Genomic DNA, 144,179 nt, shown 5'->3' with positions numbered 1-144,179 from the left:
AGCAGCACCCGCTGGATCCAATGGTGCACACGGAGCTGAAAGCCCGGGCATGCTCAGGGGAGCTTGGCCTTGGTGGCCTTCCTGCGCCCCATGCACCGTCCCCGCCCGTAATAGACTGCAGTAGACTATCGATTCTTGGCAGCCAGTCACAACGATTACTGACAGGTGGAATAAGCGTCATTATAACAGAAAATTTAAAAAATTTTGGAATAAGAAGATTTCAGGAAAGAAAATTTAAAATGTCTAAAAGACTAAGAAGTCTATCTAGCGAACATGAATATGATAGAATGAGAAAAAGGCAAGCAACTCTATTAACGGTAACTGAGTTTTCAAGCACCGTATCCAATACATATTTCCAATCACCACCAAAAGATTGGACTTTGCTGCTGACATATTGGTACTGTATGACAAAAAGATAGTATCTCCACTACTCTTAGTGGTACAAACCTCCTCTCAGAATTAACCCGTTTGTTAATTAATTTGAAAGCAGTCTGTTTGTGAATTAATATAACTGTACCTCTGCTTCAAGTATTGCATGAAGTGTGGAATAGATACCCTACCCATCACTTATTTAGCCTATAATAATTGTCAGCTTTTAAATGCATTTCTTGTAACAAGGGAATCTGAGTGTTCAGAGATTGTAATGGTCTGAGCACTTTCATCCCTTTGGTGGGCTCATTCAATGCTCTCCCATTGCATGACATGATAGTCATTGTCATTAGTTATCCCCTTTGTATATTGAATGAAGTTGCCAAACTCTTGGGAACAAAGAGGGACAAAACATAAGAAAGACAAGACATAACAAAGACACCCCCAGAGCAATATCTCACTGCTTGGTCATATTCAGGTCCCTGATGGCTTCAACTAACACGACCACACTCACCACACTAAATAGTTAAAACAGATTGTTATTGCACCATTGACCATGTGTTAATATTACTGACTTCACTAAGATATTAAAACTCCACTAACCAAAGCAGTAAGGCAAGCGGTAATAATGTCATGTCATGTCATGTCATGTCATATACTTCCCTAAATGCCTGTGCTGAAATGTCTAGAGGTAAAAACAATGTTACTATATAGCCAACCTCTTGAGCACCTCAGCCTTCAGGAAACAACAATCTATCTACTAACTGCTAAAAGATTTAAAGTGGCCTTCAGTATACATATAACTGACTAATGACACCTAATTAAAGAGTCCTTGTACAATTAAAGTAAAGAAATCCTGGATTTGGTTTCTTCTCAGGTAATTAGCCCAAGAGTCCTCCTCTTCAGTAACAGGGGTTGTGAAGGCTTCTCAGATGGAGGGGAAGCTGCCTGTTCTCCGGTCTCACGAAATGGAGGGGAAGCTGCCTCTCAGTATCGCACAAAATGGAGGGGAAGCTGTCCCCTCCATGCCTCTGGACTCCTGCAGCAGTATCTCACTATTTCAATACCTCAGAACAAAATAAAGAAATACTAAATAGAGACATAAAAATTTCACTTGAGGAAATTGCCATTCTCTCTCTTGATTTTGAATCAGGATGCAATTTTTCCAGCTCCTTCCATGCATCTGAGGGAGAAAAGAAACATTGATCCTTTCTTTCCAAGTTCATGGAAAAATTTCAGACTATTTCATATAATATTTGACATTTGATCCATGAAGCACTTGCCTTAATTTATTAAAGGCTGCTCTTTTCCTGCTCAGCTCTTTCAAGACATTAGGAAATAGTGAGATATTATGTCCTTTAAACATGTGCCCCTTCTTCACAGCTGGGCCCTGCAGTGCCCACCCTGGGGTCTGGCGGAAGGTGCCCTTCCCTTCCCCTTTCCCCACTGGGGCCTTTTCTCCTGGAGCCCATCCTCTGCCCCATGTCGTAGGAGAAAACTCCTTGGAGTCCGTTGTCTAGCCGCTTAGAATCCAGACAACATGGGTAAAGGCTTTTACTGCAGTTTATTTGCTCAGCAAATGACCATAGCCATCAAAGAGGCAAATGGCCCCGAATAAAGACTTCAGGGCCTTTTTATACTTTTTCAAAAGATAAGGCAACAGTGATACATAGCACTTCCATATAAGGGTGAAAAGGCGGTAAAAACTTGACGCATGCGTGCTTTTACTTAGTCTGGTACCTTTCCATAAGCAACAGAATTATAATGCTGCGTTAACAAAATTCCCCAGCAACAAGCTATTTTCAGGTTGTCTAGTTATGCTTCCCAAAACTCTTTAGTTGACCTTTTGGTCTAGCTGATTTTAAAACTTTTTTGCGGAAGCTAAGCAGCCGTTAACATGTTGCGGTAGCAAAGCAGCACAGTACCAGACGTTTCCTGAGTACATGACCACTGTCTTTGAATAAGTGTATGATCTCCGGTTTCTGACAACGGCCTCTTGTCTGGTATATTTTCTAAATATACAAACTAGCTTGTTTCAGGGTAAAAGTTTCTTTGCTCACCACACCCATCCTGCAGTGTGCAGGAAAGGGAGGCTTTGCTTGGAGGCTGCCATGGTGGGGCCCTGCTCAGGTGCACTCCTTCTGCCTTTTGGGTGTCCTGGTGCTGCTGGTGCTGGCTGCACCAACATCCTCCAGCCCGGTGTGTGGTGGGCTTAATGAAGGCTTGTGGGTTCATTATGTAGGTGGGGGTAGGGGGAGCATGAGGTGGCAGTGAGGTCCAAGCACCTGTGCTGTGTCCTGAAGAGCCACTCAGGCCCCAGGGACCAGCGGCAGGCACAGCACCCAGGATCCCTTAGCTCTGACTTTAAAGGCATCAATTGGCCAGAGACCCCACAAGACAGGTGTTTTGGAGCATGTTGCCAGATGAGGACTGTGTGGGCAGTTGAGAGAAAGGAGACCATGAGGAAAAAGTGGAAGAAGGAGAAGCCTAGAGAAGGCTCCTGGGGCTGCCTGGGCAGGCTGCTAGCAGGCCAGGTGCTGCCCCTGCTTGGAGTTGAAGAAGAGTTGGATCGGGCCAGGTGCTGCCTCCAAGCTGGGGCAGCACCTGGTCCCCTAGCAGTCCACACGGGTGGACCCAAGGGGTGATGCCACTGTGGAGGAAAGGACTGGGGCCTCCCACAGCTCAAGGGCCACTTGGTCTGTCAGCAGCTCACCCCCTGGCCACAGGCAGGCACTGGCTCTGGCTCCAACAAAGGAAAAAAAAGGATTGGGATTAAAAACCCACCGTTTCAATTTAGCGGGGCATAGAATAAGATCGTGGGAATTAAACCCCCTTCACATGTAGAAGCACCCATAGTTTATTTAACACATATAGGACATCCAAATGGGAGTCATAATGACTCTAGCTCCTAATGCTCCCTGCAGACAGTGGGTGTATCTACATGAGATGCTACGTTGCCATGGTGACAAGGTACAGTGACGTAGTTCATCACTACAGCATTGTAGTGTCAGCAGATGCAAACTGTGATGCTAATGCTACGTCGCCATAGCAACAAGCTACGTTGCCATAGTTCATCACTATGGCGATGTAGCATCTAAAAATAACCAGATGCCTCCAGGACTGTGCAGTACTAAATGACTGCATAGTATGAAATGTGCAGTCAGGGGCACACGTAGACGTACCTAGTGAGTACCAAAGGTGGTGTGTGAGTCAGTTCTGTCTATTAGGAAACCTTGCCCTTGGACACGAGCCTGGCCTCTTGCATGCATCCCCTGAGTGGGCTCTAGTTCATGCCACCTCTTTCATATCTCAGGAATCCAGTCTGCTATATACCGATCTAGATTCATAGATGTTAGGGTCGGAAGGGACCTTAACAGATCATCGAGTCTGACCCCCTGCATAGGCAGGAAAGAGTGCTGGGCTTAGATGACCCCAGCTAGATGCCCATCTAACCTCCTCTTGAAGACCCCCAGGGTAGGGGAGAGCACCACCTCCCTTGGGAGCCCGTTCCAGACCTTGGCCACTCTAACTGTGAAGAAGTTCTTCCTAATGTCTAGTCCAAATCTGCTCTCTGCTAGCTTATGGCCATTATTTCTTGTAACCCCCAGGGGCGCCTTGGTGAGTAAAGCCTCCCCAATTGCCTTCTGTGCCCCCATGATGAACTTATAGGCAGCCACAAGGTCGCCTCTCAACCTTCTCTTGCGGAGGCTGAAGGAGGTTCTCTAGTCTCTCCTCATAGGGCTTGGCCTGCAGGCCCTTAACCATACGAGTGGCCCTTCTCTGGACCCTCTCCAGGTTATCCACATCCCTCTTGAAGTGTGCCGCCCAGAATTGCATGCAGTACTCCAACTGCGGTCTGACCAGCGCTCGATAGAGGGGAAGTATCACCTCCTTGGACCTATTCATCATGCATCTGCTGATGCACGATAAAGTGCCATTGGCTTTTTTGATGGCTTCGTCACACTATGACCCTCTAGCCAATTCGCCACCCACCGGACTGTGTAGTCATCCAAGTCACAGCCTCCTAACTTGTTCACCAGTATGGGGTGGGATACCATATTGAAGGCCTTCCTGAAGTCTAAGTAAACAATGTCAACCCCTCCTCCTGCGTCCGGGCGTTTTGTAACCTGGTCATAAAAAGAGACTAGATTAGTCAGGCATGATCTTCCTGCTAGGAACCCGTGCTGGTTTCCCCTCAGCATAATTTTTCCTGCCAGGCTCTCACAAATGTGAGCCTTGATAATTTTTTCAAAGACTTTGCCAAGGATGGAGGTGAGACTGACTGGCCTATAGTTGCCTGGGTCTTCCTTCCTCCCCTTCTTGAAAATGGGGACCACATTGGCCCTTTTCCAGTCCTCCGGGACCTGGCCCATGTGTCACGAGCGTTCAAATATTCCCGCCAGTGGCTATGCAATGATGTCAGCCAGTGCCTTCAGTACCCTCGGATGGAGATCATCCAGGCCTGCCAACTTAAAGGCATCCAGTTCTTCCAAGTGCCTCTGCACCATCTCAGGGTCTATGCTTGGTAGTCTGGCGCCCCGCTGCCGCCTCTACAATCCCAGTGAGAGACTTGTCTTGCCCCTTGCTTAGGAACACTGAGGCAAAGAACTCATTGAGGAGTTCAGCCTTGTCCCCCCTGTCCGTCACCAATTGCTTATGCCCATTTGGTAGAGGTCCTGTTCCACTGTGGGCCTTCCTTTTACTCTCTATATATCTAAAAAACAATTTTTTGTTATCCTTAACTTCGGATGCCATCCTCAGCTCCATGGTAGCTTTGGCCTGTCTAACTGCCTCCCTACAAGCACGAGCAGAGGAGGTATACTCCTCTTTAGTAATCTCTCCCCGTTTCCACTTTTTATATGCCCCAGTTTTTGCCCGTAGGCTGCTCTGGATTTCTCTGGTCAGCCAAGGAGGCCCCTTTCCCCCTTTTTCCCCGCATCAGGATCATCTCCCTCTGTGCCCGAAGGATTATTTCCTTAAGGCACAGCCACCCTTCCTGGGCTCCCATCTCCTCAAAACTCTTACTCTGCAGTGCGTCCTTGACTAAACGCCTGAGTTCATTGAAATCAGCTTTCCTAAAGTCTAGCACTTTCACCCTACTAGTTACCTTACCCACTCAATGTCTTATGATGAATTCTATTATTTGGTGATCACTGTCCCCCAGGTGACCACAGATCTGTAGGTCTCCTACCATGTCATCTCACGATGCCAATACCAGGTCCAGCAAGGCATTCCCCCTAGTGGGACCATGTACCTCCTGCGTCAGATGGAGGTCCTGTACACAGGATAGGAACCTGCGTGAATGGTGGGACTTTGCTGTCTGCGTCTCCCAGCAGATGTCTGGGTAGTTTAGGTCCCCCATTACTACCACCTCCATAGTTTTTATGGTCTCCGAGAGCTGCCTCAGGAGCCCCAAATCTAGTTCTTCCCCTTGGTGTGGGCATCTGTAGCAGACCCCTACCACCAAATCCCTTTCTCCTTGACCTCAACTCGGGAACCAGCACTCGGGAACCAGCAGCGGGGCACTTGGGAACCAGCAGCAGGCACTCGGGAACCAGCAGCAGGCTCTCGGGAACCAGCAGCGGGGGCACTCTAGTTCCAAAGGGCCATCTTTGGAAAACAGACTGGCTCATAAACTCCTAACAAACAGGAGTGGGTACCGACACACCCTGCTCTCCTATACTGCGTGTCCTCCCAGGCTGCCCATAAAATAATTAGAATAAGTGGGGAAGGATAGAGAGTTCTCTGTCATTTCTTGCACCTGGGCATTACCCTCATTTCTCTTTTTCCTCAGTCTGTCATTCATGACTACTGAAACAAATCCACATTCTCTGTGAACAGAGGACCTGATGGGAATCTAGAGATCGTGGGGTTTTGCCTGGGACCTGGCAGAGGTCAGTGTAAGAACAAAGTAGAAAGTGGCCAAGATTGTGCTGGATTTTAAGCAGGACCAATATTTTGTACTCTGCTAATTTTGACCTAATTCTACAACAAGAGGAGGTGTTGGTGCTCCTCCCCTTCCATTTGGCGTTGGTGAGGCCACAGCTGGAGTACTGTGTCCAGTTCTGGGCACCGCACTTAAAGAAGGATGTGGAAAAGCTCAGAAGGGTATAGGGAAGGGCCACCTGCATGATCAAGGGCCTGGGGGACAGGTCCTATGAGGAAACACTTTGGGATCTGGGTTTGTTCAGCCTGAGCAAAAGAAGGCTGGGAGGTGACTTGCTAGCTGCCTCCAAATATGTCAAGGGAGAACACCAGGATCTAGGAGAACAACTTTTCAGAAAAGCTCCCCCCTTGGGGAAGACACAGACCAATGGACAAAAGTTAGTTGAAGAAAAGTTTTGGCTGGACATAAGGAAAAACTTCTTTTCCATATGGTTAACTAAAACCTGGAACACACTTCCAACAGAGGTGGTACAGTTGCCATCTTTGGCAGTCTTTAAGAGGAGGCTGGACAAATACCTTGTTGAGCTCATTTGAGCCCAATTACCTCCTGCCTATAGCAGGGGATAGGACTTGATGATCTTACAGGTCCCTTCCAGCCCTTCTTTCTATGATTCTATGATTCTAAGGTCCATGAATTCTGTGGTGGTCTCATTGTAGCTGTGACAGGCTAGCTGGCAGTGACTTCGCCCAGGGGTTTTGAAAGGGTAAAAGATGGTTGGAGGACTTGGTCCCTTTCCTCACCAATCAGACCCCAGAGACTCACCCTCCATGTCCCCTGATTGGTCCCTTGGGTCACCTGGAGGGGGATAAAAGGGGCAGCGCAGCTGACTCAGGAGAGACCAGTAAGGGACCACAAGGAAGGAGTCTCAAAGAGCTGGCAAAGAGCTGGGCCAGGGGGGTGGAAGCAGTTGCCCCAGAAGACCCTGAAGGAGTGGGACCTGCAGGCAGCAGTTGGACCCTCAGCAGCGTGGTGTGCGGCCAGCAGGAGAGGCTCCTTGCTGGGCTCCAGGATCCCCTACAAGAGGGTGCATCCATCAGGAAAGGTTCCCCAGATCCAGCAAGGATCTGAGCAGCGACCTGAGAGGTTCCCAGATCTGCTTCCAGCTCCTCCAATAAGAGGCCAGGCAGCTTGACATGAGGCTGGGGATCCTGGAAAGTCAAGACCCCTAGCAGATTGCTATAGTGCCAGCACTGGTGACTGTGTAGTAGAATGTTTGTCTACCATGTGGGAGATCTGAGTTCAAGTCCCAGCTGGGGTGAGTGAAGGAACAGGAAGAAATTCTTGCTGTAGTAGAAAGGGATCATTGTGTTTTCCTCCTTTCTCCCCGCTCCAGGTACCCAGGCCCTATATTCCTTGTTGTTTGAACTTTTGTATTTTGTGCCTTTTATAGTTCACCAACCAGTATCGTTTGTTCTGCTGTTTGTGTTTTATATTTTTTTAACCCTGTCTTTTGTCAACTGGATGAATATGTCTCTGATTGTAAGTGTCTAACCTTTGTTGAATCCTGCCCCCTCGGGGCGTTGTAGTATCCACTATACCCCCTGGTTTATACTGGTTATGTTCCCAGAACTGTTCTTTCATTAAAAGGTATATGGTTAAGTCCCCATTGGTGGTCTGGCTCTGCTCTATAGCAGAGTCCCTACACCTCCCACAGCACTTGCTTTGATCCCTTCAATTGGAGAGGGGGGTACCTCTTGGAGTACCGCCTGGGTTACATAGCCATGATGGTCCAAGGAATATGCCAAATGCAGGATGTATATGGTAATTATTTTTTATTGGACCAACTGTGTAGTAGATAAGCTTTCACCACAAAATTCCCTTCCTCAAGTCACAAGGAATTCTGTAGCATTCAGTGGAATCATTGGCAAGTCTATGGAGGCATTGGAGATTTTTTTTAATCGTGTTTTCCAATATATTTAAATAAAGAAGTAAGGGATACAATCAAGAATGCAGCCTCTGTGGTGTTAGCTTTCATATGAAGCTGTATTGATATAATGCTGTTCTTACACTTGGTATGTTGTACATGTTTGCATTCACAATGTCCAACTGCATTACACAAGTCTTTAAGGGGATAGCTGAAGGATTTCACAGTTTAAGGCCTTTGGCACCCGGAGAAGCAAGGAAGAAAGCTTGGGATTGGCATGCTCACTGTCTATTCCATCTGGTACATTCAATAATGAAATAACTAGCATTGTTAAAATTGGAACTGACATCTTTGTTAACATTTTGTGACATGAATGTTCTGGTTTCAACCTTCCCCAACTATTGTTTGAGGCTGTCTGCAGGCTCAGGAAGGGAATGCTGCTTTGGTTTTTGCTCAGTTCATTTTCTGAAAACTTCCCATGGGACTCTTTTGAGTGTCTCACATACTTTATTTGAGAACATTTAAATTCTGGAGCAAAAGTTGGTGGCAACGGGTGAGTTCAGTGGCAAGGCCCAGTAACAGAAGAAACAGAGTCCAGGGCAGTTAAAATGCAGCTAAGGGAGATTAAAGACAGATGGATTATTAGCGAGGAGCTACCTTAAGAGCTTCAGCTGGCCCTATCCAGGCTGTTTTATTTACATTTCCTATTCTTATTGCCTATTTTTTTCAGGACCTGATGTGTCTAGTGATGATGCCAAACTGCACATGTGATGGTAACCATGTGCATGGGATACTGATCCAATCCTACCTGTGTTCTTTCATTTTTAAAGAGAGGAAGGAGGAAACCAAACACTGCCCAGCCTACCTACCCACTATACTTGTTTGTCTTCCATTTTAAAAAGTGTCAAACTGAAGCACAAACATGGATCTGGTGTACCTGATTGAACCCTCAAGAGGTTCCTTCTGTCTTCAACAACCAGGAGGAGAGCCCCTCCAAGGCTGCTGCAAGGCATAGAGTTGGAAGGCCTGGAAGGGAGCTCCAGAGGTCATCTAGTCCAAACCCCTGACTCATGTAGGATCATCCCTATTCAAACCATCCCATACAAGCCATTACCTAAGCTCTGCATAAGACTGTTGTCAATCCTGACACAACAAAGTCCTAAAGCCTGAAACTGACACAGGTAAAGCAGGGGAACTATGGCAGCCAATGTCCTCCTTCTATAAAATGTTGTTAATATATGCTGAAAAGGACCTAGGTAGAGGGCTCCTTCCTCAAGATAGGAAGATGGCAGGGGATCAGCTCTCAGACTAGCACAGGGGCGGGCAATAATTTCAGGCGGAGGGCCACTTACCGAGTTTTGGCAAGCTGTCAAGGGCCACAAGTGTAGCCCCGCCCCTTGACAGGTGCCCCGACCCCGATCACCATCTTGTGACTAGAAGTCCCGCCCCTGACCTTGGCCACCTGAAGTCCTTCCCCTTGCCCCTAGAAGTACTCCTTTCAGCAAGGGGTTCTGCCATCTCAGAACCCAAAAAATACCAAATTAGATTTTAAAAAGTAAATTCATTAATTTGATTTCAAAAATTATTTTTGTCCTGATTTACATGTATTTGTGTAGTGTACATAGCTTAAAATTTTGATTGCACAGTAGCTTAAAATGAAGCCTTACTCTTGTATATCGTGGGGGGGGCGTGTATATGTTTATGGGAGGCGGTGGGTGTGTGGGGTATGGGTGGGCATGGGGTTTGTAGGGGTCTGTGTGTGGGGGTAGGGTGACTGGGGTATATGAGGGAGTGTGGGTGTGGGGGTCTGCATGTATGACTTTTATCTCCTTCCTGTCATTCTGTCTAAGATGTTCAGAGAGGAGAGAAATTGCCCCAAGATGGAATCTGGTCCCAGCTTAAACAGACAAGGACCAGCCCTGCCCTGCATGCAATGGGGAGCAGGCTGGAGCAACAAGCTCCTCTTAGAACATTTGGCCCCATGAAGCCAATGTTCCACCCTGGGCTCAAAGAGGAGGGGGCGGGGGTGGGGATCATTGGTACAACAGGGTCACATGCCCATTGACCCGGACTTCTTCCTCACACAGCACTTGACATTGTGGCTCCAATTGCCAGATGACTCCAATCGCCAGATGACAGGGACAGAGCCATGGGCATGAGGATCACCACCACCCTACTCTGCTTTGCTGTCTTCCTTCTCCCCTAGTTTGTGGTAAATGACCCTCATCCCCAGTGTCCTGACTTAAGGCAGAGGCAGAGCTGGCGAAAAAGCCTGTGGGATAGCAGTGGCAGCGGTAAGTGTGGGATTGGAGAGAGGATCCCTGCATCCCAGAGTGAGGGCTGGGAAGTGACTGTGTTTGATTCAAGGGCTTGTGCTCCTGGCTAAGAGCCCCTGTCTCAGTAGAGGACAGCAGCTGCCATAGAGTGCTCCAGGAAGATTCATGCCTGTCTCAGGAGCCCTGCTGCTCCTCCTGGAGCAACAGGTGCAGGGAGTCCTCAGGGGGCCCGGTCCTAGACCCTTGGCTCCCTCCTGTGTGACAGGCAGAGGGATTTAGTTCTCTGGCTCCGGGAGATGCACACAGCCCAGAGAGCCTGAGGGCACTGCCGGTCAGACACAGATGGACTCCCCTCTCCTCCAACTCTCTCTCAGGACTCGCCCAAGGTGCCCCATGTGGGGGACCTGGTGGCCCTGCTCGGTCTGTGCACCAGCTACTCAGTGGAGGAGATCAGCCGCCAGGCCGAGGAGAGCCTCTCCCACCTCTACAAGGTCTTGCTGCATCAGAAGGGTATGGAAACCTGGAGTCCAGCTGTGTGAATCTCCTGAGAAAATCAGCCTGTCCAGGGTCTGAAATGCTCTCAGGCAGAGTGACCTGCCATGGCTCCAGCTGCGCTATCACTGTGCATCAGTGACCCAGAACGGCAACACATTCTCCATCTGTTGATAGGGAGCCTGGTGTGCAGGCTGGGAGCGGTCTGAGGCTCTCGGAGGCGCGCGGTGGGCTGTGGCCAGCAGCCCTGGCATGCGGGTCGGGGAATGCAGGCCGGCGGACTAGAATTAGGGACGGACACGTAGCGGTTGATTAAAGATTATTTTACTTACACCGTAGATGGTCGCGGTGCAGGCAGGAAAAACTCGCTTGCGTTGCAGTTACAGACAGACACGTGGAGTTTGCTAGGCTCCACAACACGAACTCGAACAAGATCTGCAGAAAACTCGAGCCTCTTGAAATAACTCGGACAGAGCTCTGAATACACACACACACGAAGCTTGCTAGGCTCCGTGGAACAAGCGCTCAGGGAACGGGTTCGTCGAGAGATCGTGCTCAGTGACGGGGAGAGGCCAGAGGTTGATCAGACCCCTATAGCCTTTTTAAGGCACACGCTGGGTCCGTTAGGCTCCGCAGCGCTTACAGTTCTTCACGAGACGTGAAGTCCTCTTCCTCCACTAGATGGTTGTGGAGTCCTCCAACTTGGGTGGAAACCGCTCAAGCCTCTTATACGGCTAGCAAGCCAATCGCTAGCTGCCACGTGGGAATAATTTAGAACTGGCCAATAGTGGGACACAAATTTGCATGCGGGTGGCGGGAACTCCTTTGCACCGGGGTTTTCTCTTTGCAACTGAGAAATGCACCCTGCAAAGAAAGCTCCTCGTGGCGGGAAATAATTTAGCAGTGCCGAAGCGCACACACACAAAATCACACCCTTGGGTTGTGACACCTGGCTCTGGGATCTGTCAGTGCCTTGTGTCATATGTGTTTGAGGCATTCAGGAAGATTGTTTCTGAGGAGCAGAGGAGAGCATTTGTAGAGAGGGCACAGCTGGGGATTCATCACGTCATGCTATGCATCAGCCAGGCCGGGGTGGTCTTGCTCTATGCCATCCTGGGGAAGCCAGCCACCTGTTGGGGTCTGAGATGAGCAGCATAGTTGGGATCAAGAGATTAGTGGCAAGACACAGTATCTCACCTCTAGCCAAGTCCTGTCACACCCACTACCAGCTCTGTAGCACAGGACCTCCATGTGTCTTCATAGTTTCATAGTTTGTAGGGTCAGAAGGGACCTGAGTACATCATCAAGTCCAACCCCCTGCCATGGCAGGAAAGAGTACTGGGGTCAAACAACCCCGGCAAGGTGCTCGTCTAGCCTCCTCTTAAAGACCCCCAGGGTAGGAGCCAGCACCACTTCCCTTGGAAGTTGGTTCCAGATCCTAGCCGCCCTGACAGCGAAGTAGCGCCTCCTGATGTCTAGTCTGAATCTACCCTCTGCCAGCTTGTGACTGTTATTTCTAGTCACTCCTGGTAGTGCTTGGGGGAACAGGGACTCCCCAGTGCCTGCTGGTCCCCTCTGACTAGTTTGTAACAGGCCACTAGATCCTGCCTCAGTCTTCTCTTGTGGAGGCTGAACAGGTTCAGGTCGCTTAGCCTCTCCTCGTAGGGCCTGCCCTGCTGACCGATGATTATGCGGGTGGCCCTCCTCTGGACCCTCTCGATGCTGTCCACATTCCTCCTGAAGTGTGGCGCCCAGAACTGGATGCAGTACTCCAACTGCGGCCTGACCAGTGTTGCATAGAGGGGGAGGATCACCTCCTTGGACCTGCTTGAGATGCATCTGTGGATGGACCCACAGGGCCCCAAGCTACTGCAAATGGCCCAGTGGGTTATTAGAAGGAGCGGTTTCTGGGTAGGGGGGCAGAAGAGAGCTGTCTTAGTAGGGGGATGGGGCAGGGTTGAAATGAACATTCTGGTAGACATGGTTTTGGGCTGGTTTGGGATTCTGCTGGCTCCAGTGTCATTAACCCTCTGTCCCTGGTAGCTCCAGAGTCCCTGACTGGTTTGTGTACCCTTGCAGGAGAAGGAAATTCCCGTCAGGGTACTGAGGAAGCTCCTGATCCTGAAATGCTTCCATCAGCTGCCCAAAGAACTGCAGAGGCACAGTCATCTGGAGAGTGCCTCAAGGATCCCCTCCTCTCTGTAGCAGCCCAATGCATCCTGATGCAGGTAGCACCCTGTGTCCTCTGCCTCTGTGGAAACAGGCTTCGGGGAGGGAAATTAGAGTGTCCTGGCAGTGACAGAAAACTTCCTGTGGGGGAAGCAATTTACTCTCTGTCTCCAGAGCCTCATATTTTGGCCTTAAATCTCCAGGGGCCCCTGTTCCCTTCCCCTCCCTTCCTGGGAAGGCCCCTTTGCCCTATTCCCTGATTCTAGACCAGGGGTGGGCAAAATGCTACCCAGGGGCCAGATGTAGCCCACCAGGCCATTCTATCCAGCCTCTAGGGCCCCTAAACATTTAGAAAATTAATATTTATCTGTCCCCAGCTGCCTGTTATGTGGCCCTTGATGGCTTGCCAAAATTCAGTAAGTGGCCCTCCGCCCAAAATAACTGCCTGCTCCTGTTCTAAGCAGAGCTTGCTCTGGCCCTGTATGGGGCACATGGGCTTGTGTACGAAGATCGTTGCTCTTCCCTCCATCAGGAGCTCATAAAGCTCCCCATTGTCACAGAGGGAAGCAGGTGAGTGTCCCGGGGTGGGGTGGCATCTCCCCATTGTATTAAGGTTGCTCCCTGTGTCCCATCCTAACCCCTGGTTTCTATTACTAAGATTTTTGTCAACCTTGACCTGTTTGAGCTGAAGTTTTCTATGCTGAGCATCTGCCTTCTGTCTGTTCTGGTACATACATTTTGACCAAGGTGAAGGCTGAGGAAATCCTGTTTTGTTTTGACCTGTCCCCACCCCCCTTCAGATTATGTCCACTATTGACATAGTCTAGCCCCTCGCTGAATTAGACATTTCTCACCTGCTGATCTATAAGGGAAAGGAGGCTCTTCTTTGTCCATTAGCTCAGAGATGAGAGCACTCATCTGATACAGAGAAGATGTGCCTGTGGAGATTCAAAGCTTAATTTCCCCCTCTGAGAACACCCCTGCCATCAGGACAAAAGTTAATGTGGAGTGGGTTCTTATCAGGGGCTGAAACTATTCACCTCTGTGGAGAGATGTGCACCACCAGTGTGCGTTCCTTCCCTGGAAACTGAAGGGACTAGAAACCGCATCTCCCTCAGCCCAGCTGACTGCTGTAACCATAGGCAATTGCATATGCCTCAAGCACAAGGCAGAAAAACAGCCCATGCCTAATTCCATACAATTTAGGAGCCTTACATGTAAGAATGTGCATAACTCATCATTCCCTGCCTTTTCTTGCATCATACAGTGAAGAAATCTAGAGAATGAAAGTCCCTCCGATCAGTCACCATATCCACAGCCATAAAGGCAGCAAGGTGCCTATAGAAAGAACCTTCAGGATAACATCAGCTCCCACAAGAGTGTCAGTCTCAAGAGATTACAACTTCTCCCCAGAGTGCAACAAGCCAAATCCTGGGACCTGGACTCGCTAGGAGATAAATTTTGTTTCATGTGGATAGGAAGTTTAAGGTTAAATCAGGTTGACCAGCAGCACGGGTGTCCCTTGGACACTGCTTGCTGGGATGCTTGCTGCTTGCTTGACTTTTGTTGATGTATTAGAGATACACACTGAAACTAGATTAAGCATTCAAAAACATAAAAGGGATTTCTTTAGGAACAACAGGAAAACAAAAATAAAAAGGACAAAGGGTGATAATGACAAGGTAGGTAAAGAATCGGAAATACACACAGTAATACTGATGCAATACTTTACCAAAGTATGGGGGGTGTGTGGGGAGGAGTGTAGGGTGTTGTGCATATGTGTGTGTGTGGGGTGGGGGGGGGGGCTGCCTAGGTGCTAGGTCCCAGAAGCCTGCTGTGGGTGAAGGGAGGGAGGCAGGGGGTGCGTGGAGCAGAGCTCTCTGCAGGTGGTGCGGTCCACGCTGCCCCTGTGGCACTTCACATGGGGCCAAGCCCTGCCTGCTCGCAATGGGGCAGTACATGCCACACTGCCAACTGTGCCCACATTCTGGCCTGGTGCTGCTCTGCTCCCCCTGCTGCCAGTTCTGGGATCTGGGGCTGGAGCCCCACGTGCCTGCCAGGAGTGGTGCAACGCAGGAGACTCACTTTACAACCTGGCTCAAAAATTTCCATGAAGGAGGAGGAGCTGCTGCTGGAGGTGTGGGACACAAAGCAGCACCTGGCTGGCTGCAGCCGCATCAGGAATAGCCTGCCAGACACTGCTCCTGCTCCTGCCCCACCACGTGGGACTCTGGCTTCAGCTCCTGGGAAGGTGGCTGGGAGCTCAAGCCAGAGCCCCAGCACTAGGGCAGGAGCCACTTGGCTGAAGCTGTTCACTTGCCCGTCTAGAACAGTGTGGTGTGGCATGGCGCAGTGCAGCAGGAGCAGCTTCCAAAGGGCTGTTCCCGGTGCAGCTGCAACTGGTTGAGTGCTGTTCTGTGCCCTTTGCCTCCTCCTCTTGCTCCTGCCTCAGGGGCACAGGGCTTTGGCTCCAACTGAACTGAAGCCAGAGCCCTGCGCACTGGGGTAGGAGCCACCTGGCTGAAACTGCTCACCTGGCACAGCATGGTGTGGCGCAGGAGGGGTAAGATCAGAAGCAGAAGCTGCAACTGGAGGCCGGGGGGGGTGCAGAGCAGCACCCGGCTGCAGCTGCCCCAGGAACAGCCCCGCCAGAGTCTGCACGCTGGCCAGGGCCCGGCCTGTCGGGAACCTGATGCAGGCTGCCCCAGCATGAGCAGGCTAGGCATAGCTCCATGCAGAGCACTGCGGGAGCAGCCGCAGGCCAGATCCAGTCACCTGGTAGGCTGTATTTTGCCCGCTCCTGTTCTGGAGGCTTCTTCTGAAAGTTACTGTTGTGCGTGCTCAGCTTCAGTCATTACATCACTTTAACTATTTATAAGCTGGCTCAAAAATTTCCATGGTAACAAGAGAAGTAGCTTGGCAAGCTACTAAAGGTGGAGAATTGAAAAAAAATCTCTTCAACAGACTTCCAAGTAAAGTGGTGGAGGCAAAGAGCAGGCGCCATGAGTTTGTGCTCCCAGGTTAAAGTATCAAAGGTAGCTCTTGTAATGTTGGTGGTATTTGGCAGTCCTGTACCTCAGGACTCTTGCAAGCTGCCAGGAAGAAATCCTCCCTCCCCTTCCTCCCCCATATATGGCACTGGTTTACTGGGGTTTTTTTGCCTTCCTTTGCAGCACTGGGATATAAACTGAGCAATGTGGTCTCTGTTCTCTAAGCTGCATGACTTCCTGCACCTGGCTAAATGCAGCAGCCTTCTACAGCTGAAGAGGGAGAGGGAAAAAGCCAATGGAGTTCTCTCTGTATAGTGTGTAATGTCAGTATGTAAAAGTGGTTATAAAACAGTAAAGATAAAAGTTTAATTTTCCAATAGAAGTGGGCATTGCTCTTCTATTCCAGATTCAAATCCAGGGTCCTAACATACAAAGAAAGAGAAAACCAAAGATGACAATCCCTAGGATTAACAAACACTGACATTCCAGCCCTCAGCAGAAACCCAGACTTTTAAACATGGGGAATATAATAATTAGAGCTGGTATCGAAATCATGTATCATTGGGAAATGCAAGTTTAAATGTGAAACTTTTGGAAGTGGGAATCATGTCCCATTTCAAAGAAACTACTAAAGGGAAAAAAAACCCTCAGCCCTGGTCTGTTTTTCCTGGTCTAATCAAGAGGAGAAAAAGGAAAAAGTGAAGGTGAGAAGCCACCTAAGAAAGGCAAATGCTTTCTAGGCAGTGGTTGGGGCACTCCACTGGGATGCGAGATCCAGCTGCAAGCTCCTGCTCAAATGCATATCTATGCAAACTGGCAGACCTTCAGCTGATGAGACTGAAGGAGACTCATCCCACGCTAGCCAACAGCTTTGTGGTAAGATTGGCCCCCGAGATCTGTGAGATGGGCACAAGAGGGGCTATGCCCCATGACCCACACCCCAGAGGTAAATTTGTTTTTGCTGCCTAGAAGTTGGGAAAGAGTGACTAAGCTGGCACTCCTGACTGAGCACAAGCCACTCACCCAAGTCCACTAACTCACTCTAGAACCAGAAGCTTCCCCAGGAAGCTGCTCCGGTTTTGTCCCGACAGACACAGAATGTTTTTATTTCATTGTGCCTCTTTCTTCAAGAGCCACATTTAAATTGCATAAAAGTTGTAGTTTGGCCAACCCTGTGGGGCATGCAAGGGAAGTGATGATTGCACCCCCAGCCCCACACAACTGCATTAGAACAAGCCCCTGTGCAGCAGCACAAGGTGACCTGAAAAGTAACCTTTTCACTCTGCTTTAGGCTCCAATACAGGCGTGGGGAAAACTCGTGTACTGAGATGCAGGGCTCAGGGGCTGAAGGTTCAGAGGATAATAGCATCCCTGTTTAAGAACATGGGCTAAGCTGACAGAGGTGATGGGTTGTCTCCAAGGAAGTGATAAGCTCCTAGGAAGGGAAGCTGGGGGTGGAGAAGAGAGTGGTGCTTCAGAAAAGCACAGGGCCTGTGTTGCTTCTGTAGCAACGGAAGGAAGACCAGATGTTTGATTTTGTGTTTGTTTTTTATCTCTGTAACAGTTGCATTTGCTGTGCTGAGAAGCTTTCCACATGGATAATAAAAGAACTGGAACTGAAAATTCACTGGTTTTATGAGGTCCCTGGCCTAAGGCAGTGTCAAACTGCTCCAACTCTGCTGAGTGCCACAATGGACATTGCTGGCTACTGAGAACCAAGGAAAACCTAGTCCTTTAGGTGCCTCAAGGGGGTTAGGCTTTTTGATAGTGTGGCCTTCGTGGTAGGCGCAGAGCACTGGCAAACCTGGCCCCGCACTCATCCAAACTCTGACTCCTAACAAACTTCGGGCAAGCAAAGCCCAGCACCTCCTTACAGCTAAGTACCCACGGAGGGGAAGCTGGCTGACTTGCCAGGATCTCCAAGGACCTCAGTATCTCCAAGGCAGGTATATTCTTAGCTAGACACGTTTTGATCAAGGAGAGTGAGACAACTAACCCCAGGCATGAACTGGATCATCTGAGTAATGCAAGCCAATGTCTTAAGGAAAATAACTGAACAAAGAGAAGTTTGGGAATTCATCCTGGCCTAGTCTTTGGAACAGGGAATTCTTGTCCTGTTCCTGGGAAAAGACTGGGGACAAGGATTTTTGTGGCTCAGAGGGTTGAGGGCTCCAGAGAAGAAAAGACATCTGCAAGGGCCACTAGGGAGAAGGACGGGGGGGAGCAGCAAAAAGGGGAAGACACAAGGTGCCTGCAGTTGCCAGTAGCCCTGCCCTAGGGGGACTGAGCTAAGCAGAGATTGCAGCCAAAGGGCGGGCAGCTGGCAGGGCTGCATGGACTAGTGAGCAACCACTGTGCTCCAGCTGAGCAACTGCTGGGCAATAGGTTGGGCTGGCTAGAAAGGGTGGGACTTGCAGGAAGAAAAGGCTGGGCCTCAGGCTAGAGAGATCATGCTAGTTCTGGCTGGGAAGGAGGCAGAGCTCCCACACCCTTCATGGCAGTACCTGGAAGAACGGTAAGGGGAGCCCTAAGGTGTAAGAGTAGAGGAGTTTTATTTTTATTCCTCTATGAGTAGGCCCAGAAGGAGGAAGACTGAAGTTCATGTGATTGAGTTGATTGTGAGTGCCCAGAGGAGTAGTATTTGGAGCCAGATTAGTAAGAACTGATGTAACGGGAGCAGCTGTGAAGGAAGGTTTGGAAGTCCCATTGCTGTGCCTTAAAGCACCCTGTGAGTTTTAACCCCCTTTAGGGCCAGAGAGAGAAAAAGAGGTGAGGGCTGGGAAGGCCCAGGCAGTTAATCCCTTTGAGGCTGGAGGGTCAGGGGTCCAGAATCTAGGCTGTGGGGGAGATAAGTCCCCAGCCATGCAACTGCTACCAAGAAGCCAAGGCCAGGATAAGAGGCCTAGAGCTGAAGATAGCAGCCAGAGGAAGTAAGCCAAGACCTAGAGAGCTGAGGTCTAGATAAGCACAAAGGTTAGAGCCCAGGGGCCCCAAAGGAAAAGACTACACCAAGGCTTGGGACGCCTCCCATAGAAGGAGTTATTCCATCGAAGTGTGGCAGGCGAGACACCAGTCCTTGATACTGAAGAGATGCAGCAGGTGCTGCTGGTTAGCCGCTGGGAGTTGCTGCCGCCTGGCGAGACTAGACTTGTAGCAGTCCCAGATGAATCTGTGTACTGTAGCTCTGAGTACAATGGAGAAATCCCTTCCAAACTAATATTCCAATGCCAGTGTGTCATAGAAACCAGAGAGACATCTCTGCTGCTGCAGCATGGATTTTGCTTGCTACTAGTAACAGTTCATGGCTGCTTATGTTTTTACCTTGTAATAGTGTGTGGCTGTTGGAGTGCTGTGCTCTGCCTAGTGTATATAATAGGAACCTTTCTGGTGAGAATACATAATATAAAGTATCTGTCTCGGATGGCCAAAGCCGACTCGAGGTGATTTAATAATTGCTCGTTTGTCGGGCGGGCTGGTGAATACAGAGGCCGAGAAAGCTTTATGGTTGTAAAACTTTACTTACGTCGCTTGTGGTTGCGACGAAAACGGTCCGGTCGTCTGAACAACTACGTTAGTTGTTCCAGCTGGCAGGGCTCAGGCCAGCATGTCCGTCTACAAATCAGGCCGGCAGGGAAAAGGATACGTCTGGGATTGCACTCGGCGACGGGGAGAAGAATTGATAGGTGATCAGTCTATCGATCAGCTCAGCCACGAGTCAGATCTCTTCAGAGGCACTCTGCAGCGTGCTCAAAGTTCTCCGACTTGGGCGGAAGTCGCACTAATTTTTAAACGGCTAGCAAGCCAATTACTAGTCGCCACGTAGGAATAATTTAGAACTGGCCAATAGCGGGACACAAATTTGCATTCGAATGGCGGGAACTCTCTTGCACCGGGGGTTTTCTGCTGCAACAGAAAACCTTTACTTTGCAAGAGGCTCTCATGTGGCGGGAAAATTCCACTGTGCGGAGGCACCAAAATCACTGGGTTGTGACATGCCCCCTTGCCGACGGCACAACTGGAATTTTAGACACATGAGCACATCATATGGCATCTTTGTTTCAGGACTCACTGACCTGGCAAAGCTTTAACAACCAGTAAAATATATATATATACATAAACAAACAACTTGATAGACTGGTCTTTTCAACAAATTACAAAGTACAATAACTTTGAACATATGACAACAACTGTTGATCATCGTCTGATTGGAGAACATCTGCTTGGGACTCTCCTCGTCTGGTAGTCAGTCCGTCCTCTCCTACTAACAGACAATGTCAATAAAATACTTAATAAAATGAGAATGAATAGTGTTATAGTAAGTCCTGAGCAAATGGACGTTCGCCGTCTCAGTGTCTCCTCCATAATCATCACTCCATTGATTCGAACGAACTGCAGTCTGGTGCTCGATGAATCTCACAATCGGGCGGTTGTGGATTATTACTTTTCTGGGGTCAGTCCTGTGAAGAAAGAAAACAACAATGCAAAACAAACGAGACTTATAGTTAATTTTACTGTAAGGATACTGGGGGAACGTTGGAACGGCGTGTCATCCAGTTGTGATGAACGATAATAGGAGGCCGATCGGGCTTTTCTTCTAATTGGACAGAATAGGTATTGGGATATTGTCCCGACCGCTGAACGGTCCCTTTGTGAACTTGTGGATGAGATTGATGGGGGTGCGGTATTGAAATCCACACTAACTCGTCTGGTTGGAACTTGGGCTCCCAAGGTGGAGGTTTCTGGACATTAGCTTCGTCCCATAACGGTTTAGCAGTGTTTAGTGAAATAAGAACATCATGATTAAATTTAGTCCAGTTTTTAAACGTCCCTCCTCCTCTAAGGCGAAGTTGCTCTTTGTACAGACCTATGTGTCTTTCCACAACACCGTTGGACTGCGGGTGGTATGGCAAATGAAGATTTCAGGCTACATTATGAAGATGAGCGAATTTGTCCAGAGCGTTTGAATTAAACGGGGGTCCTCCATCAGACTGAATCTCATGAGGGGGTTGCCAGGTAGCAAATACAGCAGTCAAAGCAGAAATGACAGCAGTAGCACTGCTTTTCAATAGGGGGACAACCTGTAACTGTCTTGTTCCCAAATCGACAACAACTAGTCCTTTATTTGGCGGCTTAGACCCTGGGAGGGGTCCTAGCAAATCTACCTGCCAAACTTTTCCTGCCTGAAACTGTGAAGAATCGAAAGCTCCGAGTTGGTGCTTGGTTCTATGGCACTTTTCTTTAGCACATATCTCACAGGCCTGAGCTACCTTTTCCCAATCGCGCCGAGCTCCGTATGAGGCCAGCTCTGTAAGGGTTTGGCACCAACGTTGATAGCAAGCTCGTGGTTCCGGGTGACCCCAATTCTCATGAAGCCACGCGAGGAATGGGTTTACTTCAGGACCGGAGGTAGATGTGATAGGCAAGACTATGTCAGTCCGGAGTGGATCTTCTAAGAGCTTATCAATTACCTCATGCACTGGATCGGTATCTGGACGATGGGACTTAGTGTGCCTAATCAACGGGAGGCGCACAAATTTAGTTAACATTTCCCAAATATCTTGCCAATCGTTCAAATTTTTGGAGGGAAAAGCTGTGCCCGTAAGAATTTTATAAATGTATTGTGAATCAATTGCGATGATCGGAACTGGGAGTGTATTGTTATGATGTGTCAGACAATGTTCTAGTACCTTAAGGAATCCTAATAATTCACATTTTTGGGCCGAATTATCATCTGGGTCGGCTTGAAATATTTCCCTATCGTTGCAGGCTTTTCAATAATACCCATAGCCTCCGCCATGTCGGGAGGTTCCATCTGAGGCCATCCACGCCGGGGCAGAAGTTCCATACAATGTAGGGACCTTCTCCTCATCTTCTGGGCTTGGATCAGGTACCGTGTCTTCCAACCTCCAACAATGCCAGTTGTAATGGTGGGTAAGCACTAGCGTATTCCAGGTCTTAGATTCTCCCTGAAAATGTGGGTCAACTCTGTCTGCATCCAGCAAGGGTAACAATGTGGCACTGGGAGCGCATAACGTCCCATGCCCCCTTGCTAATGGCTCCACCAGTTGTTCGGCTAGGAGGATTTTTCCTACAGCTCCATATTGATGTTGTGCCGCTTGAAGCGTTTTATGGGCTGTATATATTAGCTCATCGTGAGGGTTATGTGCGACAGCCCACACGTGGTTGGTGGTGAACCCGAGGGTTATGGTTAGTGACTCACCCAGATCGATGGCATGGAGTTGTGTATCTTTAACCGTGGCTAGCAGGCAAAGCAGGTTCTGCTGATCTCCTTTTGTCCAAGGTGTGGACTTTTGGGATTTATTACGGATCTGTCGCTGTAATTTGGTGAGAAGTGCCAAATCACTAGGTCCAACATAATGCCGATACCAATTCAAATGACCCAACAGCTGTTGAAAGTGCCTCTTAGTTGTAGGGAAGAATGTTTTCAATGGATCGATGTTGGGACCCTCATATGAAATTCCGTGGCGGATGGAACCGATGTATCAAGTACCGAGGAAAGTAATGTCATCTACAGGATGTAGGCATGACTTTTCCTTGTTAATTGTCCATCCTTCACTCTGGAGGTGAGCGACTAGTTGGTTAACTATACTAGTAACTACGGAACTATCACAACCCATGATGGCGATATCATCGACATAACTCCAAATCTTTAGTTCCTTCTCTGGGGGAAGAGAGTATGAAGCTTGAAAGTTCTTTAGGGTGTTATTCATGGCACCAGTGGCTAGTGATGGAGCGTTACGATATCCTTGTGGACAAACCGTCCACCTGTACATAATGCCGTCAATACACATATTTAGTATTCCTTCCGGGTCAGTTATCGGGATGGAAAAAAACATGTTTTTTAAATCCAACGTGACTCCAACCCACTTACTTTGTTGAAACTGTGCCATCTCAAACATACACTGTGGCAGAGTAGAAGGATTAGGTTGTTGAAGTACGTGACACCTTTTGTTAACCTCTCTATAGTCTACGACTAGCCGGGCTTCCTCAGGTTTCCCAGGTTTCGCTACCCCCCATCCTGATGACAGGTAGGTGCTGGCTGTTACGGTCTTAAAACAGCCTCGTCGCTCGAGTCGCTGCAGGAGGTCAATAAGGGACTGTTTTAGAGGACCCTTAGTTGGGATCGGTCGATACCGCCAGGTGGAGGTGTTACGAAGTGTTGGTCGATGCCAATCCTGTTCTGGGATAATGATGAGTAATGCTTGTAGCACTTGTTCTTTAAGGTCAAGCGCTTTTATCCCCGGGATCCCTAAAATGTTGATGCCCCCTAGGACAGCCTCTAGGGGGTATCGGTGGCCTTGGACCCAAAACTTGACCTTTGTTGTGATAGCGATAGCGTTAAGCCCTTGTACCTTGATCGTTTTGGTGGTCTTTTGATGAGGTATTATTGAGGTAATCACGTTGGTCTGAGCTCCAGTATCGAGAAGGAAGAATGCTTGTTGTTGGTCATCCGGATCGGCAGGGCTGTAAACAGTGAGTTCGTCGTATGGTTGAGAATCAGTAGGGTCAGGTCTGAACTGGAGAAGGCCGCCGGCAGAGCCGCCGGCCATTACTCGTTTTTTGATGGGTCCTCGAATTTAAATCCTAATGCTTTGGCCAGACGAGACTGGGTTCGTTCTCCCAAAACTCGCAACTGAGATTTTGTAAGTCCGGTGCGGGAGAGAAGAAAACCAAACATGGTCCTTTCCTTCAGGGTTCTTTCCTTTGGGGTTCTTGGAGGTGACCACCCTAGCTCTTGCCGGGGGGTGTACTCTTGCTGTCTAGTTCTCAGTGTTCCGGCTGGGTATGCTGAAGGTCGGTCCCTTATATCATCAGAAGCTTCTTCACTTTCCCTCATAAGTGCTTGTAGACGTGGGAGATGGCCTAAGAGATTTCCCACCGGTTGACCTGCCATTGAGTTCAAGAAGAGTCGGAGTGTAATGGCATTTGCTCCTCCATATACCTCCACGCAGGCATCTATAGCTTCCAAGGGCGTTGGAATTGCCCCAGGGTCCGATAGGTGGCAATGAGCCCATCTCTCTTTTCGTTGCATGGCGGTTAGTCCCATTGGATTTGTTCTTGGGCTCCATGAGAGATATGACACCCCGACTATAGCCAGGAGGAGTTGCTCCGCAGTAGCCTTCTGTGGACGACTTTCGTGCCAGGTGTGAAATTTGTGGGTTACCTGTCCCACTACGAGCGCCGGGAGCGGGATGGGCCAGTGGGCACTGTCTGTGACCACATTCAAGTCGGTAGCACGTCCTCCGCTCCATGCCACTTGTCGGGTCAAGGCACTTGCTTCTTCTTTGTCTAAGGTGTCAGATCCAAATTCCACTATTAACCATCCTAACCACATTGCCAAGTTTTCTTCTGATCTTATTTTAGATTCCTAGCAAAGCTCTTGAATTTCTGGTCGGGTGCGTGTGCGTGAGATAATAGTGGTATGTGTAGCACCATCTTCATCCGCAACATGCTTCGTCACAGCTATCGGGTGTGCTGCGGTAGAGAAAGAGTTAATTTCTTCGTCTGGGAGCGTTGGGTACATCTCTCCTCCCATTGCCCCCTCCCCTTGGCAAGGAGGCGGGGCCGCTGGGAACGACGTCACCTCAGGGGGCGGAGGCGCTAGGCGGATCCCCACCGGGTCTTCTGAAGCTCCGCCCCTCCTTTCCGGGTTCCCCGGATGGCTTGCGCTTCTTTCGACACCATTTTCTGCCAGCGGCATCATGCGGCCGGTGCTATTGATAAGCACTGTTCCGGAGCCTTTTGCTGCCCGCTCCAGCGACTCCTTACCCGCCGTATGCATCTGTGCCTCTAAATTTGCGTATTCCCTTAGTAGACCCGCTACTGTACGAAACAGCACATTTATCATTTTTCCCTTCTTCCATTTAGTTAGACCCCATCTCGGCACATGACGGCCCTTAGTTTCCAAGTCCTCCCAGAGCTGAACGAGGAGCTCATGGCCCCGCGACTCAGGCACCAAATCCGGACAGTTGAACCAGTCCGTGGGGGTGGATTCCCCTCCTTCCCTTAAGTATCGAATGCATTGAGCGAACTCCTGAGTGGGGGTCAGCTTCTCTGCCTTCCGCGCTTTCACCCCGGCTAAGGATATGGTTGAGGTTTCCTCCGGGGGTCGATAATAGACCCGGTCGCTCTCCATTATGCATCCAAACTCCCCAAGGGATAGCTTAGTTCTCCATTCCTTAACTATGGCTTCTTCTCTCTTTACGGAGAAGTAACCATCAATATTTCTTTCATCCCTTTCTACCGCCTGGTGGTAAGTGATATGCGCCCATAGATCGTTGGCATTCTCTACGTGGCGGGGCCCGGTGCGCCAGGGGCAGCACCCAATTAGGTTCTTCTCCATCACTGTGCCCTTTAATCCCATCCTCGTCGCCATGTCTCGGACGGCCAAAGCCGACTTGAGGTGATTTAATAATTGCTCATTTGTCGGGCGGGCTGGTGAATAGAGAGGCCAAGAAAGCTTTATGGTTGTAAAACTTTACTTACGTCGCTTGTGGTTGCGATGAAAACGGTCCAGTCGTCTGAACAACTACGTTAGTTGTTCCAGCTGGCAGGGCTCAGGCCAGCACGTCCGTCTACAAATCAGGCCAGCAGGGAAAAGGATACGTCTGGGATTGCACTCGGCGACGGGGAGAAGAATCGATAGGTGATCAGTCTATCGATCAGCTCAGCCACGAGTCAGATCTCTTCAGAGGCGCTCTGCAGTGTGCTCAAAGTTCTCCGATTTGGGCGGAAGTCGCACTAATTTTTAAACGGCTAGCAAGCCAATTACTAGCCACCACGTAGGAATAATTTAGAACTGGCCAATAGTGGGACACAAATTTGCATTCGAATGGCGGGAACTCTTTTGCACCAGGGGTTTTCTGCTGCAACAGAAAACCTTTACTTTGCAAGAGGCTCTCATGTGGCGGGAAAATTCCACTGTGCGGAGGCACCAAAATCACTGGGTTGTGACAGTATCTGTGGAATCAGAAAAAATATATGCCTTAAACTTTGATTATTTTAGTTATAAGATGACATAACCGCTTTGTGTAGAATTGCTGGCTCGGTACAGTAGAACAGATAAGGGCAAGTGTTTGTTCTTTGTAACTCTTCTGCAAATGCTTCGCTCACCGTGGCCTTGAAGGTAAAAAAAAAAAAGTATGTACAAAGTAGATTTCCAGGTGCAAGAAGGAGGTTTGTGAACTAACCCTATCTCCCCCATAATTCCTATCCTGATAACAGCAAAGAAATAATGAAGTAATATTATAGCCGCTTTTCATGCTAATTTCACTATATGATCACGTGAGTTGTAAGCGACTGTTAAAAAGTATATAAGCCTCCTGATTTTGCTCTTGGGGGGGGACCCCTTCCAAGTGCTTGGGAAATCCATGTCACTTTGGAACTCCCCCTACAGCTGTAGTTTCTTTTGAATAAAAGCTTCTGCTGACCTGACCCAAAAGTACTCTGTGTGTGTTTCCACGACAATTCCTGGTGCCGTGACTCGGATCCAGAACACAGGCTGAGGAAGGAGGACCGCAGGCTACCCCCCCCCCCCCCCGAACCCTGAGGCGCCAAACTTGAGAGGTAAGAGACCTAATTCAAAATCTCTATTGGGGTTTCGGAGGAGGACTGCCTGTAGGCTCCCAACTTGGCCGTGGTAACTGGATCTGAACCTTGTTAAAACAGGTCAGTCTGAACCTTACTGCTGGCTAAAATTTTCTGTCTGGTAAAGGATCCCATTTTGTGTCTGGTAACGTACGTTTTAGGGAGAAACTGTTTGAGGCACCTTCATCCAACAGCACATCGGGCTTGTAGTTAATTAACTAAGGCGGTGTGGGGTAGGAGGTCTGGCTAACTGAATAAATGTGCATGTGTGTGTGTATTTAGAAATATGAGCCACTGACCAGGACTGAGACTACGGTTGGGCTCAGCCGCCCCAATTCTGCCTGACAGGGCAGTTTTGAAAGCAAGGGGGCCCAACTGGAACCTCGTGACCCAGTGGACAGGGCTTATTGAATGAATGTGTGTGTGTATTTAGAAATATGAGCCACTGACCAGGACTGAGACTACGGTTGGGTTCAGCCGCCCCAATTCTGCCTGACAGGGCAGTTTTGAAAGCAAGGGGACCCAACTGGAACCTCGTGACCCAGTGGACAGGGCGTCTGAGTGATTTTGTCTTTTCCAAACCCCTCGTCCCAGTAGCTTCTGCTGAAAGCAGGAGTGAAAGGATCCCTCTAGTGTTTCCCTCCCCATTTCCATTTTATGAGCCGGTGTCGGGTCAGAAGCCTTTTGTCTGGGCAGTGAAAAACTGCGGGGCAAGGCACTGAGCGGCCCGGACATCCTAAATAAGCCTCTCCTACGTCTCCCTGTGTGACTGAAAATGGGAACAAGTCAGTCTAAACAGGTTCCTGTCCCCCCTAAGGGGACTCCGGCGTACTTTATGTACACACACTATTCTCCCGAGACTTGCAAGTACCTGGATAAGTGGAACTGGTATACTAGGGATGATCCTGTGAAACATTTTCCACAGGAAGGAACATTTGATCAGGATAAAATAGTGCACTTGAGAGGGGCGTTAGAGTCCCGTGGATCCAAAACACCACAAAACCAGTGGGACGCGTTCTTTTATTGGTATGATGAAATGTCCAAAAGGCGGACAGAATCTCAAACTAGGAGCCTAAAAGACTCTCAAGAAAAATTAAAACAGCAGTTAAAAGCTGTTCGGGAGAAATTGGCTGCTCCCCCAAATTACACGCTGGCCACCGCTCCAATGTATCCAGCATTGCCCGGGGCGCCCCCACCACCGGAGCCAGCAGAGGATATCCTTGACCTTTGTTCGAACCCCGCTCTCCTGGGACTCCCACATCAGCAACAACCGGTTCAACATCAGGCTGCAGCCCAGGCTAGTGACCCATTAGCTGAAGCTCCTTCAGTAAATCCATCCACGGAGCTTAATAGTCCGGACTCATCCACCATATCTGCCACTCAATCATCACCAGTGTGGCAATTTACTCCTGGGTCACAACCCACCACAGGTGTATTTAGAAGAATGGGAATAGGCATGGAAAGATCTCCCATCAATCTGAGATCCCGAACTGCACAAGTTTACCCCCTAAGACAAATGCCAGGCATTGGCACCGATGGACAAAATATAGTAACTGTGCATGCACCCTGGACTCCAGGTGATCTCTACAATTTAACTCAAAAGTTCCCAAAAATCAGGGAAGACCCAGAAAAATTTCAGGAAGAATTGCAGACTGTTATAAATTGTTATAATCCAACATGGGCTGACATTAATCAGCTCATGCGATCCATTTTGCCCAAGGAGACTATGCTACGTCTGTACGCTGCCTGTACTTGGCCAGATCAAAACCCAGGGATTGGCCAAGACTTTATTGACAAGAGAAATGCTTTGGTTCAGGCAGTTCTCACAATTTGCCCAAAAAAGGCAGACTGGACCAAAATAAATACCTGTAAACAAAACAAAAATGAACACCCCAGTGACTATTTAGAACGCCTCAAACAGGCATTTGAACGATACTCAGGAATGGATAACCCAGTCGGAAATGCTAAACAAGCAATAGTGGCAGCATTCGTCCAGGGACTTAACCCTAAAATTGCTGAGAAAATTCAAACAGTAATTATTGGCTGGGAAACTAAAGACTTGACCGAAGTCCTTGCTGCGGCTAACCATTTTCATAACAAATTGGAACGGTCTAAAGACAGTGCCGAGTTTAAGTTAATGGCCTTACAGATTTCTCAGTTGCAGGGTCCAGGTAGAGGAAGGGGACGAGGACGGGGAAGGGGAGGCCCGGGTAGATTCAGGGGAAGAGATAGATCCTTGAGCCCACAAAACCCAGGCTATGGGAACCAATGTCATTATTGCAAGCAAGAAGGACATTGGAAATCAGAATGCCCCAACCGCCCCGGCCAAGGACCCAGACCCCAGCCCCCACCTCCACTTCCTGTCAATTTTCCCAGTGTTGAATAGGACAGCCTGAGGGACAGTGACATCATTGCTCCTTTGCTTGCTACTGACCAATCTGGTCCGTTTGTTGAATGCCTTATTTCTGGTAAACCTGTCTCCTGTCTTGTCGACACCGGAGCGTCCCGCTCCACGCTAAAGGCTGCTGAGTTTCCTTTTCTACCTTATTCTCCTGAAACTGTAAATGCTGTCGGTATAGGCGGACAACCTATCCCACATCCCGTCTCTGAACCTGTCTCCATCTCTATTGGCCCTTTGTCTGAAAATCATGCCTTTCTTCTTAGCCCCTGTGCACCTGTCAACCTTCTTGGTAAGGACTTGCTGTGTAAACTGGGATGCGTGATTTATTGTAGCCCAGATGGTGTTTACCTTGAGGTACCGGAACATAGGGAAACCGAGCTTGTGGCTTTGCTAACCCAGGAGTACTCTGATTCTGACACTTCCTTCTTGCAAGAGGAACTGTTGGCACGAGTACCTCCACAGCTGTGGTCCACCCATGCGAATGAAGTGGGGCACATGCTGAGTGCTGAACCAGTGCGTATCATCCTGAACCCTGCCAAGCCACTTCCTCGTGTCCCACAGTACCCCATCTCAAAGGAAGCTGAGGAAGGGATCAAGCCTGTCGTTTCCTCACTCCTTGAGCAAGGGATTATTGTCCCAATACGCTCCTCTTGCAACACACCTATCCTACCTGTCAAAAAACCTGGTAAAGATACGTATCGCTTTGTGCAAGATCTTCGAGCTGTAAATGCCGTTGTGTTACCCGCTTTCCCCGTGGTCCCTAACCCTGCCACTATTCTTTCCTGTATCCCTTCAGATGCTACATATTTCACAGTAGTGGATCTTTGTTCTGCTTTTTTCTCTATCCCCGTTCATAAGGATAGCCAGTATCTGTTTGCATTTACTTATCAGGGATTTCAATATACCTGGACAAGACTCCCTCAGGGATATACAGAGTCCCCAACCCTGTTTTCCCAGATCCTAAAAAAAGATTTGGATCCTATCACGTTCAAAGGGGGGTCCACCCTTGTTCAGTACGTTGATGATCTATTGTTAGCCTCACCCACTTTAGAGGCCTGTGAGCAAGATACTTTGACACTCCTCACAGCTTTAGCTCAGAAAGGCCACAAGGCCTCAAAATCTAAATTGCAGCTCTGCAAGTCTAAGGTACATTATTTAGGGCATGATATCTCAGCAGGAGAACGACACCTTTCCCCTAGTAGAGTTGAAGCTATCCTCAACATTCCCAAACCTATGACTAGAAAACAGATGAGGGGATTCTTAGGTGCAACGGGTTATTGTAGACAGTGGATCCTGGGTTATGCTGCTTTCGCAAAACCCTTGCAAGCATTCACTCATGATACCACCCCGGAACCCCTCCCTTGGACTCCTGAAGCCGAACAAGCATTTGTGGTCCTTAAGCAAGCCCTCACTCTTGCTCCTGCTCTTGGACTTCCTAATTATAAGAAACCCTTTACCTTGTTTTGTCATGAACGGGAAGGAATCGCTTTAGGAGTACTCACTCAGCTGCATGGTGAAAAGCATCGCCCAATTGTATATTACAGCTCTGCCCTTGATCCCGTAGCTGCGGGACTTCCTCCTTGCCTCCGTTCAGTTGCAGCTGCTGCCTTGTTGGTTGAAAAGGCAGATTCTCTAGTTTTGGGACACTCTTTAACCGTTGCAGTTCCACATGCTGTGATGGCCCTTCTGCTCAAGGGCAAAACTCAGCACATTTCCAATTCCCGTCTTACTAAATATGAGAAACTTCTACTGTCAGCTGCAAATGTAACCTTAAATCGCTGTTCAATTCTGAATCCTGCGTCACTTCTGCCTATTGCCTCTGATGGTGAGCCTCATGATTGCCTGTCTATCACAACTCAATTGTTAACCCCTCGAACTGACCTCAAGGACATTCCTATCCCGAACTCTGACCTTGTTTTGTTTGTTGATGGTTCCTGTCTTAGAAATGATGCAGGCAAATTAGTTGCGGGATATGCAGTATGCACTCAGTATGCTGTTTTGGAAGACTATTCTTTACCCCAAGCTCGTTCTGCTCAAGTTGCTGAACTCATTGCTTTAACACGTGCTTGCATTCTTGCAAAAAATCAAACCACAACCATTTATACTGACTCTAAGTATGCTTTTGGTGTTGTTCATGATTTTGGACAAATCTGGAAACAAAGAGGGTTCCTCACTTCATCAGGGACCCAAATCAGTCACGGTTGTTATGTAAAAGCGCTCTTAGAAGCTGTTCAATTGCCTCTTGCTATTGCTATTGTTAAATGTAAAGCTCATGAGAAACCGTTTGATGATGTCACACGAGGAAATGATCTGGCAGACCGTTCTGCCAGAAATGCGGCCCTTTCTGGCCCACAGGCTCCTAACTCTGTTTTTGTTTGTTTTTCAGCAGACCAGTCTCCTTTGGCTAGCCTTTCAAGTCTGGCCCTTCTTCAAAATCAGGCCCCAAAAAAGGAAATAAATGACTGGCTGCGTGCAGGATGTTCACTGCACCCCGACTCTCTCTGGCGCTCCCCGGACGGCCGCCTGGTGGCGCCTAGAGAGCTTTTGCCACATCTTGCTCGTTTAACCCACTCTGTGGCCCATACGAGCAAAGGAGGAATGATTGCTACAGTACAAAGAAATTGGTTTGCCCCAAATTTTCCTTCCATGGCACAACAGTACTGTAGCTCCTGTCCCATCTGCTTAGCTCACAACATTGGGCAACGGGTAAAAACGACACCCGCAGCCCATCCCCCTCCATGGGGACCGTTTGTAAATCTGCAAATTGATTTTGTGCAGCTACCTAAGTGCTGTTCTTATGAATACATTCTTGTTATTATTGATGTGTTCTCTGGATGGGTGGAAGCCTACCCATGCGTACGTGCTGATTCCATCACTGTAGCAAAGAAATTGCTCAAAGAATTCATCCCTAGATTTGGATTGCCTCTCACAATAGATAGTGACCGTGGCACCCATTTCACAGGACAGATAGTAAAAAACATCTGCCAAGCACTCAACATACAGCAACACCTACACTGTAGTTATCATCCACAGTCAAGTGGTGCTGTAGAACGTAAAAACTCTGATTTAAAAACGCGCATTTCGAAGATTTGTGCTGAAACAGGCCTCAAATGGCCTGATGCACTGCCCATTGCTCTTATGCACATTAGAAACACTGTTAACAGAAAACATGGCCTAACCCCTTATGACCCATGAGGATGCCAGCTACACCACCTGTTGCCCCTCACCAAACAGACCTACAATTAACTGATGAAACTGTACTAAATTATTGCAAGGCATTAATGAAGTATGCCAGGTCTGTTCATTCACAGGTCCAAGAAGCCTTACCTCAACCACCGGATGTTCCCTGTCACAACCTCGAACCAGGGGATTGGATCTACGTAAAGGTCTATCAACGGAAAAACGCACTTCAACCCAGATGGAAAGGACCTTTCCAGGTACTTCTAACCACTAATTCTGCTGTTCGTTGCCAAGGTCACCAAACGTGGACTCACGCCTCGCACTGCAAGAAGGTATCACCTCCATTGGACCCCGAAGCAGCTGTATTCCAACCAAGGTTGGGATCTTTCCCTGAGGCCAAGGACAAAGACCCTCAGGACCTCACTCAGGCAAGTGAGGAGCATCAGGGTGCAAGTGCTAGTAACCTCTCCCCTGCACCCAACACCTCAGCCCAGCCGGATTCATCAGTTGAAGAACGAAGATATCATCTTCGGCCTCGAAGAAAGTGAATGCTCCCATTCGGAAGATCACCACCTCGATCAAGACCAAGAGCCAACATTATCAGTCCTTTAGGTAACTTGAGCCCAGAGGACGAAGAAAGACTTTGGCTGCCATCCTGGGTTTGGCTGGTAGTGTTCTTTTTCTTACTGGTGCTGGTTATGTTTGTTGTTAAGATTCTTTGTCCCTCCTGTATCTAAAAATGGCACTGATATCCTTATATATCACACTTGGGTATCTCAGTATCACCCAAGGGGGGTGGGAGAAAAATTTGTATTTGCAGATCTCCCATGCGGTGGCTCAAGCTGGAAATAAAAGTGACTGCTGGATATGCTCTCACAGCCCAGCACACCTACACCAAGGAATCCCAATGATCGGAGTACCAATATCCCTCCAGCAATGGGGAACAATAAACAGCGGCTTCGTTAGACACTACTCGTTAGCTGCCCATCGGTCCGCTCCTAAAGAATGGAGGGCCGCCCCTGCTAACTGGATAATCTCCCCAAGAGTAGAGGCGCCTTTCTGTTACAGATCCAACAACACCGGAGCTTATAATAAAGCCACACCTGTAGGACACTACCCTCATTGCCTAACTACTCTAGATTATAGCCCTAGTAGCACCAGTGGAATCCTGTTGGGTAACGTACCCTCTCTCAATTGTACAGGATTCATGGTCTACAACTTTTCTAAGGAACCTCATGTTGCTCTCATTGCAAACAGATCAGAATTTTACATTCACTCCAATTTTACTTCTTGTAATATATCTCGGTCCAGCAGAATAACAGCTGAACGTGGACCGTCCTATACGATGCATATCAATCGAAAGTGCCGGATAGGGCACAACAACTGTCGAGATTTGAGTACCCTTTCTGCCCCAGGCCTTTACTGGCTCTGCGGAAACAGGGCTCATAAAATCTTGCCCTGGAATTGGGTGGGGGCATGCACTCTTGGACGTGTTATCCCTGGTTTCGAAATGCATAGTACAATATATCTGGAACAAGTAAAAAATTTCAACCATCACATGAAAAGGGCGGTTAACCCCTTAGCTACCAGAAACACAGGGTTCCATCGATTTGTGAGAACCTTCATACCGTGGCTTGGAGTAAGAGAATTGGAACTAGCCATAATTAACATTTCAGCCACAATGGAAGCTATGGGAAATGCCACTGCGGATGCAATTCAGGCTCTGCAAAAAGAGATCTCCCAGATCTCACAAGTAACTATACAACACCGCATAGCCCTAGATTACCTATTGGTATCCCAGGGAGGAGTATGTGCCTTAGTAAACTCCACCTGTTGTGTCTATGTCAATCAGGACATGCGAATCGAAACTGACATTCGCAAAATCCGAAATCAGTTAAGGGTCCTACATCAAGTGGCCTCAGAAAATACTGACTGGGGTCTAGAAGAAATGTGGTCTTGGCTAACCTCCTGGCTCCCAGATTTCGGGGCCCTTGGCAAGAAAATCCTGTATGGAATATTGTTTGTCTTGATAGTTCTGATAATGTTCTATGTCTTAATGCAACTGATCCTCTGCTGCGTGAAAGCCAGCAGGGGAAGCTTTAGCAAGGCAAGAAAACCCACAGCAGAGTCTAGAATAATGGTGTTACAAAAGTGTGAGCAGATTGAAAGAAAACATGAAAGGCTGCATGATGAAATAGAGGGGCTCATGAGAATGGAAATTTAAGGCTAAAGTGAGACTAAATAGTCTCAAAGGGGGGGGCTGTGGAATCAGAAAAAATATATGCCTTAAACTTTGATTATTTTAGTTATAAGATGACATAACCGCTTTGTGGAGAATTGCTGGCTCGGTACAGTAGAACAGATAAGGGCAAGTGTTTGTTCTTTGTAACTCTTCTGCAAATGCTTCGCTCACCGCGGCCTTGAAGGTAAAAAAAAAAAAGTATGTACAAAGTAGATTTCCAGGTGCAAGAAGGAGGTTTGTGAACTAACCCTATCTCCCCCATAATTCCTATCCTGATAACAGCAAAGAAATAATGAAGTAATATTATAGCCGCTTTTCATGCTAATTTCACTATATGATCACGTGAGTTGTAAGCGACTGTTAAAAAGTATATAAGCCTCCTGATTTTGCTCTTGGGGGGGGACCCCTTCCAAGTGCTTGGGAAATCCATGTCACTTTGGAACTCCCCCTACAGCTGTAGTTTCTTTTGAATAAAAGCTTCTGCTGACCTGACCCAAAAGTACTCTGTGTGTGTTTCCACGACATATCCATCCACCTTATCCATCTTGCACATTGCATTGTTCAGGAGGGTTTTGAGGGACACAAAGTTGTCTGTGTGAAGAAATAGCCCAGGGGAGGGCCAGAGTCTTGTTTGTTTGTTTTTTTTTTTGGGAGGGGGGTGTTAACCAAAAAGAATAGAAAAGTTGAATTTTGAGTCTATAATATAGGAGGAATACAATAGGTTAGGGCATAGTGAGGTCTAAACTTCCTTCACCTAGTGATGCAGAGTCTGGAAAGCCATCCACAGCTGGACTGAATGGGTTGTCTGTATACAATGGTCTTTTTTTTGGGGGGTGGGTTCAAAGGTAAACCTCATAGACTGTGTGGACAGCAGGTGGGCCCTATTTTACCCCTTCCAGATGCCTCTTACTAGGCAATCTCTTTCCTGAAGAGCCAGTTCTCCTGAGTGGGAGCTAGCCTCTTCTTGAGAGAGGCTTCAGTCTTCAAGTCACTGAGCCTCTGTGGCTAGCCCTGTGCCCCTAGACCAGGGGTCAGCAAACCTTGGCACACATGCCAGTGTGCCATTAGAAGGCATTTTGCTTGGCAAGCACGCCACACAGCAGACAGTGGGAAGAGGTCAGGAATACGATGCCACAACAAGGATCAGGCCCCTCGCAGCTCCCCGACTGTCTGCCTGAAGGTGCATGTGCATCTGCTGCCAGCAACAAGTCAGGCTGGGGCTCTGCAGACCCTGGTGCAGTGACTTGCAGCTGAAGTTTCATAGCTGGGATAGAAATGTGCAACAGCAACGTCTGGATTGAATTACTGCAGAACTGGAGACTTCCTGTGCCTGTGCTGTTGCACACTTCAGTCTGCAGAGGGCACAACAGATTCACACAGCCACACAAATGGGACACCACCAACATGGGCTGGGAGTTTACATTGTGACACTAACAGAATGAGTCATGGGCATCAGAGCTAGGGCTGTTTCTAGCATCCTTACGGTGAGTGGGGATGTATCCAGTGGTCCTATAGTGGTGCTACTGCCAAGCCACTTCTATCTGGAGGATCGCTACTGCCACACGGCCGTAAAATCAACGGGGCAGCACCTCTGCAGTGGCATTACAACCATAACATTGCAGGCTTCCCCTAGTGCAGCGGAAGAAATGAGCTTTCACCCTATAATTTCAAGACTGCTGCACGACAACCTTTCTCTGCAGAAGCATTCAGTAATGCTGCGGTTGCTGTTGCTGCAGCATGGTGAGGTATCCGTGCTACAGCGACAGAAGCCTGTGTTAGACCAGAGGCTTTATAGAGACCCATGTGCTTGCTCCACACCCACTGCAGAATCATACAGCAAACACGATAAGGATAACAGCTACAGCACTGAGACCTTCATCTGCATCTGTGCCAGACAGATCATGGATACCAGAGCTACAGGACTGAGATTTTTTTTCCTGTGCAGCTGTGACAGATGTATGTTATTGTAATTCAACAGAGATGCTGTTGTCATGGCACTGTGAACTTTCTTTGCAACAGTGGCAGAAAATAAGAGCAGTTTTAAGTGTTGGTATAAGCACAAAACTGCAGACATGCAGCTGCAGGAAAGGTAGAAGCATACAGTGATTAAATAATATTGACAGCGTACATCTGCAACATTAGCAAAACTGTGTGGCAGCTCTGGTATCTTCAGCCCTGGCTCTGTCAGCTTGCTCTGCAGCAAGTGTCGAAGTGCACAGCCTTTCTACAGGTCAGTGGAGCTACAACCCTGCATGATTCTTCTGCAGTACTGGCAAAAGTGTGAACACCCAAATCTGGGCACTGGTACTGCAATGCTGCAAGCTTTCTTTTCAGTAGTAGTTGAAGTTTCTGCAGATTGATAGGGGTGATAGATCCTTGGCACAGAGGTTTCCTTTTGGAGCAATTTGAGAAGTTTGCAGTAGCACATGAGGTGCACGTAACACCGACCTCGACACATGCCTTGCCCTACAGTTCTGGCAGCCTGCCTCATTCCTTACTGCTGGAAGAACTGCTGAGATTTTATTTATATTGTTATAGATTGAGGCTGCCTTGTGCAAATGTTGCCCTTCATCAAGCTCCTTTATGGAAGCAAGTTGTTGAAATAATAGCAGTTTCCAGATCCCAAATAGAAGTATGCACCTCTGCCTCCAAAAAGGGCTTTTGTGAATCCACTTGGGAATCTGAACTATATGGGCACTGCTAGGCGTTGTTTTAGGCAGCGATGCTCATGGAAGAGACAAACTCGAAAACAGATGGTTGGGGAATGCAGCCTGAAACAATGCTAGTACCTGCTCCTGGGAGAAGCCTCAAGGGGAAGCTTCTGGGTCACGCTGCTGACTGAAAGGTCAGTGCTGTGAGTAGGTTGTGTTTCTAGTTCAAAAAATCATAGAGTAGGGTTGCAAGTGACCTCCAGAGGTCATCTACTCCAGGCCCCTACCTCAGGCTCCATTACCCCTATCCAAATTATCCCATACGAATCATTATCCTAGCCCTACGTAAAACTGCTTTCAACCCTGACACAACACAGACTTAACACCTTAACCTGCCACAGGTAAAGCAGGGGGACCGCAACAGCCATTGTTGTGCTTTGATGAAATGTTGCCAATATATAAAATATTGTTTGATTCCTTTTGTGTTCAAGAAAGCAAGACTTTGTACATGCTTGTAAATAAACATGATGAAACCATACCTGAGTCTACCAGTACAACTTTTCTTCCTAACTGCAAAACCCCATCGTCCCAAACCTGGTCTAGCTGCTCAGATTGAATGGGGCCATAACATTCAGTGACTACGGGGCCAGGGTTTTCAACATTGTAGACTTAAGTCACCTCCTGGAAAATCCGAGGTCCTAGCTTTCACTTGCTTTTTGATGATGGAGAAATAACAGAGCCACTCTTCTGCTGCAAAGAGCTCAGAAAGACCACAGCAGGTCCGACTGCTTTTAATCCTCTGCATTTCCATTTGAAATCTCCAAGTCCCTCTTATGAATCATGTTTAGGCATTTGCACTTAACTGCACGAATATTGCACAGCACCCCATGTCACCCTTCCAAGCAGCTCACAGCACCCCAGGGTGCTGCGCCACTGGTTGAGAATCCTTGCTGTAAGGCCCACAGGGATCATTGTGAGCTTGTCACATAACACTGACTTTCCTGAACTCATTCCTGTGCTATGTCCAGGAGCCTTGGCTGAGTTGGAGAATGGCTTTCAGGGAAGAAAAGCATCCTCCCCCTGATTCAGCCATGGCAAGTTGCCATTAGGAAGTTGCCCAAGGGACAACACGGTCACTTTGCAAGCCCGGCGCCTTATTTCTAGCCTCCAGTTGCTGCCTGCCATCTCCTAAACTGTTGGATCATAGCATCCCTTTGTCTTCAGGTTTGAAAAGCCTCTATTATTTCTGTTCCCCCGGGGAGATATTTATAGCTCCATGATGCTCTGGCTCCTTAGCTCTCTCTGCGGAGAGACAGAGCAGGTGGGGGCTCCTGCAGCCTGTCACTAAGGGAAAGCAACCTCCGCTCCTAGTTAGAAGGAACAGGCTGTTCACCTGATCGCCCTTCACCAACAAAACTCTCCCTCTGCAAAGCCAGGGGTGGAAGGGGTGCAGCACGCCACCACTGCCCGCGCTCCGGCCACGTGGTCTCCCCCGCGCCAAGCGCCGAAGGCGTAGCCACACGCAGCTGTGACGTTCGGCTCGTGGCCCCGCCCCGCAGCCCGCGGGGCGGAGCTAGCCGCGCCTGCGCCTGCGCGGGAGAAGGGGGCTGGGGGTGGGGGGCGGGTCGAGTCCCTCGGGAGGGCTGGCAGGCGCGTGGCGCATGCGCGAGGCTGGCATGGCGGAGGCTCAGGCGGGCGCAGGTAGGGCGCTGCGGCGGGCGGCGTTCGGGTTCCGCGGGCCGGGGCGGGCTACCCCACGCCACGCCACGCCACGCCACGCCACGCCACGGTGGCGCGGGGCAGGGGCCGGGGCCGGGCGGGCAGCCACACGGCGGCGCCAATGCGGGAGAAGCCGGATCACGCCATGCCCGGGGTAGGGGGCTGCTCTCCTACCCCGCGCGGGGGTGAGGGTGCCTGTCTTGCCCTCCGCAGGTTTCATAGTACCCCAGAGCAACGGGGGGGGGGACCCACAGAGATCATCTCGTGTCCCTGGCAACCATCCCATCACCTAACGGCCCCCTTTAATGACTGGATGGTTGCACAGGGTCGCACGCGATGACCCCGCCATGGGCCCCTCCCCTGCCCCGACACCCTGGTCCGGAGCTCGGGACTTTGCCAGTCTTGCTAGGAGCTGGTTTTTGGGGGACTTTTTTTTTTCCGTCCCAGAGGTGAATTGTAGACACGCCATCTTCCTGTCCTTGCTGTTCCATGGAGGGGCCACCGTGCCAATGGGAGGAGGTGGCCAGGGACTGTTGGCCGCCATCTGCTTTGGGTAGTGGGGCTGCAGGCCCACACTGAGGGGGCAGCCCTACAGGCATAGAGGAGTAGGGCTGGCCTGTTTGTCACCCTTTAAAATCATGTGGGGCCAGCCCCCCAAGTTTCTTCTGCCTCCTTCAGATGGGGAAGCTACAGGAAAAGGGGACAACAGATTCCTTGGGACAAATAATACAAAAACCAGGGATGGGAGTGCTGACTGTAAGTTCAAAACGGGAGTGCCAAGGGAGCACACCACAGTGCCCATTGGCCCTCAAACAAGTCCAGGGAGCCAGTGGGCACGGCCCACTGATACTGTGCTCAGAGACGGGAGAAGTAGAGCTGGAAGCGCCTCCAGAGCTCATCTAGTCAAGTGGTTCTCAACCTCTTTGGACTAGAAGCCCCCCTCCCAACTTGCAGCCCCCTGGCCCTGCCAGTGCCCCTCGCTCCTGACCCACAGTCCCCCACCTTCCCCTAGCCCTGCTGGTGCCCCCCACTCCTGACCTACAGCAGGGAGGGGTGTGCGGGGCAGGGGGAAGGAGGTACAGGGATGGCATAGCCTGGCCATCACCACTCTCCTCTGGCTGCCTGTGCCAGCTCCTGCTGGCAGGTCTGGCCAGACTGCAGCCCTGTGTCCTTTGTGGGCACAGAAATTAGAAGGAGGGGGATGTCCCCCCACTCCAATGTGTCACCCATTCTCTCCCCCCTGGCCCCCCGACTTGCCTGCGGGCAGCTATGGGAGCTGCTCTTTACCGCTGGTTGGCTGCTCTGTGTGTGTGTGTGTGTGTGTGTGTGTGTGCACATGCCATGGTGCCCTCTACCAGAACAGTGTACTCCCACTACCCGCAGCCCTATGCAGCCCCTTGCAAGCTGGAACGCTGCCAGCCTGTAAAGGCACACCTGTGGAAGGAGAAAACAGTGTCTTTTTTTTAGTGAACCTGGTGGTGGTGGCAGCAGCAGGCTCTGCTGGGGCACGGGCTGCCCCAGACAATGTGAGAGATCCCCCTTGTGCCACATCTGCAGATCCCCTGAAACTTGCTCATGGCCCCCCAGGGTGCTTTGGACCTCAGTGGAGAACCACTGATCTAGTCCAACCTCCTGCCTCAGGCAGGATCACCCCTTTCCAAACCATCCCATACAAACCATCATCTAAGCTCTACGTAAGACTGCTGTTGACTGACACAACACAGACCTGACACCCTAACCTGCCATAGGTAAAGCAAGGGAACCGCAGCAGCCAACGTCCTGCTTCTATAAAATGTTGGCAGTATACGTGTATGGGGTTGGGCATCGAAGATGAAAGCATGCAGCTGGTTTTTCCTGTGTTTCTGGTGCCCCCTACTCCTTTGCCTGTCTCGTTTTCCACAAATCAGACAGTGTGAAAGAGCAAGTCCTGGAGTTTGAGGGAGGACTAGATTGGGCTGGAAGTGCAGGCATGTTTCAATATAGTCCATGCTTCCATGCTCACACCTATTTTTCCACAGGACCTCTGCCTCGTGTGCAGGATAGAGGGTGCTTACCTTATAAGTTGCTGTTCACATTTTGATTTGTTTCCTGCCCCACACTCCTTGGCCTAGTACCTTATTTATGGCACATGAATCCAGATGGGTTCTGAAGGCGGAATTTCTGATTTCTTCGAGCTTTTCTAGGATGCGTGACACTGCAGTATCTGAGTGTGTTTCACAAGCATTAGTCCAGTCTTTGTGCGACAGCTGAGATGAGCTCCATTTTATAAGTGGTGAATTGAGGCAGACAGATCAACATAAAAAGCACTGGCTAAATAAGGCTGCTCAGTGGCGAGACTGGGACCTAATTTGCAGGGTATTTAGCATTGTGTAGCTTTTTACAGAGCACAGCTTCTTTACACAGTAACTCTGTGCCAGAAGCAAGAGTAGAACTCGAATGATCCAGGGGAGCATTCACTTTAACCATGGGACCATTCTTTCTTTCTGCAGTCCCTGGTCTTGTTTGCTACACACCGTTCAACATCTTCAGCAAATGGGGCAGGGGGCCTAGAATCAAGTCTCCTTCACTACCTAATCCTGACTAGTTCTCAGAGAAGCTCCATCTTGTGCCCTGAATGAGGTAGGGGTTCTGTGGAAAAAAAAATAGCTTATGATCATATAAATAAATACTGTACTGTGTCCACACACTCATCCTTAAGTCTTAATTTCTGAGTGCTTGACTTTGCAACCTTAATGATTTTTAATGTGTAGTCATCTTTCAGTGTGTGGGACAGCATGACCTTCTCTTCCTTTTTAATCTCTTTCTTGGTGCTGTTGAGAGAGAGCTAGACTAAGAAGCAAGGGCAAAAATTACACAGGCACTTGGGTATGGGGACGCAAAGTGTTCCTGCACCTATATTTCAAGCACTTGGTCTTGAGTATGGAATATATAAGTTCAAATTATGTGTGTTAAGTATCCCCATTTAAAGTATAAGGATTAGGCACCTGTAAATGGGATGAACAGCATAGCATACTGAGTGAAGGATACTTAAGCTAGTGAATAGGATACACAGTACAGAAATATGTCTGAAATCTTGTCTCTTTCCCAGACCCTTAGAGGTAGGTAGGCCTCTACCTCCCTGAAGTCCTGTGTTAAGTGCTTATCTCAGTCTGGCTTTGACAACCTGAAACTGCTGCTTGGATCTAGGAAACTAAGTGGTCATCCATTTGTTTACAGGCAACTGGTTCTTTCTTTAAAGCCTGTAGGAGTTATCTACTCCTTGCCCAGTTATCTTGTGAATAAAGCTCTTGCTGAAAATTGGGTGACCTGGGTAATGGGCCCTCATCAGCCTTGAGGGCATTGACATTTGCCAAGAGAGTATCCTAATGGCCATGCTGTGCACTAGGCAGGGCTGATGGCATCCTTCATCCCTTCTGTTGAAGTTGGGCAAATGTGTGGAAAGGAATACAGAAGTCATGGGACCAGAAAGACCAGCACAATGGGGTGTGACTTTGTCTTCCTTAGGACTTGGGGAGTCCTAGGGCATTTATACATGTACCTTTGTTTCAAAGTGCTGGAAATCCAGCACGTCAGAGCAGGCTCGATTTAATCGAATTTGCAGAGCATGCAAGCTGACACATCTGGCTCTGTTGCATGCATTTGGATCAATGATGAAATGCACATCAGCACGCAGAAAATGGCGGTGGTGCCCTTTTGAACTAAAACATCTTCATTGTGTTTTAGTTCAAAAGCACGCCAACGCTGTTTTCTCAGCACTGGTGCACATTTTGCCATTTATACAAATGCCCCCAGGTTCTGGCCTCTGCTTCAAGTTCAGTTCCTATAACTAATTCAATGACTAATGCACAAGTAGGCACCAGAACTGGTTAATTGTTTGTACAGGGATGCAACTCCTGGGCTCCATGTGCAGTCCCACAGGCATGGCCCTGTGTGCTTGATCTGGCATGTGGGTGCAATGCAGGGCCTGGTACTGGCATGTGGAACCTAAACTTTGAGCACCACTCACCATTTTTCTAATGCATCAAAAATGGAAAAAATCAGTAACAGTCTGAACCTGCTAAGCTATAGAATCATGTGAATAAATAAATATTTTAGAGTGTTCTTTTGGGCAGCAGAAAAGATGTACCAGTTGTATCGCAGAGGCTCTGCTTAGCTGCAAATCTACACGTCTTAGTGCTTATATCAAGCAATAAGAGTACACCTGTCTTAAGAAAATAACTGAAGTACAAATGAAAAGTTGACTAAAATCAGCAGTTGAAATCAAGGCTTTTCATCTGATGATTGAAATTGCCTTTATTTAAATAAAGTTCAGCCTGGTTAAGATAAAATAGAGATTTACAAAATTGTAGATGAACAGCTAAAATTAGTGAGGTGCTTGGAGGAGCTCAGGTTATGAGCTGACTTCGCTCTTTGTAGGTAGAAGGCAGGGAAGGGTGACACCTCAAAAAGTAACTTGTTCCGAAAGACACAAATATCCATTAGCGTGTTCATTTGTTGAACATGCTTATGAAAGCTGTTGCTTATGAAAGCTTATGCCTAAGGGTCTTCTTAAATTGTGGTTTCTCAGTTTTCGTGGAAACAGTGAAAAATGGCATTTCCTGTGATTTTGCATGGAATCACCTTAAAAAAAAAAAAAAAAAAAAAGCTTACTGGAATACAAAAAGTGCAGCAATTCCTCAGCCACAGAGCATCTGGTTTGAGAGAGCTACTGTGAGGCTGAGCTAGTGACATATAGGCTCTGTGAAGGCACCAGTCAGGAAAGCATAAGGGTTTCAGCACCATGTTTTAAGAAGCCAGATGCAATGCTGCAGTGTGAAAATGAGTGATTGGCTTCTCAGCTAGTCAGTAGCAGGGGGTAGGGTTGCCTTAAAAAGACCACGAAATTGGCTCTGTATGCCACGAGCAGCCTGCGAAAATTAGTTTGTTTCGCTGTGATTTAGGTAGGTCCTGACTTATCCCCTTCTGAACAAGTTAGTCTCTCAGGTGCCACCCTGCCCTGCTTTCTGTCCAACTACACTAACATGTCCAGCTACCTCTCTCTCTCTTTTCTCTCTCTTTTTGAGCAGGCTCCCTTAAAGACACTGTCATAGAAACATTTGGGGACCTAATCACTATCTCTTTACCTTGTATTTCCTGTTTTGCTTTGGGTAGCTCTGTTTTCATTCCTTTACTGATCTGAGTGATCTCTACCATGCAGTGGTATAGCTGAAGGGATAGCATGTGAGTGAAGACCAGTCAGTACGACATCTGAATGCCATTAACTACAGACAATGGCTCATGAATTTTCCAGTAGCTTCCTGCAGTTGTTGAATGGGATGTATTGATAACAGAAGAATAAGAATCTGTAGTCAGTACTTGGGCAGCAGAGGAGAAATTGATCATCGCTGGATCGCATGAAGTTCAAGAGTAAGATCTTCTGTAGTTCACAGCTTTCGATTTAATGTGTGCCACTACGTTAAGGCAGGATATTGCACAGTGCCCCATGTCACCCCAGGGTGCTGTGTCACTGGTTGAGAATCATTGTTGTAAGGCCCACAGGGATTGTTGTGAGCTTATCACATAACACTGACTTCCCTGAGCTCATTCCTGTGCTATGTCCAGGAGCCTTGGCTGAGTTGGAGGATGGCTTTCAGGGAAGAAAAGCATCCTTCCCTGATTTCAACCTTCCGAGTGAGGGAAGAGCAGTCAGTATGACATCTGAATGCCATTAACTACAGCCAATGGCTCATGAATTTTCCAGTAGCTTCCTGCAGTTGTTGAATGGGATGTATTGATAACAGATGAATAAGAATCTGTAGTCAGTACTTGGGCAGCAGAGGAGAAATTGATCATCGCTGGATCGCATGAAGTTCAAGAGTAAGATCTTCTCTAGTTCACGGCTTTTGATTTAATGCGTGCCACTATGTTAAGGCAGGATAATGACGTCCTGCAGTTAATGGTATTGAATGCTATGGAAAGAACCAGTCATTTGAAGATGCCGGTTGCGGTCCTGTCACTGGACAAAGAAACTGGTTGGTCTGAAACGTAATTTGCTGGGTCTGTGTTCTTGAAATCGAGGAGGTATAGTCAAATAAAGCTCTTAATTAACAAAGCATGCTTCCTAACGTTAACACTATATATTAGGAATGGACTTCGTCCTTTTTTTCTTTCTGGTCTTTAGTACAGTGATGTTTCTTTCTTACGTTCTGCTTTTTCTCTGTTTGCTTTTAGTCTGTCTTCATTCAGTGTTCTCATTCTGTTGTTTTATTTCATGTAGTCTGTCCTCTAGGTAATTAAAGCACAACACATAATGGTCTTTTGAAATGTTTTATTAGATTTGGCATACTGATACCATAACAAAATATGTTACTTGGATGCCTGATTGCTGTGAGATGATTCAAATATCTCAATTTATTTTAAAAGGTTCAATTTATAGGGTTTTTTAAACTTAAGGTTTACTTTTTCAGATGGTTTTTTTTTTTAAAAGCAAATTAGGGTGTTTTTCCCCCCCCAGTAACACTTTTTCATCAGCTTAAAATACTATTTTCTCCATTTAAAAAGTGTTCTCACATGAAACTGTGACATCTCTGCAGTTAGCACTGCAAAATAATATTTAATGTCATGGCAGAATGGGTGCATGACCATAGTCAAAGTTGCCTAGAAGTTTTCAGTTTTATTATCTTCAACCTAAGAATATTATGTTCTTGCTGAAAATATTTCATGTTGAAATGTGCAACATTTACAAACTAATTTATAATTTTCTGTGTATTTGTTGTAGGTGAATTACTTTGTGAAATATTTGTTTAAACCTCTTCTGAAAGATACTTCTGTATCCTCAGCCTTTCTTTTTAAATCCTTTTTCTAAACAGGACAAAAGGGCCATGTCCAGATGAGTGCAGACGTGTGGTATGTAATACCATCTGCGGTGCCATGCACTGCACATGCAGGCGTGCCCCACACTGCTGCTTTGCAGCGCGGGGGTATTTTTTGACCCCAGGAGATCCCAGCAGGGTGGCGCACATGGCAGCAGTGCACACTGCCCAAAACCAGAACCTTCCCAGCCAGAGCCACTCTCTGGCTGCTGGCCAGGCTTCCTGCTGCAGGAGCCACCGTGGCTGCAGCTCCCGGATGCCCTTGGGACCCCAGGTAAGCTGCTGGGGCCAGCAAAGTTGCTTGCCCCAGCCTCCCCTACTCCACCCTGGGGTAACCTGGTGCGCACCAGAGTGTGCATGCCACAGGTGTTTCCCGAGGACAAGTAGTGGCACAAGGTATGCCACTGCTGTTTGTCCCTGGGGAAATGCATGTTTCCGCTTGTCTGGATGCAGCCAAGAAGTTTGAATTAAAGCTGCTAGTTAGCATGCCTCTGAAATTATAGCCAATACTTATTGTATTGTCTTGTTTTCATAATATTTTGGTAGTGGTGGTGGTTTGAGCATTCTGGGGAAAAGCATCAATTTCATATAGTAGTGCTCATCAGATCTGTGGATATATATATATTTTTTAGATACCTGCCAAGGAAAAAATGGTTCCCATTTTTGTGGGAGGTCTAGAATTCAACAGAATTGTTCATATTTTTTTAAGGTGTTCAGAATTTCTAATTTAATTCTTGTTGTTTATTGTTGCATGTGTTTGAAAGCACTTTCCGATTAGTCATTTTCACAGCTCTAGGGTTGTTAGATTTAAGTTCTGTTAAATAATTTGGAGACCGGGTTCAAAATGTAAATGTGTGACTATGATTTAGACAACTAATTTAAAAAACAAAAAACAAACCCAGTCTGAATTTATAACTTTTTTTAGAAAAATAAAACTTCTTTTTTTTTTTTTTTTTTCAAGCTCATATACCATATGCATTTAGGAGCACTTTTCAATTATTTTTGGTGTGAATTACTTATTTTGTCAACTACGGATACTGTAATGCTGTCACTTAGAATCTGATGGCTTTAATAATAGAATATGCTTTTTAAAAAGGAAGAAAAGGTTGTGCTCATTGAATCTTTGCCTCTTTGAATAGCACACATATAAAATAGGAAATTCAGGAACAAAACTTACCCTTTCTCATCATCCTATTTTAAAAATTAGCATCTGTGTTAGAGCTTGAATGATTCACTCGGGTGATTGTTGAGGCATTTGCTTTACAGGGTACCAGTACTCAGATCACTTGCAGTTCATCAGTGGTCTTACACAGGTGATCAGAGAAGCTGCGTCTTTTGAAATAAAAGGTGCAGCTGTAGTCCTGTGCAGCTGTGCGCTGTGGCTGTATTTATATAATATTCATAGGAAGGTTAGCAACCTGACTAACCACGTGAAGCATTTGGGTTCTACTGGAGAAGGTTAAAGTTTATTTTACTTGTCTTATTATTAGAAATGTAATTGTTTTATCTTTACAAAATTGCACCCAGTACTTAGCCCCAAATAAAATGTGGCGTGATAATTTTTCATTTTTTGTTTTAAAGCAGTGCATATTATTAAACCATATTTGTTGCACTTGTACAAAGTTGCAGTCCTGTCCCCCCTCACTCCAGTCGTCTTTACATCACGATACATGATACAGCTTGTCATGTGGTGATTTGGTGACTTGTCTGTGCTACCTTCCAGACTCTCCCTTGCAAGTCAGCTAGAGCGGTGGTTCCCAACCTTTTTTGTACCAGGACCCATTCATAAACATCAATGGCTAGTTCTGTCCCAGTGCCCATCACTCCTGACCCACTGCCCCCAGCCCCCCAGTGTTTGGGTTGGGGTGGACCCAAACAGCCCCTTGCAAGAAAACTGTCAGCTGGCTAGGGAAAAGCCACCGTTTCCCATGCTTTTCTTTCATAGATTTCATAGACATTAGGGTTGGAAGGGACCTCGGAAGATCATCAAGTCCAGCCCCCTGCCTGAAGGGCAGGAAGTCAGATGGGGTCATAGGATCCCAGCAAGATAAGCATCTAATTTACTCTTGAAGGTGTTCAATGTAGGTGCTTGAACCACCTCCGATGGCAGCCTATTCCAGACCTTGGGGGCTCGGACAGTAAAAAAAATCTTCCTTATGTCCAGCCTGAAACAGTCTTGCATTAGTTTAAAACTGTTCGACCTCGTCATCCCTTGGGGCGCCTTGGTGAACAAATGTTCCCCCAGATACTGGTGGTCGAGTACAAGGGGAGAATGACGTCCCAGGATTTGCTTGAGAAGCATCTATGGACGCAAGCCAGCGTTTTGGTCGCTTTACTAGCCGCAGCATCGCATTGCAGGCTCATGTTTATCTTGTGGTCAATGATGACCCCCAAGTCTCTTTCCTCCATAGTGCTAGCCAGTGTAACACTGCCGAGCCTGTAGGGATGCTAGAGGTTTTTCCTCCCAAGGTGGAGAACCTGGCATTTTTCAGTGTTAAACACCATCAGGTTCTCATCCTCCCATTTGCTAAGCCTGTCCTGACTTTTGGTGTGGATGCTTTGCCCCAAAGTTTGGTGTCATCAGCAAACTTGGCCAGTCTGCTTCGGACTTCAATGTCCACATCATTAATGAAGATGTTGAACAATATGGGTCCAAGGACAGAGCCTTGGGGGACCCCACTGGTCACAGGGCACCATGATAATTTACTTCCATCAACCACCACCATCTGGGTCTGACCACAGAGTCAGTTTCCCAGCCAGCAGATCATGGTGAACCCAAGGCCACAATTGGCCAGTTTTGCCAAGAGTTGATCATGGGATACCAGATCAAAGGCTTTTTTGAAGTCAAGATATATGACATCAATCTTCTCTCCCTTGTCCAGGTGATAGGTCACCTGGTCATAGAAGGAAATGAGATTGGTCAAGCAAGACCTACCTGCAACAAACCCGTGCTGGCTATCCCTCAGGATGTTGGCGTCGGCCAGTCCATTAAAGATGGCCTCTTTAATAAAGTTTTCTACGACCTTCCCCAGGATAGAGGTCAGGCTGATGGGCCTATAGTTTGCTGGATCCACTTTCCTCCCTTTCTTGAAGCTAGGCACCACATTGGCCTTCTTCCAGTCTTCAGGCAGTACACCAGAGCGCCAGGAGTTTTCAAAGATCCGTGCCAGGGGCTGGGCTATGATGCTCGCCAGCTCCTTGAGTACCCTGGGGTGTAGATTGTCAGGGCCGGCTGACTTGAAGGTATCCAGCCTCTCAAGGTGTTCCTTCACGAGGTCAGCATTGATGGAGGGCAGGGGATCTCCCTCGCCCGGACCTCCCTGTCCTGTAGTGGGCATGAGCGTCCCATGGGACTGATGAAAGACCGACGCAAAGTACCCATTTAATAGGTTGGCTTTTTCCTGGGCGTCAGTTGTCCCATCTGGTTCAGCAGAGGTCCAGTGTTGTCCTTGCTTTTCCTCCGGCTCCCCACATAAATGAAAAAGGACTTTTTAATTGTCCTTGATGCTCGAAGCTAGTTGGCTTTCCTGGTTTGCTCCCTACAGGACCGGACCAGTGCAGAATATTCCTCCTTGGAGGTGAATCCCATCCTCCATCCTTTGTAGGCCTTTTTTTTTAGATTCAGGAGGTCTGCTAGATCCCTAGAGAGCCAGGGGGGCTGCTTTGCCCTCTTGCTACCTTTCCTTCGAGATGGAATAGAATTAGCTTGTGCATTGAGGGTTGCTCCCTTGTGGAGCAACCACTCTTCCTGGACTCCCCTCCTCTTCTTTAAAGGAGAAACTATTTTTAAAGTTTGTTCATGACCCTTTCGTATATTCTTGCGACCCACTTTTGGGTCACGACCCACAGATTAAGAAATGCTGAACTAGAGGAAGCTGCTTGCTTCATTCTGCTTCTCTCAATAGTATTCTTTAGTGGAATACATCATTTTATTTAATGTAGTGTCAGCTAGCGTGAAGCCAATGTTTGGGTGATCTGCGTGGTGATGAAATTGTAGGTCAGCGCACGAAGAACAGAAAAAGTTGTGAGAATGATACATCTGGCTTGAAATTTAAAGCAGGTGTGATCAGTACTGAATCCATAGCTGTTTGGTTTGTTACCAGATATCCCAGAGGTAACTTGCACAGTGTTTTTATGATAGAAGGGAAACCTGCTTTATGAACCTGGAGAATCGGAGCACTGAGCTGAATTGAAATGTGCTTATGCTGCTGGGATTTTAGGTTCTTTAAACATGGCTGTGGAAGTGAGATGATTTGTCAGGCTTGAGGAGGTATCTGACAAAGAGCTCTGTTGGCAATGCAGTTTTTATTATAAATATTTATGTGACTGCTTTTGGAGGCCATAAGTTTAGAGAAGGTTTTCTGGGTTCTTGCGAATTTTGCCTTCAGTGATCTTTAAGTCAGAAGTAGAAGTTTTTTTCTTCCTTGCTTTGTTTTGCCACTTCTTATTTGGCTTCATCTCTTGACTGCATTTCCCACTGTTTTTGGTGTGACTGCATCTACCTTGAGGGTTTTTGCTGGCATGTCAGTGTCATTTCCCATTCACTTATGTTAATGTTATGTTAAAATGCTTAAAACTAATTTGCAAAGGCAAGGAAAAAACGCGTTTGGGTGAGGCCAAAGTGTTTAATCTGTACAAGAGTTAGTTGCATGCATATGAGGACTACATGAAGAGTATGAGCTTCTGTGTCTATGCAGGGAAATGATATGCGACTGCAAGGTTGAAGGACTTGCTTTCCAAAATGTTTTCATCTGCTAGGGAGAGGAGGATAAGGGCTAAAATTACTATCTCCACTAGATTTATAAATCCATGAGTGCTTACAGAAACAAGTCGTGAAACATTTCCAAGTGTAATGGGTTTGGAAACATTTCAAAAGTAAATCATTTCAGTTGCGAGACATGCATATAGCCGCTGTTGTGCCTGGTGGCTGGAATGCTTCAAGCCTCTGCCTTCCAGCCAGGAACACGACAGGAGGTTGCAACTACCTGTGGCTTATCCCCTTCTGGATTCTGATACTCCAGTCCTAATTTCCCCCAAACCTCTCCTCTCCCCCTGTCAGAGGTACAAGGATTTAGAGGTGAATGGGGTTGGAGAACCTGGCAGCGGCAATGGTCTGAAAACCTAACAGCACCTGCCAAGCTGCCTACCCTGCTTCTGCCTCCCTTCCTCTGGGATTGGGGGAAAGAGAGCACTTTTGAGAACCCTGTCCCTCATTCAGATGTAAAAAGAAGTAAAATATTTTAGGATAGGAATATGATTAAAACAAAATAACAAAGTACTATTTTAGAGCACTTCAGTGACATTTGGAATTTTTCAAAGGGCATGCACACGTCTGTATTTGAACCATTTCCATTTTTATTTCTGGCTGTACACTTCTGTCTGTGGCAGCTGCTAGTGGCTTTATAGCACTTGCTTTCTATCCCTGGTGGTTCAAAAATACACTTTAACCCCCATACATCTATCTAGGTTTGGAACTAGCCAAGGGCTGAGCACAGATAGTCCGGGATCTCTAACTAATATAACTTTTTTGTTCCTTGAGACCCTCTTGTTATAGCTTTGGCTCAGTGGAATTTCATCATTTAACAAAATCCAGAAACCCTATTTATTACTCTTGTGATGGGTGAGGGGTTCTTAGCAGTTCAACGTGCCACCATAGCATCTCTACTTAAACATTAATGTATGCAGATACATACATGTTTCTCAACCTTGTTAGTCCCAAGGTACCCCTTGAAAAATGCCAGCTCTTAGCTTTCACTCTTTTCTTGACTATGGAAAAATAATAGGGGTATGGAAAAAAACTGAGGACAGGAGGGCAATCCAGGCTGACCTTGACAGGCTCAGGATATGGGCGGACGAGAACTTGATAGTGTTTAATACTGAAAAATGCAAGGTTCTCCACCTTGTGAAGAAAAACCCGCAGCATGCTTATAGGCTTGGCAGTGCTACGCTGGCTAGCACTACGAATAAAAGGGACTTGGGGGGTCATGATTGACCACAAGATGAACATGAGCATTCAGTGTGATGCTGTGACTAGTAAAGCAAACACAACACTGGCTTGCATCCATAGATACTTCTCAAGCAAATCCCAGGATGTCATTCTCCTGTTGCATTTGGCCTTGGTGAGGCCACAGCTGGAGTACTGTGTCCAGTTTTGGGCTCCACAATTCAAAAAGGATGTGGAGAAGATTGAGAGAGTCCAGAGGAGAGCCACATGCATGGTCAGAGGTCAGGAAAACAGACCTTATGATGAGAGGCTGAGAGCTATGGGACTCTTCAGCCTGGAAAAGCACAGGCTCAGGGGTGATCTGAGGTAACGTCTGTTCACTAGAGCGCCCCAAGGGATGACAAGATCGAACGGTCACAAACTCCTCCATGACCTTTTCAGGCTGGACATAAGGAAGAACTTCTTTACTGTCTGAGCCCCCAAGTTTTGGAATAGACTGCCACTGGAGGTGGTTCAAGCACCTACTTTGAACGCCTTCAAGAGACATTTGGATGTTTATCTTGCTGGGCTCCTATGACCCCTGCTGACTTCCTGCCACCGGGGCAGGGGGCTGGACTTGAAGATCTTCTGAAGTTCCTTCCAGCCCTAATGTCTATGAAATCTATGAAATAGAGCATTTTTTCTATTGCAAAGACCACAAAAGGTCATAATGTTTTTGAAATCTCTGGGTTTATTTTGTGACTTATATGTATGTGTTTGCACACCTACTAGTGCTAATATTGCACATCATCCTTAAAAGGATCTCATGGCACCCCAGAATACTGTCACACTCTGGGTGAGAATCACTGACATAAATGATTGGTGACTTCAACAACAAACATCTTTTCCTTCAATGTTGTTCATATGCACATCTTTACTGTGGGTGTGCATATGGCTCAAGCACTCCAGCTTAGAAGCTTTTGACATAGCAATACCTATATTGCATGCCGTGCCCCTTCTGTGTCCATTCTGGTGCTCTGAGCCAAGAGCTGCTTCTCAGTTCTCTCAACCTATTTTGCTGTGGATGGAGTGCTTCTGGGTTGTCCTTTCTGCTTACAAACTTCATGAAGCCCTGCTGGGAGAGAGACTGCTGTTTTGATTTCCCTACTCTGGGTAGAGAGAGAGAGAGTCAGCCTGGAATATCACCTGCCCAAAAATCACTCTTAAGCGATCGGTAAGGAGACAAACAACAGAAAGATTTATTATAAGAACAGAACAAACATAAGAAACCAGTAACCATATGTTGGCATTCAGATGGAGGCGGCATACCCACATTCAAATAATCTGGGAGTATTCTCCCAGGTTTGCTCTCCTAGTAGAGAAATTTACCCAGAGCCACATGGATAATCATTTGAGTGCTGAGGCTCTGAAGAATGAAGAGCTTGCAGTACTGATACTGTGCAACCAGAGGGGGAGTGGGAGGGTGGGGGCAGAATCTCAAATGCTTTGCAGGCTCCCTTAGTCCACCTGGCAACAGCTCTGGTTGGCTGACACACACTGCCCATGCTTAGCCTGCGTTTTCCTGTAGCACAACTTGGGGAATGTGAAGGGGGTATGTTCTGCTTTCTGCTGGAGCAGCAGTCTAGCAAGGGACATGCTGTCTCCCTGGGAGGAAGGGGTGAATGTTGGAGGATTGTTCTCTTCTGAGACAAGCTATAGCATGTACAGACAATTGCTTTCCCAGGAGAAACTCTCCTGGGAGTGATTAAACCCCAGGTTATTTTTCTCCTGGAGTGACTGTTTTTTCAGCAGGGCAAAAAAAAGCCTGAACATCTATACATTTGTGTTTTTTCCTGGGAGAGCAGTGAACATAGAAGAGTAAAAGTAAATAAGAGTAAATATAAGAAAATACCAGAACATTGCCCTGTTGTTATCCTGTACCTTAAATCCAAGTTGCGGTTTCTAGCCAGCTTCACAGGTGTAAATGCAGACCTTGCCTCTGACCCTTCTCATCAGGGCTTCCTGCATCTCCCCATCACCTTGCTTTTCTCAGCCTCCTTGGCTGGGGGACTGTAGCCTCCCCACCTTGTACCTGGGAAGACTGAAGACAAAGCCATAGTCTCTTGGCAGGCCTAAATATCTTTGTCATTCTGGCTATTCATGTATGTTGCCCCTTTATTTCTAAGATGTGCTCACACTACCAGTAACTTCCTGCTCTCCGAAGGTACACGTACAAAATTGCATCTTATTTAGGTGCTTAGATTTGCTTTTCTCTCCCCTGAGTGGCCAGGTGTTATTCTTTCAGCTCTTCTTTCAAAATGTATATTTATCACTGTTTGGCCAGACCCAGGCTTCTTGCTTTTTAGCAGGTTGGCGTGGAGGACTAGTAAACAAACCAAGTCACTGTTACTTTCCCCAGGCCTGCTTGCTGAGAGGGGGCTTTAATCAGACTTGCTGTCCTTGTGTCAACACCCTGGATGCCATATAGGTCTTGAAGTAGAGCAGGCATGCTCTGACTCTCCAGGCCAGAGACAACCTTATCTGTAGCAGAAAGGGCATATTTATCTTGCCATGTAGACCAGATTTAGGAATTGGTGTCACTTGAGATTAAACTCTCCTGATGATAAAAAATTCCATGTTGATCGTTTTACAATATCTGTTGGAACTTAATGGATGGATAAGTCTGCGCTCTTATCTTGGACCACTGACCTCCACTACACACACACTGACATATGTTTTTTCACACAGCAGGCCTGAGGTTCTTCAAGTCCGGACTAGAATCTTCTCTCCAGGGAGATACTTTCATCCCTGTTAGTACCAGAGAGTGGTACTTAAGTCCTTCATGGGAGTACCTTCCCATTGAGCCCTTGGCAAAATTCTGTTTCCTCTAAGACAGTGGTCATCAACCAGTGGATCTCGATCCACCAGTAGATCTTGGAGTTGATCCGAGGCTGGGGTTTCCCCAGTCCAGTCCAGTAGGTCAGTCTGCGGGGGAGGGAAGGGACGGGGGCTAGATCAAGGCCCCCGTGGTGAGGGACAATGCCGCAGAGGCAGAAGGGGTAAGTTGAGTTGGGGCCCTGGCCAGGTAGGACTTACCTGCTGGGCAGGTGTACCCCAAATAATTTTTTCTCCCTCTGCCTTGATCTGCCCCCCCCCCCCTTCTCTCCCCATAGACTTACCTGCTGGGCGGGGGGGTGGCACATGGTAGATATTGGGTTGCTTTTAAATGTTAGAGGTGATCTCCTACTTAAAAAGGTTGGAGACCACTAATCTAAGAGAATGGCTTTCTAAGTAGTGATCTCTTTGGGAAAGGGGATGTGTGAAATCCAGGTGCCTCTGGTGGCTTCCCCTTACATGGGGATCTGTCCTAAATTTTTACCAAAGTTGGTCACTAAATTCCACCTTAACCAGACAATTCAACTTGCTGGTGTTCTTTCTGAAGTTTTGTTCCTTGCAAACTGAGACACTGTTACATTGCTTGACAACAACAGAATCTCGTCTTTCGACTTGCACAGGACTAAGCCTTTTAAGATCTTGGAGGCTGTTTTTCTCCTTAATCAAGGGATTAAAGGGTATAGCACTCTAAGGTGAAAAGAATGTCTCATCTGATGTTGGATTGCCTCAGAACAGTTATAGCATCACTAATGTGGAATTGTAAGCAGTGTCAGAGCCTGTTATACCAAGCCCAGGCAACTCTTGTTTGCTTCCTTGCAAAACCACCTGTCTGCAGGGCTTGACAGCTGGAGCCTGGTTACCTGCTTTGCCAATGACACAGTTGTTGCAGAAGCCTTGTGGGCAAGTCTTGCTTTTGGTAAAGCCAAACCTTCACTCACTGTCTGCTTGACAATCCAAAGCAGTGCCCATATACCTGGAAGTACTTATCATAGTGAATGTCCTTATGGATAGTCACTCAAAGAAGAAAGAAGTATAGGAGGTTTTCAGGGTGTGGTATTCATGTTATAGCTGCATTCCACCTTCTTGCTTTTCCTCTGCATCTAGCGCCTGAGGTTGTGAGGGGAAAGGAGCGCCAGAAGCCTGTACTGCCTTTTATACCCTCAACATGGAGCACAAGGAAGCATAGCACCAGGGTACATGGCATGGGTACTTCCAAGGCAAAAGTTTCCAAGCTTGAGGTGCATGAGTGGCCATCGTGAGGACATGGATATGGGCAACATCTTGAAGAACTCTAGTTATACGGAATCTTTTTTTCCATTAAAAATCCCTAGGATGTTCAGTAACAAAATACGAAATTTAAGTTGTCTTGGTGTAGTGTGCCATTACTGAATGTCAGGCAAAGCGGTATTTATACATTTGAATTGTACTGCGTAAGAAGGAGCCTTCTTTACGATCAAGCATTTTGCCCATTTTGCAGAAGGAACATTGCTTTTCTCAGATTTCACAGATCTTCTCACAATGCCAGATGGAATCAAGGTACAGGGGTTTTCTTGTCACTTGGACTGGAGAAGGCATGGATTTAATTAGATAAGTTTGTGCTAACAGCATACGCAGTGCATCACTGAAATGAGGTATACTATGTTTCTCAAGGTATACATGCACCTCTTTCCTTTCATTTCACGCATGAGGGTCAGGCAGAGAGGGACAGTCCTTACCAGCCTACATCCTTCCAGGCTCATGGGTGTGATTTCCCTGAATGCATCATCTGAACCACAGCTCTGCCAGGCTGAACAGTTATGCCTAATATAGTGAATGCAGCTGGATTGCCTGGAGACGATTTTCAATGGCTATTGCCAAAGCCAGAGGCAGAGTTAAGGTTACAAATGTGAATGCTTTAACTCTCCCTTTCCAGGTTTTGAGAAATTCAGATATTGGTAAACTTGACATTTTTATGGTTGCAAGATATAGCAGGCAACCCTAAATTTATTAACACAGTTTTCCTGTACTGAAGAAATTAGAATACATGCACACGCATGCTGTCTTATTTAAAACCTAATTTCTGGATATTAGTCCTATTCATGGAGTCTAGTGTGTAAAGCAGCTGCCCTGTTCAGCCCATTGTGTGTATAGTAAATTTTTTTATGGTACATCACAGGAAAAATGCTTAAATGTTTTAAACAACTCTGTCTCATTTTATTTTATACTTTCTAGGTACTTTGCATTTCAATCCAGAAGCAGCTGACTTCATTCCAAGAGACAGACAGACTTCTGATCGAAATTGGAGAAATCAAGGTAGACTGGAATCTAACAGGAACCGGAGCAGAAATAATTTACCATCTCCAAGTCAATCTTCTGATAGAGGCACTGATTATGAAAGCTCTTCTACAAAGCAACAGGACTTTTATAGTCCAGAGACTCAGTGTAGGAGCCAACAAGATTTTCCTCAGTTTGCTAGTACCAGTAAAAGTCACAAGAATCATAGTTTCCAAAACCAGCGATGGCATAGATCAAGAAGTGATAGGACATATACTAGAAATCGGGTGAGGCAAGCACCAACTGATGGCACAGCAGACCCAACAATTTTAGATACTACAGTGGTTCCGGGGAGGAGAACACTTCCTAGAGAATACAATGACTTTTGTTCTTCAGATAGTGACAAAGAGGTACCTAATGCAGATAACAGAGGAGCAAAGCCAAAGAAAACACATCTGATGCATGTGTCGGGAAGAGGGTACAGAGAGAAGGCGAAGCACTCACATGATCGAGATAGGAGGGTGACCTCTAAACAGAAGGATATGACGTTTCAAAATGTCCCACCTTTGGACCTGACTCAGTCTGATTCCTCAGAGGCATCTGTTGGAAAACCATTTTATGATGGATGTGCTGGGAGTGGTGATGAACAGAAAAGATACACGTTTTCAAACAAAAAATATCCTAGGAAGTCTACGTGGAATAAACCCCAGCCAGATAAAGACCTTCAGAAAAGGCAAGATACACACCGTTGCAAAAATGTAAAAGTAAAGAAGTCTTCTGTGACTCACACTCCAAGAGATAAAATTAGTGAGAGGAAAAAAGAATCATCTCACACGGGTGATCACAACTCGACCAGCGTAACACAGATGCACCAGCCAACTGACTCAGTCAAACGTAGTGGAAGAAAGCTCCCCTTACAGGAGGGACATGTATCCTCCCTTCATTTCAGCAAGATGCAGTATTGGAAGAAGCAAAGTGATGTGCCAAAGAACAAGGAAACTCATACAGGTAAGTGTTCTGGATTGCTTTAGCCTTCCAAATGAAAGGCCTGGGTCCTAAAAGATGCTGAATAATATCTTTCATTGAAGCTGATTAGTTAAGCAGCTTGAGGCCACATCTGGAATGCCGTGTCCAGTTTTGGGCTCTCCACTTCAGAAAGGATGTGGACAAGTTGGGGAGAGTCAAGTGGAGGGCAACAAAAATGACTAGGGGACTGGGGCACATGACTTGTGGAGGAGAGGCTCAGGGAACTGGGCTTATTTAGGCTGGAGAAGAGAAGACGTGGAGGGTGACGGATTTAATAGCAACCTTCAACCTCCATGAAGGGTGGTTCCAAAGCGGGTAGAGCTAGATTATTCTCAGTGGTGGCAGGTGACAAGAAGGAGCAATGGTCTCAAGTTGCAGCAAGGGAAGATTAAGTTAGATCTTAGGTTGGGGTGGGCAAAATGCGGCCTGGGGGCCAGATGTGGCCTGCCAGGCCATTCTATCCAGCCTGCGGGGCCCCTAAAAAATTTAGAAAATGAATATTAATCTTCCCTGGGCTGCCTATCATGCGGCACTTGATGGCTTGCTGAAACTCAGTAAGTGTCCTCTGCCCAAAATAATTTCCCGCCCCTGTCTTAGGCCAAGCTTTCTCACAAGGAGATAGTAAAGCACTGGAACAGGTTATCCAGAGAGGTTGTAGAATCTTCATCCTTGGAGGTTTTTAAAACCTGGGTAGGCAAAGCCTCTGTTGGGATGATCTAGTTGGGGGTGGTCCTGCTTTGAACAGGGGGTTGAACTAGATGACCTCCTGAGGTCCCTTCCAATCCTAATTTTCTGTGATTCTCTAAATCTGGTGATTATTTAAAAGAAAGTGATCAACACTGTGCAGGATCAGTTTTACCGAAATGTAAATAACAACTCGATTAAATTTAAATGCAGCTCTTTTGCATCAACTTATTTTTCATAATACTTTAATTTTGGAAACAATGTTTTTGGTAATGATTAATATTCTATCTTGTCTAAATTAGACTTCAAAATGGAGGTCACATCAGGCACCAGGTTTGTCAGAAATTTGAAATGTTTTGGACAAGTGTTTGTTGAACTTTTTTTTTCAGTCTCTTCTTCTGAATTTGGAAATGTTTTCTATAGTTCTTCATGCAGGAGGGAAGAACAGGGTGTCACAATCAAATACAGCTTTTCTTACAGGACTTCACTTGCTGAAATCTAGTACATGATACCAAAAAAAATAAGATTAGAAATTGGAAAAAAGTAGATGCTATTTTGAATTGCCAAGTAAAATGATTTAGTGATAGTGGTCCAAAAATAGATCAAGCATTGATTCTATAATGCATTCTGCCCTGAATAGATTCTGTAATGGGTCCTCTGAAAGACTGAGTTTATATTTTTTCCACCTTTAGTGCTAGCTTCAGTCATTAGAACCTAAGCAGAAGGAATCTATTCAACACTGCAGTCTGGATTATGATTTTGAGTTAAGTAATTCACTAGCTTGCATGCAGTAGCAGGTTCTTAACCTATTAGGTAGGCAACCTACTACAGGAGAACAGTGTATAACCCCACTGGTTCTTTGCATTCAGTTAAGTGTCCTATTTTCTTTTATAGGTGGAATAGCTGAGGACTAGTAGTTTTCAGTCTTCAGTCATCTGTTTTCACTTGATCACATGCTAAGGATTATGTTCTTTTCAGCTGTTTCCCAGAGCTCAGAATCCTAGATCATTGCATCCTGTTTCTGCATTGATTGTTGCCTTGAGCGTGGCAGCAAGATCTCCTTAAGAGGGTCTTTGAGTCCTTGAAAACATCTACTCAGAATTTCTCTTTTTCAGACCAGAGGAAGAACAACCATAATCACAAAGCAGACAATTTTTAACTGCTCCAGACTTCAGAGCATTGTCAGCCTTATTATCTTTGTTTTTTGTGGATTTAAGATTTCTGAAAACTTTTGAACATGGACTTCATTTGAAGCTTTTTCTGGGTCTTTCTTAACGCAAAGTGCTGTCTTCACAAGAGAATAGAGGGAGCAATGATCTACTACAGAGAGGTCCAAGAACTGCACTTTTCCAGAAAGGCTGTTATTTCCCAGTCTTCACGTTCAGAGTCATGTTCCCTCCCAGTCTCCACGTTCCCTGTTCAGCATCATTACTTTTTTTTTTTTTTAAGTGTCCTATGGATAATGCATGGGCTCAGGAATTCAGCCTCATTTTGACTGAAATATGTGTATTGATTTACATGTTTAAAGTTCAGTATAAACACTTTGTAAAGCTATTATTTCATTTGACCTGACCTGATTTGTAAAATCTCAGACTTCTTTGGCCAGATTAAAATCTTGACGAAAATAAGATTGGGGAGAATGTTAACCAAGTGAGAGCTTATTGTTGTTTTTGCATGAAGTGAAGATGGACATAATAATGGAGTATGATTGTATTGGAATCTTTTCATGTTTTCACACAAGCCCAAACTGTGTGTACACGCATCCACTAAGGGGTGGGATTCTGAAATTGCATTTAAAATGAATCAGATTTGTGTGTTAATCTTTGATTTCTATATTGCATTTTCTTCATCATTTGCTGTTTCACATTTCTGTACAGGGTCTCTGATAGAGCAGTTGACCACAGAGAAATATGAGTGCATGGTATGCTGTGAGGTGGTTCGAATAATAGCCCCAGTGTGGAGTTGTCAAAATTGTTATCATGTGTTCCATCTGAACTGCATTAAGAAGTGGGCAAGATCACCAGCCTCTCAAGCTGAAGGTTAGTATTTTTCCTTATTTGATGTATGGGGGAATAGGGATGTAAATATCATTAAAAAAATATTCGTTTAACCTTCTCTAATTATATCGGTTAAACAATTAACTGATAATACAGCAGCTGCTGGGACCCACTTCTGGGACCCTTTGACAGCCGGGCAGTGCGGGGAGGCGGTGGCAAATCTAGCCAGACAACACAGCTCACTTGAAGCCCCTGTGCTGAGGGGGAAAGAGCACCTGTGAAGGAGCAGCTAACTACTTAATTGATGAGTTATTACTTGGCCATCTCTTGTTTTCCTCTTAGTTTATGGGTACTAGTCCCCCTCTCACCTCCTCTCCTTCTTGCTCTTCCCTCCTGCCTGCCCTGCCACCTTCTCATTCCTTCTGGGGCACTGTATGGCTTTCCTGCTAGACTGCATGCACCCTGAGCTAACTGATAACTGGCAAGCTAACCAGTTATCACTGGGCTTATCAGTTAAATGATTAATTGTTTAGCTGCTCACATCCCTGTGGGGGAACTTGTCTCTTTTAATGATAGCTGGATAAAGAGAAACTCCATACCTGTTCAAGTAAGTATCTTAGTACAACTCCGAGTACAGCAAGATTTAAGGTGGACATGAATAATCAGAATTATTTTAATTTTAAGAGTTCATATTACAGTTCTAACACTATTGATTAGTGTGTAGGCTTCTGGCTAAATTTCAAATCATACATATAGCTAACACAGGTGTGTAAACTAAACAATATCTGATAAGGAGACTGGAACAGCTTGTATGTGTTGTGATTTGCATTTTCACACTTCTGGTTTGGGATCTGACTGATGTTTAACCACATGTACAAATCATAGAAGCAGTTGAAACTACATTTTAACACACACAATACTAGTCCTCTGCTTTTGTGCAACTTCTCTGCAGCTCTGGTCTGCAGTGGTAGAGAAATTAAGATCACCAATGCTTGCTTGTTCATGGTATTCATTCTTCTGTGCTTCAGCTCTTTTTCTTTCCCTTCTCTCTATTGACAGACTAGGTAATGACCCTCAGGTTTGCTGAAAACTACTTAATTGTGCAATATGTGTAACATGTAAAGCAGGCTTGTCCAACGTATGGCCCACGGGCCGCCATGTGGCCCTCTGAGGCATTTTCTGAGGCCCATGGTGCTGTGATGGGAAACAAAAGTAAACACTGTTTACTTTCGTTCCGACCCCTTGTCCCTTCCCCAGCCCCTCAGCAGCTTCCTAATGGCTGCTGAAGGGCTGGGAAAGGGACAAGGTTCCCACACGCATCACATCAGCTTGACGTTGCCAGCATAGTGTGTGTGGGAAGAGGAGTAGCCTGGCCGGAGCAGCAGGGTGTCAGCTGCACTTTTCCCCTACCTGCACTGGTCAGTCCTGAGCGGCACATGGCTCTGCCGCCACCTCTGCTCTGCTGGCTGGTGCTAACCCTGGCGGGTCTGTCCCATCTGGAGCAGCATGCAGCCGAAGCCGACTTCTCACAAGCTGCTGGGGATGGGAGGAGCCTAGCCGGGTCTGCACTGGCCAGCAGAAGTGGCAGCGGAGCCATGTGCCACTCGGGAGGGGATGAGCCTGGCCGGAGCGGCAAGGGCTCAGCTGCATTTTCCCCTACCTGCACCGGTCAGTCCTGAGCGGCACTTGGCTCTGCTGCTGCTTCTGCTGGCTGGTGCCGACCTGGCTGGCCTTCTCCCATTCCCAGCAGCATGGGGTGGGGGCCTCAGCAGGCGGGGTCCTGGCATGACCTCTGCGGGGCGAGGCAGCGGGAGCTGGTGTCTGCCGGACCCCGCGCTCCTGCCTCAGCACTGAGGCCACCGGGGCTGTGTGCGTGGGTGGCCGGGCACCACGGTGAGTGGGGCCGTGCAGGCAGGCAGGTGAGGGGCTGTGGTGCAGCGGCTGCCTCGCTCCAGCCCCCCTCAGGCAGCACCAGCTCGTGGGGCTGCGCTGCTCGGGGGTTGGAGATGTGGAGCTATTTATTTCTCCCCTACAGTGTCTGGGGCAGCAGCTGGCTGGTTGCAGAATGGGTCCCTCCTGCCCCTGCCCACCAGCAGCTACCATGAACCTTGCAGTAACAGGTAGATACAGTAGGGCTACACAGGCAGGGTCTCTCTGGCCCAGGACAGAGGTTGTTTGAATATGGCTCGCCGGCCCACTGGGTGATTAAAAAGTTCATGATCCAGCCCCACATTCAAAAAGGTTGGAGACCTCTGATGTAGAGGGAGCCTAAGTGTTTTCTGGTTACTGTAACTATTGGCTATAGAGCAGTAATGCTAGAATGCAGCCAGTTTTAAAGTGGGATTGGATACTGGAAAAATATCTAAACTGGTGGCTATAATAACATCTCCCAGATAAGTAGATTTGTGCACCTTTTCTTTGAAGCTTCTTGTGCTGGCCACTTCTGGAGATGAGGATTCACAGTGTTACTGATTTGATCAAGGGTTACAGTTTGTGTGCTTATATATCTTTGCATAAAATGATCTTTTTTTTTTTCTTCTGTGCTGGGCCTACAATTGTAGTTCTGTGCCTTTGAGTAATGTCCATCTTGTCACTTTGACATCCTTTTATACTCTGATCTGTTGCACACAATTTGAGTTGAAATGTTCTACAATAACTTTGTTTTCTTAAACACTGGTTTACCCTTACAACTTTCTCAGATTGATTGGTAGAACAGTTAAATGATTAATTACTCTGAGACTGTATGTTTGTATTAGTCTCAGACTGAAAATGTTTTCACTTCCATGAAATGTGCCAGGGAGCCAAGTGCCTTTTGCCTTATTTGTTCCTTTGTGCAGTAATGTTAAGAAAATAGACCACACAGCCCACCCCTTCATGGGAGGCTAGGAGGGAAAACACTTTAAACCACTGTAATGAAAGTGTTATTGTATAAACAGGCTTGCTTTCATTCTTGAAGTCTGTAGGAGCTTAGCTGGGTCTTATTTTTTACATTTTACTGTCATGTGACTTTATAAAACTCTTAAGGCTAAGAAAAGACTGTTGCCATCACTTACTTTGATCCTCCTGTATTATACATACTGGCTGTAGAATTTTACCTCGTGACTTGATCTAGCCCAGCGATCTGTTGTTGAGCCAAAGTGTAATTTAAAAAGAAGTTTGAGTTTAAGAGGTGGAGGATTCAGTTTGTTGTCTGCTATGGTAATTATTTTCAGCAGCAGGCTGTTCCTGCCGTTAAACTTGCATAATATTTCCAATTTGAATGTTGTTGTTATTTTTATGCTAATTTTGTGTCTGCTAAGTTAAAAACACTTTGCACTCAGACAGCTTCTCTATTTTTAGGTGCTATAGACTGATCTGTACACGTTTTTGCATTTGGTTATATTAATGCACTTTTATTGCATCTAGCATTGAGCTTGGATTTAGATCATTGTGTATTAATGACTTGTCCTGTCTTTTGTTTACCAGCAAACCAATCTTTGCTTCACTGGTGAACTTTTTATTGGTTTCCCTAGAAAAAACTATAAAATCATTGCTGATTAAAGTGACATTGATTTGAAAATGGACCCCCTTAAATAACACTGATGAACTGCAAATCCCTCATTAGCAATCGGTTTGTAAGCTTTATCCGGTTTTAGTTTGCTTAAAGTGGGTCATACTGACATTTTTATATAACTATTCAGAATATGAATCAATACTAAATCAGTTTTATCCTAAGGCATTTCAGTATATTACTTGAAATTATTAAAAAAAAAAAAAAAAGCTTGCTGTCCATTACAGCTATTATAAGTTGTTTAAAATATATCTGAAAGTAATAAGCTTTTCTGTGTTTTAATTTCTTTGCAGATGGCAATAGTGGTTGGAGATGTCCTGCTTGTCAAAATGCTTCAACCAGAGTTCCTGCTACTTATACTTGTTTTTGTGGTAAGTGTTGCTTATTTACAGTTCCTTAATTTACAGTTTTCTTAATTAATAAAGTTTTAGTATTCATAGATGTTATGGTTGGAATGGACCTCAGTAGGTCATCAAGTCCAAACCCCTGCCCTCGGCAGGAAATTGTTAAATATCTGGCTCCCCTCCTCCTCTTACATCTCCAGAAGCACTCTCTGGCTCTAACTTTCCTTGTACTGGAAGCTAACAAGCTGATTTTTGCACAGAATTTCATTCTTGTATGAGGATCATATATGACATTTAATTTAAATGCTACATTAATTTTTATTATTTATCTTAAATCATTACATATGTAAAGACAGTTAATTTTAAAATTCCAAAGAAATGGCGAAAGTAAGTGTCTCTCTTCTTCTGTGGTGGACATAATGTATATCTGTTTGGAACTGCGGATTGGATGAGATGAATTATTGAGGTCCCTTCCTGCCCTGTTCTCTGATTCAATTATAGACCTTGTATGTATGGAAATCTGCACTGGTATAACATAGGATGTATATTTAAGATAGGATATTTAAACTGCCATATTTTCTTGCATGCAGTATGCTATGGCATATAATACACTCCTTGTTTTTGAAAGGCAGAATTAAGAAAAAAAGATTTTTCTAGAGTTATGGCTCCATAGAGCAGGGACAGAGCTAATCTTCAGCTGACTCACCCTTCCTTTCCTGCTTATCTAAAGTGAAATCCTAGCTGCTACTGAAGACTGGTCTCTGTGGGTGGAGATTTCTGAAAAGTGCTAAAGAGTCTCCAAGGAGGAGAGAGAACAAGAGCAGCTAGAAGACAGCCAAATTGTACTAAGAAAGGTTAGCTTAATTAGTGGAACATCAAGACTGCTGAAAAGGAGAGACTGTCACTAACACTGCTGGAATGAAGCTCAGTAGCCATTAAGTCTTTTGTTTCTGAATATTAATGCTATAGCTGTTGCACTGTGGAACAGGAGTCAAAGCAGGGTGATTCTATCCTGGGCAGAAAATCAGCTTTCCCACTTAATACATTCACCCCAATGTTGGGAGGAAAAAAAGATGTGTTGTATGTAAGAAAACATGCTCGTTAAAACTCTGGCATGGCCATTCAGGTACAAGAGTGACTTTTTTTGCTTTAGTTTGTTAATTTGAACAGGTTCAGTGCCCTTACAGGGTTTTGTACTGGTATAATTATCTATACTTATGAAAAATATGCTTTAAATTGGTGTAACACATTCCTATGTAGACCAGGCCTCTAATATAGAGCAAAAAATAGCAGAGTCATGAGATGACCTTATCACTTCTCTGGCATCACTCACTCGTCAAACTTGTAATCTGCTTTCTAAAACACCCCGTCATGGAAACGTTTTCCTCTCTGTTTCTTACAAAACATGAATGCTTCTTCACTGAAAATACTCTTCAATACTGGATATTGATATTTGAACTTAATTCTCTGAAATTAGTTTGGTCTCATAATCCCTTAAATTTACTTCATGGGTATTTCTTCCCTGCAGAGGTCTTAGATGAAGCCACCATCTGGCTTCTGCTTATTTATAGATTTTAAATTTAAACACTCTTGTACATAGAATTACAAAATTTGATATAGGATGCTGTAAGTAAGATGCATGGAGAGCTTTGTTACCTTGTTTTAACAAAGTATTATTGTGCTTCAGTGTTTAGCCTTCTATGCAGCTTACAGCTGAGTTCTGCATATTTGTCTGACCACTTGTATGACTTCAAGAATTAATTGTTTTTCTTTACTGTCTCATTCAACCCCTCAATCTCAAGATAAAAGGAACTCCAGTAGAGGTGCACTGATACATCAGTCCGATATTGGAATGGTACCGATATCAAGAGAATTTGTTGCATTGGATATTGGCCCAATGGGGCCGATAATTTGACTGATAAATGCCTGTGCTGTGTGCAGCCGCAGCGCAGCACTCAGGCAGCCAGGAGCAGAGCCAGCAGCATAGAGAGCTGACTCCAGCTGGTCAGTCTGTAGAAGGGGAGGGAAGCGGGGTGGGGGGTGGGGGGCAGATCAGTGTCCCCCGTGGTGAGGCAAAGGGCAGGGGCAGGTTGGGGGTGGGGGGAGCGTGTCTTCTGCCACTGCTTCCACCCCAATGGCATGGTCCCAGATCTTCATGGGGTAGGGTGGGGCAGACTGCAGCTGGGGCTGCGCAGGGCTCTTCTTGGCAGGGACTGGGCTGGGAGAATGCTGCATCCGCCCCAAATTTTGCTGCCCTCTGCTCCCAGTGCTACCACTGCCAGCCACCCAGTACAGCCCCAGCTTTTCCCAGTGCGTGGGTGGAGGCAGAGCATTAAGTCGCAACGCCAGGCTGCTGTGGAAAAATTTGGGGTGGATGCAGCATTTTCCCAGCATATAAAGAGCCCTGCGCAGCCGTGGCTGCAGCCTGCCCTGCCACACCCTGCACAGATCCAGGGGCATGTGGGCTCCCTCCCCTCCCCCCGCCCATGCCTTACCATGGGGGGGGGCGTTGATCTGCTCCCCCCCCACCCCCTTTCCCTTCTCTTGCCTTCCACTGCAATTGACTGACCAGCTGGAGGCAGCTGTATTGGAAATCAAATCGGTATCTGCCAATATGCCTCCTTTAATATCAGCTATCTGTATCAGCCCCAAAAATCTCTATTGGTGCACCCCTAAACTCCAGTGTTGCCCTTAATTTTCAAGGCAGAGCATCTCTTAAACATAGAATCTGAGTATTGAAAATACAAATATCTATAACAGTTTATACCACATACAGGTTTTTTTCCTTAAACTTAGTATTTATATGAACAAATATGGTCATCTGGTTTGCTTTTAGGTAAAGTAAACAACCCTGAATGGAACAGAAATGAAATTCCACATAGCTGTGGAGAGCTTTGTGGAAAGAGAAGACCAGGTCAGGACTGTCCACATCTTTGTAATATGTAAGTGTGTTTATAAATACAGTGTAATAATTCACAGAACAAGATTAAAATCTGGAAACCAATTGCTCCTTGGGTATTTTCGGTTTGCCAGTCAGTAATTTCTCAAACAAAAATGCTTGTATAAACAGACTTCTAATGACTAAATGCAGGCTATTATCTTGTTGGCCATTTAAAAAAATATATTTTATTCACTAGGCTGTGAATATTGTTTTGGAAGAAGTGGATGTTTTTCTGTTACGTTTCCATTGTACTAACATAATGGTGGTATTGGTGTTAGAGGAATTGCAGATCACAAATAATTGGGTGGAAACAGCAACAAGGACTCTTCCTTCTCGAGCCCTACCAGAGGAAAACTGAGCAAGTTATTTAAGGTCACACAATGTCTGTGACTGGGCAGGAAATTGAAATTGGGTATCCCATATTCCAGGTTAGCACCTTTATTATTGGACCATTCTTCTTCCCCACAGAAGGGGTTTGATGAGTACAGTAGTGTCCATCTTCCTCCTCACCCCCATTACATGTCGTGGAAAAGACAGGAATGCTAAATGCATTCAGTTCCAAGCTGAGTGCAAACGAAATTGTATTACTGCTGTTAGAACAAATACAACATTATTTGAGAGATTTTAAATTGTATCGTAAAAAGGGATCTGCTCATGACTAAAAATTAATTTTAATAGATATTGCCCATTTTCATAGGACTGCATATTTTTCTGCATCGGTAGGGTAATATAAAATGATTTGAAAATAAATTATTTCTTGGACCAGTTTACCTAAAAGACCCCTCTAATTCAGAAACTGTTAGCCAGAACAAAGAACATGTGGGCTGTTTTACAGAAGAATTATGAATGGTTAAAGATTGTTGCCATCTGTTAGGCCTCTTACTGTTGTGAAGATAGATATAGTAGGTAACCCTAACTTCCCAGTCCCTCAAACTGCTTTATAAAGGAATATTTCTAATTTAGTAATGCTCAGTAGTAACTCTAGGTTTGCATTTCATTTGTAATTTTGAGAGGAAGGCTGCCAATGAGCTTTCCATTGGATTGGAATTCAAGACACTTGGGTTCTAGTTGCTGTGAGGCTTTGGCCACATCACTTTTTCTATTTCTCTAAGAGAAGCTGGAAGGTTAATTCAGAAATGTTTGGTCTCTTGTGCAGAAGGTCAGGCATAATGATGATAGTCCTATCTGGCCTTAAAAATCTGTGAATGTACAGTAACACCCTAATTTACAAGAGTGATTAGAGGGATAATGTCAAGTCTATTTTTTTAAATGATCTATCTAAATTTTTATTTCTAAGTTAAGCAAGCTTTAAATTCTGGTATGCTATTGTGTTTAAAACTGACAGAATGTCTGTGTTACAGTAGATCATTTAATTTTCTGTTCATCAAGTGGAATAAGTGTGTCTATTAAGATACCATAAATCTTCATGTAATTTATTGTGTTCTCATTTTTAAGCCTCTGCCATCCAGGGCCTTGCCCCTCGTGCCCTGCCTTTATGACAAAAATGTGTGAATGCAGACGAACGAGGTAAGATTATTTTTGCTGCTTATTGTATGAACAGAAATAGAGTTTTTGAAACACAAGTTTTAACTCCTGTTCTTTTGCTTGTACTTTTTGTGTGTTGCACATGCTCTGTGCAAAAGTGGGTTACAGAAGGTGCAGCTATTTCTTACTCTTTGCTTGAAGTTGGACACCTCATCCTTATTAACTTGAAGAAAAAAATGGGAGATTGCCAATTTCAAGTTCTGTCTGTTGTTTTTTGGAATTACATTTCCATATCTTTAGAACACCTTTTTTTCTCATTGCTGTGTGAAAGAATAAGATGGAAAACTGAAACTGATTGTAGATGAAATACTGTCATGCCTACTGAAATCAAACAATTTTTTTTCTTTGCTGCAGTACATGTAGTAATGGGTAAAATGCTCAGAGGTGAGTTTTAGTAGATGAAAACATGTTAAACTAAAACCTGTAAATAATTTTCGAAATACCAAAAGAGATGAAGCGTATGGCTCCGTGTTCAAAATTCAGTGACAGTTATATTTTAACAAGATGTCCACATATAAGAATATAAGGCAATCTTAGAAGAAATGTTAGTGCCTTTTACATTTTTATTTGACAAGGATTAAACAGGGGTTAGTGTATTCTAAGGCATTTGAGAAGCAGTGACACAAATGAATAAAGCCCAAGTCTTGGTTATGAACTCTTTGGTTCATGACTGAAGCCGTAGAATACCACAGGTGATTCACATTGTCATTAGTGTGCACTGAGGGAATATAGCAACACTCATAGCTTTTGATTTCTCTTTTTTCACTTCTGTTTTTAGATGAATGTTCTTTTATGGTTCAAAAGGTATAATGGCTCTCTCACTGTCTTAGAGTGAACTGGGACTTGGCTGAATGAAAAGATCTGTGTCCTGATATCACTTCTAGCTATGATCCCATGGATAAATGCATGAAGATTGTCCTTCTCTCCTTATAGTCTGTTCATATTGGTCACATACACTTGAAAATATAGGTGTCCACTAGGGTAGACCCTGCAGTACCACTTGACACAATTGCAAAGTTAGAGTGATATTTTGAGACTCTCACATGCACATGCATGTTGTTTCAAAAGACCCAGTTTGCCAAAGTTACCGTCACATAATCAGGCCAAACTAGGTATGATTGGGAAAATCCTTGTCTACCCTTGATGTCTGGTGTTGGATTTTAAGGTCTATAATAACTCTAGTTCTAATTGTGTTTAATATGGATCCCAGCCTCCGCTTCATCTGTTGCCATGTAATTTTGGCTGTACTGGTGGTAGACTCTGTACGTCACAGCTGATTAGTCACTTTCCTGGCACAAAGCCTAGTCCCTCTGCTTATATGCTTGGCATCACTTCTTCCAAATTTGTCAGGAGCTGACTGACAGCTGCAGTGAGACCAGAATTGACCTCTATTCTAATTCTGTTACATAACTACCGTTCACCTCAACTTAACTTGGTACATGGGGTGATAAAATTGTTTTTATTAGTCTTAATTTGCAGTGAACAGAGCACTTTGATTATTGAGAGAGAAACTCTGCCTTAGTAGGAGTGAAAAGGCTTGGAACCCTTCCCTTGGTGGAAGATACGACGAATTGTTTTTTCTCTTTCTGTGAATGGGTGGACTAGGATGTGCCTAGATACTGAGGCTTGGAGTTAAAATCTTGGAATTATTTTCCTTTTCCTGTGGCTAGGATAAATGATCCTCACCTCATTCCACCCTCCAATCCTATCTGACTCACTGAGGGAAATGTAAAAGCATCCTCATTCCTATCCCAGCACTACCTAAAGTTACTTAGACACAGGAAAAAAAGCTTTCAACTTGTATCCTATAAATGAAAGCTTAGTTCAGGGGGGTACGCATACCCCTGGGGGTACTTGGACCCTTCCTAGGGGGTACGTGCAAGCGGGGAGGGAGTGCAGCCACCTCCCAGGAGCAGATCTGGGGTGGGGTGAGGTCAGCAGCGTCCCTCTGCAGGGTGGGGAAGCTTGCACGCGCTGGCCATTGCTGCCACACACCAGCCCAGTGAGCTTCCCCACCCCACAGAGGGGCACCACTGCCCTCACCCCAGCCTGATGAGCTACCCCACCCCACCGTGCCCGGCCCTGCTCCTGGGAGGCAGCAGCGCTCTTTCCCTGCCCACTAGTGTGCTGTCCCTGCCTCCTTGTTCCGTGTCTGGCCGCACACTACCCCCATCCTCCTCACCTGCTCGGCATCTAGCCGTCAAGAGTACTTAGATTAAATAAGGTTGCAAACCCCTGGCTTAGTTTAATAGATAGAAGAAACAGAAAGTACCTCTGTGACCTGAAGTGCTTAACGTATTCCCTATTAAGTTGCCGAAATTCCTTAAATTCAAACACATTGTTTTCTGTGTACCCTTTTTCTTTAGTTTGTTCTATCTAGATTGGAAGTGTGTCAGTGAAGCTGCCCTGAGGGCACCTCACTCCACCACACCATGCTGCTACTCTTCAGAGTGGCTGTGTGATGAACCTACTTTTCAAACTTGCACTTGGCCTTCCTTCATTGCCTTGTTTCCAGGGATGGTGTGTGCTGTAGGAGCAGCTGTGCGGTATGAGCTTCTCGGCAGCATCTCCATGAATTCTTCAAAAGCAATATAGGCATGTTCTGTGTGTTTGGTGGCAAAAGCTCGGGGTGGGGGGATGTGCACGTGTGCATGGTTGCACACAGACACCCACACATGTACATTCAGCGTTCTTAAACTGGTTCCAAGAGCTAGGTTGCCCAAGGTGAAACCGTATACAATCCTTGTGTCGAGAATCAGAGCAGCGCCGGCAGCTGCTTTCTGATTCCCACCGGAGCAGTAAAACTTTCACCTTGACGGGTGCGTAATTAATGGATGGAGTGGAATTAACCAGGCACAGACGCGTGTTGGTTACAGGAGATTGTTTACTTACGTCGCCCAGGTAGTGACGTGTGACGCAGGCAGAAGGCTTGCGTTGTTTACATTCGAGCGTGTGTCTCAGGTTACAATCGACCGTGTATGACGAGCGAGATACCGTGAATGACCGGACGAGCCTGCAGGAGGGTTAGGGTACGTCAGGACCGCGATGACGGGGAGTGATTGATGGGTGATCAAACCATCAAGTTACTCTGATGATGGGCTCAGGTTTCTCCTCAGAGATTTCCCCCAGAGTTCTCCGATTTGGCGGAAGTGCAAGCTGGTTTTGTTTACACAGTGACCAATTGATTTAAGCCACGTCATCTGGTTTTCGTCTGAATCTCCAATTATATAGCAGTTTTCGCTAGGGATTTGACAGGGATATCCCCTTTCACCCTGACCAGTCTTAAGTTTCATTTCTTGTTTGTGACGTGGGCATAAATTACATACAGCTCTCCGCCAGGATTTTGTTTCAGGAGTTTCTGGGAAGGATTTCTTTTAACCCTTAGTTGACTACTGTGTGCAAAATGAGGATGGTCTGAATGGTATCTCTTGCTAGTGGCATGGGCACTGATTAACTGGGTTGTGACACCTTGGTGTTATTTGCATTACATTAAAAATAAATACTGTGTAATCAGATCCCTGTTCTTGCTCCTTTGCAAAAGCACTAACAAATATAGATTCATAGATTGTAAGGCCAGAAGGGACCTCGGAAGATCATCGTACCTTAAACATATTGATTAAGTTACCTTCCCTATGCCAGGAAAAACCCTATTTTGAAAATTTGGAGCTGGCCTAGCAGGAGAAAAATATATTTCAAAGAATGTGAATCTGCAGCAAATGTGTTTGCTTCCATGGTAGATACTACTGTGAGCTTCAACAGAAGCTTATATCTACTGGGATAAAGATGGCAAGTTCTTTGGAGAGAAATAAGAAGTCTGATTGCAAGAAAAACAAAGTTTCATTTCAGTCCCCAGAGTTTGTTATCATAAAATTTACTGTTCTTTTGTAGACAAGGTAAGGAAAATGTGGTAGCCAAAAAAAACAGCCACTCATCTGCAGGCTGGTTCAGTATCATCCAGTACACACAGTTGAAGTCTCTGGTTTACTAAGTTTCCAAGTAGCAACGTTTTGGATTTTTAGAAAGGTCTAAGCCAAATATTCTCTTGTGTCCAGACTGGTTTTGGTTACAGGCAACCCCCACTTAATGCTCTTAAGTGGTTCCGGAAAAACCCGAGTGTTAAGCGGAACTGCGCTAAGTGAAACCCATTTCCCCATAGGGTTTAATGTAAATAGAAATAATTGGTTACTTTTTTTTTTTTGCCCTAGTTTCTCATCATCACTGCTGCCTCTCCCCACCCCTGCACCTGCCCGCTGGCCACTCCGGCCCCTTGTGCCAGGCCATGGCCCACGCTCTTGCTGGTTCCGGCACCATGGGGCCCCGCGCTTATGCTTCTCCCTGCTGCTGCTTCTCCCCACCCCCCTGCCCGCCAGCCACTCTGGCACCATGTGTCGGCCCGGGCCCATGCTCCTGCTGCCCCACACTAATGCTTCTTACTGCTGCCGCTTCTCCCCCACCCCCCGCCGCCAGCCAGCACCATGTGCCACCCCGGCCCCCCTGCTCCTGCTGCCCCACCCTGGGCCCCTGCTTGCCCTGGGCCTGTGGCACCAGTGCAGGCCCCGAGCTCATGTTCGCCTGTCTGCTCACTGCCACACCGATTCTTGCTGCTGCTGCTTCACTGAGTGCTATAGCGAAACTGGCTCAGCGCTAAGTGAAACGAGGTATGAATTTTAAATGAACGCTATAGCAAAATAGTGCTTAGTGAAACTGTGTTAAGCAGGGGCTGCCTATACTTTCAAATGGAATAAAAACCATGTGCTATCAAACACTTTCTTTAGAAATGCATCAAATCTTTGCTTTCATTCCCACAAAATGAAAAGGGCATAGTTGTTGATCCTGAAGATCAGGAGCGAGTCAGCCATGGATTGCAGAAATATCTAGCAGTTTGTAGAAAGCACTGTTTTTGATTTATTTGTTAACATTTTAACCTCACTTTTCAAAATCTGCCTTTCCATTTGATACCATAAGAGTATTGAGGAAAGGTGATAAAAAAGCAAAAAAAAATTTTTTTAATTATGTTTATTTTAAAAAATTTAAATAAAGTTATTTCGCCCCCTCCAGCCACACTTTCTCCCAGTTATGGTTTAAGGTCGCCTTGTTAGCAAGCCAACCTGGAATAAGAGATGTAATTAATTTTAAAGGTATACTAATTTCAGCTAAAAACTTCAAATAATATTAGAGTTACTGTTTTACATATAGAATTCCAGCTGCCTTTAGTTAGTTTGACATACTGTCCTGTATATTGGGGTCAGGTTATCTGGAGCTGCAAATTGCTTCTTATGGTATTATTTCTCTTTTCCCAAAGCATTACATTTCCCTTTTCATCTGAACATCTATGATATTGGTTTAAGAGGACTGAAACCCCGAGCAACTGAGGTATAGTCCTCCCATCACCATGGAGGACTATACCTCGGTTGCTCGGGGCTGCAGGGGGACAGTCAGGAAGGCCAAGGCAGAGATGGAACTGGGACTAGCTACCCAGATCAAGGACAACAAGAAGTCCTTTTTTAAATACATAGGGAGTAGAAAGAAGGTACTGGGTAACATGGGGCCTCTGCGAGACACGCTAGGAAATCTGGTCATGACATCAGACAACAAAGCTAACCTATTTAACAATTTCTTTGACTCCATTTTCCTGAGCAGGGACTGGATCAGCCTGTCCGCTGGGACCCCCTCAGGCCCCAGGGGAGGCGCACCCAGGCCTAGGGTCAGTGAGGACCTAGTCAGGGAACTTCTGGAGGGACTGGACGTATTTAAATCAGCTGGTCCTGACGACCTCTACCCCAGAGTGCTGAGGGAATTAGCAGAGGTCATTGCAGGACCCCTGGCATGGCTTTACGAGCACTCATGGTGCTCTGGTGTGGTGCCAGAGGACTGGAAAAGGGACAGTGTGGTCTCCATTCAAAAAAGGGAGGAAGGAGGACCCAGGAAATTATAGGCCACTCAGTCTTACCTCGATCCTGGGTAAGCTTTTTGAGAGAATTATCCTGGCGCATGTCCGCAAGGGGCTAGCAGGGGAGGTTATGCTTAGGGGCAACCAACACGGGTTCATTAGAGGCAGGACCTGTCAGACCAACCTGGTGGCCTTCTATGACCAGGTCACAAAATACTTAGACGCAGGGGTAGCAGTGGACATAGTCTTTTTGGACTTCAGGAAGGCCTTCGACACTGTCTCTCACCCCAAAAAACTAGGTGACTGTGGCGTCGACACCTACACAGTCAAATGGGTCGCTAACTGGCTGGAAGGCCGCACCCAGAGAGTGGTGGTGGATGGGTCATTTTCGACCTGGAGGGAGGGATGTGGGCAGTGGGGTCCCCCAGGGCTTGGACCTCGGACCCGCACCATTCAACATCTTCATCAGTGACTTGGAGGAGGGGGTAAAAAGCACCCTGTTCAAATTTGCTGACGACACTAAGATGTGGGGAGAAGTGGGCACGCTAGAAGGGAGGAATAGGCTGCAATTGGACCTAGACAGGTTACAGGGGTGGGCAGATGAGAACAGGATGGGTTTCAACACTGACAAGTGCCAGATGCTGCACCTGGGGAGGAAGAACCAGCAGCATACCTACAGGCTGGGGAACTCCCTTCTCGTCAGTACAGAGGCAGAAAAGGATCTTGGAGTCATTATTGATGCCAAAATGAACTTGGGCCGACAGTGTGGGAACACGGTCAGGAAGGCCAACCACACCTTGTCGTGCATCCACAGATGCATCTTGAGCAGGTTCAAGGAGGTGATCCTCCCCCTCTATGTGACACTGGTCAGGCTGCAGTTGGAGTACTGTGTCCAGTTCTGGGTGCCACACTTTAGGAGTGATGTGGACAACTTGGAGCGGGTCCAGAGGAGGGCCACTTGCATGATCAGAGGCCAGCAGGGCAGGCCCTACAAGGAGAGGCTAAGGGACCTGAACCTGTTCAGCCTCCACAAGAGAAGGCTGAGAGGGGATCTAGTGGCCTGTTACAAACTAGTCAGAGGGGACCAGCAGGCCTTGTGGGGAGTCCCTGTTCCCCTGAGCACTATCAGGAGTGACTAGAAATAAGTCACAAGCTGACAGAGGGTAGATTCAGACTAGACATCAGGAGATGCTACTTCGCTGTCAGGGCGGCTAGGATCTGGAACCAACTTCCAAGAGAAGTGGTGCTGGCTCCTACCCTGGGGGTCTTTAAGAGGAGGTTATATGAACACCTTGCTGGGGTCCTTTGACCCCAGTACTATTTCCTGCTGTGGCAGGGGGTCGGGCTTTATGATCTGCTCAGGTCCCTTCCGACTCTACCTACTATGAAACTATGAAAGGGCCAAGTCATTTAGTATAGCTGTACAAAATCATGGCACCCACAACTCTATAATCAGCGCATGGGTTTTACAGAAGGAATGTTGTTCTGCTACTAGCATTACTAGTCTTTGCATCGTATCGCAGACAAAAGAACTGAAGTTTGAATTTAGATTAAGAGGCTGTATCGGTATTATAGAAGTAAAAAAACCTTATTGGGGCACTGTAACTTTAAGTAATTAAAGTAAGAAATGCACTGTTATTTCATATATTACCAAATCAAAATCAAGGTCCCTTTTCTTACATTCAGGGCTGAGGCCAGGTCATTTAAAAGATAACTTTACCCTGGTTATATGTCTGGAGTTTTTAGAGGTGCACCGATACATCAGTCCAATATTGGATTGGTACCAATATAAAGAAACCCTCCTTGCCCGGCACAGTGAGATTTTCTGACACAATCATAATTCTCATCTGTGTAGGTGGCAGCTTTTTTGGGAGCTGATCTAGCAGTGTGGAATGAACCCCATAGGAAACAAAAGTGCTTCACAGATCTCAGTATCTTCTTTTCCAAATATACAAGGCTGAAATATGTATATGCTATTATGTGTTGTAAATGGCATAAATAAAATCTACAAAAGTCAGATACTATGCTCTAAACATACTTGTCAACCTGAAGAGAGTCTGTGAAAAAGAATAAGCATATTATGGAAGTTACCAATGTCTGTAATGCACTACTAGAAAGGAGATGCTTTAATGACAGTCTTGGCAACAAAGTTAATTTTAAACTTTTAAAAGATTTCATAAATAATATAAAAGGGTGTTCTGTATTTTAAATAATGCAGTATATCCAGTTAACGTGACATCAAGCAATTTTCTCTGTTTTGATGTGTGAAGAATTACATAGTAGCCTGCCTTAGACTTAGAGATATGATCCATTTTTAGTTTCTGGACAATTTAATGCATTCTATTATTGTATATTTCCTTTGAAGAATTGCGGCTCATATTGCAAAGCAATTACTTGGATGAATGTATATGGAATACTTAAGTCCTAGTAAGATAATTTACTAATCATCCTGTTATTTATCTACAGTCACTCAGTGCGCTGTGGCCAGTCCACCACAATTCATTGTTCAAATGTATGTGGGAATACGTTAAATTGTCGTAAACATAACTGTACTCAGGTGTGCCACGCAGGAGAATGTCCGCCTTGCCAACTAACGATACAACAAGGTAGGTATCGGATACGTGGAAAGCTGTTGAGATTTGTATGCCATCGTTTCCCCCTCCCCTCCTCCCTAATATCTCTTACAGTCATTGAGTTAGTTGATTTGTTGAATTCAGTATATAATAATCAAAACTAAATGTAACCTTTATTCAACTCCTATTTGTTAAAACACGAGGCCTAGTTATAGAGGAAGGAGGACCCGGGCAACTATAGGCCCGTCAGTCTCACCTCCATCCTTGGCAAAGTCTTTGAAAAAATTATCAAGGCTCACATTTGTGAGAGCCCGGCAGGACAAATTATGCTGAGGGGAAACCAGCACGGGTTTGTGGCAGGCAGATCGTGCCTGACCAATCTAGTCTCTTTTTATGACCAGGTTACGAAACGCCTGGACACAGGAGGAGGGGTGGATGTCGTATACTTAGACTTCAGGAAGGCCTTCGATACAGTATCCCACCCCATACTGGTGAACAAGTTAAGAGGCTGTGACTTGGATGCCTACACAGTCCGGTGGGTGGCGAATTGGCTGGAGGGTCGCACCCAGAGAGTCGTGGTAGATGGGTCGGTTTCGACCTGGAAGGGTATGGGCAGTGGGGTCCCGCAGGGCTCGGTCCTTGGACTGATACTCTTTAATGTCTTCATCAGTGACTTGGACAAGGGAATGAAATGTACTCTGTCCAAGTTTGCAGATGACACAAAGCTATGGGGAGAAGTGGACACGCCGGAGGGCAGGGAACAGCTGCAAGCAGACCTGGACAGGTTGGACAAGTGGGCAGAAAACAACAGAATGCAGTTCAACAAGGAGAAATGCAAAGTGCTGCACCTAGGGAGGAAAAATGTCCAGCACACCTACAGCCTAGGAAATGACCTGCTGGGTGGCATGGAAGTGGAAAGGGATCTTGGAGGCCTAGCGGACTCCAAGATGAACATGAGTCGGCAGTGTGACGAAGCCATCAAAAAAGCCAATGGCACTTTATAGTGCATCAGCAGATGCATGACGAATAGGTCCAAGGAGGTGATACCTCCCCTCTATCGAGCGCTGGTCAGACCGCAGTTGGAGTACTGCGTGCAATTCTGGGCGGCACACTTCAAGAAGGATATGGATAACCTGGAGAGGGTCCAGAGAAGGGCCACTCGTATGGTTAAGGGCCTACAGACCAAGCCGTACAAGGAGAGACTAGAGAAACTGGACCTTTTCAGCCTCCGCAAGAGAAGGTTGAGAGGCGACCTTGTGGCTGCCTATAAGTTCATCACGGGGGCACAGAAGGGAATTGGTGAGTATTTATTCACCAAGGCGCCCCCAGGGGTTACAAGAAATAATGGCCACAAGCTAGCAGAGAGCAGATTTAGATTGGACATTAGGAAGCACTTCTTCACAGTTCGAGTGGCCAAGGTTTGGAACGGGCTCCCAAGGGAGGTGGTGCTCTCCCCTACCCTGGGGGTCTTCAAGAGGAGGTTAGATGAGTATCTAGCTGGAGTCATCTAGACCCAGCACTCTTTCCTGCTTATGCAGGGGGTCGGACTCGATGATCTATTGAGGTCCCTTCCGATCCTAACATCTATGAATCTATATACTTAATTACTTAAAAACAAGTCACTAGGCCGTTTTTATAAAAGTATATCCAAACCATTTTAGTGGTGTTTTCCTAAATGCTAAGTGTTAAATTTAATTTTTTGAGGGAAAATAAAGGCTTTTGAGCACAATGCAATAGACACTAAATTATGAACCAGAGGGAAGACCTCTGTTTAATAAGTCTCATCTCCACCCATAGGATCTGAAAAAGGGGGTTATTTCCTATGACAGTTCATGCCTCTCTGAACCATTTAGTCTCTAAGGTGCTACCCTGCCCTACCTTCTGCCTAATGCTAGTCAGTATTTGCATAAACCTGCTGTTACCTGTTTTATTTATGATTCAGATTTGTTCTACATTACAGTTATAGAAGTATTATTCCATTAAAAAGCTGATGGTTTTTGAAGTTCCCAATCAAACACTTGCCTGATCCAAGGATTGCCTTCTGCCAAATTTCAGTACCTTGCTGGAGATTTTACAACAGCTTGAGGAAAAAGTCATAAGAATATTAAAAAATTTGGTGGCCTAACATTGGCTATTACAGGGGTTGTTGCTATTTCCTTACAATTAATACTCTATTTGATTTTCTTTAAATTAGTAGTTCTGTATGTTGAATATAGATGACACATTTCCATTGGGATACTGAATGTTTGCTTATCACATACCAGTCAGTTTACTATCAGACTTGGGCAATATCAGTGTTGTCCTATAAGGTCTTAATCATAGTTTTCACTTTAAAAAACTTCTCCATACGTTTTGTAGGTCAGAAAACATGCACCAGTATTACTGAATATTTCAGATACTTATTTAACCTTGAGTAGGAGAAACCTTTTGAAGCTTACTACAAGTATAGGCACCCAGCATTATTTCTAGGCATTATTTAATCAGTAGTTTGAGTGGGGGGTAAAAAAAGTAAAGTAAAAATTGTATGAAAGCACATTTCATGTAGCACACCTAAACAAAATGCTTGTACTTTTCAGATAGTTAAAAGCCTGATAATTGGTACAGCACCTGTATTGTCCAGGTATTTAGTTTAGTGTACTAGTACCAGTACTTCCAATTGTGTTTTACATTAAAAAAAGAAAAAAACCTGTAAAATCTGAACTTTATATATGAAAATTTTCAGTGGAAATTTAGGCTAAGTATGGATGTTCAAAAATCCTAAGGTGGAAGCGATGTAAGTTTTGTGGTTTACTCTAAACACTCTAGTTTAGGTAAGGAGTGAACAAAACAGACAGACTTTCATCCTTTGGAGGGAGAGGGCTGTGTAGGCTGCTTGCACTAGCCGAGGCCAGCAGGATGGGGGTGCTCCCATGTTCCTCCCAGCAGGCTGCCAGAGCATGCCAAACCCAGCTAGGCATCTGGCCACCTCTGACAGAGATGGTGGCTCCTCTCCCCCGCCCTGTCCTCCTGGCTGCCAGCTACTCACAGGAGGGACAGGGCTGGGGAGAGGAGCCGCACTGGCTAGCTGTGGTAGGCAGGAGTGGGGAAGCCCCTGCTATGTGCCCCGCACATGCCCTCTTCCCTCCCTCCTCCTCCCCCCCCCGGCCAAGGGTCTGGATTCATGTGGTGGGGGACCCTGCTCCCTCCTCATTTCTTTTGCCGCTGATAGCTGGTGCGCAGGGCTGGGGAGAGGAGCCGTGCTGGCCAGCTGGGGCAGGCAATGTGGAGAAGCCCCTTCCCTGTCCCTTTCCCCCACCCCACACAGCTGTACTGATTCAGGCTGGAGCCGTGCCTCCTGCCTACGCCTGCTCAGTTATGACTGTCTCTGGTCCTTTGCAAGCTGGCACAAGCCCAGGCAACAAGACCAGAGCCCCTATCCCCCCAGCAGTAGGCAGTTTTATCCCTGCACCATGCAGTAGGGAAAGGGGAGTTCCACAGAAGGAAGGATCAGGCCCCTCAGGGCTCCAGCAAATTGCAGGTGGTGGCAGCAGGTGCCCAGCACGATTCCTGCAATTGTGCTGGGTGCCTGCTGGCTCCACCTGTAATTTTCTGGGGCTCCAAGGGGCGCAATTCTGGCTTTAGTGGAGTGCCCCCCCTTTCTAAGGACATCATATAAATATAGAAAATTCATGAGCTATGGACACTCCCTCCCCACTCCTGCCTGCCGACAGCTCAGAGCAGCCAAGCATAGCCGAGTTCCAGCGTGCCTCCATGTAAGGGAGGGGATCGGAGTGGGGGCCCACAAAGGTGCCTGCGATTCCAATGGAGCCTGCAACCTAACTTGAGTTGGGAGGGGATCTGGTACAGAAGTTCTTACCTAAATCGCTTAAGCCTGATACTACATCCATCTGGATCTACCTTAGACCAGGTTCTACCATTTTTAAACTAGTCTACGTGTGCTGAACTTCTGTACTGTAATGGGTTTAGATGGGGTTTTGGTCACTTATACTGGTGTATGCATAATGTCTATGACTGGCCATACTTAAGATGCATTATCTTTTTTGCCAGTCAAATCATACTTTACTGATCTAGACTGTGGGCCATGTAGTATGTTTTCTTCTCTGAGTTGCAATATATTTTTCAATAGCAATAATGTAAAAATTCAAGCCTCCATGCAGCTACTGAAATACATGCAACTGAACTACAGCATTTGCAGTACACCTAAAGATTGCTTTTATACCAGTTCCCACATTTATCTTTTTCACATGCCCTTCAGTTGTGTATGTATAATATTCAGTATCCTCCCATGCTTTGTGGTAATGTTGCTGTTCTTCCTTTCTGAATTTTTTTCTTCCTTAGTGTGTTACTGTGGGAGCAGCTTTCGAGATGTGTTGTGTGGAACGAATGAAGAGTTCTCTGATGGATTTGGGAACTTCTCCTGTCAGAAGATGTGTGGCAGGTAAGAGCCCTTTTCTCTCCAAAAACTCAAGTAAGATTACATTTTATTACAAGATGCTGTGTCTCCATAGCAGCACACTACAGCAATGTAGCATCAGTGGTCACGAACGTCGTGCTGCAGCTATGTCACCGTAGAGACATGCTCCCCTGTTATAGCACGTCGCTATGGCGATGTATGGCGAAAAAACTCTGTGCATGGCTAGCACAGCAAAGCACAGCGAAGTCCTAAATGATGGTGTGGTATCAACGGTGCCATATGACCATGTGTAGACACGCCCAGTTAGTATGATATTCTTATATAATGCCTTCTGTTTTTTCTTTTTAGAAAATTAAACTGTGGGAGACACAGCTGTGTACAAGTGTGCCATCCTCAGCCCTGCCAGATTTGTCCACGACTTCCACAAGCAGTGCACTGCTGCCCTTGTGGGCAGACTCCTCTTAGCAAATTACTTGAGCTAGGATGCATTGAACGGAAAGTATGCACAGATCCCATCCCTTCATGTGGAAAGACATGTGGCAAACCTCTTTCTTGCGGTAACTATGGTAATTAGAACATTCTGCATTAAATCTAATTGTATATCATTCTGAAACAGACAGGTGGTTCAAGTTCAAATTTTTAAAACTCATATACAAAGAAACTAACAGAAAATCCAGCCTGAATAGAAATATGTTTTTCTGATGATCTGGTGATAGTTGACTTGAAATTACAAGCTACAACAGAGCTTGCAATTTGTATTATCCTAGTAGTAGTTGAGAACCATGAAGCACACCAGTCTAGAAATTAATTTAACTGACCAGTTCTTTAGCTGTTGCATAATGAGTCCCTGCTCTAGTGATACATTTCTGTTGGGGAGATAATTGCAGAACATCATAGAGCAATGGTTTAACCAGAGTTCCCTAGCACCCTAGGGTGCCACAGCACAAGTGCCCTGTCCAGGGAGGGCCTGGGACTCAAGCATGTTCTCCTGTCTTCATTTAGGGTTATCTGGGAAGCCTAAAACAGGCAGGAGAACTTACCTGTGCCACTGCCTTTCCTGGTCATTGTCCTGTTCCCTTCTTCCCCAAAGTAGAAGTACATGGGACAGTTCCACCTGCACCCCAGTTTAGAGCCACTGAGGTAAGCTGGGGCCATACAGTGGTGGTTCTTAACCAGGGATACTGCCAAATTCAGAAAGTTGTGGAGGGATGCTCTAAAAAAGGCTGAGAATCACTGGTCTAGAGAGCTTTGTCCCTTGAGGTTACAAAAATATACCCCTGCCTGTCATCTCATGTTCTTCTTCCTCTGCTCTCCCACCATGCAGAGATGTAGAGGGGGTCCAGATCCCTGTAGCAAGTCAGACATTTCTTTGTCAGTCCGAGTTGGGTTAAAATCCTCTTGGTCTCATGTAAAGTTACACAAATGTGTTAATCGGTCTTCAGCCAGTCTGTTGTTTTGAAGACTGACTAGCCCTGTTGTTCACTGGCAGGGAAGGGCATGACCCTGTCCTTGAAGGGCCAGCCATGACTTCATTCTGTTTCTACCACTGCAAGTTCTTTTCTCTGCTGCAGAGTGAAAAATGGGAGATGTGTGGGGTAACCTTTTGGGTCAGCTCCAGAATAACTAGAACTGTGCTGTCAGGTTTGATCCCTTTGGCACAGGGAAAGCTCTTTCTGTTAGCCTGAGGTTCCAGCAGCTTCAGCCTTTAGCCAGTAAGAGGGCAGGAGATGTATTTGGGCATTCACTGGTAGCCAACATGAACAAGAGTCTTTCTAGCTACCATGCTATACTAATGAAGTCAAATGGCATCCAATCTGTAAAATGTCTAACAAGTAAACTGCAATGACTAGTATACCTGCTTGTCCTTACAGCAGCAAACCCAGGAAAGTTTGGACCTATGCTTGTTGTTATCTCTCACATGGTGTAGATTAAAATTTTTGCCCTCTGCATTTGTAGATCTTAAATGGGCAAATTACTTTTCCCTCCTCCCCATACATTTTTACAGGGTTAAGCAGAGACACCTTCAAATACAGCCTTTTCTGGTCTCTCTTCATTGCCTTGGTTGGGTGGCCTAAAATCTGAAAGGAGGCAGATCACATGCATCTCTAGGTGGTAATAGTTTAATTGGGCAGGGGGAAATTGTAGATTTCAAAGCAATAGTCGTTGTGTCATTTTCTCACTTGCTTATTTTTTGAAGCTGAACACCCAGTCCTTGGATGGCACGCTTGTGTGGGGGACTTCTTCAATCAGTCGGTCCTCTCAGTCTCAGGACCCCGAGACTAAGAGAGAGTCTCAGGCTCCTGTTGGACTCCTCACTAAGCTTGGATGATCAGCATCAGTTTTAGAGATTTTTAGTTACAGCAGGAAAGAGGATCTGACATCTTAAGGCAATATATTCACTTATAGCTTATTGGGCCTTTGTGTGCTATTAAGAACCTATACTTTAACTGTTCTACTTCACTGGCAAGGATCTTGCCAATCTGATCCTTACCAGTCTTTCTGTTGCCCTGTGGGGTCAGGCCAACTCTCAGGATCTCAATAGTGTGCTGTTAGACAGGAGGGTGTGGTGTGCAATTGCACATGCACACACTCAAAAATCAATTAGGTGCATACACACACACTAGGCGCATATTCACACTCTAGGTGCATGTATCCCAACCAGGTGTGCGTGCACACACTACCAATTCAGGCACATACACATCCAAAATGACCAGCCTGGGCAAATGCACACCTATCACCAATTCAAGCATCTACACACACTATACATACCAAAAGAAATTAGACCAGAATCAATTACCAGTACCTGCACATCTAATACATATACACTGATCACTAATTTGTATATCATGCACACAGTGACATACATGTATATCAGTTCATATACATACCATTCACCTACACATACACACAGGTGAGTTCCTAACTTGGGTGTTGTGGTGTGTATATATGTATGTGCTTGGTGTACTTGGGATACCTGGGGGAAGGTTAAGGTAAGAGAGAGTGAAAGTGTAGGGGATGAAAGTCGCCGGGACCAGGATTAGAACTGGTAGGCTAGAAAGAGAGGCTGAGGATCTGAGGTTTGGGATTATTGCTTGTGGAGACTGAGATGAAAATTGCTGGTGCTGGGATTAGAACTGGCAGACTGGAGGGAAGTTGGGGTAATTTAAGGTTAATTGGTGTTAATTGAAAGCAGAAAGCTGGCAGAGCAAAGGAGCAATGCCGGGGAGAAGTCCAGAGGCTGGAGCCGGAGCAAGTAGGCTACAGGGGAGCTGAGAGGTACGTGGGGAGAGGAAAACTGGGAGTGGGGCTGCTGGTGGGGGAGGCTGGAGAACAGAGAAAGAGAAAGTAAAAGAGAAGGCAAAGAGATAGGGATTGGGAAGAGGTGGCAAGAGGCAAAAAGTGGCGGGAGCGAGGCTGAGAGCTTGCAGAAAGGAGGCAAAAAGTGTCGGGAACAGGGCTGAGAGCCTGCAGAAAGCAACAGGGCTAAGAGCCTGCAGAAAAGGGACAGAGGAGGCAAAAAGTGGTGGGAACAGGGCTGAGAGCCAAGAGGGGGAGAGAGAGAGAGAGAGACCGGAATTTAAGATAGCAAAGGGACCAGGGCTCAGTAAAACACAACCCAACTCAGGGTTACAAATGATAGTGGTTTTATTGAACAGGAGAGGTGGTGACACGATATCTTATTGGTTCCTTTGTACGCACACACACAGACAATGGCAGCAAGGGTTAAAGAGGCTTGGTGCAGGGGCTGAAGTCTGGGAGCAGAGAGAGTCCCAATTGGAAGAGGAAATATGCAGGCGATATCTACCTATCCCAGGCTGAAAGTGGGTCCTTGATGGCCAGTCAGGGTCTCCTTCAGCTCGGTGTTGTCCAGAGGGGGTCGCTGGCGGGGCCTCTGGGGTGGATAGGCGGTGTGACGTGGAGCTGGTCTAGTCCAGGTGGAAAGGGTGTCCCAAAGAGTCAGTCTTCACTACCGCTTTTTATGGGGCAGACTACCTCTGATCTCCTATGGGAGGGCCTGTCCAGGCAAGGTCAGTCCTGTTCCAGAGGGCTCCAGGTGTTCTTACTGAGCATGTGCAGCCTTGGCACAATGGTGGGTTGCCTCATCTTTTGTTTCTTGAATGCTGAGGGTGGTCCCAAGGGCTGGGTCGTTGGTCCAGGTGTTGATAGTTTGGTCATTCAGAGGGAGCTATTTTTAGACCTACTGCCATTGTCTCTCAAGCACCCACATTCATCCCCATTCATTCAGGAACCAAGTTACATGGGAGGGGTAGGTGTGAATCATGGGTTACACAACTGGGCATGGGGATAAGAAAGATGGAGGGTTGACATTACAAGATGGAAACTTGACATGACTTATGCTAACTTACATATATAGGCCTAAAATAGTAATCACACAATATAAAAGCAGTACAAACATAATCATTATCACTTATAAAACAGTGGATATCTATATCAAAATAGCAGGGCACTTATTTGCAAAGAGGGGAGAGAAAAATAAAACTTACTACCTAAACTAAAATGTTAAAGCTTGTCCTATATCTTAGCTTACTTATACTTATCTATAGGGAATAGAGATGGGGAGACAAAGTCAGAAATGGTTGGGGAAGGGGAGGAAATGCATTTTAAAAGGAAAAAAAAGAAAAACTGGGGGTTTTGCTATGTTTCTTCCGACTTGTTCTGGACCGTCTTCATCTCAAGTAACACATTGTCTTCCTCATGTTACATCTAGCTGTTCTCAGCATTTTAACAACAACTAAAACTTGTTTTATTTCAGCATACCATCACAACATTTTTTAAGGGCCAACTTTGTTCCCCTATTAGTATGTGATTCTCACCAAACTAAACTAATTTTGAATCATTATCAAGTTTAATGTCTATACCAGCTTTCAGTGAAGACTATTCATTGAGATATTACCTCTATATATGCATCTGACACTCCAGCTAATACATCTCCAACACAGTATAACACTTCATAGGGAATAAGTTTGGTCCTTCAACACTGCTAATTTTTTTTTCCTACACCACTTCAGTGGGTCAACCACCAGTTGGGGGCAGGCAGTGGGGGAGTCAAGTGGTGTGCCACACCCTGGTGCCTGCCCACCTTGCCACTTGTCCTCATCTTCCATTTTTTCTTTTGTTTGTAAATTTTCCATGGTAGGCAGCAAATTTTGATATCTTTCTTTGGTAGTGTTGGAGTGATTTTTGTAGCTGTGATGGTCCAGCGGTCTATGTGCGAGGCAAAGAGTTTTGTGGGTGATATCTTTTATTTGACCAACTGTATTTTTGGGATAGACTCAGCCCTTCCCTACACGTGCAGGTAAAGGGGTAATGGGATCTAATGCATGATCCACACAATCACATCTCCTGCCATGCCGCCCATACTTGGCAGGAGGCACATTTATGAGATCATGCATTAGATCCCATTGCACCTTATTGCCTGTGCAGGGGGACGATCCTGGACTCCCCCTGCACTGGCAAGTAGCAAGTTCCAGTGGCTGAGAGTCCCAGTTAGCTATGAGATCGCAGCTCCCTGCCCCAGGAGTGAGGGGAGCCCCCAATGCTGGAAGACTGCAGCAGCTGCAATCTCCTAGCTCTGAGGGCTCCACGCACCCCCAGGGCTGGGAGATGGTAGCCAGGACCCAACTGGGTCCCCAGCACTGGGAGGCATGCTGCCAGGACCTAGCATTCACAGCTGCGGGACTCAGTCCTGGCAGCTGCATGGTGCTGCCAGACCCCAGTCAGCAGCTGCTGGGGCTGAGAGTCCCTTTAGTTGCAGGACTCCTAGCACTGGCTGGGTATGGTGCACCCCTGTAGGTAGGAGCCCAGTGAACTGAGGGGGCCTTCAGCCATGGGAACTTGCTTCTTGCCAGGGCAGGAGCCCAGGATCAGGTTCTTCTGCACCGACAATAAGGCATGATACAATCTAATGCATAATTCCACAAATGTGCCTTCTGTCATGCACATGTGACATGGCCAGAGACGTGATTGTGTGGATTGCACATTAGATCCCACTGTGCCTCTGCCTTAATGTGTAGAGGGGGCCTGAGTCTGTCCCAAAGATACATCTGGTCCACTAAAAGACATCACCCACAAAAATCCCTGCCTCTCACATAGACCCTGCTTCATGTTCAAATTAAAGCTCAATAGCAACCAGCTATAAAGTTAGCACACATTTTCCAGGTCTGACTTTATAGCTGGTTGGAGTTTTCTATGGCGTAAGTACTTTGCACGTGTAGCTGGTCTCAAGGTGGTTGCGCACTTAACCAGTTAATTGCTTGATGCCTGTAATGTAGGGGTTGGGAGGAGGCTCAGACAAACTTTCTAATGCATTGCTTGAAGAAGAATGCTGAGCTACATTTACTTCACGATTTTTAAAATGGCTTTTAACCAGAATTCTTCTGAATGTCCAGTGCACTCCCAGATAAAACAGGTTTTTTTCTATATATTCATGTAAAACTGCTTAGCAACGTGTATATTTTTAGCATTAATAGTATATTTTAGAACTGAAGTTAGGGACCATAAATTAATTGAACTGAACAATTACAGTTCTGAACCTTTTAGAACATGTTTCATTACAGAGTTCTAAATAAGAAAATCTTATGGTAGAACCTACTATTTTTATTATTATCTGTAATGTCTTACACATTGGATACTAAAAGAGGATAATTTAAAGGAGTAACTGTTGCCTTTAGCAGCCTATTCAGACAGAAGCATCATATCAGTGGCCTCAAATGCTCATTTTCTAGTATATATCATGGACCAGCATGTTAAATCAAAAACTTCAACTAGCAAATATTTTTACTTTTTCATCTGTGTTAGATTTCATTCATACATGTGAGCACCTCTGCCATGAAGGTGAATGTGGACCATGCTCTCGCACATCAACTGTTTACTGTCGGTGTGGCTTCAAAACAAAGGTAAATCAGTAAACCCTTACCTTGCCTATTATAACAAGCAAATTGTACTATTTTCAAAAGTCTCTTGTTTGGGAGGAAGACTGTACTGTGTTGTAGTAGTAAGCAGCATTGCCAGTGTATAAAATGAGTAGAAAATAGATGGGTCTGGAAAATACCTGTGTATGATCCGTTTACTTTTACATTCATCGGCTTCTGAAAAGTGCTTTGAAGCATACACGCATGCAGTTTTACTTGTTAGTTTACCTGTGGAAAAGCTACATATCCCATAACAGTCCACCAAGTATGTCTTGAAACAGGCATGCAATAGCCTATTGTTAATCACTAGTTAAAATAAGGTTGCAGAGCCATTGGTGTAGAATATTGTAGGGAAACATTGGCCTTGCACAGTCTTTTTTTCCTCCTTGCTCTAGACATTTGTGTAGTACTCCAGAAGATTGGCATTCAGTGTGCTAACATCTAATGGACCATTTCTTTTATTATTTTTGGAAGTAAAACTTTGAAACAATTTGACTAGTATTGTAGGTGCCTTGATGAATCTGATGCTAATTTGTTAAAGCATCGTCTATAGCCTTGACATGTCTTAGATTTTTGCCTCTGAAATCCTAGAGATATTTATTCTTTCTAATTTGCTAACCTTGAAGATACATTTTTGTACAAAATATCAAGACTTCTCTCATGTTGTGGGTTTAAACATAATGTTTGTATAGCTTTAGCAGCAGCTCCTCAGACACCTAGAGGACACCTACTTTTAAGTATAGACTTAAGTCAAAGTGGTTTCTTTCCTTCTAGGTTGTAAAACCGTATGCTTAGAAGATGGAGTTTTGCATAGGCAGGAGCAGCCCATAGGATAGTTATGACTAATGGATTAATCATGCCACATTAGCTATAATGGTGGCTGGTTAATAAAAAATGTTGGCATCTGACCTGCATCCCTTTTGGAAATCTGGAAAGAGTGTTACCAGTCCCGTTTTGCAACATTTTGATAAGTTTACATGGCACAACACACTCTTATGTGGAGTTCGGGAACAGTGCAGTTGCATCATTGGGATGCCTGGGCTAATTAGTCCCACAGAAGCAGGATATCTTTAATTTGGGTGCAGTGTCATGCTAACAAATGTATGTTTCTGGTACCAGAGCAAGCTTGTTTAGAGCTCTTCTGTGCTCTCTTAGAGCAGCTTTAAACTTTGGGGAAAGGATACAGATCTTGGGTTTTGATGGAAGTCCTCCTCCTCTGTTATGTCCTCTTCTTATTTCCATATCTGGAAGCTCCAGATTCAGTTCAGGAATTGGTAATCCTAAAATTCAGGTATCACTTTTGGGAATATGTTCTGGCACCTGTAGATTCAGGTTTGGTGAATTCCTCAACATGTCAGTCAAATGTAACCTCTAATAGATGAGGTAAATGTTTGTACCCCAGGAAGAAAAGTTAGGAGTACTTGGCTTCATGGGGTACTTGGCTTCATGGTGATCTTGTGCGTCTTTGTTCTGGCAAAAAAAAGATTAAAAAAAAAACTTCTTTCACACTTCCTGGGGCTTCAAATAAGATGAGCTGTTTTACCTGATCATGGACATTTGAGATTGATTGGCCTAGAGCAGAGATGTCAAACTCATCAGGCCCTTGTGGGCCAGGTGAGTGACATGGAGCTGGCCATGTGCAGGCTGGAGAAGTGGCATGGGGCTGGGCTGCCCTGGTCCCATGTAGCATAGCAATCAAGTTGTTCCTTTTCTTTTGTTTTAGCTTCAGCGTTTTGTTCTCATTCCATAGATCTTCTTTCTGGAGACAGAAAAAATTAAGCAATCTTTTGAAAAAATATCCTTTCATTTCACTCCTCTGTCCCTCTTTTTCTTGATAGGTTGCTTGCTACTTGGTCTGGCATGAATTGAGATTTAAAGAACTCTGGTTATGAGAATAAACTCTATAAATATGAAGTTTATTGAATTTATTCTTTGAAAGTTTTTTGGGGTTTTTTGTTGTTTTTTTAACTGGGCTATGATGGTTTTGTTGGGTACTCATAGAAAGAATTGCTCGGGCTACAAAAACATTGAAGGTATGCACTCAATCCATTTCATTGTCACGTGCCTAAGTGGCACTTGTATAGCTGCATAAATATAATTTTTGGTGGTTACAAAGAATTTGGACTCTGTTTCCCAAGTACATAGCTCTGCTCACCCTACATTTCCCTTCTGAGTGCAGTACCCTGGCTGTAGAACAGTATAAAATCACTTGGGTATGCATGTAACCCCATTCAAGTTCCAAAACATCATGGCTAATTAGTGTGAGGCTATAAGAGGCGGCCTCCCACTTTTGACAAGTAGATCAGAAACTCCCACTGTTGTTTATCCATTATATCCAGTTAATATTAAATGCAAGGTGCAGAAATGCCATTAAGGGCAAAGGCTGGAACCCAAAGTGTCCATCTCACTGAACCAGACTCCTTCTAGCTTGCTCTTCTCTAACTCCTAGATCCATGTGTTTTCTCCTCTTGGCTGACTTCTGGACTGGTGTTTAGAGCAGTTTCTAGGAAGCAGGAGCAGGAAATGTATATTTGAATCCCTTTTGAGTGAGAGGAGGAGTTAGAACTTGGATTTCTCTCTCCCTGTGCAAGTGTCCTCAACACTAGGCTCTTGGGCCAAAAGGTAGAGGGAACTTTTCTTCTGTTTTTTCAGCAAATATGTGTGAGCATTAATGTGTGTGCCTTAGTGATCCTGTCCTACCACACATATTTGGACACAGAATCCAAATTGTGTGTATGAGCCAAAAAATGGCAGTTTTGCAGCTACGCAAATGCCACTTAAGTGTGTAAAGGATTTAACCTTCAGTCTGCTGGCTCTGTACACGTGGCATTGATTTAATCCTTCAGTCATCAATACCAGACATGAGGATTCCTTGCTGTGAGAGAGCATACTATATTTACTTGCATACCACACACAGACCTTTCCCTCCTCCCAAAAATTGCCCTCCACAATGGGTTGAGCATCTTAATCAGAGAAGCTGATTTTTCTGCCCAGAAAAGAAGAATAGAGACACTGTAAAATCATAGATTATCATAGATTTCTAGGGTTGGAAGGGACCTAGTAGATCATTGAGTTCGACCCCCTGCCCCAGGCAGGAAAGACCACTGAGGTTAAGTAACCCCAGTCAGGTGTTTGTCCAATCTCTTCTTGAACACCTCCAAGGTAGGGGAGAACACCTCCCGTGGAAGCCCATTCCATATTTTGGCAACCCTCACGATAAAGAATTTCTTCCTGATGTCCAATCCAAATCTACTCTCCTTCAGTTTGTGGCTGTTATTTCTAGTAACCCCAAGGGGTGCCCTGGTAAACAGAGTATCCCCTGTTCCCTGCTGCCCCCCAGTCCCGATGAGTTTGTAGGCAGCCACAAGATCACCTCTCAGCCTTCTCTTGTGGAGGCTGAAGAGTTTCAGGTCCCTCAGTCTGTCTTCATAGGGTCTTATCTGCAGGCCCTCAACCATATGAGTAGCCCTCCTCTGAACCCTCTCAAGGTTATCCACATCGCATTTTAAGTGCGTTCCCAAACCTGGATTTAGTACTCCAGCTGCGGTCTCACCAATGCCACATAGAGGGGAAGTATCACCTCCCTAGACCTGCTCGTGATGCACCTACTAATACAAGAAGGAGTGCGGTTAGCCTTACTTTATTACCTTGTCACATTGGCAACTCATGTTCATTTTTGCGTTGACTATGACTCCGAGGTCCCTTTCCACTGCCATGGTACTTCCCAGTCTATGGGTGTATTGGAGATTCTTTCTCCCCAGGTGCAGCACCTTACACTTATCCTTGTTAAATTGCATCCTATTCTGATCTGCCCACTACTTCCAGTCTATCCAAATCCCCCTGAATTTGTTCACTGCCTTACAGTGTGTTTACCATACTCCATAGTTTGGTGTCATCTGCGAATTTGGACAGTGCTTTCAACACCTTCATCCAAATCACTGATGAAGATATTGAACAGTACTGGTTTAAGGACAGAGCCTTGGGGGACACCACTGCCCACATCTCTCCAGGGGGAAACTGACCCATCCACCACCACTCTCTGGCTGCGTCCCATAAGCCACTTTTTCACCCACCTTACTATGAAAAAATCCACATCACAGCTACTCAGTTTGCTTGTGAGAATTGTGAGGATCTGACTGCTATAAACCCATGCTGGTTGTCCCTTAACATTGTATTACCTGCTGGCCCCTCACAAATGCGATCCTTTATGATTTTTTCTAAGGTCTTGCCAAGAATGGAGGTGAGGCTAACCAGCCTATAATTACCCGGGTCCTCCTTCCTTCCCTTCTTGAAAACAGGGACCACACTGGCCCTTTTCCAGTCTTCTGGGACCTGTCCCGAGTGCCACGAGTGCTCAAACAGTTGCACCAGTGGTTTTGCTATGACACCAGCCAATTCCTTTAGTACTCTTGGGTGAAGATCATCGGGGCCTGCCAACTTAAATATGCCCAACCCCTCCAAGTACCCTTCACTAGGTCAGCGTTAACTGTTGGTGGGTTGGTATTTCTCTCATGCCAGACTAAAGTCTTATTGGGAGGTGTATTTGTATCTGTGTCCAGGAACACAGATGCAAAGAAATCATTTAGGCGCTCCGCTTTTTCCATCCTATCAGTTATGAGTTGCCCTAGTCTATTCTGTAGTGGCCCTGTGTTACCCTGCACCACCTTCTTGCTCCCTATGTACTTAAATAAGGCCTTTTCTTTACTCTTAATCTTTGTTGCCAACTTGAGTTCAGTATCTGGAAAAAAAAATGGCTACTGCTTCTTTTCTTTCTCTTCCCTTCTGCCCCCAGCTGGCTGCATGGAGGAAGAAGGAGTCCAGTCTTAAGCAACAGATGTAGTTTTAACCCTTTTTAACAGCCACTGCCAAATTGGCAGTAGCTTTTGGCTGAGTAGTCAAGACCTGATGCCAGTTAGGCAACAGCTGAGAGGGTTAAAACTAACATTTCCTGAACAGGAAAGGGAGGATGAGTGAGCTGACGATTAGGTTCTGTCCTGACTCCATCTAGCCATAACTGGTAAAATCTTTTCTTCATTCTCCATTCCCAAAAAACAAGGTGCATGCTTTATTTGGGGCCATGTGGTATGCAAGGAAATACAGGAATATATATATGATAAGACGTGGTGTCAAAGATGCAGAGCCCTGTTATCTGGCCCCTGGTACTGCCCATGGGTCAGAGTTGACCAATGCACTGCACATGGCATGTACTGAACCAGCCCTGTGAGCAGGACCCAGGGCATGCGCTGCATGCGGTGCCTGTTCTGGTGGCTCTGGGGTCTGTGCAGCATGCTTCAGCTGATCCGGGATGTGTTCTGCACACAGTGTCTGCAGGTGCCACATACAGTGCGGGTCCTGGACTGGGTGCAGCAGGTGCTCATGTGGTGCATTCCTGGACCAGGGGAGGTGGGTGCTGCGTGCAGCATGGATCCTTGAAAAAGCACTGTGTAGTGTTGTACCCACTCTGGCCACTCTGGGATCCACTTGACATATGGCACCTTCCCCCAAGTCAGACTGCACCACATGTGGTACCTGATTTGGCTGCTCTGGGATCTGTACTGCACACCCTTGCTGGTGTGGCTGCTCTGAGATTTGCGCAGCACATGGAGTGGACCCTGGAGCAGCTGGAATAGCCTCTGTGTCCAGTGAATCCAGCATATGGGGTTGGGGCTGACTGAGCCTGTGAACCAGCCCCCTGTCACTCATCCAGCCCATAGGACCAGATGAGTTTGACACTCCTGTGTTGTCTTAATTTGCCTAGTAAAACTTTTTTTTTTCTGTGAAGTAATAAAATTCCCAGCCATGGAAAAAAGAGTCCTACAGATTAAAGTGCTTTGTTTTTAAATACTATTGATAGGTCTCAAATGAAAGCAAAAAAATACTTTAGAGCCAGCTAGAAGAATAATGTAAACACTCTAGGTGTTTTTTCCTTCCCATCCATCCAAATCCATTTAAAAATCATGAAATACCTGAAACTTTGAAAACAAGAAGTGCTGTGGCTTGCATTTTTAGAAGCAGAAGATGATATAGTAAGATAGAATATCTTCCTTGTACTTAACTGTCAGTTCCTTTCTCCCCCCCCCCGCCATAGTTTGTTATTACCATTAATGTGACTTGCATTGCTTGTGGAATGAGGTGGGGAGATAATGTGCTACTGTTGATATTGAAGAATGTTTAAAAAAGAACAGCTTTAAAATAAAAAGTTTTGATTTAAATTGATATATACATAATTTGTAGGTAATTTGCTATTTTAAGTATCTCTCAGTACAATCAGGATTTTGTCCCACTTTCCAGGTATGACCAGTTATAGTGGTTAAACCATTGTTTGTGTTTTTGTTTAATATACTGTTTACAGTTCTCTTTGGAACAATAAGCTTGTAGTTGCTCTTAATTTGCCTTCATTTAATCTGTTCATATTCCTTTTGTAGGAAGTTCCATGTGCCCTCCTCAAAAATAAAGGTAAGCAGTCATAATATACTATTTGTGCTTACCCCTTTTAAAAAATGTTTCTATTTCAGAATTTGCATGATATGAGAGATTCTTCCATTCAGTATGTGAAGTAATAGAGTTCAAAGCATGTGGATGAAGAGAGATCAGGTGTTGTAGGTGGTAGTGCGAAGGATATTGACATTTTCATTAATGACATTAAATCTGTCGTGTACAAAGTCAGTTGTTTTTTGGTTTGGGAGTATTTCTACATTTTAACTATCTGCTTTTGTCATGCTTATGGAGCTGTTATTTTAAAGACATGCCTGATGTCTGTTCAAATGTGTTGGGTGAAAAACTACATTCTTTGGAGTTGGAATGCGTGTGGGTGGGTGAGAGAGAGCTGTCTTGACAAGTCTGTAAATGGATATAACTAATAGTAAATATAGCAGTGTACCATTCCCTTGGCCTTCAGCATTGGAGTTTCCCCACGTAGGTAATTGCCTCTTCTCTTGCTGGCTAGATCTTTTGCTAACTGTACATGTGATCTGAAAAAGAAGTCTTTGGAACTGTTCAGACAATAAAAGAAGTTTTATAACACTTACCTCTGTAGTATATTCTAATACAATTTTATAGAGGACCCCGCCCCTCAGTGTTTTTCATTATTGTAGGAATATACACCTGATGAATCTCTAACATTTGTGTCTCTATATCAGTTTCTCTTCTTACAGTTATTGTTTCAGTTTTTGTAAGCATGATTTTCTGACTGGTTTGTAATTTATAGACTGCCCAAAGTAGATATGTATGCCTGTATGTAAAGCACAAACTTCTGTTAGACTGAAGCACACTTTCATGGGCTGAAGTGTGTGTGGGTGTGTGTAATTTGGTTAATCTATAAGCTGCAAATGCCTCTTGCTTTCTGCTTGACTTCAGACTGATACAGCTAACTGTCTCTCTGACTTGTAATTTTCAGGAGGAATGCTTTTGAGTTTTAACAGCACAGGTTTCTATAGTTCAGGGAGTCCCACCATAGTTTAGAAAACTTGGGAGTGAGGAGGGACAGATGGACCTTGTCTTTAATTATGGAAGACTCCATGAAAGGTTTGGCCCTTGCTGGCTACTTCTTCCAGCCATCTAAGCATCATCAGATTTCCTTCTCTTTCATTCTTTTTCAGTTCACTGGTGACAGTTCTACCCACCTGGTAGTGATAGTTGTATACAATAGACCAAGGATCAGATTTATTAATATCCTTTTAGTTTCATCAGGGAAAATGTTCCGGTTTTTTTTTTTTTAAAGGAGATTTGGTCTCTGACAGTGCTGATGAGGAAAGGTGGAGCCATCAAATACAGTAGTCTTATTGGTATTGTGGCTCAAAACTTTGTTGCAAATGCTCTTGTTCAGTGTGTAAAATGCTTGTCAGTGATTCCCAAACTTTCTTCAGACAACAGATTATTGTTAACCCTCAAAAGTTCTTACAGAACATTGTGCACCCCTAGCCTTGGGGCTGCCCTAAATAATTTCTTGCCTCCTGGTGTGGGAAGGGGAAGCATCATGCCTCCCAAATCCCAATTCCACCTGGGAGAGGGGTATCGCCAAAATAATCTTTTACCTTGCATCATTGTCTTCACGTGTACAGTGGGGACTCATCTGGAACTTCAGGTCATGTGGTGGAAAAAAGGCTACAAATTCTTTCAGAATTTGCTCATAAAATAAGCAGTTTCCATCTGTCCTAACCTGTCATTCCCCCCACTCAGCTATGACAAGTGACTGCATAAGCATATTGTCAAGTTCTAGCTATTCTGAGAATTTAGAAAGACAGCTCTGCTGTGAGGGGTACAGGCAAAGGCTGCAGCTGAAATTGTTCTCGCTGTGTAAGTCTTAATGCTGTATTTTTCAAATGTATGACTAAAGTGAGATGAGCTTGTCAGTGCTATTTGTCTGGAGATATAGCTGTCAGGATAGTGAATATGTTGGACCATTCATGTACAGGATGTCTAAGGCAGTAGCAGGATTATCTCCCATTTCCTTCCTTAGCTGCTTTGCTGTGTATTTTCAGAATGCTTCAGGGTCTTAATGTCATGTTGAAATAGCACCAAAAAATGACGTAGTAGTTATTTCTGTTTCTCGTTACTATCTTTCTCCCGTGTGTGTGAGAGAGAAAGATTTGTGTCTCTCACACGTGTGTGTGTGTGTGTGTGTGCACGCATGCATTCATAATAAAGTTGCTTCAGCTTTATACACACACATTTACATAAGTTTACACGTGTACACAAAAAATAAAATATGAAAGGTCTCTTCCTGATGGGACACCGTTCTGGCTGAAGCTTATGGAATTGGGAGCAAGGCTTTAAAACTCTGCCTTTGTATTTCCAGTAAGGCCCCTGCCACACGTTACACTTAAGACATGATTAACCAGTTAATCATGTCTTAAGTTATAACCCAGCCACACGGTAAAGTGGTTAATGGCATCATAATACAAGGACTAAGTCACAAAAGTATTACACATCTTTTGTGGAATAACTTTGTGGCTGGTCCCTACCATGCTGTTAATTGAATGTGTGGCCAGATGTACCCCTGCATCTGGGAGCCCTGTCAGGTGATCTGGGCTTCCAGCTGCTGGGGTGCATCATGCAGGACTCCCAGACATGGGAGCGCATGGTGTACATCTCTGTAGCTGGAAGTCCAGATCCAGGAGCCCATGGTGCACTGCTGCAGCTGGGAGCCCTGTCACCTGATGGAGCTCCTAGCTGTGGCAGCTTGCTACTTGCTGGTGCAGGGGGAGCTCAGGATAGCAATCCCGGGCTCTTTCTTCATCAGCAGTAAGGTGTGATGGGATCTGATGCTCAATTTCATAATCACACCTTGGGTTTGTGTAGCTCATGTGTCAAATCCTATCACGCCTTTCCCTGCACATCTAGCAGGGGCCTAAGTGTTACCAGTTTGCTGTCTTTGAAATCAGTATTACGGGATAGGACTAGCAGTAGACACAGTATCAATGGTATCTAATATTGTATTGCTTATGTAGCGACATTAAGATTATCATAAATGTTCACTTCTTAAAATACTTTTACTGTTTCATTGGTTTCTTCCTTAATTTATCTAAATGTTTCTGAATAAAATGTCACCTGGGAGATTGATGCTCTTGAATATCCATTGAAATGTAAGAGCTGAGCACTCTCTCTAGAAGTACCCCAGGAATAACTCCCTTTCCTCTTGTAAATAGTAGCAGGAACATCTTGCTCAAGAGAGTTTAATCAGTGTAAACAATCTACAGTTGTCCAGTCTACCATCTTGAACATTCTAGATCAGATATTTACCATACTTCATCATGCCAGGAATATTAGCCTTTAATTAAAAAGTAGTAATGACCATTTTAAGGTTTACATTATTAAACAAGAAGCCGAAGTGTGGCAATCTGGTTTGCCTCAAGCTAATTATCAGAGATTGTGTTCAGCACCACCTACACTGTTCTTATAACAGCCTTTTGATTTGTGCCATTTATATAAAAATATGTACTGTTTCTGTTTCCTTCCCTAGGCTTGCTTGTCTGGGAAAGCTGGCACAAAGAGAGTTAGGATGTAGATATACAGTGTGTTTGCTATTTCACTCCAACTCCTTATTTGGGGCATCTTAATCTAGTCACTCTTGCTGCAGATTAAGATTGACCCCCCACTGTGACTAGACTAAGGTGACTAATAAGCATGTATTAGTGAATGTAATATAAACTCATACCAGGGCTCAGTAAGTCCATATATGGATGGTAGCATGGTAAGCAAGAATGCTTTGTAATACCACGGTTGTCAAATATAGTTTCTAAGGATGAATGCTTAAAGTATAAAGGTGTAAGAATGATGTTTCTCCTTTGGTTTTTTTTTTTTTTTAATTGCTTGGGGACAGCTGCTATTACGTTCATGTGTGACAAGCGATGTAACAAGAAGCGGTCATGTGGACGACACAAGTGTAATGAGATTTGCTGTGTGGTAAGTTTGTATATGGAAGTATTAAGAAATCATTCAGTATGGAGTATTTATTCTTATGATTTCCGTTATTTTAAAAATAAATAAAAAGGCTGCTGAGTCACCCTGTCTGTAACTGTACTATAAAGTAAATGTTTGTACTTTATGCTTTGCCCAAAGCATTTTCATGTTTAATGTTGCAAGCACAACATTTTATGTGTTAGTCTCAAACTAATGGAAAGCTGCACTAGCTATGTTAGTCTGAAGTTAATTGAATTAATCTAGTATGCAGGTAAAATATATTGATAATAGCATCATATGGACACATGGGAAGGACTCTCTAGACAATTCCACTGTGGCTCTAAATTAATTCCACTGTTACTAACACTTTCCACCCCTCCATCAAACTGACTCTTGAATTACCCCAGCATATTTGTTTCTTGGACACCACTGAGACTATGCAATGGTCAGGTCACCACCACAGCCACATTATATCAGAAACCAATTGACCCCTACATCTACCTCCACACCATCAGTTTGCATCTGAAGTGCACCGTTAACTCGATTGTCTACAGCTAAATTCAGAGGATACCTATACACATGACAGACCTCTACTCCGACATTTGCTAATTAGCACGTGTTGGAGCAAATTCGATTAATTGAGTCTGCTGTGAGTCTGCTGGAGTATGCTAATTAGCACACTCCAGCAGCCTCTCTGTCACGTGTATTCAGCATCTCTGCATTTCAAAATGGTAGTGGGGGTGCTTTAACTAAAGCTCACTGAATGAGCTTTAGTTTAAAGTGCCCCAGCTGCCATTTTGAAGTGTGGGACTCTGAATACATGTGATGCTGTGGGAGCTTTTATTAGAGTGCCTCTCAGAGCTGCCCTAAGCAAAGCACCCCCCCAATCCACAACAGAGCACATATATAGACACCCAAAGTTACAATCGTATCTGTTCTGATCCCACCAACATGAATCTTAGGGATCTGGAGCAGGGATTCCTGCACTTAAAATGGAATCCCAAAACCATAGCCACCTGGATCAAGCCATACTCAGACCTTACTCTGATTTACTACAATTCCAACCCCAAAAAAGGACAGCAGAATCCGTCTTGTCATGTACAACCCTCGGTTTGAACACCTTGAATACACCATTAATGACCTCCTGCTCCTCCTGGAAAATGATTACCATCTCAAGGCAGCCTTCAGGAGACAAGCCTGTTCTGGCTTACCAGAACTCCCCCATTAAATAATGTCCCTCTAGCAACAAACTACCTAAGTCCTATTCTCACTAAGGCAAGAGGCCTTGCAATGGACCCAGTTTGTCAGATGTGCCACCTGGGGTTCATTCATTTGCTCCTCTACCAACATCATATGTCATCACCTGCTTATGCTGCACTTTTGCTATCTACATTCGACAGATGGGGCAATCCCTATGTAGAAGAATGAATGGACACTGCGACTTGACATCAGTTTCAGAAAAGCACACAAGCATGTGGCAGAACACTAACCTCCCTTGACACTCCATTGCTGACCTCATAATGGCTGTTTTTGACACCAAAATTTAAAAACTAATTCAAATGCAAAATTGCAGAACAAGAAATCATTCACAGACAGGATTATGTTAAATGTGGTCTCAACAGAGACTGATGATGTAGTAGGCTGTGGCCTTTCTGAACCAGTTAATCTATAAGATTAACTGCCCTGCCTTCTGTCTATATTAACTAGTATAGTTAAATAAAGAAAAACCCCTTTCCAGTCTAGAGGCAGCTATACTAGTGGAAAGATGCCTTACACTAGTGCAACTTACCCTGCATTGGAAAAGGAGGAAGTTACACAGATAAAAGGCACCTTTATATTAATATAATTATGCTCAAGCTAGAGTTTGCAATGCATAACTTTTGTTTTGTTTTGTTTTTAAATCTCATCTCTGACAGAATACAAACCTCATACTCGTATGAGGATGGGTAGTAGATAGGTATAAGTTGAGAAAATTCCAGTTGAACTTAAGATGGTTGGTGTACAATGTGCAAGAAATCATAATGATCATTAACATCTTTGTTCCTCAGTGCATTAGTATGCTCATAACAAGAAATTCATTTGTTATTTGATCTCATTTTTTTGGCAGTTTGCAAAAACAAATAATTGTTATGAAGCCATTTTGCAATCAAATCTTCTTTTCTAGGACAAAGAACATAAGTGTTCCTTGGTCTGTGGACGCAAACTTAATTGTGGCCTTCACAGATGTGAAGAACCTTGTCACCGTGGCAACTGTCAAACATGCTGGCAGACAAGTGAGTACAATATACATATAATCAATTTAAAACTAGTAAGATATATTAATTTACATTGGTGGTCATTTTGAGTGCATTATTTTTCTTATGAAGTTCCATACTGATTAATGGAGACTATTTAATGTTGTACAATAGGTAAGAAAATTATTTGATTGAACTAGATGGACCTGTTAAATATTGGGTTTAATAGCTGCACTATGCTATAATATCTTCCTTTAAATTTGCTTAAAGTGCTGATCAGACAGACTGTAAAAAATTAAATGAACTTTACAAACTAGGGGCCTTTAAGATTTAAGGTCCTAGTAGTAGATTATTTTCTTTTTAAAATGCTATGTTTATGAAAGATATTAGATTGAAATCTGTGTAGACAGAAGTCTTTTTAGTCACAACGTGAGAGAGCATTAATTTTCTCATAATGGCTTGTTGGCTTGAATCAGGTCTGAAGGGGCAGCCAGTTTCATGCCTTGCTTGCAAATTCTGAGGTCTTGGCTCAGGCAAAGTATTATGGAAACTTCTCTTGTCTCAAACATCTGTCCACTTGAAACTGGACTATGTTCCACAAACTGCCATTGGGAATAATTTTTGGTGACTGTTATTTAAACCCACACAAATTCAAGCTGATCTCTTGAATGTGTCAGCATCTTTATTATCTGTCCCCTATGTTTAAATGAACTAGATTACTTAAATTAGCCTTTAAATTATCATAAATTAATACTTGAAACTACGGAGGCTAAGTCAAAAAGGGGCCTTCATAGGTCATCCAGTTTATATCTTTCAATTCATACCACTTCTTTACATTAAGGTTAATTGTTAATTCTGTTATTACTTTACCCTCAGTTAAACCAGGGGTGGGCAAAATGCAGCCCGCGGACCAGATGCAGCCCGCCAGGCCATTCTATCCAGCCCGCAGGGACCCTAAAAAAATTTAGAAAATTAATATTCATCTGCCCCTGGCTGCCTGTCATGTGACCCTCGATGGCTTGCCAAAACTCAGTAAGCGGCCCTCTGCTCAAAATAATTGCCTCCCCTTGGGTTAGACAAATGTCTTATCCAATATCTTTATAGATGGTGTCTTAATTACCTCTACAGATTTATACCCTGTAGCTCAGTGATTCCCAAGTGGTGTGCCGCAGCACACAGCTGCAGAGCTGTTCTAGGAAAAATAGGCTAGGGTGCCCCTGCTGGGCAGGTGCCACATAGAACGATTTGCCCCCCTGCTGGTAACTAAAATGTCACTAGGGACCTACTTAATTTGTGATGAGGCAAAGGAGTTTTTGCAGCTTGGTCGTGACACAAGCTAATTTTGTGGGCAATTCCTGGTGGATGTGCCCCCTGCTGCTGATTGGCGGGGAGGACGGACGAGAGGGTGGCTGCCATCTTGGCTGCTGGCTGCCCTTTGTGCAGTCCTGTCCCTTGCTGCTTATAGTCCAAGAGAGCTCCCACTGAAGAGTCAGCATTTTATTTTTATTAAGTTTTTTTTAAGTTGATTTCACAGAGAGTTGCAGATTTCATGGTTTCTGCAAAATTGCAAATTAAGTAGGTCCCTAAGCGTCACCAGTTTTAATCTAGAAGAAAAGTGTGCCCCGGTATCAAAAGTTTAGGAAATACTGCTGTAGCTAATATTATTCTTTTACTAAAAGACTGCATCTGCCTTTGGGGGATGAGGGGCGGGACAGTGGGAGCTGGTGGAACTCTAGCAGGAAACGTTTTGCAGCAGAGCAGTGCCTATATCAGGGAGGTCTGCTGCTATAGCTCTGTTGCTGTAGTCATGGTAGCAGCAGTCTTATAGCATAGATTAGGGTTCAGATACATAAAAATATATAGCCTAAAAAGTCCAAAGATCTCTCAAATTCTGGCACAGTCCTTCCTCTCCTTTTTGGTACTGTATAACATACCTCTCTTTAAGCTGTTCTTCCTGATCTGTTCTTCTTTTTTACTACCTTTGCATTTTTTATTTTGTCTTGTTTTCTATATTTAGATGGCTTTAAAATATCCTTCATCCCATTTTGTGAAGTGTTCTGTTCATTGAAACTTCACAGACATTGTAGGGAAAAAAATAATTCTAGGTCTGCGTATTGATACATAGCTACAAAAAGCCTAAATTTAAAGAGCATTCAGGTTGCAGAGTGAAGCAGTTGGTTTACGAAATAACTGAATAAAGCTTGTCACTTATGATATTTACTCAAACATAAAGTTTTTCCCCTCAAATCAGCATGGGAGAAAATGTTCCTTGTCTTAAATCTGCATACAAAGATTTCTCGTTGTATATATTGGCTGTCATTAAACTCGTGCCAAAAGCAGCATATGCTTAGTAATGGAAACCAACTATGAAGTTGATTAAATACAACCAGCAGTGAACATGATTATAAAATGCATGGCCCATAATGGGCAAGCATATGGATAGGAACTGGTTTTTGTTTTTTTTTCTTTTTTTAAAGCATATTGATGGAAACGGATCATAATGATAGATTGGTACAGCCCATCTGAATAAACTATAGGGCAAGATCAATTGCAATAAGTTCCCTTTAGCACCAACTAATTTTTAAGGTATGGTGAGCCACTACATGGCTTACATTTTAGACTTCCTCTTCATTCCTATAGCTGAGCTGTCTTTCTTTCCTGTTTCCAGTGACTCCTGTTTCTTCTCCAGCCTTAAATGTCTGGCAAACATCAACAAACAGAGCCCCAGAGTGTTCACCCAGAATCTCTCTCTTGCCCCCTCTTTCAGGCTGTGCATATGATTTGTATGGCCCCACCCTCCATGAGGTGGAGCTTGACCGGGTTGCCCTGCACCTCATCTGCATGTACATCTTTGGAGGATCAGACAAGAACACCTGATTCCAGTCATGAATAGGGGGCTAGCAGAAGGATCCTTTATGGGGGGTATCTGGAATATACAAGCATACTGAGCAGTGCTGAGCTGTAGGGTCACCACGGCTTGAAATGCTATTGACTCTGCTGGGGCCTGCCCAATGAACTACATAATAAATCCTGAGCCTTTTGGTTTTGGACTAATATAATTCATAGATTTTTATAGACATTAGGCCTGGAAGAGATCTCGGAAGGTCGTTGAATCCAGCCTCCTGTCCCAGGGGTGGGAAGTCAGCTGGGGTCATAGGTTTCCAGCAAGGTAGGTGTGCAAATGTTTCTTAAAGGAGACCAGAGTAGGTACTTGCACCACCTCTGAAGGCAGTCTATTCCATGTCTTGGGGGCTTGGACAGTAAAGAAGTTTTTCTTATGTCCAGCCTGAAATGGTCATAAAGGAGTTTGTGACTGTTTGACCTTGTCATCCCTTGGGGTGCTCTGGTGAACAGGTGTTTCCCCCAGATCCTGATGTACACCCCTTATATACTTATAGGCAGCCCTCAGGTGACGCCTGAGCCTGCGCTTTTCCATATAATTTATTAATACCGACCGTTCTTCACTGAAAAACTCCCAACTTAAATCTCTAGAAGCATTCACTGCCCTGCTCACAGAAGGGCAGCCTCTGATCAAAAGTTTAATTCAGGTTACACTGGATATAGCAGATACATTGTTGTGATAGGTGGTTAAGGATTTTAAAAGATTTTCTTACTTTAAATATTTAACATTAGTACAGGTTCTACAATATCCTTTTCAACTGGAAAGCATTTCATCTTATATTATGAATGTCAGCCATCTTGGCAATGAGTACTGGGCACAAATAATTATTGATCAGCAATGTTGTTTGTATCATTATTTGCAGCTTAATTTTCATCTACAAGTGGAGCTATATTGCGGTCAGGATTCCTTTTTGTTCTTGGTATTTAAAAAAAAAAGTTTTCTTACTAACTATTAAATATTTGATAAACTAATATTTCATTCTGTTATCAGCTGCCTGTTTTAAACTTATTGTCATCTATGTTTCCTTTTTCTTTTGATATTAATTTTATTCTTTCTTTGCTCCTTTCTTCTGCTTTCTTAAGGGGGATGTTGTTAAGCAAAGGATCATTTTCCCCCATTAGGTAGGGATTCTCTGACTTCTAGTGTGTCTTATTGCTAAACAGTGTCTGATACCAGGTTGTTGCAAGACTTGCTGCTCTTTTGATCAGCCCATTCACACTTGAATAAACTGTAGTTCTGAGTTCTTAAGGTTTTGTCTGTCTCTCTTTCTCCTCCTCCCAGGTTTTGATGAACTGACTTGTTACTGTGGTGAATCTGTGATTTATCCCCCTGTTCCTTGTGGTACACAGCCACCAGAGTGTAAAAATTCATGTACCAGACCACATGAGTGTGATCATCCAGGTAGGTCATAGGTAGTCCTGTATAACTTTGTAAAACTGCCTAACCAGTGCAAGGGTGTAGGAACAAGATTACCACTCAGAATACAGACCCAAAGATATTACTGACCTTATACACTTCATCTTCACACACAACAATTTCACTTTTAATAATCAACACTTCCTCCAGATGATGGGAACAGCTATGGGCACTAAAATGGCCCCACAGTATGCCAACCTTTTTATGAGCCACCTGGAAGAAGACTTCCTCAAGAACTACACCATCAAACCCTTGCTATACTTAAGATATATCAATGACATCTTCATCATTTGGACTGAAAACCTACAATCTCTGATTGAGTTCCATCAGAAATTCAACAGTCACCATCCCTCCATCTGACTTTCTCTAGAATACTCCAGCACCAGCATCTCCTTTTTAGACACGATGATCAGTATCCAAAATGATAAAATACAGACCACGTTATACAAGAAACCCACAGACCAACATACATATCTGCACAGAACCAGCAATCACCCTAAATGCACCAAAAAAGCTGTGATATACAGCCAAGCCCTCAGATACCACCGCATTTGTACTGAAGAGAACACCCGGGTTTGCCACCTCACCAATCTTAAAAAGGCTTTCACCCTACAAGGACACTCCTTCAGAGAGGTAGATCACACGTTTGAAAGAACCACCCGGATACCACGTGAAGAACTGCTGCAGTACAGAAACCAACACCCACCCCACCCCGCAAAATCGCACACCACTGGTTATGACATATCACCCCTCCCTTGAACCTGTACGAAAAATCCTCAAACAACTGCAACCCATACTAGAAAGAGATCCTATTCTTAAAAAGATCTTCCCAGAGCCACCCATCCTAGCCTTCAAACAAGCACCGAACCTCGCCAACCTCATTACCAGAAGCAAACTTCCTCAAGCCCAGAACACACCAAAAGGATCCAGACCGTGCCAGGACAAGAAATGCAAAACCTGCCAACACATCTCCACCCCCCCTCCCGCCCCCACTATTACTACACCCAACAACAGAGCCATCAGCATCCCAGGATCTTACAGCTGCACCTCCAGAAATGTAATATACTTCATCCAATGCACCAAATGCCCTGATGGAAAATATGTAGGAGAGACCAAACAACAACTGCGCACCAGAATGAACGCACACTGGAAATCTATCAAAGACAGAAATACCCAATTACCGGTGGGGGCACATTTCTCACAGGAGGGCCACTCTCTCTCCAATCTCTCAGTCCTGATCCTCAATGGCAATTTACACAACACTTCCCAGAGACGAGCCTATGAACTCCATTTCATCAACCTCCTGGATCCTAGAGATCATGGACTAAATATAGACATTGGATTTTTGACACATTATAATCTGCCTGGCAACTGACTCCCCAGCCCAGCCTCTGGCTTCTTTACTTTTCATTCCATCCAGGAAGAGCATGCACCAACTGCTGAAGCTTCCTTAGCCTGACGAAGGGTTTTTGAACCCGAAAACTTGCTTAATAACTATTCTCCAACTATTTGGGTTGGTCTAATAAAAGATATCAAATTCACCCAAGGAACCTTGTCTAACTAGCGCAACACACTTATGTATACTTGCCTATATGTTTCCTTTTTTTAATGTCAGGAGCTATTTTACAGATTCTGCGGTAGTTGTATAATACTACCAAAAGGTCAGTGAGTTTATATTAAAACAACAAACAAACTTTCCATAATACATACTGTTGTGCTTTTCTGACAGTCAAAAACATTGCAGTTTTACACATTATCTGAGATCTTTGACGTTTTTTGGACACTAACAATAAAAACCTGTTTGAATTTGTCATTAGATGCCATCTTTTAAAAAAATAAGCACAATGGTGCTTACCCCTGTCAACCTAAAAAAATGCACCTGTTCTGTATCTACAATACTCTGTCAGCAATACAATCCAGGCATTGTTTTCTTTTTTTAAATTTGTCTCAGATTATACTACCAATTAATATTACTTGATGCAAAAAGTAGCGCAGAACAAACTGATCATGTTTCTAGCATATACTTCCTTATGCTGTAATCTAACGGTATCAGGGAGATACCCATATAGCCATTCCATCCAGCCCACAGTGATAGTGCCAAGTTGCTGGAAATCAAGGGCATAACATACTGTGGAATCTGAGGGCATGGTCATTGGCAGCAAGTGGGTGAGCAAGGGCTGTATGAAACGGCCCTCAGTTGCCATGCAGCCACTTGGCCAATTGCCACTTGTGCGCCTCCACCACAATAAGCAGCTGACTGGCCCATGCTTGCTTGCCCCACTGCTGGTGTGGTGTCTGCCGCTGCAGTGATCACAGCCATCTCCCTCCCCATAGTTGGGATCCAGTCCAGAGCCCCAGTTGATTTTGACACCCCTGCTGTAATTTATACACAACCCAGTCTTATTTCCTACTGTTCAGCTGAGGAGATGGAGGAAGGAATTTTCTTGCAGCAAGCTTTTCAGTCTGATTTTCAATAATTTAAATGTATCATCATACTCTTAGACAGGAAATTGTGCAAAAAACCCCCGTTGCCCATTTTCCCTAAAATTAGTGGTTTTGAGAACATTAGAAGATAATTATTTTTAAAAGGAATTTGGTATGTAGTTGAAACACCCAAGTGAACTACGGTATTCTAAATTTTTTTTCCTGATTTTTATGTTCCTTTAATTGCAGTGTACCATTCCTGCCATAGTGAGGAGAAGTGCCCACCCTGTACGTACCTCACTCAAAAATGGTGCATGGGCAAACATGAAGTAAGTATTGGCTGCTCAGTAGAGCTGTGTGAAATTTTGACACGTGTTTCGTTTTGAAGCCATTTCGACATGTTTTGAGCTCGAAACAGCAAAATCGAAATGAAACGAAAGGCTTTGAAACTATTTCGAATGAAATGAGGGCACTCGAAACATTTCAAAAGTTTTGAAACGTTCCAAGTTTTGAAGCCGGGCTTGTTTGCAGCTAAACAGAAACTAAGGAGAGGGCAGGGGAAGAGGTGGGAAGGACTGCTCTGATGTTGACATCTGTAGCTGGCCAGTGACTATGATCCTTCCCTGAGGTCCCTTCGGGGGGAGGGACGGAAAAACAGCATAAAAAGTCACACGTCGCAAGTTTTGTTTGTCGGCACCTTGAGGTGCATTTTCCCAGAAATCCCTGCACCTTACCTCCTTGAAACTTGACAGGTTTTGTGGCCTCAGCAGGGGTTACCATCCCTGCTGTTTTCATTCAAATCAGGAAAAAAATGACAAAGTTATAGGCATTTTCATGATTCTTCCTTATAGCCTACGGTTGAATTGGCGAAACAGTGTTTCATAGATTCATAGATATTAGGATCGGAAGGGACCTCAATAGATCATTGAGTCCGACCCCCTGCATATGCAGGAAAGAGTGCTGGGTCTAGATGACCCCAGCTAGATACTCATCTAACCTCCTCTTGAAGACCCCCAGGGTAGGGGAGAGCACCACCTCCCTTGGGAGCCGGTTCCAGACCTTGGCCACTCGAACTGTGAGGAAGTTCTTCCTAATGTCCAATCTAAATCTGCTCTCTGCTAGCTTGTGGCCATTATTTCTTGTAACCCCCGGGGGCGCCTTGGTGAATAAATACTCACCAATTCCCTTCTGTGCCCCCGTGATGAACTTATAGGCAGCCACAAGGTCGCCTCTCAACCTTCTCTTGCGGAGGCTGAAAAGGTCCAGTTTTTCTAGTCTCTCCTCATAGGGCTTGGTCTGTAGGCCCTTAACCATACGAGTGGCCCTTCTCTGGACCCTCTCCAAGTTATCCGCATCCTTCTTGAAGTGTGCCGCCCAGAATTGCATGCAGTACTCCAACTGCGGTCTGACCAGCGCTCGATAGAGGGGAAGTATCACCTCCTTGGACCTATTCGTCATGCATCTGCTGATGCATGATAAAGTGCCATTGGCTTTTTTGATGGCTTCGTTGCACTGCCGACTCATGTTCATCTTGGAGTCCACTAGGCCTCCAAGATCCCTTTCCACTTCCGTGCCACCCAGCAGGTCATTTCCTAGGCTGTAGGTGTGCTGGACATTTTTCCTCCCTAGGTGCAGCACTTTGCATTTCTCCTTGTTGAACTGCATTCTGTTGTTTTCTGCCCACTTGTCCAGCCTATCCAGGTCTGCTTGCAGCTGTTCCCTGCCCTCCGGCGTGTCCACTTCTCCCCATAGCTTTGTGTCATCTGCAAACTTGGACAGAGTACATTTCACTCCCTCGTCCAAGTCACTGATGAAGACATTAAAGAGTATTGGTCCAAGGACCGAGCCCTGCGGGACCCCACTGCCCACACCCTTCCAGGTCGAAACCGACCCATCTACCACGACTCTCTGGGTACGACCCTCCAGCCAATTCGCCACCCACCGGACTGTGTAGTCATCCATGTCACAGCCTCTTAACTTGTTCACCAGTATGGGGTGGGATACCGTATCGAAGGCCTTGTTGAAACAGCAAAACAGTTTTGACAAAACAAAATGGAATAGTGCTTCAAAACAGCGAAACAAAACACTGTCCCTTTGAAATGGCGAAACAGAAGTCAAATCGAAATAGTGCTATTTCACACAGCCCTAAGTGCTCAGTGTTTTTTAATCCTGAGTAACCAAAAGTTGTAAAGTAAAGATTATCTCCAAACTGCAGTTTCTGTAACTTAAAGAAAAAGCACATGGTATTGGTTTCTCTCAAACTGTCAATTTTTACCTGATTTCTGTCAAATAATGTGTTTCTGGTGTACAAGTCCTAAGTAAAATGATCAGATGAACCTTTTTTACCACGTGCTTTTGACATGGATGCAGTTTGAAAGTAGGACGTATGATAAATACCCATGTTTTGCTTTAAATAAATTGTGAAGAACTTAATGTATAAACATAGACAATTTTATTCTAAAAATCAATTCCAAATTAAAATTTGAACAGTGAAAGTATTATAACTGAAGAGGCAGCATTTACTTTATTAAATGCAAATATTAATTTGCAGCAAAATAATTTATTTTCACTTGTAACATGGCTCTCTTTCTTTCCTAGCTGCGGCATAATATTCCTTGTCATCTCACAGACATTTCCTGTGGTCTTCGCTGCAATCAAGTGTTAAAATGTGGAATGCACAAATGTAAAAGGATCTGTCACAAAGGGGATTGCCTCATAGATGAAGAATGCAAACAGCCATGCACTATTCCAAGAGTGTATTGTAATCATCCCTGTATGGCTCCGTGTCATCCATCTTTACCTTGTCCTACAACTTCTTGCAACACGAAGGTGATGGCTGTAGAAAACTTACCATAGTTCACAGGGCAAAATGTTTAGTAACTGGTTTTAATCAATAGTGAAAAGTTATAACAAGACCAGTATAGAAGCTTGTGTTTACAAGTATATGCTTCTGAAATTGAAAATGTCATAAAATGCCACTAGCCCTGTGGCTATTAGAGTAAAACCAGATTTTTATGGGGTCCAGATTCTTAGACCTGGTCTATATGCTCCTTTTTTCTGTGCAAGTTGCACTACAACTTCCTACAGAGGGGCTGCGATGTGTTGGAGGAGAAAAGTAGGGCACACTTGGTATATAATCTCTTAGGTATTTTAGGGCTAATGATACAAGGGTAGAGCAGTCTGTTGGGGCCAAGCAACATGCAATCAATTGAGGCTTCCTATTTCTTTCACCCACCCACAATATCTGGGCTCTATTCGGAGGCAGGGGAAACTCAAGCTCAGTGTGTTTTACTGAAGTATAGGAGTGTCAGAGGTACATCTCATGGACCAAATCCAGCCTGTAGAACCTTATCATCTGACCCACAGTGCTGCCTGTGGGTCTTGGACTGGCACAGCACATGCAGGACCAGTTTGAGGCATATGCTGCATGTGGACCAGCCCTGCATGCTAAATACAGGGCCAGTCTGATTGGACCCACAGACAAGCAGTGTGCACTGGATCCAGCACACAGGGCCAGTCTGTCTGGACTGGCCTTCAGTGCTGTGTGCAGCACACGCCCCAGACTGGCTCCACAGGCTGCCTGTAGTGCTTGGACTGAACTGGCCTTGTGGGCTGGAGCTGGCATGTAGATCTGGTCTGTGGGCCCAGTTTGGTCTGCTGACCTGCTCTATACCCCTCGTCCGACCCACAGTGCCAGATACATTTGCCACCCCTGTTAAAATACATGTGAAGAAATGTAATTACCCAAAACTTAGTAAGACTTCCTTGTCTCGCATACTAGCTACATCTAGAAATCATTTAAGCCTTATAATGAGAAAAAATAATTTCAAGGTTTGTATCTTCAGTGGATTCTTCAGGAATGTTAGCATCTGCTTCATTACCAGAAAAAAAAACCCCAAAAACTGTTGGTTTACCACTTTTGTGTGACCCAACAGGTTGATCTTCAATGTGAGTGCGGAAGAAGAAAAGAGAGTATGATTTGCTCAGAGGCATCCAGTACATATCAAAGGTATATCCCAGTTATTCAGTTCCTTGCCCTCTTTTTTTTAATAACTTCACTTCTCTGCAGTTAATCAGAGTTGGAGTTTCTTAGATGGACTTCAGGTATTTGACTCATCTTCCTTTGTCATATGCCTTTTCCAAGTTAAATTTGCTAATTCCCCTGACCTCCCCAGCTCCCAGTTCTTATATTTCATTTTGTCTGTAGGTCTGTCTTGTAGGATGTTCACTTTTGTGCTGTGGATGGATTGGAGCTTTGATTGTATTCAAGGCTGGGACTTTTCAGTTTTATCCACGTAGGGCTTTTTGGATGAAGAACTTAAAAGATTTTACAGTAATTAACATAATTCTAAATTAGCTAATTTTTCTATTTCTTTTGTTTCCCTAAATTTGGGTTATATTGGGTAAAGGAAGAGTTGGGACTTTTTGAACTGACAGACCATTGTCAATCAATTTCTCATAAACTACAATGCATCCTTATTGATAAACTGCTGCTTGAAATTAGACAGGGAAGTGCCTTGTGACCTGCAGTCTTGCATACTGGTATTGATTACTTTAGAATTCTTCATAGGTAGTGCTCTTTTTTCTTCCTTTCAAGACATGACTAAGGAGTGCAAAAATTAATCTGAATAGTTCTAGGTGGGCAGTTCGAGCTTTTACATGCAACCAAAGCTTTACCTCTCTCCCAGTCAGTTGTAAAGAGCACTTCCACAGATTGGAGGGATAGGAAGGATCAAAGAAAGAGTTTGTAGATGAGACCCATCTTCCATTTCTTATTCAACACTGATGTTTGAGAAGTTGATATCAGATTATGAAATCTGAGCACTACTTGGGAAATACTGTGCAGCCACATGTCTCATTTTTTGATTTGCACCTTAAGAATAAATATGAAAGAAGGCCCTACTTGGAGACAGTTCTCAGAACATTTAGGGGCTGCTTAGTAGTGTCATTGCCAAAGGTTAAGAAATGGCCCTGAGACTAGAAATGGCATTGAGGCCCAGATTCTTGCAAAGACTAAGTACAGGCAGTCATCGGACTTCCGACACAATTGGTTCTTGAAAACTGCATCTTAAGTTGAACTGTTGCAACTCGGAACCAATTTTCTCATAAGAAACAATGTTATAAATGGGGATTGGTTCCTGAACCAAGGCCTAATACCCTATTTTCACTAAAAATACCCCAGAATTTTGTACTCAATCAATTATAGATGAGTAATATAAATACAATTAATGTAGCTATATTTAAATAGCAATTGTATTGATTTGGAGGGACTTCTTTGAGGTGACTTTGCTGGACTTTTTGAAAGGCTCTTGGTTGGACTTTTTGAAGGGTTCTTGGCTGCAGGTTTTCTGACGTCTTGTCTCCTTCCTTAACGAAAGCGTCCAAGGAAGTTTGGACAGATGTTCTCCAGGGAGATGAGCGACACAGCAAACTTGTTTGCTGGCATGGCATTGCATCAGATCAAGCATTGTAAAGTCGAAACTGACGTCATAAAGTTGAAACAGGGTGTCAATTTAGAAACGTAACTGAAAACGTTGCAAGTCAAGGACTTGTCTGTATATCCTTCATTCACTGAAAATAGTCTCCTTGAAGCCATTGAGCATACTGCTAGGGCATAAACTCAAGCATATTTGTTGAGCTTTGCAGGATGGGGGCCGAAGTCTCTTGGCCAGCTGAAAACTTTAATAATGAGAGAGGATAAACCAATTTAAGGCACCTAATATTGGAAATAATGTGTTCCAGTGCCAGTTATTCAAGGCCTTAAATTGTGTTTATCAGGTTAATTCCTTCCCCCACCATAATATATATGATCAACAAGTTAATATCACATTCATTACTGTTTCAGTTCTAGGTGACAGATGCATAGTTTTTCAAGTCCTTAAACATTTAATTCCTGACCTATATAACACTAGCAAAAACCACATTTAGTTAAGGCTTTACTATCACTGCCCAAATCATTTCTTGTTTCATTTCCCTGCATTCCTGGCTATCTTTATGTACTGTATTTACTTGCATACTACGGCCATGCCTTTCTTCCTAAAATCAGCCCTCCAAAATTGGGGTGCCTATCTGAAGCGGGAAGCTGATTTTATTTATTTATTTATTTATTTATTATTTGCTGAAATCAGAAGTGGGGGGTGGGGACACAGAAGCAGACAGATGCTGTGACTCAACTGCCAAGATGGCTGCCACTTTTCTGTGGTCCTGAAATCAGAAGAGGCAGAGCTCGGTGTTAACCCTCTCATAACCTGAGCATTTTGAGCTGATTTAGAGTAAGTGAACTGCTGCATGCAGTCTGTAGTATTTTGATGAGGCTTGTGGTGTGGAAACAATACTTAGTTATTCATAGTAACTTATGGATTTCATAGACATTCGGGCTGGAAAGGACCCCGGAGGATCATCAAGTCCAGCCCCTTGCTCATGGGCAGGAAGTCGGCAGAGATCATAGGATCCCAGCAAGATAAACATCCAAAAGTGTCTTGAAGGCGTTCAAAGTGGGTGCTTGAACCACCTCTGGCGGCAGTCTATTTCAAACCTTGGGGGCTCGGACAGTAAAGAAGTTCTTCCTTATATCCAGCCTGAAACGATTTTGTAGTAGTTTGTGACCATTCGACCTTGTCATCCCTTGGGGCGCTCTGGTGAATAGTCGTTCCCCCAGATCCTGGTGAACACCTCTAATAAACTTATAGGTGGCCACCAGATCACCCCTGAGCCTGCGCTTTTCCAGCCTGAAGTACCGTGGCTCTCAGCCTCTTCATAAGGTCTGTTATCCTGACCTCTGATCACGCGCGTGGCTCTTCTCTGGACTCTCTGAAGCTTCTCCATATCCTTTTTGAATGATGGAGCCCAAAACTGGATGCAGTACTCCAGCTGCCGCCTCACCAAGGCCAAGTACAATGGGAGAATGACATCCTGGTATTTGCTTGAGAAGCATCTATGGATGCAAGCCAGCATTTTGCTTGCTTACTAGCCTCAGCATCACACTGAAGGCTCATGTTCATCTTGTGGGTCAATCGTGACCCCCAAGTCCCTTCTGTCTGTAGTGCTAACCAGTGTAGCACTGCCGAGCCTATAAGCATGCTGCAGGTTTTTCCTCCCAAGGTGGAGAACCTTGCATTTTTCAGTGTTGAACACCATCAGGTTCTCATCCACCCATTGCATGAGCCTGTCAAGATCTGCCTGGATAGCCCTCCTGTCCTCAGGTGTGGATGCTTTACCCCAGAGTTTGGTGTCACTGGCGAACTTGGCCAGCCTGCTTCCGACACCAATGTCTACATCGATGAAGACGTTAAAAAGTAAAGGCCCCAGGATACAGCCTTGATGGACCGCACTGGTCACAGGGCACCATGACGATTGACTTCCATCAACCACTATCCTCTGGGTCCTGCCATGGAGCCAATTCTCCAGCCAGTGGATCGTGGTGAAGTTGAGGCCGCTGTTAGCCAATTTTGTCAAGAGGTGAACATGGGATACCAGATAGAAGGCTTTTTTAAAGTCAAGATATATGACATCAATCTTTTCCCCCCTTATCCACCAAGTCACCTGGTCGTAAAAGGAAATGAGATTGGTCAAGCAAGACGTACCTGCAACAAACCCATGCTGGGTATCCCTCAGGATATTGCTGTCAGCTAGTCTGTATATGATGGCCTCTTTGATAATCTTTTCCAAGAACTTCCCCAGGATAGAGGTCAGGCTGATGGGCCTTTAGTTTGCCGGATCTACTTTCCTCCCTTTTTTGAAGATAGGCACCACACATAAAGAACAATTTACAGTAAAGAAGTAATAGTCCCGCTGCTACCCTTGGAGAGGTCTGGGGCCTAGCCTTGTTGCTGTCCTGCTACACCAAGCAGTTCCTGCTGCCTCACCCAGACTATCTCCTGGGATGCCACACTTCCTGGACGTTCGGTTTCCAGGAGGACTTAACTCTGTGTCATACAGTTGTCCATGACTCTGGAAAAATCTTTTTTTCTACTTTCTGCCTTTCAAAAAAACAAAGTGTGTGTATTATTTAGGAGTGTGTGGTATGTGAAAAAATGTCATATTTAACATGGCCCAAAATATTCCCTTGCATCTCCTCGTAGTTTGGTATGTCATGCAAAACCTTGATGGGTAACTTCAACATTTTGCAACAGATCAAGACATCATTCATATGTCGCTGTTTAGAAAGTTATTCTGCTTTTACATTGCTGAGATCACCCACATTTTGTGTCCTCATGAGCATGTAGTGGTTGAAACACATGCAGGCACATGAACCACTATTTTGAAGTGCAGCTTAATTTCATAAAACAAACTTTTAAAAAGGGATCAAAGCTACAAATTGCTCACTAAAGTTTCAGTTGTTCAGGCAGGTGTTCACATAACAGAGACCTCCTGCATTTCAGGTTCAGCTACTCTCAATACTGCTTACTTTGTGGAAGGAGGAACAATTTAATGTGGATATTGGTAACGCCATTCTGGGATCTTCCACCCACACTTTGTCAAATGCTTGTAGTCCACACTCTTTACTCTGATGAAAAGTTTGGTATATGGGTGTTAGGGAGTCCCTCAGTACCTTGATGGTTTTTACAGTTAAGGTGTAGTTCCTGCTTCTTCCCTGTAATAATAGCTTTTTGGATTGCACAGATAAAACAATTTGACAACAAAGGGGTGGACATGGGGATATCTTTTTACCTGAGAACTTTCTTTCTAGGACCTTCCATGTCAGTCTGACAAAGGGGCCAAGAAAGAAAATTCACAAGTAAGAGAATTTTTCTCTTTCAAACTTACTTAAAAAATGGCTTGTCTTTTTTTCCCCAAAATGCACATTGTGGTTCAGAGTAAGCATAATAAATGTAATGAAGGAAGTAGGTTTTCTTCACAGGATTTTAGCTGTGGGCGAGGGGGTGATCCACTATGTAATTATACTGGAAATAGTCTAAATCTTGACTGAAAAATTGTTACTATTTCATTGTGCATTTCATCCCAAAAGAGTTCCAGAAAACTTTGTAGACTGTATTTTACAGAGTGCACCTATGCACAATATAAATAAGCACATGAGGACTAAAATGCAACAGTTGCAATATATATATTTTTTACAGGAAAGTAAAGAACTTTTTTATCCACAAATGAAGGTGTAGGCTGAATATTAAGTAGGCAGGGATTTTCATTTGACCAAAAAACTGCTGATTTCCTTGTAGCACAGAAAATACTGTGAAATACTTTAATGATTATATGGTAGGATCTTGCTTTTATGTAATGGCTTCAAAGTTGTCTCCTAGACCCCTCTAGGTGGTCAGGTAAAGGTGTGATAGGATTTGATGCAGAATCCACACAATCACACCACCTGGCCTGCCACTTGTGCATGGCATGAGGTGTTGTGGGATCCAGAATCAGATCCAGTCATGCCTTATTGCTGGTGCAGAGGGAGCCCAAGATTGTTATGCCAGGTTCCCCTTGTACCAGCAAGTAGCAAGCTCCTGCAGCTAGGAGTCCGCAGCTGATGGGTCTCACAGCTCTGGGAGTGCCCAGTTGCTGCTGCAGGTAGTGGGCCGTTAGCTGACAGGACCCCTAGCTGCAGGAGTCTGTGGGGCATTACTGTGAATAGGACTCCTGCAGCTGACAGGGCTCACAGGTGCAGGATTGCATGGGGGGTTGCTGTTGGCTGCATGCCCCATCAGCTGCAGGAGTCCCAGCCCCAGCAGTGACTCATGTGCTTCTGTGGCTGGGAGCTGATGGGGCTCCCAGCCACAGGGGAGCACCTGACTACATGTTTGATTAATGGCATGATAAGAATGTGCCACAAAGTTATGACATGTTTTTTTGTGGAATAACTTTGTGGCTTATTTGTGTTTTATCACACCATTAATTGATTGAACAGGTGGCAAGTGCTTCCATTTTCCTTTCCCTTCATTCAGGACACTGACAGGGTTTAAAGTTAGATTGCTTTAGAGTGAATTATGAAGCCTTGCAAATTGACACAATTCATGTTTTTACCAAGATGCATCTTAAATCGGTGTTGTCTAAAATCTAGTGATGATGATTTTCTTGCAGTCTTTAATTCTTCAGCTTTCTGAGGAAGGGTGGTGCTTGTGTGGCATTAAAGCTACCACAGTGCTTCCAATTCTGCTGTTTTTTCCTTTCCCCAGTGTTTCATAACTTTTACTTAGTGTCCTATAGTATGATGACAAGTTCCTTGCATTTTTTTGCTTTTCTATCTAGTCTTCTCTCAAGAATTAATTTTTAGTTCCATACTATTTTCCAAGTGATTGTCGTTTATATGAATCAAATAAAATCTATTTTTTTTTTCTTCCAGAATAGCTGCTATATCCATAGCCACTAAATTAACAGACCTGCAACTTGGAGACTCAGTGGAAATCAGTAGATTGGTTACCAAAAAAGAAATGAAGCAAGCCAGGTACTCATGTAGGATGAAGCATGGGGAAACAGATTTGAACTCTTTGTGCATATGCATGTGTGTGCATATGCTTGCACATGTACATGCCTATATAGGCACTATGCCTATATAGATAGGTAGGTAAAGGTAAGAATCCTGAAAAATCTGCGAACTTTAAATGGCCTATCCATATACTATAACAATACAGCTTTTTTGAGAATTATTTTTCATTTTGGATAAGAATTCTTAAATGTCTGTGCATATTTTTGTTATCATATAGAATAGTTTCCTCATTTTGTTGAATGTTGGTTTGTTATGGTTAGAATTTTAGTGCTCCTATAGATGTACAGGGAGCCGGCTCTGATGCATTGTAAATCCAGCAAGTCTCAGAGCAGACTTCATTTAAGAGTCTGCTGGAACACAGAAATTACCGTGCTCCAGCAGCCTCCCACATCACATGCATCAGTGTCCTTGCGCTGAAAAATAATGGCAGGGTGCTTTGAACTAAAGCTTGTTCAATGAGCTTTAGTTTGAAGCTCCCTGCCCCTATTTTTTAAGGCAGGGGACGCTGATACACGTGACTTTCAGGCACTTTTGATTAACATGGCTCTCTAATTAAAGCGCTTCCCCATGACTCCCAGGGTACATGTAAAAAACACTCTTAGTGTTGCATGGAATAAGGTTGTGTGTAAAACTGCATATGTGGTAGTAGAGACCTTCTGAAAATGTCATACATCTACCATATTTACTGAAATATAAGGCGAAGTGCCCACCCCCCTCAGTCGGCATGGGAGAATAAGCCCCTAGTCTTACATAGGTGTACCAGCAAACTCTTTCCCCCCCCCTTCCCCCCCATTAGGTACATTAGCTATCATTAAATTGCTGCTAGAAGCAGCATGTGCTCAGTCATGGGATCTAACTGTGAAGATGGCTGAATGCAGCCCTTGCTGAGTATGCCCATGAAACGCATGGCCTATAGGCTAGGGACAGAAGTTGCACACAGAATGGTTTATGTGATCAGAAACTGTAACAGACTTGTAACCTGTAACAGAACAGAAGCTCAGTGCACATAAACCAGTTTCAAAATGGCAGAAACGGGTTTAAAATTAACCTGGTTGAATGTAGTATCAGACTTAACTGATTTTAGGTCAAACTGGTTTATGAAACTTCTGTCCCAGACCCCTTCCTGGTTCAAGTTAAATCACAGTCCCCCAGCAGCCCAGGATGCTTTGCAGCCCTGGGCTGGGCTGTACTGTACTGTCTGCTCCAGAGAGCAGGACTAGCCCTGTCTCTCTGCTCCCTAGCTGGAGCAATGAGGGCTGGCTGTCAAGGGGGTGGGAAGCCTGGCTAGGGACTGTGGCTGGGTCTGCTTGTAGGGGCTGGTGGGCAGTCCTTGCCAGTCTTTTCCCTGCTGGGGCGTGGCAGGGCAACAACCTAAGAGGGACTGCCCTGACCCCCAAGACAAACCCTACCTGGGGTCTGTGGTCTTGGAGGGCCTTTAATCCCCCCGCATTCCCAGCTCAGTGTGCCTCAGTGTGGCAGAGACTGAGGCAGGCAAGCAGTTGATAAGAGGAGGGGGTGTAATTCCCCTTGGCTCCCCCAGGCCATGGGGGAGAAAGAAGAGACTGGGGAACTGGAGCTGGAGGGACTGGTCCCTTGCCACCTGTGAGCTCTGGGATCTCCACTTCAACACCTAAGACCACTTGCTGGTTCCCCAAGAAGGATTTTCTGAATACCTGGCTGTAAGGAGACACTCTGCCCTCAGGATTACATAAGATTTATGGAAGGCTTTCTCTTGTCTTGTTTTACATTTTAAGTTAGACTAAGTTGTGCATGCTCTGACTGTGTTTTACTGGGCTGAATCTTAGCTTAGGTGCAGATTTTTACTTGTTCTTTGTCATGTGTTTGAGATTACACATTGCTGTTTAATATATGCTCACTTCAGAGAGAGGACTATTCTTGTCCAAGCTTTTATGAATTCAGTGCCACAACCTTTTTCTCCACCCACCCCCTCCTCAGCCTGCCAGCCTTGAGCAAGAGGTGGGGAGGGGGGCAGAAGCGTGGCGGGCACTGCCCCCTCCCCTGACCAAACAGACCTGGGCTGGGGTCCCCTGTGGGCCAGGGAGGGGATTTAAACTCCCACCCTCTGGCATGCTAGCTCAGGGCTGGGGCCTGGCCACACTCCCTCCACTGGAGCAGGGAAGTTGGGAAAAGCCTTGGAGCTTCAGTCCCTTCCCTTTGGCAGTGGCTGGCAGGCTGGGAGCCGTGCTCTAGTACCGCCCCCACTGCTTCGGGCCTGAGCCATTGCAGGCATGTGGCCGCATTTCCTGAATCCAAAGTGAATGTCTATTCACTTGCTTCTCAGTTTGAGCTCTCCAGTTTAGACTAACTTGCAAAGACTGAATCAATTCAGCCTCGGGCTTTTTGGCTGTATGTACTTAACCCTAGTGGGCAAACACATTGATGGGAACCTTCCGTTGGCAATGCGTAGGGGGTGCACAGGCACCCCCTACAGAAAGCGCTGTTGACGCTGCTAGTGGCGCCTGCAGTCCGGTTGCCACTTGCCACCCCTTCCCTTGCTGCCAATACTGCCGGTGGCATCTGCGGGTGGTCCCCAATTGCAGCTGGCCAATGCTGCCAGAGGTGTCTGCGGGTGGTCACCAACTGATGGTCAGCGCCCGCCACTTCCCCCCTTCCTTCCCTTCCCTTCCCCGCCATTGCCACCAGTGCTGCTGCCTGCAGGCCGTTGCCATGGCGCCCCCCCCCCCCCCCCCAATTCATGGAACCTGCCATCTGAATAAGGTATAGTGCCTATTGTGCTCAAATACATTTTGACTTTCTCTTCACTCCCACAGCTGATTCCTGTAGTTTCATGAGCCTTAAATGTCTAGCAAACATCACCAAACTTCTGCCTAGCAGATGGGTCCTGTTGCTGCCGCCAGGGGGGCCCCCCCCCCCCTTTGCCTGTTGCATGTGATTAGTGCAGCCACATCCTCTCTGGGTTCAGACAGACCAGGCAGCCCTGCGCCTCATCTGCATATCATTTTGAACAGTTTGAGTCATGAGTGGGGGTGCTAATTACCACAAGGCTTCTTTGTGAGGGCATGTGGAATACACACACATACTGAGCAGTGCTAGGCTGCAGTGCTGTAGCTTTTATTTGATTTAAGTGTCGGGGGCAAGCGGGGTGACTGCCTCATGCACCAAAGCGAAGGGGCTCCAACAGGCACTGCTCAGCCAGGGCGGGGCATGGGACAGAGCTGCGAGCAGCTCACTGGGGTGGCGGTTCCTGCCACTCCCAGGCAAGCATGGCGGGATGCGTCCTCCAGATGTGTGCATGGGGTGGAGGTGGGCTGCTGCTGCGGGCTTTGCCCTGGGTGCCAGACTTCATTGCTATGGCACTACTTGGCTGTGAGGTCACCATGGCTTGCAATGCTGTTGACTCTGTTGTGCCCAGCTCAATGAACTATATGATATGTCATGAGCCTTTTGGCTGTGGACTAATATCATGCACAGTTTGTACTATGTATAAGTAGATACAAAGGTGATGCTCAGAATTGTGTTTATGGAGTGCTTGTGCTGAAATTTGCAGCAGTTAGGGTTCGGGCCAGAGTCAGACCCACAGTAGTCTCCTATTCCCCCTGCAGGTTCTGCTCTCCTTTCTGTCTCTTTCCCCACTCCTAACTGTCACATGCAGCTCACCTCCACAATGTGCTTGGGGAGGGAACAGAGCCTAAGCAGGGTCTGGCAGTAAGAGGAGGCAGGAAAGCCATAGGGGGGAAGAAATTTAGGCGCAGAGGGCAAGTGTGCCAGCTGTCCTCATCAGCCACTATTTTTTCCCTGTTGTAGCAATCGGAGGGGGATGAATTCAAAATAACACTCAACTAATTAGATTCTGCACCTGGAAAATTTATAACATTTATACATTTTCCATATATAAAATGTAGTTATTGGGGGGGGGTAATTTTTTGTTCAGGGTCATGTCTTATTAGAGTAAAAATGGTAATATTTGCTTTTTTTGTGATGTTCTTGAAATTGATCCTTTTTAACAGTCATCAAGCAAACCAATATAAAAACAAAAATAGAAACAATTTTTAAAAATAAAACAGACCCTCCATATCTTGGCTTTCAAAAATTTAGGCATAGGGTTGCCAGGTATCATGTAGTTTGTTACGCTCCTATGACTGGGCAAAACATCTAGATTCTTGTAATTTTCCTATAGTGGGAGGTTGTCACATTACAAAAACTAAAATTACCCAAGGTATTTGACTTGGTACTGATCTGTTTGAAATGTAATTGTTGTTATGGTGGAGGCACAGAATCTCTTTACTTGCCTTCCCTCAGATGGCATCATAAGAACTTCTGTGAAATTCATCATTGGTCTAAGACTTCATAAGAACTTTTCCTTACTTCACCAGTTGTTGTATTACTGTGCTGCTGCAGTTGGTTTTGGTCAGAAGTGAAAACAAAGTTGTTGTTTTTTGAAGGAAAATTTTTTGTCTCCCAAGTCAAATCAGCCAAATCAATTCCAAATCTGTGAGTCATTCAAGAACTATGTGTGGCCCTGCTACCGGCAGGCATCCTCCACCGCTGCCTGAGGCTTCAGATGCTTCCAAGTTCTTTGGCGGGCATCCTACATGCAAGCCCAAGCCCAGGAGGCTTGGGGTTCAGATGCCCCTGAGTTTTACTTGCCTTCAGATATATGGCTGCCGGAAAACAAAGTACACAGGCATACTAAGCTTCTGATAGACCAGTGTATTGGTGAAACAAGTTTTTACTTCAGAGTCCCTTGGCTTTAACAGATGAAGGCAGGGGTCAGAAAATTCGACCCGCGGGTCTGATCTGACCCATGAACTGATTGGATCTGGCCTATGGGTAGGCTTCTGTGCAGTGAATGGATCTGGCCCACAGGCAGGTAGTGGCTCTGGCAGCCACATGGTGCCAGGCAGCTGGGCCTGCATCCAGCGTGCCAAACTCTTGCTCTTGCATGCGCCTCTCTTGGCCGGAGCTGCCACCAGCACGGAAGCATGAACATACCAGCAGCTACAGTACAACCCCCTCCCAAGTCTGGACTCAGCAACTGCTAGCCATGTCCACAGCTGCCCAAACGTGGCCAGCAGCTTCTGGGTTGGGGCTCTTGGCATGGAGTTGTGGGGGGGCAGCATGGCGTACTACAGCTGTGGCTAGGTTCAGGCTTCTGTATTGGTTGGAAATGGGAGAGAGAGATCGAGAGAGAGGTGTGGCCCTTGTCAGGTCATCAGAACTCATTAAGTGGCCCACCAGCCCAAATAATTGTTCACCCTCGGTTTAAGGGCATCAGCAGTCTCATTTTAGCCTCAAAACATATGAGTTAATGCTCCATCTCATGTATAAAAAGGAGAAAATACTAATGTCCTTGTTCATAATCCCAAACCAGATTCTGTATTAAGGTAGTAAAATCGGTAACCATTGGGGCTAAACCCATAGTGGCCATCACCCAGGCATAAACTGATTTAAAATTCATGGTCTTTTTTAATGGTGAAGCCATTACTTCTGGAAGTATTGACAGAAGTGAGACTCGACCAACCCTGATCCCTGTGCGTTATAGAAGGGTGATCTGTTAGTCTTACTTTTATTTTATTCCTAGAGTCTCAAATAATGGGTATAGCATATTCAGCTCAGTTTTATGACAACTCATTCTGCTGTTTTTTAGGTTTATCATTTAAAGCTATAAGGGACCATTCAGTCATTCAGTCTAATCACTGGATCACAAACTATTACATTTTATTGCAGTGAAATTTCCCCTGTATTGTGACTAGGGTATTTTCATCTTTCAGATGAGCTCTCCTTCGTTCATGCCAGCATTGAGAGATTCAAAACTCAATTAGATCTTAGCTGTGCATGAAAAATTTGGCAGAGTGATCCTCAGGTCCTCATGCTTAATTAGATGATAGTAGAATGATGGAAGCCGTACACTCTCATTTATAAATCCTAAACAGAGGTCAAGATCTGTGACCCTTGACTCACCAGAATTGTGAAAAACGGGAAAGATTGGAGGGATTGAAATCAAATAACCTGGCCCTCTTTTATACTATACCTTTTAAATAGTTTGGGACTGCTTGTCTGAGAAACAAAAGGAGCCCTTAACCCTTTATTAGTCTTTCAGAGATTATTACATCCTTACCTCTTCTGAACAAATGCTTTTAGCTTGTATCAGACTGAAGCCTACAATCTAAATCTGTTGTAATCAGTGAGATTTGATTTACAGATTGGATTCACTGTTTCACTGCATGAACATAATTCATATGCCTTAGTGGAGATCACACTGCAATGAATACAGTAGTACTTGGTAACTTAGACTTCAGGTACGTTGTTGAAAAGCATATGACAGAAGTATGACATTCTGCTTATTTACAGAAAACCGTGTTAAAAGATCTTTGAAGTTTGAGCATTTCCTAATTTATGATTTCTTAAGGTTGTCCGTGCAATCTTAATTTAGACACCTTGTGCATAGATACTGCAGGTATCAAAATACGTACTCCTATGCTAGTTGTTCTATAGTATTTCTTCATTTGGCATACAGGACAAAAAGTTAATGAGTCAGAGGACTGTGGAAACAGGATTGGTCACAAGGGGTTATGGCACTGGACTAGTGTTCATAAATGCTGAGGTCTTTTCTCCTGTTTCATAGGCTTTCAATGTGAGATGATGAGGAGGACTTTAAGTCTCCTAATACATGGGGCTGTTTTGAGATTGTACAGGTAATCTTAACTGATAGCATTTACAAACTTTTAAACCTTAAATACTAATTTTGTATTTTGTTTTAAAATAATCTAGGTTGCAATGTGATGAAGAGTGTTTGGCCCTTGAAAGGAACAGGTGCGTGGTGACTGCACACTTTTTAATAGAAGAATTAACTTCTAGTAGCTTGGCTTTGTGAAAAAGATCACATTTGAAAAAAAACAACTAACAAACTGTCTACATTGGTTCTAGAAACGTTCTATTTTGGGTGATCAAACATAATTAACCTTTCAAACATGTTTTTATTAAAAATACTTTCAGATTCATCAATTTTACCTTCACCAGCTTTGACTCTGTAGTGCTAATCCTTCTTTGTAGTGAGTCATTTTGTCACTGAAGAGTTTTCTTTAAATACATATGAAGTGCTTTTCTGTCTTTCAGGCGACTTGCTGAGGCTCTTCAAATTGATGATAATTCTGACCCTTTTAATGTCCGTTCTTCTGGACCAAAGTACAGTGAGATTCTAAAAGAAGATGCAAGGTATGAGCTGCCATGGTTGGATAGGAACACAAACACACACAGAATGTAAATTATATATAGTTATATTGATATTTGTATGTGTGTATATATATACAAAGATTATCTAGATATTACTTATGCACCCCCTCTCCAGGCTAATTCTGTTTATTAGGATCTCTTAATAACCTGAGGCATATCTTTTCTGGAAATAAATATGTAATTAGCCCTTCCGCTTTAGTGTAGCGTGTCCCCTGTTGTACCACAGGATAAGATTGAGCTAGGCTTCCGTTTTAACATTCTGTTTTCTGCCATGCTTTAAAATCCACAGACCAGACTTATGAAGGCATATAGACAATTAAAGATGCAGATAGGTATATAGTGGTATTTACAAAAGGTCCTAAATGAGTTACGTGCCTGATGTCTTTTGGAGCAGTTAGTGAAACAAAAAAGGTAGTTCACACTTTTCAGAACAATTTTTCAGGCTAAATTCCTTTCCACTGAGAATGCTCCACTGGCTTACTTCACTCCCAAAGGAGCCCATTATAGCATCACACACTAGATGAAAGTTTGCAGGAGCTCTTTTGTCTTTCCCCTTCTATACCAAAGCTGGTACGTGTCCTCTTCTCAGTTCTGCTACTAACTTCTCTATAACCTCTTCAACTAAGGAGGACAGGGCTGTAGTAGAGTAGGGGAGGTTTATACTCAGGAAGCCTCATGCAGACCTTCCTTCCTACTGAGGTGATCTTTATTTAATGTTTGTCTCATTATTCCCATTTCAATAAGTAGGCAAACGCACTCGCAAACAAACATGGCTAATATACAGTTAAGGTTGCTTAGCACTGACTTTCATACAAAAGGTTCCTAAACTGAAACCCCTGCAAAGCAGAATATCGCACATCATATCATGGTTTTATCAATTTAAATATTTTACTAACTTGTTCTTTCTAGCTATTTTGTAGTCTTAAAATGCTAAAGTCTACCCTAGCTGCTGAGATGCATCAGTGGGAGGTACAACACAGAAATATTGACAGTGGTGATTTTGACTCTCTCTCCTTCAGAGAGATCATTTGACTTACTTAACAGAAAACATAACTACTCCTGATGCCACGTAGGATAATTTGTACATTCTAAACTGTTCTCATGTTTACATACTTGCAGAAAAAACTCTTGATTTTCTTTTTGTTCAAAGTAAATGGAGAAAATCTGAAAATTTGTTTCCCCCTCCCCCTGCTTCCCCTCAAGTTTGCAGCCTGTTGAGCAGGCTGCAGTCACTAAGGTGAAGAAATGAAATTTAAATGGGAGAGAGCACAGTTGTCATATTACATTAAGAAAAGTCAAGGTGAATTATCAATGTTTTGTATATGTGGCAAGTAAAGGCTGCAGTTCTTTTTTCTTTTTTTAACCTCATTCACATTGTATATAATTCTTTATTACAGGAAGGATTTAAAATTTGTCAGTGATATTGAGAAGGAAATGAGAGCACTTGTGGATGCTGTAAATAAGGTTGGTGGGAAGTTGTTAAATAAAAAAAAATCTCTTGAAGTAGGAGTGTGTGCTGAGTATTTTTGTTTTTCAGGGTTTCAGCTGAGTACTATATATATTTTTTTTCATTTTAAAACTTCCTCTTTGTATGTGGTTTGCTTTTACCAAAATGAACAAATTGCATGTGACTTATTGCAGTGCTCAACTGTTTTACTTCTTAAAGTTAAATTTTAAAAAATTGTTTCAGTGTGTGTTCAGCTTTTGTTCTAAATTCTGAAATAGGTCTTTACTAGACATTTGAGACAATGTTAGATAAAAGGCTGTGTTTTCTGTCCCATAAAAATTCATATGACTGTGGCAACAGGTACAGACTAGTATCTTTTAAAAATTGGTTGAAGCTTGTCTTAATATGCATTCTCAACTGGTACTGAATTTATCAGGATACTGATTTATCTCTGAAAAAAATCCCAGAATAATGTAGCTTTTACCTTCAAAATGGACATTGAACAGGAGCAAAGAATTTTACATGGTTTCATCAGCATTAAGTGTCTTAGAACATTATTGCAAGAAATATAATGGGGCTTCATTTTTCCTGACAGCAGCAAATTGCCAACTTCCCATAGTATTTCTCCACATGAAATATTCTTAAAATATGCTGAAGATACGCTGATCAGAACTCATTCATGTTCTTGTGTATACTTCGTCCAAGAACGGAGAGGGAAATAAAAAAACTTGGTCATGTATTGGTAACATAAATCTTTTTCTGTCAGTCTTACTGCATTGTCAGAAAATGGGGATCTGTGATAAATGTTTTTAAGATTTATCACAGGTAAGAGTTGTCATATAGCCTTTCTTTTGTCCTTCCTTCAGCAACTTTGGTAATGAGTTATGGCTCAGCAAGAGGCAAGCCCATCATTTCTGCTGGTCAGTCCATAACCCTTTTTACTCAAGGTTATGCTTTGTAGTAACAGAGCAGTAGTTCTTTCATTCTTCCTATCCCATAAATTTTCTTTTTGCTCTAGGAATAGAGCCAAGATTAAATTAAAGTATGGAACAAGGAGCAATACTCTTCCCCATTCTTGCTCCATTCTAGATTTAGGTGCCATGTGTATCAAAGAGATCAGACTACAATATCATAATGGCCCCTTCTGGCCCTAAAATATATTAATTCTTTTTACGGTCCATTCTTGGTGTGCATGTGCCTCCCATGTATAACTTTTTGCCTTGGAAGTACATGCAGAACAGAAGTCCCAAAGGTACAGCCCATTGGGTTAGCAGCAGTTACCAGAGGTGGGGGAAGGGCCTTCTGCAGAATCTGGAGTCCCTAGTCCCTGATGGACATGGCTGTCAGCAGTAGGGGGACAAGCCTGGGCTGTGCAGATACAGCCCATGCTTTCCCTGCACCTGCCACTGCTACCAGACTGTTGCCACTGGCCACGTGGATCCAGCCCAAAGTGAGTTTGACATCTGTGTATTCTGTCTCTCCTTTGCCTGCACCAAAGGAATAAAAGGCAATGCACACTTCTAGCTTCTCTTTATCTCAGTTAACTTTGAGTAGGAGCAGAACTTGTGTCCACACAGGTGTGGTTTCAGCCCTACTGTGTTTAATTCATTTATAATTTTTTCTTCAATCTTTTAAGTTCTAATTTATATTTTTTCTTGTACTCGTTGCCTGCAGGGGTAAGGTTGGGGAGTTTGCCTTAGATCACCTAAGTTCCTTAACCTAAGGAGGTTTCATCTCTGCCTCAAAGGACCAGGCCACACTCTTCTGTTCCAACTTGGCCTCCTCAAGATATCCAAGCTTATATTTCCCCTTTTGTTCCGAAGCAGATTGTTCAAGATATCTGTCCAGTGCCTACCTTGTTCTATGGATATGGATGAAGAGCTTGTCTTCCTTCTGGTTCTTGAGTAAGGGTAGGCAAGACTGCATGGCTGATTATTCTGGACTATACCTGGATAAAGTGAGGTAGTTTTGGTTCCCAGACTTTGTGTCATCCTAGGGTTCCAAGGCCCTGCTGTCGGTCCCAGACCTGTCCTGTGAAGACAAGAGACGGATATTCACTCAGATTTGAACACCCTTCATCACATCACAAACTTATTTTCTCTTCAATTAAAAATGCACATATTTCGACATCAGGAAATAAAACTGAGGCAGATCTGTCTGACATGTAGGATGAGAGACCTGATTTTTACATGAGACCCTTACCCTAGCAATCTAGATTGTCTTCAGGAATTGAAGTATGTGACCTATCTTAATTTTATTCAGTGTGTACCTAGCTACTTTCTTGTCCCGTCATTTGCCTGTGGATAGTCTTTTCCTATTCTTCAGAAACTTCTGAAGGCCCAGGCTAAAATGTTCTCCCTAAAGAAATACAGTGCCTAAGACCCCATTGTTTGAACAGTTGTTGTTTTACCTCTCTGTGAAGATGACATTTTTTTTTAATCAGGTGTTACTTCAGTGAGAAGGGTGGGTGAGATCCAGACACTATTGGCAGATCCACTTGATGCCATATTCCACCCAGAAGGTGCTTCCTTGTAAAGAACCAAGCTTTTTCAAGTTACTATGACTACCAGTAACCATGGTGACAGACAATTTGAGCACAGTAGTCTCCATCCAGAGACTGTCAAAGCAGACCTTTAACTACATCAGTGTGCATTACAAGATTATAAAGGGGAACCCCTGGCAGGACTCAGAACACACAGTCAGAATGCGAGTGGCATCTGTAGATGCCTCTCCAAAATGCCTAAGTTTCAGACCATTTATAAAGTAACCATGTGGCACTCCATTCATACCCTTCCCCAAATGCTGTGCCATTGCTTAAACTTCCAGACTGAATGCTGGATTCTGGAAAGCAATTTTGCAGTCTCTGTTTATGCAGGGCTGGGACATTATGCCTCCCAGTGAATCGTGTATTCTTGAATTTGCTCAGAGTGGAATGTGCATTTAGACAAGCAGTGGAAGGAGAAAGAGGCTACTTACACTGAAAATAATTGGAATTCCTGGTGTCCTCTTTGGCCATCCTGCATCTGACTTTCCATTCCTCCTTGCTTGGAGTCTCCCAGCTACCATAAAGAGTCTTCTCTCTTTGTATGTGGACATGATTCACTTTGTTTCCCTGAGCCTAAAGCTATGCACCACCTTGTGAATGAAACTTGTCCCCCTTGTAAAAAAACAGGTGTAGAATTTTTATAATTCTCTCATCCAAATATTTGTTTAGATGCATCAAGGTTTATAACAAGGGAAGGCTGGTTACATTTGTCTTCTAGTGGGTGAATGACTGTGTCCTGATGGTCATCAAGATGGAAAATCATGATCTCTGGGAAAAATTTGTTTCACTTTCTTGGGTCCCACTCCTCTTTATCAGTCTCATGGTTTGGGAGGTCTGAAAAAGTCTCTTCTTCTTCAGCAGAGTGGCCATATAGTCCCCTTTGATCTATCTGTGTTCCCCTGCTAATTTCACTCACATGTCTCCAGACCAAGATGCAAGAAGACAGGATTATGACAAACATGACTAGTCTTCAGTAGGCTTCCATTAATCAAAGTCCGATGGCTGGAACCCCAAGTAGAGATTTAAGAACATATTTTATAATTATTACAGCATAGTCATCTTAAAGAACTGCTCCAAGATTTTGATTTTCTTTAGTGACACAATTGCTCTGATACAGAAATGGAAACCTGTGGGCCAAACAATTTGAATTTAAATGCTTCCTAAATGATTAGTGATTAAAGATTGTACAGTGGGTCAAAATCAGGTTAATTTTGACTAAACATGCAGTAATGTTTTTTCCATTTTCAAATTTAATTGTAATTATCAAATTTTTAAGATTCTCTATTTTAAATAAGTACTTCTGCAGCGGCTGAATGATAAGAATGATAATATCACCTATATATCAGTATCCTTTCAATATGTAATCTATGGATTTGTTGAGCTGGTACTTGCATTGGAGGGTTATTTTGTACTGCGGAACATTTTGGGAGATGGTTCACTTACATAATTTTAAGTAAAAAATTCTTTCTTTTGCTTTTTCCACATTGACCAAGACTCTTTGATCCAGTGCTAAAATTGGCATAAAATGTATTTTTTATGGAAGGAGGACTATTAAATAAAATAAATAAACCTTGTACATTCATATTCACACAATTAAAAGCCAAATAGAAACAAATTGTTCAGTTTGTCATCCTCTCTTAATATTTTCTTCTCTGTTATTCCAGCCCTCTAGGGATCTGGGTAGAATATAGTATCAATAGATTTTTTTTTTGTCAATCAATGCTGGGTGTGTGCAATTTGAGACTCTAAACATGTACATAAAGCATCTGTGCATGTGAGTGTGTGTCTGTGTGTACTGTTTAAGAGCAATTAAATGGAACTTAATTTGCATGTGGAGCTTGTCAGTAGTATCTAGGATTGTGTGTAATACACAAATAACTTTAGTTACTGCTAGAGAAGCTTAGACATCAAATCCTATTGTAAGCTTTTTGATGAAAAAATAATGTGCCATTTTTTTCTCCCAAACTCAGGGAAAGCATACAAAAAAGAGCCACTGTTACCCACCCATGAACAGAGATCATCGCAGGATCATCCATGAGCTAGCTCAGATCTATGGCATTGAAAGTGTGAGCTATGACAACGAACCGAAACGCAATGTTGTTATCACTGCGGTGAAGTATGCAGTTTATTTTATTTTAGTTTGCAAAGTCATTCATGTGAGTTTAGGCATTACAGTATTAGCACAGTCTAGTACAATTGATGCGTTCTTTTAAAAGCATTTTGCAAATGAGAGAACTTTTTAGCCATTTTAAGTGCTCTAAGCAGGTTTTAATTGGGAAGCAACACAGTCTAATAAACTAGAATAATTTGCTTGGGAGTGTGTCTTTTGATACCCCTCAGGTCTCCCATTTTTTAGCATGACAGCACAGTCTAATGACTAGTCCCCCTAATAGCTGTGTTTTGTTGTAGTTCTTGCCTCTCATCACCAGAGGTCACTGCTGCTGAGCAACCTGGAGTTGCAAACTGCCCTATTTCTTAGGCTGTTCACTGCCTTACCTGCCAGCTTGTCACAGCCTCAATTTTTCTGTTTTTAAAAGAAGAGGATGGGAGGTACTTGGGTAAAGATGGGAATAGAAGGGACCTTCATTAGAGTCAATGGGGAATCTCAAGTTGGAAAGGAAGGAGAATACACTGGAAGAAAGGAGAGCAAGTGGAAGAGACTCATGGAAAAGTCAGAGGAGGGGGACTAAAAGCAGTATAAAACTCTTGAATGTCATAAGTTTTGTGGGCAAGGTGCAAAGGTAGGCTCCCTACCCCCCAAAAATAGGGTAAATCCCTTGACACCCCAAACAAAGGATGCGTATTCTCAAAATCGTTGAAGCCACAGAGTCCAGCTGTCTGGAGATGACGGCTAAATAGAGATCTCACCTAGTGCCTTCTGTAAGATGTAAAACAGTGGGGGCCAAAGTTTTTTTTTCAGGTATACCAAAAATTAGCTTGCAGTCTTCATGAATGCCCTTATGATCCCCTTCCCAATCTGCTACTCTGCTTTCTGTTCCTTCCCCAGTGCTTCCTGCCCAATTTGCTGCTTTGGTTTCTGTTTCCTGCCCAGTGTGTCACTGCTGCTTGTCCCTTTCCCCATCCATTAAGTGCCACACACAGGCTGCATATGCCACTTGTAGCGCATGCCACAGGTTAGCCACTCCAGATGTAAGAGAATGCCAAGCAGGTGGTCCTAAGTACAGAATTCTGATGATGGATAAACAATATGCACATGGGTGGACTGGATCATAAAAATAAAAATTCACTTTACCCTTACTATCAGAAGACTTCTGGACTATTTTTCAATGTTTTTGCCATTTAAAACAAACTATTTTGAAATGAACGTGATTATTTTTAAAAGTAGGTTTTGACGTGATGGTGCAGAACAAATCCAGTAATGTGGAGGCCTATTAGATTTGATTTTAATTGGCTTGATTTAAACTGGCAAGCTGAAAACCAATTTTAATTTTATTTTGTATTTTTTACTCCCTCTTCTACTAATGGAAGATTGATTCTCATTGATTGCTAACCCTAAAAACGTAGCAACTTTCCTCTAAATGCAGTCATTAAGTTCAGTACTACTTCTAACCAGGGTATACAATATATATGTATACATTGATTTAAGAATGTATTTAGTCTATCATACATGTATTCTAATTTTTAATTTTAAGTTAAAAAATGAGTGGCATATCCCATATGAGTAGTAGTTAATTTCACTTGATTTGCCAGGCTGTATTTGGATGGAAATTGGAGCTTGAAAATCCTGATTTTGTTTTTCAAACAGATTTATTTAAATAAAACTGATCTTAAATGTGCTGGTTGCATAAGGATAATAAAAGTAGGGCTCTTCAGACAAAGTTTGGACTTTAAAACCTGGTTGTGTAAAAGGAATTTGTCTATAGCTACTGAATTGAACTGATTGCATTTGGTAACCACATCCTTTAGGATTTTAGAGCTTAACCTTTTTGCAGTTAAATTTTAGCTATAGTTTGGAAGATGAACACAAGCTTTTCTGTCAGGTTTTTTCAAGTCCTAAACTTTGAACAAACGGTTCCTGAACTAGTTAAACTAAAATAAATAAAATATTCACTCTACAGTAGAAGAAGATACCTGCAGACTTAATACTTCAATGGACTAGTTCCAGACCATACGCAACTGATTCCCATCAGTTCAGTGGTTTGACTTGCATTAAAACTTTTGAGAGCGAGCAAGTTCTACTTGACTATTCAAGTGCTAATAATTTTATAACTTGTTTCAATATAAATGACCATAATTTCATCATTAAATCTATTTTTATGTTTCAAAATGTTAAATCAAGGCTGTCAATCTCATTTGGCCTTGTGGGGATCACTGGGCTGATTTGCAGGGTCACTGGGCTGATGAGGATGAGCGGATGGGGGTCACAGGGCTGATTTGCAGTCTGGATTGGGACCATGCACTGAAGCTAGCATGTGGAGCCGGTGTAGCAGGTTGCCACATGCAGCCTGTGCCCCATGCTGACCCCTGTGCTTTGTGCCTGGCCTGTGCTGTGGTCTGGCCTGTGTGCCAAACCAACTTGGCACGCTGCATGAGGCACATGGGGTTTGTCGGAGACCTGTAGCCTGAATCACAGGGCTCCATCAGCAGGATTCAGCCATTTGCTTGAAACCCCAATTTAAATCAAAATCCAATTTAAATAGAACATAAATCATTTTTAATTTCCACATTCTACTTCCTCATTCAGCCTGGGAAAGTATGTCTCAGCTTCAGTCCCCCATCTCTGTCTTTGCATTAGCAGGTTTCTGTTCCATGGTCATTGGAAAGGCTATGGACCCTTGCTGGGTGTTGTGACTGTTCTTCCATTCCTTCTCTCAGTAGCTGCAACCCACAGGAAGGAAGAAGTTCGGCGAGGGCAGCTACAAGTTGGTGACCATTACTCCTAGCAGCAGAACTGTGCAGACATCTCTCCACTGCCAGAGAAAACAGTGACCTGTAGAGACAGTGACTTTTATGCCTTAATTAGACAGACAGTTACTGGCCCCACCACAAGGGGCAAAAACAAATCTACAGAACTGAGTGATAGGAGGTTTCACAGCTCAACAATGGTCTCTTGATAAGGAGATTCATGGTCAGTATAGTCATGTGCTAGTTACGGTCCTTGAAAACTGGGCAGAAGATCCTCTCCTCACCTGTGAATCTAATGCACCTTTAGATATGTGGGCCATACTGGTCTCAGCTTCTTCTCTGCCAACCCTTAGATCATCATGTCTTGCCACAGTTGGGTAACAGTGAAGCAGCCTTGTCTTTACTTCTTAGTTTTTATGCTCAGCAGTAACCTTGGAAAGCCACATTACACTGTGAACAGGCAAAGGTCTCATCAGCTCATTCTCTGGAGTGTGGTCACACTGCTAGAGCCAAGGAGCCAGGGCCTTCCAAAAAAATTATTCTGAGGTTATTCTACAACAAAGATATTTTTTTTCCTTCTTTTTCTTCTTCAGATATGAACATCCCCTCAGTCTGCTTCTTATCCTTTTTAAGGGGCAGGGGATGAGGAGGGGAACTGTTCCCCAAGAAAAAGCTGTTCAAAGCCCTGGTCACTATAGTTAAGGAAACTGCCAACCTCCACTAGTTACACATCTGAAATTTAAAAAGGAGAGACCTTTTTATTCCAGAAAGAAAAGCTATATGCATTCAGATAAAATCAGACTTGCATAACTAGTTTCCCCTCAGTTGAATCTTGTATCTTCTTTCAGTTTTCTTTCTTAGTTGAATCTTACTCATCCAGGTGGCCCAAATCCAACTCCTTATGAAACTGAAGAAATTTGAGTTTTGGGGACAGACAGGCCTGGAAAGGATTCCCTTTTTTTAGAAGGAATTAAAGATAAGAATCATTTCATCCGAAAGACCTTATTTGTTCTGTGTGGCAGAGTCTACTTAATGCTGTATAAAGGGCAACCTAATGCAGCTGGTCTGATGTATTTTTTTTCTTCCCCTTTCTGTAACTAGACGTTGTTGAGTACTGTCAGCAATACTTCTAAGTCAGAATTGAATAGTTTGGTATCATATCACTATATTTAATGATTCAAGATAGATCTGAAATTTCTTTGTTAAATTTGGCCTTCTAGTATTATGCCCAGTTTAGCTCTGGAATAACTCATACAGCATTCTTGGGCACCAGTGGCTTCTACATTTTGTATTTAATTTTTGTTAAAGTTACCTTTCTAATTGCTGTATTATCGCATGCCTCACCTTTTGTCTTTCTAATTCTACCTATTTACATTTTCACTGACATCCTGCCACACTTTTAGCTTCTTTCATTTCTTGGAGTCTCAGAACAGTGGAGACTCCCCATGCCTGAAGAAGGGTGCACCCAAAAATTTGCCAAGAAATTTTTTCCAACTGCTCAGTTGGTCTAATAAAAGATACCACATCTACTCAAAGAACCCTGGCTGTGTTAGAAGGACTAATGAATTTAATTAATTGTTGGTTAAACTTTCCTCAGCCTCTGCAGAGTGCTGCTGCATGCTGCCCAAGACTTCCTAAGGGAGCCCTTTCTGTCCTGCCACATCAGCCAGCACATCACTCTTGTCTTCTCTTGTTTTATCTTCAGCCTACTTGTTCTCAGTGTATCAACTAGCTTCATCTGCATGGTCTGTCAATCAGTCAAATCCTATTTAAACAGATCAAAGTATTCTAGGAATTCTAAAGCTTTGTTTGTGTCGTAATGGAAAAACACAGGTATAAGGTTTTCATAGAAATTTGGCAGTGGATTAGAAATCATAGAAAATTAGGGTTGGAAGGAACCTCAGGAAGTCATCTAGCCCAACCCCCTGCTCAAAGCAGGACTATCCCCAACTAGATCATCCCAGCCAAAGCTTTGTCTAGCTAGGTCTTAAAAACCTTCAAGGATGGAGATTCCACCACCTCTCTGGGTAACCTCTTCCAGTGTTTTACTACCCTTCTAGTGAGAAAATCCATCCTAATAGCTAACCTAAACTTCCCTTGCTGCAACTTGAGATCGTTACTCCTTATTCTATCATCTGCCACCACTGAGAACAGTTTAGCTCCATCCTCTTTTTAACTCCCCTTCAGGAAGTTGAAGTTGGATAAGTTCACAATTGAAATACGGTATGATTTCCAATAGTGAGGGAAATAAAACATTACAGCAGCCTGCTAAGGGAAGTGGTAGGCACACCATTTCTTTGAGGCTTTCAGATGAAATTAAATATCTTTCTCAACTATATTATTTAATCTATTCTATGAAAATTCTGTTGTCTGTGTATGTGGGAAGTCAAATCACATGGTCACTTTTAGACTTAGAGGCTTTAGACCCCCTTTACTTGTTACAGTTCTTGTGCAATTAACTGGAGACCAGCTACACATGCAAAGTAGCTATTACACGATAAAAAGCTCCAACCAGCTATAGAGTTTAGACTTTGAAAATGTGTACTAATTTTGTAGCTGGTTGCTATTGAGCTTTAATTTGCATGTGTAGCAGGGTCTCCCCTGTGGCTGGGAGCCCAGTCACCTGACAGGGCTCCCAGTTGCAGGGGTGCATAATGCCCAGCATAAAATCCCTGAGTCCTATGGATCACAACAGCCATGATCCCCCAGATCTGGGGGTTGCCTGCACCCCTGAGCCCAAAGGATCACGGCAGCTGTGATCCCTAGGGCTCTAGGGTGCAGAAACCCCCTGGCACCTGTAGGGTTGCAGTAATCCTCTAGCCCCAGGGGTTTCCCACACCCCCAGGGTGGGGAGATTGCTGGAGTGGGGATCCTCCACCTCTTGAGTGGGGGGTGAGGTATGGGGCCACCTATGTGGCTGGGAGCTTGATTGGGTTGCCTGGGGCTCAGATGCAGAAGCTTGCTTCTTGCCCATGTAGGGGGAGTGGAGGATTGGGCTCCCCCTGCACTGGCAGTAAACTGGTGCAGTGGGATCTAATCACACCTCCAGCCATGCATGTGTGGTATGGCAAGAGTGTGGGAATCATGCCTTTTACCTGCATGTGTAGAGGGGGCCTTTGGCTTTAATTGTTGAAGTTTTGGTCTAGGGCCATGGATATACTTGAACATCTGCGTCCATGCAAAGCTGTCAATCACCAACAACTTCACCCCATTTGTTGCATCTGTGGTCTCAGTTTAAAAGGCCAGTAGCATAGTGGTTATGTTATAGAAAGACATTTAAAGTAAGATAAATAATGATCTCGTAGTATTTTTTGGTTCCCAGTCAGACTGATATATATATTCAGGTAGCTTTCTTTCTACCCCCCATCCAACCGTACCTAAAACCAGTTCAGAATGCTGTACTGCTTACTGCTTTGAGTCACAATGTGTATCATTAGTTCTTAGAGAATCTCAATATTGATGCAATTTAATTTTTTTTTATCCTTGGTTCTTAAGAATAAGATTATTTTTTTTTGAAGTGTGTACACCAGATGTCAAAAATAAAATTACTTTTCTTGTTCTCTAGGGGGAAGTCAGTTTGTCCAAGTAATTGCCTAACATCTGTCCTAGATAAGGAAATGCAGACAAGGGCTCCACCACCTATTCCTCACTACAGACAAACAGAGAAGTAAGAGCCTTGTTGTTGTTTCACATGTTCTTCTTTCATTTAGTAGTCACTAAAGTGACAAGATGGAACATCGGTCTCAGTCTTGTTACTACATCTTGGTCTTGAACTGCCACACCTTGCTTTTTTAATCCTGGCCTTATCTTGATCAGATTGCTAATGCTCAAAGGTATAGTGATGGAAAGATATTCATTTGAGACCTTAATATCAGAATGGCCAAATTGTTAATATTACTATTTATAGGAGGCAAAGTTCTTAAAAAGTAGTTACTTTTACAGAGGTCACTGCTTGTTGTAGACCTGTTAGCAGCTTGCTAATGCGTTCTATTGATCCTTGCCACCTATTAGCATGCTGTAGCATCTCATGTTATATTAATTATTTCAGTTTGGTCATTTGGTTCAAAGTTGGTTTGGTAATTTGGTAGGAATTTCTTACTACTTTTGAATTAAATTTCTTATTCTCATTTATATGAATTTATGGTTTTAATTTCAGGAGTAATGGAAACAGTGGATTACAGAAAGGATTGAAAGAGGAGCCAGTGATTGACTATTTCGATGTACAGGACTGAAATGTTTGATGTGAAATTATGTTTGAGCAGAGTGGAGCTGAAGATTCTGATTTATAGTGCAAGGCACTTTGTCCAATAATCCAGTGGTTATATAAAATGTTTTGAAAATGTAACACAATAAAAAGCAATGTTAAGTGAAGAGGGTGAGTAACATAAGACAAACTAAGTAAAATTTGAGCCTGAAATATTGCAAGGTAAGCCAGATTCAGATGGTTGTGTGCAGGTCTCACTGAATGCACCGAGTGTTGTGTGTGCCTCAAGTCAAACTACAGGTAGGCCTGTGCTACAGACTGTAGTCTTTTGGTAACATCAGTATGCCTGGAGCTCTGTGCTGCAGCCTACCTGCTTCAGGTACCCAAGCTAGCTTGTTTAAAGCTAGCTTTGGTATCTTTTCACTACACTCCTACTTTCAGTGTAGACACCCTGTAGCTCAACCATGAATGGCGTGAAGATTATAAACAGTCAAAATGATATTTTAAAATGTTCTGCAGACATATAGCTTACGCAAAAACGTGGGTAACGGCTGAAAGTGTTGGTGCATATATACTTTGAGCTAGTATATTTTTCATCTCGGCATGGAATCAATTATCTAGACAATGTGAAACTGCATATCCATTATTTTTAGAAAGAGCACATAATTACATTGATGATACTGGGTCATGATGGCAATAAACATTCCAAAGATTCCTCTCTGGGAACCAGTTGTATAACTAAAAATGGACCATTGCACCAGAAACAACTATATATTAATATTAATGGATATGTTTTCAGAATGTTTTCATGTTTTAGTCATTCATTTCTACACACATCACATAAAATGTGAGAGCAATGAGTCTGAGTTATTCTCATATTGAAGGAGACTGAAAATGTAGTTGAACTCTACACTGCATAATTGCACTTACTTACAAAGGGATATGCCACTGAGGAGCACATTATTTTCACTGGGTATTTGAGATGGTTGTTTTTTTTTCTGGTTTGGTTTTTAGTGAATCCATTTTTTACTTTTTTAATTTGAGTTCAGAAACATAATGGATTGAATTATTTTATTTGAGCTCTTGAATGATCAGAAACCCAAGTATAGGTTTGGTGTTCACTGAGATGAAATTATGTGTTTAGGGCTGTTGTTTTAATGGTCCCCTAATTGCTGTATGTATGGCTTTACTGGAGCTTTATACACCTTTCCTCTCCTGCACAAGCTAAAAGCATCAGTATCTGCTAGGTTTATGTTGGAGTATGCTTTGAGTTTGTAGTGACATTTACAAATATGAGAAAGTTTGTCTTAAATTCCTGAAAGTAAAAGTACTTTGGTATACTGGAAATTATATATAGATTTTAAATGATGTAGTTCCCCAAACAGTCTTTTAGACATCAAATTGCTTCAAGTTGATGGTTGTCCTATTGAGGAAGGAACTGTCCTTGGGAAGGTTCAGCTCATGTAAAACTTTCATATCTCCATTGGTTTCAGTTGAACTGCAGTAGTTTACAGAATGCAAGGATTTGGTTCCTTGTGCTAATAGGCTTCTTACCCCTTCCACCATTCTTCTCTGCCTCTCACCTTGTTGACTGCCTACAAACCTAGAGGTTCCTCCTTGTAGCTCTTTGGAGGCAGAGCAGCCTATCCCAGAAAGTCCCAAACCTGTCCCACAGAGTTTGTGGAACTTCTCAGGGTCAGGAGCCACAGAGGCTAACTTTAAAAAGGCTATGACCCCTGAGGTGTTTAGGCTCAAGCAATCTGTAGTATCGGTGCTGCCAAAATGTTATGGTTTTCTTGTATTGCATACGTCTTAAGCTTACATAAGGTAGAAAATGACAATGAAACCTGATGCATTTTTAACAAAATTTTGAGACACTTTCTCCACTTACAGTAAGGCAAGATTTTTTTTTCCTTTGAATTCTGCAAAGTTTATAGTTACACGAGCAATGAAAATAATTTCCTTTACCTTTTACTGGCATTAGGAAATACAAATGAAACTTGAACATGACTGACATGTTTTGATGCGAGTGATCTGCATTTTGAAGCAAAGTAAAGCCTAGATCGTGCAAGTAGTTGAGTTATTTCAACTTCTGTTAACTTCAGTGAAAGACTAAGTTGGCCACCGCCTTGCTTGCAGATCCTTGCATAACTAGGTAGTTAAAACATGAGAGAGCTTTGAATTTACTTTTAGAGAGGATTTCACTTAAAATGCCTGAAACATCCCCTTTGCTTTCCAATTTGCATGAAGCATTCTGTTTTAACAAATTATGATGCCAGAGAAGTAAGGTTGATGAGGGGCAATCCAGCATCTATTTAGGATCTAAACAGATCTTTTTCTCACTGCGTAGATTTTTAAGAACCAGGTCATTTTAAGTTTACAAGACAAAACTAATAAATATAATGAATTAACACATTTGAAGAATCCGTTAACATCTGAAGTACATGTGTTAAAAAAAATTCTGCACAGTTGTGCCTATACATATATCTCCAAATCTATTTTAATACCAAGGCATTTTAATACCTATCCACAGTCTTAAATTGCATATGTAGAAATGTTTACCCAGAATTTCATATTTTATTAATTTAAAAATACTATATAACATGTACTTGCTTAGGGAAGCAATACCAAAATAAGCATTTCCTGTTTTTCTTCCCAGAGTACAGTTTTACAGCCTTAACAATTAATTCAGCTGGGTTTAACTGTTGTGTTCTCCCATCTATTCTGGTTTGCTGTTGCTGCAACATCTTTCTGTGACTTGCACGTGGAGTTGTACTCGTGGCTGTAGTTTTGAGATATGTGACAGCTAGTACATCCCTGTACTAAATCTGTGTGCCTGGAAGTACTTTTCTAAACTACCATTTTGTATTTCTCTGAGTTGGCTCTTAGTCTTTTTTCTAAGAAAATACTATAAATAATTGGGGTAAAATCTTGGAATCCTTGAATGGAGAAAGTCTTATAGACATCAGTAAAGCCAGGACTTCTCCTCTGGTCTGTTAATTACATTGCATAGGTTTCAGAACAATATTGTTGTTTGTAAATTGTTCTGTGTAAGCTGCAATAAACAGATCTTGCAAAGGAAACTATGGCGAAGGGCAATTGGTTGGAATACACACAACTTTACCAAGTGCTTTTAAACTGTTGTATAAATAATGCAAATTGAATTTTTGCATCAGGGCCACTGTTAAATGGTTTAATGTGTTAAGTGCTCTGATTATTCAGTGCTTAATATACATTGTGTGCATAATCTAAAATTCAGGATGTGCAAGTTAGCTATGGAGACCACTGTTCTTGTGGCAGTTTTTTCAGTATGTGCCTCAATGAATCAAGCAAAAGAACATTATTCAAAAACACTTTTCATAACTTATTTGGTGAAAGCTTTATATTTCACTTGATTTCTTTCAAGCTTAGTGGTGTAATAGGTGACTTTACTGTATAAAGCTGTAATAAATCTAAGTTGAAATTGCTATGCTTTGGAGTTATTTGCAAGTTCTTACCTAGACATACAAAAGTCAGAAGACTGTTATGACATAAGAAGTTGATAAAGATTTAAATGGATGAGAAGTCTTTTCCCTCAACTGAAATTTCAGGTGCACTTTCCTGCATTTTAGCAGATCTTAAATTAATGTTCTGCAGGTAAAACATCCACTTCTACCAAAGGTGGGGGAACCTTAATAGCTATTGATTTTTGAATTCACAAATACTGTAGTGTTGAGTATCCAAACTGAACCTTTGGTTAATTGATGTTATCTGAACAGGCTTTTATGCTACCAAATGCTATCTAGGAGTAGACTTTTCAGCCTTGTCCTCACTCCCACTGACTTACGCTGCAGCTATGAACATGAAATGAAAATGTTGGTTTTTTCATTGGCAGATGAAATGAAGATAGTTGTTCACTGAAAGCTGTTAAGAGTGTTACAAAGTTAGAAAAACCTTATGTCTTATGTAAGGGAGAAGACTGGGCATGAGAAAAAAGAGCAAGGGGAAAATCAAAGACTATGTATGCAAACTCAATTGAGCTGCTGGATTTCAGGGACAAAAAAAAAACTTCAATGAAACTGTCTGAAAACATGGAATTAGAGGAGAATGTTTTCAAGTGGTTTCTTTAGAAGAAATGTGGTGGCAAATGCATTTTTTTAACCCTTTTTGTTGGCAAAGGTTGCAAATCCAAACAAAAAAAATGTAAGGATGATCTGAACTTTAGAACAAGCATAAGGCTAAAGAATTTCAAGTTGCACTATGGCATCTGTGAGCTTCTGTCACAGCTTTCAGTTTGTATCCTGTCTTGCCTCTTAAGTTTAAAATTTCCTTTTTTATGTAATTTTGGAGCCTGAAGACTTAACATCTGATATGGTGTATAATGTTGATAGATCTCACCTGAAAATCTCTGCTTAACAGATTGCTTTTACCTCAGTGTAAAGCCTCGGTCTCCCACAACATTTTTGCAAGCAAGAGAAGGAAGTATGCGTTGAATGAATGGACTGTAAGATGTTTAGAAAACTGGCTGGATTGTCGGGCTCAATGAGTACAGTAATCAATGGCTTGATGCATAGTTGGCAGCTGGTATCAAGTGGAGTGCCCTGGGGGTCAGTCCCGAAACTGGTTTTGTTCAATATCTTCATCAGCGACCTGGAAGATGGGATGGAGTGCAGCTTCAGCAAGTTTGCAGATGACACCAAGCTGCAGGGATTAGTAGATGTGCTTGAAGGTAGGGCTAAGATTCAGAGAGACCTCAATGAATAGGAGGATTAGACAAAAAGAAATCTCATGAGGTTCAATAAGTACGAGTGCAAAGTCCTACATGTAGGATGGAACAATCCCATGCATGCTGTGATACAGGCTGTGGGGCTGACTAAGCAGCAGCTCTGCAGAAAAGTACCTCATGTTTACGGTGGACATTAAGCTGAATACGAGCCAACAGTGTGCCCTTGTCAAGAAGGCTAATGGTGTACTGGGCTGCATCAGTTGGAGCATTGCTGGCAGATCAAGGGAAGTGATTTTTCTTCTCTATTTGGCACTGGTGAGGCCACATCTGGATATTGTGTCCAGTTTTAAGTCCCCCATTACAGAAAGGAGGTTGGCAAATTGGAGATAGTCCAGCTGAGGGCACCAAAATTGTTAGGGGCCTAGGGCACGTGACTTATGGGAAGAGGCTGATGGAACTGGGCTTTAGTTTGGAGACAAGAAGATTGAGGGGGGATTTAATAGCAGCTTTCAAGTACCTTAAGGGGTTGTTCCAAAGAGTGTGGGACTAGACTGTTCTCAGTGGTGGCAGATGACAGAGCAAGAAGGAACAGTCTGAAGTTGCAGCAAGGGAAGTTTAGGTTAGATATTAGGCAGAACTTTCTCATGAGAAGGGTAGTA

The 144,179-nt window shown here is 44.4% G+C and overlaps 1 protein-coding gene across 2 annotated transcripts; it reads left to right on the top strand.

Moving 5' to 3' along the window:
- The first annotated feature begins 38,838 nt into the window (after positions 1 to 38,838).
- On the top strand, positions 38,839 to 142,282 carry NFX1 (nuclear transcription factor, X-box binding 1). 2 transcript variants are annotated; one of them, XM_019498477.2, is made up of 24 exons: positions 38,839 to 38,890; positions 56,789 to 57,838; positions 60,418 to 60,579; positions 64,381 to 64,458; positions 67,268 to 67,373; positions 68,828 to 68,899; positions 77,274 to 77,413; positions 81,719 to 81,818; positions 82,143 to 82,351; positions 88,614 to 88,711; positions 95,152 to 95,182; positions 99,048 to 99,130; positions 101,292 to 101,400; positions 105,545 to 105,664; positions 108,353 to 108,432; positions 110,702 to 110,932; positions 112,039 to 112,112; positions 118,395 to 118,496; positions 125,292 to 125,333; positions 125,637 to 125,735; positions 127,151 to 127,217; positions 131,716 to 131,861; positions 138,177 to 138,278; positions 138,768 to 142,282. In XM_019498477.2, the coding sequence occupies exons 1-24, from the start codon at positions 38,851 to 38,853 to the stop codon at positions 138,841 to 138,843; spliced, it is 3,417 nt and encodes a 1,138-aa protein (XP_019354022.1). In that variant the 5' UTR covers positions 38,839 to 38,850; the 3' UTR covers positions 138,844 to 142,282. The 2 variants fall into 2 exon arrangements, with proteins under 2 accessions (XP_019354022.1, XP_019354021.1); XM_019498476.2 differs by having other exon boundaries at positions 82,143 to 82,360.
- The last annotated feature ends 1,897 nt before the right edge of the window (positions 142,283 to 144,179 follow it).

The sequence above is a fragment of the Alligator mississippiensis genome, chromosome 3 (assembly GCF_030867095.1).
Source record: "Alligator mississippiensis isolate rAllMis1 chromosome 3, rAllMis1, whole genome shotgun sequence".
NCBI lineage: Eukaryota > Metazoa > Chordata > Crocodylia > Alligatoridae > Alligator > Alligator mississippiensis.
Note: the sequence above shows the minus strand (reverse complement) of the source record. Positions and strands in the feature narration are given on the sequence as shown.

What these genes read in the sequence shown, in the direction of transcription:
- NFX1 (XM_019498476.2), top strand. Translation starts at nt 38,851, where the DNA reads ATGCGCGAGGCTGGCATGGCGGAGGCTCAGGCGGGCGCAG. An exon ending in ATTCTAAAAGAAGATGCAAG is followed by an intron (nt 125,736 to 127,150) that starts GTATGAGCTGCC and finishes TCTTTATTACAG; the next exon opens with GAAGGATTTAAAATTTGTCA. An exon ending in CACTACAGACAAACAGAGAA is followed by an intron (nt 138,279 to 138,767) that starts GTAAGAGCCTTG and finishes TTTTAATTTCAG; the next exon opens with GAGTAATGGAAACAGTGGAT.